This window comes from Amblyomma maculatum, chromosome 6 (genome assembly GCF_055883805.1).
Source record: "Amblyomma maculatum isolate TAMU_Amacu chromosome 6, ASM5588380v1, whole genome shotgun sequence".
NCBI lineage: Eukaryota > Metazoa > Arthropoda > Arachnida > Ixodida > Ixodidae > Amblyomma > Amblyomma maculatum.
In genome coordinates this window covers 109,391,373-109,535,551 of record NC_139349.1, presented here as the reverse complement: position 1 = coordinate 109,535,551, position 144,179 = coordinate 109,391,373, and the positions used below count along the sequence as shown (strand labels likewise).

Here is a 144,179-nt window from a genome sequence, read left to right as displayed (position 1 = left end):
TTTTTCTCTAGTTGTGTAGTTTTTCTGTAGTAAATTTCTGTTGTCTGTAGTTCTGTAGCACTTTTCTGTTGTAACTACAAAAATTTCTGATGTTACTTTAGAACGTTCTGTTGTCACAACAGGTTTCCCATCGAAAACCGCACAGAAAGACTGTCGTAACAACAGAAAAATGTCTGTAGTTTTTATTCCGACTGGGCAAGTTCTGTAAATGGGTGACGATAGAGAACAGACCGTGCATAGCTAGCAGAAAAAGAGGAGCTTTCTGGTCTACAGAGGCGTGCAAACTAACGAAACAATACCTGAAATCACATGATTTCTGCTTATCTAATAATGCCACCGTTCCATCGCGCCTTGTTTAGTTAATTTGCAACATTTACACACTGCAACTCGTACTCAGCAGCCATCTAGCTATGCGTTGCACGCAAACATTTGGTAAAGCCGAAGTTCAAGAAATTAATATAGCGCACATTTCTTTAATTTAATCGGTTTATACTAAGAACTGCATTCATTTGTTCCTTGCTGAGGCGCAATCCGTAAAGCTGGTGGTTGCTTTATTTTCACTGTCATGTGAATTGCACATTTCCTGGAACAGAGTTGCTCATGTCCTCCACCGATCAAACAAATTTATGCATACAACCATTGTGATCATCGTTTAGCGTCGAATCGTACTGTATCCGTAACAGGCGCGGTGCTCATCATGCATTCTTGTCATTGCACTCTACGCTGTTACCGTCGTCACCTTGGTGGAGCATTCATCAAGTTCGAGTGCAACTTTCTATACGTGGTCTTAAGACGGAAGGTTGGATGTCTTCGATAATTCTAAAGAAGGTATTGCCACGCTTCCTGTATTAAATGCCCATTGACCTGCTTCCGCATCCATCTCTCGGCAAAATCTATGTATGGTTGTGAGTAGTGGTCGTTTCTGCAAAGCTTGGAATGATTGAGATAGAACCACGTTTATTCGATGGGTGCGCTGTAAAGAACATCGCACTATTAAAGATGAATTTTCGTGTCTTTAAAATACACCCCCAGGAAAGGGTGCAACGAGTTACTGATGAACCCTTTTAATGGGTGCAGGCCTGCGCATGCGTAGGCCGCATCTATCGATGTTGCCAACGAGTTTCTTGGACATCAGTGTTCCTGACGATGATATTTATTTTTGATTCTAAGCTGGCAGCCTTCCAAAGATGAAGCTTCACTCCGCAGTGGATCACATGATTAAATCGCTTCTGAAATCACCGCCCTCCGTATCGTAATTGCCATCTGAGCACACGACATAACGATGTCGAAGCTGCCGAGACACGTCGCTGTAACCGATCCCGCGGATGACACCACCTGATGTGCTCGCGACAATGACTGATGTCTTGACGTGCCCTTTTCAAAACCTCTCAAATCGAGTGTAGGCTTCGCGCGATTCTGCATGCTGGCCTAGTGCAACTTAACTCTGTGCCACCGTCCTTGTAATTCCGAGTCAAAAATGTTAGTCATTAACTCCATTTACCATGACGCAGAGAATCCTCACTAAGAAGCTTATATAACGAGTATATCATTCCAAAGACCAATAAGCAGGAAACATATCTGCCTGTGCAGTCCGTAGGTAGAAAAAGACGACTATGCACGTTCGACAGGTGCGTGATAGGTTTGCAGTGGAAAAACAGGCACAGCAGATGACTCTGTTAATATAGACCCGTTTACAGCGCATATAGGTCCCTTGAGCGATGTACGGAGCTGTCAACCTTGAAGGCTGCCCCGCTTCTTGAAGTCGACGGGTTTGAGGGACAGCTTGCTGTCACTGTCCAATGCAAGGGTGGAAGAACGGGCTAGTTGGTAATTCATCTTGGAAATCAAACTAGCGCACTTCAAAACAAAGACACAGGGAGAGAACGACAACACAGCGCTGTGTTGTCGTTCTCTCCCTGTGTCTTTGTTTTGAAGTGCGCTAGTTTGATTTCCAAGATGAGCTGTCCAATGCGCCCTCTTACTCGCCTTTGTGCGCATATCCTTCTACCTTTATCTCTCTCTCTCTCTCTCTCTCTCTATATATATATATATATATATATATATATATATATATATATATATATATATATATATATATATATATATATATATATATATATATATATATATATATATAAATTCTTGAGTTATAAAAATACCAACGAAAAAAAAACGCTCTATTATTTGTTCTCAGTACGACTTTGTTATCATTGTTCGTCCTGACAGGTGAACTTAAAATTTCTTTAATGCTCTCTATAGTCTATGCTCTACGAAGTTTCTTGTTCCCACATTGCTTTTACGTTCACACTCATTGAGTACTTCCCTCATTCACAATATGCACGGTCACAAGCACATTATACTTCGGTACTTTCAGTGATCATAGCTGAGGTCCCCGCGAATTTCATCACATTTCTTGCTGAGCACAGCCGCAAGGTGAGACAGTTCGTAAACCACCTGCAGTTGGTCCACATTTCGAGATATTCAAAATGGTGCCGCAGGCCCGAGAGATTCCTGGCGTTAGCCACTCCAAATAATCGTCCGAACCGGAAGACTATCGGAAGCGGTGCACCCACTCAATGATACATCGCACCTGGGCGCTTTACAGACGACTTTCCGCTCCCAATAAAACATTACCGCCCGCCAAAACGGCCCAGCTCTTCCGTATCATTTCCGAGTCTATCCCCCGTAGGCTCCGTAAAAGGCACCAATAGCATAAATTTCCCGAACGAAGAGACATCGCCAGCTTGCGGGCAGAGCGAAGCCTCACGCTCCGCTGTGGCACCGATAAGAGACTTGACGACCGGCCGCCGGGCCGCGAAAGTAGCCGGCCCGGTGAGAGGACCGGGTGGAGGGAAGATGTCGCAGGCTGCGCGGACGCGCCCCAGCCGTCGCCCGACCGCGGGGTCGCCGCCTATCAGTGGCAGCTGTGCCGCAGGGTTCGGGTGGTGGTATTCGGAGACGTGCGTCCTGACCTGTTGAGCGTTGTGCATGCCCACGCTAGTCGCCTTTCGTAGTATTTTAGCGACGCCGTGGCCCGACAGGTGTCGGGCGTGGGAGGGGGTTTGTCCACCTTTGCCGTTCCGACAATGAGCGTCACTGCTTCGCTTGTTTGGCTAGCTCGCGGAACAGTGGTCCCTCAAGATTCGGTTGTTTCGAGCTCGTCAAGAACTTTGCTCTTATAAAGGAATGACAACTATAATTGCGAGAATATTAGGTTGACATTAAAATCTGAATACTGACTTCATGTTTGAGCGGGAGGGCGCTGAACTGTTTAGTTTTCTTCGAATACGAAACTTCTGTGGGAGATACGTCAAAAGAGGATGAATACTGTGTAATTATTAGGTTGGCATCAAAGCCTTCATTAATGTAAATTTCATACTTGAACGTCAGAGCAGTGAAGGGTCGTTTCGGCGAATATATAGCGCTTCTGTGGGAGGAACGCTGTGAAAGCAAGAAGAACGTTGCCGATGGCATGATACCGATAAATGCTAGCACCGTTTTGTACCCGTGATGACTGGTACCTCCTCTTTGTACCGGGATAGGAAAGCACGAAGTTGAATTGAAATCATGATTTCGGCGCCACAACTCCCTTCTCATCACCGAGGTTTTGAGATCGGATGCGGACGATCTCTGTTCAACGCTCGGGAAAGCAAGCCCGAGTGTTTGAAGCGGGCTGTACAGCCCCGTCGAACGAGGCGTTTTGGGTGCCTCTCGGCCGCGGTCTTGTCGTGGCGGCTTCGTTTCGGTGGTCGCAACAAGCGAGCCGCATTCCGAGAGGGACAGGCTTCAGCCGGCCGCTGTTCGCGGCGCGCGATGAGAGAAGACACGAGCAGCGGCCGGCGCCCGGTTCCCGAGAGGGACGTTTTCGGAAATCCCGCGGCGGTCTTGGAGACAGCGGAAGTGGGTCAGATGTAGGCTGCTGTTGCTGGCCCGACCGGTTGCCGCTGCCAGCGCCGCCGACGACGACGACGTCGAGTCAATTGAACTCGATTCCAGGGTCGCCTCGCGCGCGCGCTCACACACGCACGCACACACACACACGCACGCACGCTAGCTCGCGGCGAATGAATCCCCAGCGCCTCGCCGACGATATATCCAGCGGCGCAGTGTGCCGAAAGGGGCCACACGGTGTTTGCGTGTCACTCGAGCGCCGTCCGACTTTCAGCGTGCCCGTTTCTGGCCACTACTCGCCGGCGTCCGACGGGGAGGAACCGAGAGCCTTCCGCCGCCGCGCCTTCCCACCGGCCGAGCCCGCGTCCGAACCGAAACGTTGCGGGGAAGCCGTAACCTCGATGCGAGCCCCTCCGTGTAGCTCCCTACGTGGGTCAACGAGTCGGAAACGGAGCCTCTTAGGAGCGTTGACATTGAATTAAGGGGCGAGGGTAGGAACAATCCACTTGGTAGGGCCGCTGTGTACGCGTACGTTCGGGGCCTTGGATTTCCAGGAAGAGGAGACGTACCCTTAATCGCCACAGTGGAAGAGGAGGAACAGTGACCTGCACTTGAAGGTCTGCTTCTTACTGTGCGGACATCAATAACAGGGAAGCGCTGTTGCGATAATGTAGAGGGGGCGGCGGGGCGTGGTGCGGCCATGCTTGCAATTCTTCGGAAACGTAAATGCTAGGAAAAAAGAAACAAATCGCCCCGGCGTGGAAAGGCCGCTCCGCGAATGCTTCTTTTTAGTGTGACTAGGAGCAGCATGAGCTCCGAGAGAAATCTTTACACATTATACATTATATACACAGGACACTGAGGAGGTGTTGCCTTGGATTTTTTGTTGTTGTTTTGTTCAGTTTCTGAGTAGCTTGTATTGGTCTTTTTATTTGCATCAGGATGCTGAAAAGTCGAAACTACAAAATGTTGTATAGATTCACATATGACAAAACGATAGAGTTAGTTCAATATCATAAGAAATAAAATCAAAATACTGAGAAATATGCACAAGAACCATAGAAATGCAATTAAAGGTATTTATGACTGATGGATACGTTCTTTGTTATTCGTTATTTGTTTCCTGTTTCCGAAGTACGAACGAAGAAGCTATTGATAGACCAATGGAGAGAGATTTAGTACAGCGCAGGCCTCATGCACACGCGCAGTGATCACACTCGGCCGCACGCCTGCAGCTGCGATGCTCAATTGACGTCCTGAAAACGGTATGCATCTACGGTAGCATGCACCCCTCAAAAGTCAGAGTCTTAATTGAAAACAAAAATTGACGATGTTTTAATATTTTCAGTATTTGTTTTTGTTTTGAGTATGGTGTCTACTGTCTTTGGCTGATGGCACTTGTGAAGTTTTCAGCGCTCTCGTGCAGTGCCGTACGTTATGCGAATCCCATCGCAATGCGACTCCCATCGTGCAGCGCGCACTAGCGGACTCTGCGTTCAATTGACGCAGCCGTATTTCACTCTACAGTGGCCGATAGCAAGCTTATACGAAGAGAAAAGGAGGCAAAACATCTCAAGTGGGCATATTGTGAAGAAATATTGAACATAGTCTTATACATGAGCCCGACGCAAGGGGGTCGAGTCGGAGGGAGTCGGCTGTCGGGTTGAGTCGGCCCGACCCGTCCGGGTTTACATGAACCCATTTCTGTCAGGTAAAGATCTCTGCAACACCTTGCGTCGAGCAAGAGAACCGGGAACAGGCAAGAGAGGAGGAATGCGCAACGAACAGCTCATGACCCCCCCCCCCCCCCTACTGCCCGACCAGCAATGAGGTAAGAGAGGAGGCGTTAGACCAGGTCGAGTCAAGCCAACAACCCCCTGCAGACGGGTTGGCTCAAACCGACTCGACGGTCTACACCCTAGCGTATACAAGAGCCCGACAGGCCGTTTTCAGTCCGGTAGGCCGACTCGACAAGACTTGTCGGGTTTATGTAAACCCCCTGCATGTTACTAACGCAACTGCAATGCGCGTTGCACTCACACAGCCACCTGCCAACGAACTATGCATAGCTGAAAGCCAACAATAACTGCAACGCTACAACGATCGCAAGACTGCCTCCGAGATTAACAAGGCTCTCGGAGGCTGCGCAGAAAGAGCGACGGACGGACGGCATTCTGCGAGTGTTTCGCGCACTAGGTTGAAGCATATATACAGACGTCTTATTCGTGTCGTGCTTGACGCCACATCCTGCGCACCCGCGCAGAGACAGAGCGCCTCAGCCGAAAACACCGTCAGTGAGAACCGGTGCCAACGGAGGAGGGAGAAGGAGGAAAAAAAATTACAAAGGTTCAACGCTGCTGAACCAAATATTGGGCGAAAGCATTAGCGGCGGGTGAGCGAGCGTGCTTCTTCTCTTTTTCTTCTTCCTCCCCCCACATATAAATCCCCGCTTTAACTAACCCGTATGAACGTGCCTTAGCGGCCTTTCCGCCTCTTTCCCCATTACTTTGGAACATTGTCCTTTATGAGCTCCTAAATATATATCTCCCTTCCCCAATTCACATTCAGAAATATGCCAACGACACCATTTTCCTTGTACCTGGTAAGACAAGTCGCGAGTTATCTGCAAGGGCAACCAGCGTCCTAACTTAGGTCCAGCAATGGTGCACCGACAATCGTGTTCAGTTAAACGCACAAAAATGTTCTTATGTTCTATTTCATAATGGAGTACCAACATTACATAAGCTTAAACCCACCATCCGTCTTGGATCTCTAAGCCTTAAGTGCGAGCCAACTATCACATTATTAGGGATTGTTTTTGATTCGTACCTTACCTTTATTCCCCATGTAAATCACCTGCAAACTAAAGCTTTTACCTCTACCACTAAGCTCATTAATTGATTTAATTTACACTTTCGCGTTTCACCATCTCATTTGCGTCAAATTTATCACCAAGTCGTTCTCCCCTCTATTACATATGCTGCCCCAGCATGGTGGTATCACTGTCCTCTTTCTCGACTAAGAGATCGCGTCCTATCACTACAACGAATAGTACTCCTCGCTCTTACTGGCGCCTACGCAACCACGCGAACAGGTGCATCTTGTGTTCTGGCAAATGTTGTTCCATTGCCTATTCATCTAGACCAGTTATGTGCCGAGTTCAAGCTTTTTACACTCCGGCAACCTATAGAATATGGCAACATTACATACAACCCTTCTAAAATACAGCCATTGTTCAATCCCTGAATGATTATCCCTCAACGAAGTTTAAATTTAATTTTATTAAACTCACCTACCAGGAAGCCATGTTTTGTTCTTCTCAACGTGCACTGCATATCTATACTGATGGGTCATTCACACTTCACTCCGCGGGCGCAGCTTTGTAGTGCCCCAAACATATTATTTGCTCATCGCCTTTCTTTGCAGCCACCTTCCAGTGCGTATGAAGCGGAACTTGTAGCCTTTATTTCTGATGTTGATTATGCACTTAACAACCCTCCCACGCCTATTCATTTCTCTACAGATTTTCTGTCTCTGCTTTCTGCCATCTCTTCAGTAAATTCGTTTAACCCCACAATTATTACCATTAAAAAGAACCTGTCGCGCTTATTGTCTCTTGCTCCATTCATGTTATTCGATATCCGGGGCCACTCCGGCATTTATGTAATGAGCTGGCCGACCAAGCAGCTGGTAGCGCAGGCCAGTACGGCCGTTTACACCCTTCTACCCTTTCAAGACGTTATGTCTATTCACACTTATATCGTTCTTCCCTTGCTTTACATATGGGCGTGAAAATAATGGCAGCACAGAATTATTTAATTGGACACCTGGTATCCTCAATATACCACGAATTTGTCCGCACCGTAATGCGATTACAACTCTAATTACAGGACATGGCAGATTTCCTTTTTATTTAAAAAAGTACGTCTATCCTCTTCTTCACTTTGTTCCTGTGGCAAGATGTGTAATGACGTCCGTCACTACTTCCAAGACTGTTCCCTTACTGCTCCTTTTGTTTCTCGCCTAAAATCTTTTTGTTGATCAGATATTACAACGTCTCAATACCCGACGCTGCTTCGTAATCCTGTCGCTTGTGCAATTTTAACTCAAATGGTTCAACACATAAGCAGCACTATATACCTGACTATTGTCACTGACATTCTTCTCTTATGTGAACTATTTGCTTGCTATTTCGCCTTCTTTAAATTATATGCCGCAGGGCTTTTTTTTTTTTTACATATTTCCTCTGGAAGGTTGCCTATGTTAATTGTTTTCTTTTTCTCTTTATTTCTGTCCTAATCCATTTTATATATATTTTTTCGAAACATGCGTTCCAATTATGTACGTAATCATTTAGAGTTGATTTCCTTTTCTTTTCTCTCTAATATTTTCCGTGAGTCCATTGTTTTTCTTCTCAGGTATCTTTTATTTCTCTGTCTTTTTTTTTTTTGTTCGATGCCGCCAGCTCTCCATCTTTGTTTTTACACGCACCAGCGGATGACCTGCTGATCGATTTATCGATTTATAGGAAGGGAAAGGCGCGGTACTTGTCTCACTTGTTTTCTGTGGACACCTCAACCGCGCCATAAGGGAATGAAGGAAGGTGGGATTGAAAGTGGAAAGAGAGAAAGAGGAGCCGTAGTGGAGGGCTACGAAGTAATTTCGACCACCTGGGGATCTTTAACGTGCGCTGACATCGCTCAGCACACGGACACCTCTTCGTTTCGCCTGGATGACATGCTGATCCTGTGCTTAAAGGGGTCGTGAAACGAAAATGTAGCAGCCCAGTTGCAATTTTCCTTGCTTCAGTAAACATTAGGTATGCCTATTCCAAAATATCTCGTCGAAATATTGCTTCTGCATTTAATAATACCATTCTGAAATCAAAGCATTTTTGCGTTCCTGAAGCGACCATGCGACCCTGTAGGCCGGAATTAGAAGTACTCGCCTACGTCATGTTTGGCCGTTTGGAAACGCAGATATAATCATTATTTCCCATGCAATAATAGGTTGCTGTTAAAGTTAGCAAATAAAAATATATTATATCAATTAGTCGCTCACGCAAACGCATTTCTTTAACAATACTGTCACGTGACGCGCGGTCGGCGGCGGCGGCGGAGCAGGACGGGCGGTAAAGCTCACTTTACGGGTGGTGTCTGCTTCTCGCTGCGCTCTGGAACAGAGCGAGAGGTGACGCTAAAGTTCAGATTTTCGGTAACGACGGCTATACCTCGCTCCGCCGGGTACTCCAAATGACAATGGTTCCAATCTAATTTGTTGTTTTCTTTTTCTTTTTTTGTGAACATTCGTGATGGAGCACAACGTCTTCAGCAGTCTCATACCACCGGTACAACTTGGTTGTGCGGCCGCTGCTGTAATTTTTTTATTATTATTATTCTTGGCGTCATTAAAGATACGATCTAAATACGGTTCCAGGTCAAAGAAATCGACAAGTGTGTTCAATCCGAGTGGTGGGTGGAGTGTTTCAGGAGCGGGCGCCGCGGCGCGTACTCGTATATTAGTTGCTCGCCTCCGCGCTGCATCACTGAGAATAGCGTGTCGAGCTTCGCTTCCTTTATTTCGGCCGGATGACCTGAACTATGGCACTACACGGAAAGCCGGAAACCGAAAAAAAAAAAAAGTTGCTACAATGTACTTGGGTGGCCCTTTCACCCTACGCGTTGTCGCAGCTTTGCTCCCCCACCTTCCCGACGCCTCTCTCGTAACCTTTCAAAAAAAAAAAAAAAAAAAAAAAAAAAAAAAAAAAAAAAAAAAAAAAAAAGAGGAAGCATACTTCCTACAACGTCTACAGTGCTCAGACTTCGCCTATTTTTCCTGTCACCGTTAGGTTCTGGGTTTAGGCGTGTTGTGCGGGTTTGAGTGCTCGCTATGCCAACCGTGTACGTCGCGATCGATTGCAGCACGGCGTGGAAGTAACGTTCGCTTTCACAAGTTTGGCACACCGATTGGGCTCATGTGTTCGTACTACTTTCTACTGGAAGTCCTAAATGAACCTCGGCGTCATTCGAAGCCTCGGCATGAACCGGAAACGAAGAAAGCTCACCTCAAACGATGCGTCGTACCGACGCAAAACCGCTGGCCCAGCGCATTGGCAAAAAAAAAAAAAAGTGTAGGTCGCGTGATAAAGGCAGTAAACGTAGTTGCGATTTGTAGCCTTACAGATATGCTTATTTGAGAACTACTCGACTCGCAGAAGCCACCAGTTCTATTTGATTGTTTCCTGCCAGATTGCCCTCATAGCAGTAATATGCGCATTTTGGATTTTTTTTTTATTTTGAACGATACCGTGAGGCCAGCACAACAGGTGCCCCTACCAGCATATCGTACCACCCAGAACAGGCCCCTTGGTTCCACTTCGATCACGTTCTTTCCACAGCACTCATCTAGTCCCATAGAACCTGATGAAGACTCCAAAGAGGAGGATCATGTTGAGCAGAGCTCAGAATCCTTCACATCATTTAAAAGACATTTCTAGGGTAAAAATTGTTCACCTCAAAAGCTCATACGCCCCATGTCCTTGCATTACGATGGTGTGATTACCAGATCAACCATCCAGGAGAAATGCATTCACGCAAGTGTTATTGATTGGAAAGGCGGATAGATTGGATTAAAAGTTTAATATCTGGCCTGCTACAGAAAGAGAAGAACAAAGAGGGTCATGACTTGATTAAAATATATACAGGACTAGTAACTTGCACCACAGTCACGAGTCAAGTCCTGTGTCATGCAAGAAGCAGCAGAAAGCCTGCACTGCCTGTAGAGCTTTCCATTTCTGGCCAACCGGCCAATAAGTCCTCTGAGAGAGGCCTGTTGCCAAAACACTTCAAAGAAGTAACTCGAGTTATTGTTTTGCACGCATATACTGGGACACACCACTAGTACACGCTCCAGAGTCTCCGTAATGTCACATGTGGAACATTCTGGGCAGTCCGCCTGTCCAATTAAGTATAAATATTTGTGTGTGAAACCACATTTAGATGCAGTCTATGGAGAAAGCATGCATAATGGCATATAATTGGCAAGTGGGTATGGATCCACTAAAGCACTACCTTGTGGCCTTGAGCACAAGTAGATATAAGGAACTCAGTGATGTGTAGTGCCAAAGGCTGGTAAGGGTGTGGTGTTGAAAACTTTCAAAAATTTGTAATGCAGGCTTTGAAACTGTGAATTCACACCACTTCTAAAGTGGTTTCCCACAGATGTGGAAAGCCTCTTACCAAGGGGCCACAAGCTCAGCAGCGGTTTGTGGAGAATTATGCCCTTAAAAAAAAGATGAGTCATGTTATGAGCGGCATCACCACAATTGTAGGCGACGCTTGCGGTGATACAGATCTGTGTATACATGGATAGAGTTGTAATATTCTCACCAGATGTATGTCAGATTAAGTTGCTTGAATCTACTAATTGATATCTTGGATTTCTCCAGTATCCCGAGAACATACAAACGCACCAAAGGTTGAGTCATTACACACAGAGGTTGGGTGGGGTGGTATGGGAAGTCTTAGCGTGATAGCATTTGTAATTAATGGCAGCGGAGTGTACGTGAAAAATTGCTGTTCAGCTGCTCATCATCAGTGGGTGGCAATGGTGTTGTGCAAGTAGTCGTAAATACACACAAAGTGGTTCGTGTGACAATTATGTAGATATTGGGCAGGCACGTGACATTCTGAAGTAACAGCACAAAACGTGGATGGGAGCACAAGACGAGAAGACGACACAATGTCTCATCGTCTTCTCGTCTTGTGCTCCCGTCCACATTTTGCGCTGTTACCTCAGCATGGAAAACCAACAAGCCCAACCTGCTATTCTGGCTAACATGCCATTGTTTGAGGTGCATTGCGGCAGCCAAGGTTTATCCCAAGCACTTGCACTTCTATGTACATGTTAAACAGTACTGGGAGTGGTGCTCATATGGGTGTGTACCATTTTCCTGGCTCGGGCAATCAGATTGCAGGCGGGCTAGCACACACAGCCCACAGCACATGTAGTAGAAGTTTGGACTGTCGAACCGCGAAGTCTTCAGTTCAATTCCTTCCCTTATATTTTTCAATTTGTATGAGTATCATACAGTCTGTGCTTGTATGGTTAAATTGCGAGGGTGTACATATCACCTGCGCTCCTGACCAACCTCACTCTGCATAAGTATTCACCAAGCAGTTTTCGTTCCATCAAAAGGCTTTCACAATATTCAGCGACACAAGCAGCTACTCAGACAGCATCAGTGTAGCATTCTTGGAGCTTCGCAAATCTGTGGTTACATTGTTTACTAGCAAAACATGCACGGTATGTAGATATGTGTACTAGGACGCATAAGATGCCGTGACAATGTGGACTGCCCTTACGTCTACAGCTGCCCTTTAATCCTGTTACATTCTAGCCTGCAGTGAATTCAGCAGCAAGGTTTCACAATTAAATCATCCCAACTTTATATTTCTAGACTTGACCCCAGCACCGACAAAGTTCATTGTATTACCAGCATTTTGGTGGCATATTCAACCAGCAGGCCAATTAACTCAACGTCATGCAGGTTCTAGTGCAGATGTTTTCATGCAAACTACGGGTATCATCAACGAAGGAGGCTTTACTATACATACCTTTTCAGCACGCTGTTTTATGACTGGTTAAAGTCTGGTACATTTCAAAGTATAAGGCACATATTATTGTATGCATGTCTACAGATTGCTGATTATGCTTCCTTACTTCTGAATGAGACAGCAAAATGCTGAAAACAGTGGCCACCTTTCAAAGCAGCTTTTGCAGAAAACGGTTTGATTTTTCTATTCCCCATGAGCCACTATTTTTCGAGGTCGTGTAAAGGTGAACGCGGCAACTAGAAAATCTAGGTTTGTCAGTGCCACAAGGACCACCACTTTGTAGTACATTTGGGCATTATCTAATGTTACCAAATGAGTGTTAGAGACATGTTGCTTTCAAAATAATTTATTGGTTGGCCGCAGGTTCATCAGTGCATACAAAATTTTTAGGCTAGAAGGAAGTTGACCTAGAGCAAGACATCTTTTATTCACGCTTCTTTGCTGTCTTCCTCTCTCCTAAATATACAAATGTGTATATACAGCTTCACAATCATGATGTGTTGAGGTCAGTGCTAAATAAAAAAAAAAAAATGCATCCGACAAAGGTATAGTTAGAGACTGAGTACACAAAATTCATTCTAAGTGAGCCTATATATGTCTTGTAGATTCCAAGGGAAGGCAAGTATAGCAGGGGGCAGCAGAAACTCAGGCAGGCAGATAAAAAGTTTGCGGGGATCAGATGGATGCAGCTGACAGAGGATCGGGTTATTTGGATAGATATGGGAGAGACATCTATACAAGCAGGTATATACACAACTGCACAATTATGATGCATTTGCGGTCAGTGCTAAAAAAAATTGCACCCATCAAAGGTATAGGTGGGGAGTGAGCACACAAAATTCATTCTAAGTGAGCCTATATATGTCTTGTAGATTCCAGGGGAAGGCAAGCGTAGCAGGGGGCGGCAGAAATTCGGGCAGACAGATGAGATTAGGAAGTCTGCGGGGATCATATGGATGCAGCTGATGTATCTGCGGTCAGTTCCAAAAGAAGAAAAATTCTACCCGTCAAAGGTAAAGGAAGGGAGTGAGTACACAAAATTCATTCTAAGTGAGCCTATATATGTCTTTTAGATTCCGAGGGAAGGCAAGTTTAGCAGGGGGCGGCAGAAACTTGGGCAAGCAGATGAAATTAGGAAGTTTGCGAGAATCATGCACCTGGCACAGGATCGGGTTATTCGGATGGATATGGGAGAAGCATTTTCCCAGCAGTGGGTGCAGTCAGGCTAGTGATATCAACAAGACTAACAACTGGATGAGTTGGTACTGATTCATCTTAAAACCAGCCAGAAGACGAAACACGTGAGAGGAGCACAAGACAAAGTTTGACTAACAGCTGAAATGTTACTGAAGGAAAGAGGCAAAAGAAGATTTGCACAGAAATGCACGTGCACGAAAAACCCCCAAAGCAGTGAAAGCGTGGAAAGCAGAACGGGTCTAAAAAATCAAAATCTAAAAAAAGCAAATTCCTTATGGTCACGAACCACTCGTTACAAAAGGGAAGCCACAGATCCAAGTCCAAAGGCACACTATACTGCAAAGGCTAAGGACGTGTGTGTGGCTAAGAAATCGGTCAACAGTCTTTTGGGGCCTTTTTTACATGTGCATCTCTGTGCAAGTCTTCTTTTGCCTCTATCCTTTAGTAAAATTCCAGTTATTAGTCCAGCTGTCCTGCAATTCTCTCTTCTCATATTTTCCGGCTTGTTTCAGAATGAATAAGGTGATGACTCTACAAACCTTGCGCAAACTGGAAACCAGTGTAACTGTCAGATGGAAACCTTTCCCTTATTTGGCTTGCATTACAAATAGGGAGGACTTTACTGTGATGTCTGCCGAGGCATCCCCAAAGCCAGTGCGCAAGCTGGCTGTAGCAGATGTAGTGGTGCCTCCTGTTGACAAGAGAAAAAGCAATATTCACTTTTCAGCAATATGATTTAGGTCTTTTACAAATTTGAAAGTTATTCATGCATCTGTACAATTAATTCCCGTCTAACAGAAGCTGCACAGTGTAACTTTCACTGTCAATTTATTCTCCCTGGAAGTATGGCAAACTTTGAATTCTGCTGCAGGTGATTGAGAGAGAATGAGACCCACCCAATATTAGAACTCAAGTGCAATCACAATTTGCTACTGCAGCAAAATAATGCCTGAAGGCAATGCAGCTTTTGACTGACAAAACCTGGTAGTCGTCTTACACCCTCTATACTAGTGTTGTGGCCGTTGTCAATGTCCACGCTGATATCATCCGCATAGCACGAAGATGTTAAGTATGCGACTTATGCATTAAGCAGCTCTGTGCATGGAGTCATTCTATTCGAAGGAGCCATAAACTACAAGTGCACTTCTGTCAACAGCTCTCAGTTGTCCCACAACACGGCACGTGCCAAACTTTCTGCAAGTGCCGCAAAACTACTCTATAACTTCATTTGCTAACTGTAAAATTTCCAACACTTACTCAAACTGTGGAAGTTTCGGTGTACTGGCCTTTGGGAGAACGTCTTTCTTTCTTTTTTTTTTTTTTTTTGGTTGTTACATTTCAGCACATGTAAAATGTCAGTGTCAAAACATTTTGGAGAGGTTTACTGTGTGCAGGTGTTGATGATGGTATCAGTGAAGTCAATTTTTTTAATTATATTTGCACACTATACAACACTCACCTAATGCAAGTGGGTAAAAAAAAACTAGCAAATAAAACTTTGAGTGCTGGTATGTTGATTGTTCTGGCAGCAAGTGGGGACAGGCTATAACAAGAGTTGTCGGCTAGTTAGTGATCGTCTGCAGAAGCCAGTCCTGCTCTGTGTGTTTTTCTTTTCTGTGTCGTTTTTTAGTGCATTTTCCCACGGCTTCCGCAGGAGACAGGCTACTTCACTGCATGCAATTTCACTTAGCACAGAGTCCTCCGATATGAGATTGCTTTTGTACTTATTTACTGCATTTCTTGTGGCATTCCTTATGTATTTATGTTTTGAAGTGCTGCACTTGCTGAAGGTCATACCTGGCTAATAAAACAAGCAAATGTGTCCGGACAGCGTCCCCCCCCCCCCCCTCGTTACTTCACATCAATGTGCATGCCCTTTCCATTTAGCAAGTTCACACTATCAGATGATGCGTGTTTTCTCATTTACTCGTGCATGGAATTAAGCAAACCAGTAATCTGCATGGTGAAACGTCATGCTCATGCGCTTCTACGAAAACAAGAAAAATATGAAAACCAGCGATGTGTTCGCGCTAACGTGGCGCAATATCAACACTGTAGACAGTGTAGATGATCGCAGGTAAGTAACGTTAAAGGGGAAGCTTTATTTTATTAACACTGCCTTCCGCAATAGATTTCATTACAGCATTTCTTGCTCGAGAAAATGAAAAACAGGTGCCGCTTGTTCAAGTTATCTCGCCTTTCGCTCAAGGTTCTTACCTTGTGTTCTCGACTAGCAGTCCATGATCAAGAAGCATTTGGAGTAAATGCGGATGATCTGTAACACCCAGACGGCTGCTTCAACTACGTAGTCGCCGCCGGGATCTCGCCAGATGCTCTCAAGAGCAGTCGGCATCGGCACGCACCGCCCGCAGCTGCACCTGTTCGAAAGCTTCGGTTAGCGATTGCGCACTCTCGCAACGGTCAAACGTAGGCTAGGCTGCAAGACTCGGACATACATACCAATGCGTAGTTCCGAAACGGCTGGGATCGGAAGGCTGACGGTCGGAGCTTCTGCAAGCCGGAGTTGTGCCGCGGTTACCGCGGCCTCTCGACACAAGTGTTACTGTACCGGTCGCTCGCAGGGTCCATCTTCGCCGACCTGGCACCCGAAAAGTTGCGTCGGCGTAAGGCTCAAAGCCCACGATGTAACCATGTTTTAACAGTAGCGACTATATTCTAGTTCACTATAGCAGCACAGCGACGCTGGAACCCACGGAGGAACCTAGGCATAGAGTTAATACAAAGAGTCTTTGTATTAACTCTATGAACCTAGGCGTCGGCCATATTAAAAAACCCTGCGTGAGCGTAGAGTAGGGCACAATTAGAACCTCTAAAATACACCGAGCTTGGTCAACTTTGGCTCAGCAGGCTCCGGCAACGGGAGCTTCTCATTGACTTAGCGCTATGACGTATCTGTTGAGTTGAGGAGGACGCGCGCTAGGAAACCGAAATTCTGTTTTTGTCGCTATTAAATCAACGCGGGCGATGAAACGAATCGAGGTATATTTTATGATGCAGGACAAGGATTCCATTTAACTAAGCCGTGCAAAATTTCCGGAAAACGTTTCACGACCCCTTTAAGCCTGACGGTAGTGGAGACGAGGGTCTCGTCGGAGGGTCCTGCAGACCCCCTACCAAGCTCTGCACAGGGGAAGGCTCGGTGCTCCTGTGTTAAGCAAAGTGCTTTAGGCATGCCTTTCGGTTTTTCTGGCTGTGCCCGTGATTGCAGACACTTTTGCTTGCAGAGCCAGGTCCACATGGGCAGCATGCATACTGCTATAAAATGAGTGGAGTTATTATTTTTTTTTATTCCTCTGTGATATGATACTTTTTGCCTTTTCTGCTGCGGTTGTCAGGCGAGTTCGGTATAGTGGTGCAGTAGTTTTTTTTATGTATTTTCCTCCATTGTTTCTCTTACCGAGCATTTTGCGGTTGATATAATCTGGTTTAGTGACGGACGTCTTTCGCATCAGACTAGATTTACTAGTTTTTTTTTTCTTTTTTCTTTTGTCTAGGTTTTACAATTCTTTCTCATCCTCTCCCTCATGTCTTTGGTGTCAGCACTTTCTCAATTTTTTTGTTTGATTCTTAATTTAGTTTTTTTTTTCTCTCTTTGCTGATTTGTCGGCCAAATATTAGAATGCCGTTTTATATTGCCCACCCGATTTTTTATTTCTTTTGTTGGGGACTTTACTGTTTACTATTCTACCTCAGTCTCCCTTTTGTCTTATGTTTTGGGTTTTGTATGTCTGCCTCTCTCTCCGTAAGTTATTTGTCATTTTTGTTTGACTGTTGTTTTGCTGCGGTTCTATTTTTTTTTTCCGGTTCTGGTTCCTGTTTTTGTTTAATTTGCAGGTCTAGATGCTACCTTCTGTTCTTTTTCTTCTTTTTATTCTTCTTTAAGCCAGCGTGGACCACCTTGCGACACAGACCTCGTTTTTTTTTTCTTTTCTTTCTTTTTTTTTGCTATACCATATTTCGCTTTTTAAGAAAGTGTTTTTTTTTTTATCTCGAGCTTTTGATCCCTTTTATTTATTTTTAATTCGTTTTAAGTCTAGCAAAGCTTTTGCTGGTCCAGGCTCCCTCTCCTTTTCTTTACGCTTTTTTTTTTCTCAGTTCGAGAGGACGAATAAAATGGTAAAAAAAAAATGGCCTATAGTGATAACGTGAATGTCAGGGTCCTAGCAGGCTTATTCTGACATAACCATCCCACGTGAAACGAGAGACCCAAGTTGGCAGCTGCTGCCAGCCCACATATAAAGCCCTGCTTTAACCAAGCCGTATCAACGTGCCTGACGTCACGTATCACGTGAGCACCAGCTGCGCCTCTAGTGCGCCACGCCGACCACGTTTTTATCACGTGGGGTGTGACGTCATGGGCTACGCCATGGCTGCGACCGCGCTACGCCGACCATGAGTTGGTAGCCCAGTTGTCACCCTAGTGTCACGTGGGGTGTGACGTCACAGCGTCAAGTGGGTGCGGCCGCGCCACGCTGTAGGCTCGAAACCTAGAGGAATATTGCTTTCACGATAAAAGAAAAAAAAACTTTATTTAGCACATTACTAAGCGTCGAGAATGTCCTAGGCCAGGGACACCAAGGCCAACTGATCTTTCAGCTGGTCAGGGGCTAACCAAGCTCGCCACGTTGGGGGAGGAGGGTGTGGAAAGTGAAGTGATTGAATAGCGACAGGGCATGAAAACATGCAATGTTCTAAGTTTGCATAGTGTTTAGAACAATTTTTCTTAATTCCTTTCTTCACGTTACAGTCACAGTGTGCAGATCGCGAGGCTGCTCGAGCCCCATTTTTGCACGCGCCCTACACTGGCGTGTGCAAAGCGTCAGTGAAACGTTTCGAATATAGTGTACTAGTTTCGAACCGCTTGGTGGCGTCTTAGAAAGCGTTTCACTCGATGACAGTAGATGTGGCGCGAGGCACGAGACTGGGTCTATTTGCACAGTGTGTCCATTTGATCGCGCCAGAACAATTGTCCTACCTGGCTCCCAACCGGAAACGCCAGCAGACCGAAATTATAGTGGAGAGAGACTCCAAGCGTTGGCATATATTTAAAAAAGGTTGCTGCAAGAACGAAGCGTGATGACAAGGGATTCCCGGTCCAAATTATCGGGTGATGAGAGCCATCAACCATGTTGGAATCCGACCTTCAAGTCTCACAACGGAGAGACGCTTTCCCAGCGTACAACGTGCCAAGTAATTTCATTCATAAACGTTCTGGGAATGAACCTGCCACGGGTTCCCAGAGCACGCGCAACACCGAAGGGGGCATTCATCTTCGTCAGGAAATGTCGACACGTAACAGCACGTGCTAACGAACCCAAATCATCGTCTAAACAAGCAAAAAACCTCGTGTCGGCTGTCACGAGCTGCAAACCTGTCCCGCCGACGCGAATGTGCGCGTTGTGACAGAGCGGCCCGTGACATCGGAAAAGGAACTCTGCCGCTCGCGGAGCTTCGCGGAACCAGAGAGACGAAAAGTGTCAAGGGCGTTTCGGAGAGCGGAAGAGGGTTGTTGAACGTCGTTCCAGCAGAGCGCTGACGTCTGGCATTCGGCGCTTTGTTCTGTGAAGAGATCACGAGCGGAGGCGGCTCTCGTTATGTACCCAGTAAACCAGGTGACTTTTCTTTTTTTTTTTTTTTTTTTTTATCGTTTACAAATTTGTACTTTAAGAACTACGACAGATACTTCGGGGCAGTCTGTGTAGCTGAGTTAGACAGCAAGGTGGACATCATGTACGTGAAAGACTTCGATGATTACACATTTATTGTTTTTATTTTTATTTTATTTGTTTATGAATACTATACGATCTTGTATACAAGATCATGCGTTGTAAAGAAAAACACATACAGATAAAAAACAGCAAGAAAATAGCGTGGCAAGGTCATTAACATATTCCTCAATTAAAGAGGTCTTAAATTAACAATAGTTATTCAACTTTTAAAGCGCAATATTTATACTACGCCTTTCCGTAGCTTTGTCGAGCCTGAAAGCTTGAAGCTTTCGTTTATTATACAAAGGATCGACACTGCAAAAGTAAACCAAAAAAAAAAAAAAGTAAAAGTAATACGTTACCATAATAGCGGTAACAATGAAGAAAAGTCCTTGAATGTCTTGGTGTCGCACCAGACATGTATTGCGATTCTGAGCTGAGCCGGAGAGACCAATACGGAATACGAAAGGCAGATTTTCAAACCTCTGCCGAAAGCAAGCAAAGAAGGAAGGTGAAGGCAAGTAAAAGAAAAGGTTTTACCAGGCAATCCAAAACGGAGAATGGTGAAGGCTACACACCATTGGCGTTTTAGGCAAGAGAAGTAAGAAGGCAAGATAAGTAGGTAAGGTATGGTAAGGTAAGGTAAGGTAAGGTAAGGTAAGGTAAGAACTGGGATTTCTCGAAATGCCCTTTTGCTGACAAAAGGAACATTTTCTCTGCATTCATGCAAGTGTGTACAATGATTTTTTGTGAGTTGTTTCTGAAACTAAATAAAACTTTTTAAACGAAATAAAATGTCGTGTCCCAATTATTTCTCTTTTCTTTGACACTCTTTCTCTGCGAAAGATTGTTGAAATCTGAGTGTTCGAAACGTAGCTTTTATTTTTTTTTTTTTTTCAAAAATCAATGGTCACAGCCTTTATTGTTTTTTTGGTACAGAAGAAAGCCCAACTTATATAGAACACAAAGAAAAAGTTTCAGGCCTCTGCGTGTAAAATTGTTTCTAAAAATGTTCCTTCATCAGAGAAAAACAAGGTAAATAACTGTGCTTAAAAAAGTTTTCAAAATTTTGGTATGACCTTTTGCATGTTGTTAGTAGCCTCTTGTTGCAAACAGTTCCTAAAATTTCAGCTCAATTAAAGAAAAAAAAAAAAGAACAGCGACTATATTAGCGAACGTAGCTGAACAGCTACGGCCATTGGCCATCCCCTCTTACGTCACGGCCTATAGTCGTATACTGCAGGTAATGCCTTCGTCGGGATGGCACAGCGGTTAGGACACTCGACCTTTGTGCCCAAGGAAGCGGGATCGAATCCCGGCCTCGGCGGCCGCTTTTCGATGGAGGCGGAAAGTAAGACGCCCGCCTGCTGTGCGATGTGCATGTGCGAAAGAACCCCTGGTGGTCGAAATTTCCGAAGTCCTCCACTACGGCGTCTCTCATAGCCTGAGTCGCTTTGGGACGTTCAACCCCACAAACCAAACTAAACCAAACAGGTAATGCCATGTTGGCGGGAAGATTTTGACCAGTTTGGTGTAGTCGCAGGTCTTACTCGACGCGTAACTACAGAACTTGGTTTCCGTCAATGGAGGTTGACATGCGCTTCTCATCTTCTTAAATTTGAGCGTTGCAAGCTTTGGTATCGAATTTATGACCTCATCCTTATGGTTGTAGTCGTACCGCCCGACAGCCGCGAAATGTCAGGTTCATTCAGTCCTGATCACCTAAGCTCTCTTATACGTACCTCATTAGACAGCCCTATAGAGTACCGCGTGAAACAGAACTGTTGCAGACTCGATAGCTGCCCAGGTAGTATTTATCACTCCTTTTCCTCACTGCGTATTCCGCGTTGAAGTTGACACTGTGTCACTATTAAATCAGCACGCATGCTGGTGAGGGAAAATGATAAACGGAAAGACAGCTGAGAGCCCAAAAGAAACGTGATGTCATCATAGTATCTCGCGAGAATCAAGTTCAGCGGTTTCATTCTCGACGTCGGTGAGGCTAGGCAGAAAAAAAAGGAGAGCTCGATTAGAAAGCCCTTGAGTCTACACACTATATCGGTCGGGAACTGCACTGCTTTACAGGCGGCGTGCACCACGCAACACAGTTTTTCCTCCATCCTGCTCGGCGAAGGCGACGGCGATTTTCAGACAAAAAGAAAGAAAAAGGAAGATACAAAGAAACGCAAAAAAAAAAAAAAAATGGGATGAAGAAGAAGGGGGGAGGGAGTTTAGGAAGCCCCGGTTTCTTCTTTTCGCCCCCCTCCCGTCGACAGACACTTTGACCCAGTTCTTCCTTTATGACCCGCAAAAGCCGCGCATAGGTGTGCTTTTCAGCACGTGCCGGACAGGGACGCCGCAGAGCGCGCATTTCGGACGCGGCCATCAATCAGAGAGAGACACGCAGCGCCCCGCAAGGCATTGACAGATCGATGTGTGTTTGATGTCCGAGGAAGCGGGCGCTACACGACGTCCCGTCGACCGTTCCGGCCTAGCGGCGAAATTGCTGAGAAGCCTTGCGGTGATGACGGATGGCACGGCCGGATTGTATTCGTCATAAGTATGTCACGCGAACAGCCGTTTATTCCTCGCTGTATCCTCTTTGATTCGTCTTCATTACGCGCTGTGGAAAGACGAGGCGGCTGCGAGGACGACACGACTCAAAGGATGACTCTTTCCTCCCTCCCTGCGGGGTGCCTGATGCGTGGCGCTGACGAGAAACTCGAATCAGTGGAGCTTCATAAAAAAACCGTGCTCATTTTCTGCTCCATAGAATTCAAGAGAAAAGTGCTGTCAATTTCCTCCCCCGTAGAGCGAAGTGTGCATAGCGAAAACTTGCAAAATACATGAGGGCTTTCCTGGGTGCTGTGTGTGCCATCATGGACGGCCAGCTGGCAAGTATTGTGGCGTGGCAATATTTCCAGATGTGAAAAACGTCGATGTAGACAGAAAAAGGGGGAGGGGGGATGGGACTACATGTAATAGTAGCGCGTGTGTGAAACGGGACCTTCAAATGATCATCACTGACAGGAGGTTGATTTTTCACGCTATTCGTGCAAGGGCCGTACAGTATGGATTCCAGGCGGACGCAGAAGTTGTAAATTCAAAGTGCCAAATTCTGTAAGTGCCCGTGAAAACTCCAGAATGAAAGTCAATTATTATTATTACTGATCTTCTTTTAATCTTTCAGCAACAAGCAAATGACCTAAACTTTAATGTGGCCTGCAAATTAACACAGTGTGGAAGCATAGAAATTGTAAAAAGACCGCAGAGGTTGAAAGTAAACCCTTTTCTTCTGATGAGAATCAATGGCAGCCTCATGACGTCTACTGCAAAACAACAACAATAATAATAATAATAATAATAATAATAATAATAATAATAATAATAATAATAATAATAATAATAATAATAATAATAATAATAATAATAATAATAATAATAATAATAATAATAATAATAATAAAAGGTCCCTATTAGACATCTTCAGTCGCATGCACAGTGGGAAAACAGCTGCTCACATTCCATAAAACACTTATTACGTGAGGTAAGCATCTGCGCAACCCAAATCCATTCATTCCTCTTCTGAACCCGCTCTTTCATTCCCGAAGTCTACCGAATCTCCATTCTGCGTACAACATATCGTGCTCATGTGCCCTTTTTTCATTTCAACTAGCATATCGGCCAGCCTATACTATCGATATATTGGCCGGCGGAGGATACGTATTCCTGCCATAGAACCGATCCCGGGAGCATTCTTTCAGATATCTCCTAAGTAAAAAATGACAAAACTTATGCAGCCACCGTCTTATACCGGAAAGAAACGTGCACAGCAGAGCAGGTACAAAAGAAGAGAGCATTAACGCGCACAGCGGGCACCACTGGGATGTCATTCGCGAGGCGCCAAGTACACGGCGTGCCAGAAACGCCCCGCCCCCCCGGCGCAAGGACCATGTGCAATTTGGCGGCGACTCCTTCCCGCGGCGGTGGCGTAGCCGCTGACAGCCGCCAAGAGGAATGCTTCTCGCGTCGATGATGAAAGCCGACAACGCGGAGAGAACGGGAACAAGCGTACAAAAAGACCGGCGAGCGCCGAAACCCGGCACTTGAGTGTAGAAATGAGAGAAAACCAAAAACAAGGAAATATGGAAATTAACAGAAAATGCCTAAAAAGCAGCATGGTTTGCCCCGCAGAGTCCCAAAGTACCGACGACTACTACTACGACGAATAGCAGTGAAGCACCGACTCGTACCGTCGGCGGCTCCTTTTTTTGCGGGGAGAGAGCGGACGGCTACGGGAGGATGATAGTATTCACCGTGTTCACGGGCTTGTTGGTTCTGTTTCTCCTCGCCGCACCGCCAGCAGCAGCATCGGCAGCGCGCGCGCGCGTGCGCCTCGCTTGTTTTCCTTCGCAGCAGCGCCGGCAGCATCAGCACACAACACAACTCGAGAGAATAAGAGAGAGAGAAAGATGTAGAGAAGGAGAGGCTGAGAGAGTGCACGATGGACCGCAGGCGAAGCGAAGAGGAATAAAAGAGAGAGGGGACGGCCGGAGGAGAGAGGATCCTGGAGAACTCACCGAGCCGGCCTCATCTCGACTGAGTCAAAATGCTCCGCGCACACCTCTTGCGCTGTGCCGTGGCGCCAGTACTAGTCTCGTAACGGGACCCACGCTGTAAGACGGTCTCGCCGAGGTGTCCGTGTGCCCGTCGCGCGCCTGCATACGTCCCAGCGGGCCCGTGTGTCCCTCGCCGGCCTTCGGGAACCACTTTCCCCGGGGCCAGGAAGATACAAGGAGAACAGGCTGAGGAGAAGCAGCAGCACAGTCAGCATCCGGGCCTGATCCGAAGAAAGGCAGCTTCTCTGCGATGCGGCTTCGGGTGTCGCGCGCTGAGACCTGCGCACAGCCAGTGCCGCGGTTCGTGGTTGTCCCCGTTATCGTCTGATACGTCGGCTCCGTCGTCTTCGGTATTTATTTCTCGAGCGCGCGCGTACGGCGCGCGCTCATTCGTCGCTTTGGATTGTCGCACGACGCGCCTGCCGATCTGATGACGCCTGAAGGAGAGCGCTGGCGTGATGAGAGTCCGGGCCCTGAGCACAGTGGATATTCGCCCCCACGCCGACCGAAGGTCAAGGCGTCCAAGGTGAGTGATGCCTGTACGGTGCGCTTCTTTGCCGTAGCACAACATCACATCGTAAGTTGACTAGTATCGCAGTCATCGGGGTTGGGGCAGTACACAAGAAGACTTCACACGCTCAAAGGATTCCGTTAAATGAGCTCCTGAGCGCCAATGATAACCACCCATGTTGTTTCGATGTGAATTTGTTATATATTACCATCTATATATATATATATATATATATATATATATATATATATATATATATATATATATATATATATATATATATATATATATATATATATATATATATATATATATATATACCATATATTACCATTATTTTATATATTACCAGGTTGCCATCAATATCTGTGGCAAAATTTACTTAGGGCTTCCCGGGGAGTGCGGTTACACGACTGTTTCTTTGCATATGCGAGAAATCGATACCTATGATTTCCAGTGATCTGGGCATTAGATAATTCGAAATCCCTTCGGCAACCTTATATTCAGGTGTTTAGATATCAGGTGACCTATCATAGTCTTGAGAATTATACTCACTGAGACTGGACCTGAGAAGGGAAACAATAAATGGAGAATGAATACACTGGTATGCATATCTGCAGCCAGAGCTTGTTCTTCCTCCCATGAAATGTGCTTGCTCTTTGGCCGGCTCAGAAAAAAAAGAAAAGTACATATTTATTTGTCACTACTGCTCATTGACAGTATGCCTTTCCGAATAGATGGGCTCCTACTTTTGACTTGGGAGGGAAGTCCTTATCGCTATCTGTGCGCCTGCCTCATAAAAATATTTGCCATCCACTGTAATTAATCGTTATCTCTATTATCAATGACGCACCGTAGCAAGTATGTTGCGAGACACGATTTGATTTCCGGATTTGGGGATTAATTTTTTGTGTAGGATTAATTCTGTTTAAACAGCAGAATGGCAAATGCTAATAAGGAGCGAGCCTTCACTAAATGAAACTCAGCCGCTCACCATAAAAGAATAACAGTTATGATTAAGCGGGCTTCTGGACGTTATTAATTCATTAAGAATTATATGGGACCGGAAACACATAGAGCAAATCACGGCGTGCCGAAGCATAAACAAAGGGAAGGCACCCCTATTAATTTTGTATTAGTATTAGTTTTGCAAGAGACTTAACCCAGCTGTTGAGCGAAATGTCTTGCAGAACCTAGCCTCCATGATCGTCCGTTGTTCTCTATTAATTAGGCCACTTAGCCGTGAATGGCTCCTCAAATAAAGCTTGCAAATGACCACGTGGAGAGAAATAAAGCGTGGGTAAATAAAAAAGAAAAAATAAGGGGACTAAATATAGTGGCAAGAAGCTCATAACCAACATCCTAAAATGCTCAAAAAACATCTCCGCAATTGCACTCAATAACGTTTCAAGGTTTCTGGTCGCATCTCCGCTGGAAGCACATCCACAGCGAAATTGAATTATTTGCGCGTGTCGGCCATCTCGATCATTGATTTACAAGTCACGACAACTGCTTTTGTCATCACAACCTTAAATTATTAGGTTACGATCAGTCGCATGGCTTTTCCTAATACCATGTTTCTACAACGCTCGAAAAGATATGGCGTGAGATTACCGCATACAAGAACCTAGCACTCCACCTCTTTTCTGCCACATCATAGCGGACTGTTTTCATCTCACCCGTTCTATGCACTCGTCCCATCTGACAAGCTCAGTTTACGCGTGCACTTCATCACCACCATTTACGCGCCATTTGCCATTTTTACCATAATCGAAACTACCCCAGAGGCATCACGCGAACAGTCCCCGAGGCCGCCCTTCTGAGGCGGCGTCGAAACGTTCCGCCGGCACCGCAACACATATTGAGACAGAGGAGCGCGCTTCAAGCATCGGAACGACCTCGCTGACGGCACCTGAGAAGGTGCGGCGGGACCTAGCTCGCGCTGTCAAGCGGCGATCAAGCGCGGCAAAGCAAATAAGCAAGGCACGCCGAGCATAACGCGTCGCCACGGGCCGAAACGGAGGTAGGCGAAAAAGAGAGGGACGAGTCTCGTCCGGAAGACGACGCTGGGTTCATTTACGTTCTCCCCCTCTTCCCAGCCGAGGAGGCGCATCTGACGCGACACCGGCAGGTCGCACGGACGACCTGCGGAAACGCCCTGCGGCCAGGCGCGCTCCCCTGCGGGGCTTCTTGGTCGGCTCTCGTTCCTCGGGCTTCGCCTTTCTGGCTCCCAGTGCGGGTGACACGTCTCCGGAGGCCGCTGCGTCGCAGACAGCGTGTCGGCCACGACTGTACACCTCCTTTCCGCTCTCCGTGGCTCCTCGTAATGACCCGTGCCACTGCGGCTGTGCGCGCAACATGTGGCTGTTTGAGACGCGCTGGCTCTGATCGGTGGGTGTGGATCGGTTAGAGCGCGTAACCAAACTCCCGTTTAGCTGAAGGCAGGCCTGCTTCTGGCCAAATAATAGGCTTCGGCGAGAACCCGCTAGTCTCTTTGTGGTTCATGGTGAACGGACTGGTCAGTTAGAGTGTAACCGACTGAGATGAAAGGGAAGTCTATGTGAGCGGTCAGGTCTTGCCCTGATGACGCGTCGTGTAGATGGGCGTTTGGCGGCATTTTAGTCGCGTCTCACGACGAGCGTACTGCCCCTTTATTATGTTCTTAAAAGGTTATGAAGGGAAAGTGAGGCGTCCGTCGCGGAGACATTCCAGGTTTTATGAGAAGCCCTACTGCTTCGTGCTAAATTACAAGTTGGTTCATTTTGGGTGCTAACGCAGTTTTCTTTACCCTGACGACAGGTTAATGAGCTAAATCTGATAGATGGGTTTTTTTTTTTTTTTCCTGCTAGATATTCTGCGTTGAGAAACCTTTGCCACGTAAGCAAAGGCATGTTTGAGAGACGAAGTGACCCGGAACAAAAACAAAAAGCGCTTCCAAGTTGGGAAACTTGGTCGGATTTGTTCACGAAGAGTAGCCGTGCACTCTTCTAGAAAGCCTCTGACGCAGCATTGCATGCGCTCAATGCGGGACACGCTGTAACGCAACCGAACTTCGAACGACCTTGGATAGTTTTCCCACTGCTCACAGGTGCTATGCCGGAAAGACGTTACTGCGTGTTCCCTTTCAAGCAAGAAAATCATGCGTCAGCATACTTTCTGCAGTCTCTGTCGAATTATCTATATCAGGCTCAGGTTAATTACCGTAAGTCAGCAGCCCGGCCTATGTATAGAGTCGACATGTACGCAAAGGATTTTTATTGATGCTTAATGCAGATGTCGACATAGACCGGACAACTCTATCGACGCGTATTTGGCTTGCGAAAGGGCGCGTTGATTTCCTATCAATAGACAGTAAAATAAGGTTCTGCTAATTCGGAGCAAACTATATCTACAGGCTTTTCATTTTATGCGATAGATTCGTACAATTATTTTCCGACACACTTTACGTTCTGCCTAATGAAACGACAAAAAAAAAAAAAAAGAGAAATATTCTTAGATTTCTTTGCGATGTTTTTTTTTTTCTTTGTATCTGAACTCAACGATATATTCTTTGTCAAGGGGGAAAATAAGTGCGCTTGTGCAAGTTGGCGACTCTCCTCAGTCAATCAGTACGTCTTCATACACTTTCTTGAACATTTGCAGCAGGAGCATTGCGGAGTATGGTCCTGGTATTTGAATTTTTTCTCCCGTCTTGTTGAGAAGATACACCCACAAAACACGTGGCAATATGACGATTACTTGGGTCCATAGTCGAGCGCGCCGGGGGAATGTACTAACGTTCTGCTGCGTGTGACAAAAGTTTTTACCACTGATGTGTGCCGCATATTATTATTCCGGGTTACCTGTGTAAATATATAATCATGCATGTTTCTCTGTTTATTTTATTTAAATGTGCTGAGCTCGTACGCAGCGAGCATGCCAAAGGAGAAGAAAGTAATCCGCGATTTTATTCGACATTTAAGAGCACTAACAGCGGATGGAGACTCGCCTGAACAGGAATTGCAGAGGACGCAGATTACATGTACGCACGCGACCTGCGAGGCACGTACCGTTAATATATCCTGACAGCTACTGATAACCCTACCGTTTTCAAGAAAGGCGGCGATGCCGACCTCATATATAACTATAGGAGCAGCAGCGCCATCTTTCTTTTCAGAATGTTTTGCATGATATGCCTTCTTACTACCTACTGCTTTCCGTGGGCAGCACAGACACAGACAAGCAAGAACATGCGACAACAAGCTGGTGCAGAGCTATTAAACCAAACCTATTCAACTGCACTACGGTAATCAATCTATTTTTAGTGTTATTGAGCCACGCGCGTTTGTAATATGCGCACGTACAACTCTACTTCCGTGGTGTCATAGATGTGTCATAGGTGTCACACGACGCAATAGCACTGATAGGAACTAGCCAGGCAGCGTTCTAGCCAGGATGTAGAGGCGCGAACACACGCATAAACACACAGACACAGAACTTATACTCGCTTGTGGTAAAAGTCCAGTTTAGCTCGTAATCCCCGAGAAGTACGCGTGGCACTATTGCGAGACATGTCCATCATTTCATTCTTATCACACTCATTTGGATGACCGGCTAGGTCACCTGCCGCCAGGATACCATATCGGCGGTATATTACAAAGCACGCCCTCTTCTTAGAGAGCCGCGTATATTTGCTTTAAAATTGGCGCCCTCCTCAAATTGAAACACATGCGGTAGGCCCACGATGCAGCATATCGGTGCCTTACAAAAGTGCAGTGACTTCACGTGACGTCAGCTGTCACGTGAACGGCTGCGCGGTTCATGTCCACGCGCATATTCAGTTCGCACGCACTCCCCCGGCGTTCAGTCACGATCCAGCAGCAGGCGAATGATGGGGAAACCGCTGCGGATGCAGGAAACGGGCTCCCACGGCTCCGTAACGGACCACAGCGTTCCCCTGCATGCCGCCCGGTGCGCGCGCGACGCCTCGTTGTCTGCCGACTGTCTACTCAGCGCGTGAAGCTCCCACGGGTTCACGGGATGCGGCAAACGCACGTGCGCCCCGCCGAGAACAGCGCTCGAGCGGCTGCGAAGCCTTTTATGCGTGGCTGGACGCGGGGTCAATCTAGAGGCAGCAAGCGTTGTGGTTCGGAGCTTTTCGTAACGGCTCTTTTTAGTCCGTATTCCTGGGAAGATGATGATCTTCCCGGCAGGCATCATAAATGTATTTGAAGACGACGAGCAGCAATTTTCCGAGTGATGCAGTGCGGCTTGCTTACCTTCGAAACAGCGCACAAGAATGCATCGAGGACCATCAGAGTCGCGGTAGTTCCTTGACACGAACCTTTTGCCGAGAGCGGCAGCAACATAGACACATCACATGTGAACCGGCGCCGTACATCGGGATTCGAAGCTTTCGACACGCTTCGCCAGGTTTGTTGGCTGCAGCTTAATTAAGCGCACTGCGAACGAAATTGCCACCGCTGCAAGCGAAATACACGGGCTGATTGCGGTGCGGCGAATCACTGTCCAACTATAATCTTATTATTAAGTACTGTGAGAGACACAGCTCCTCCCTAGATGATCAGTTTTATGCGTCAGGGAGACCACAAGAAGCTCGCTTTAGTTTCCTCTTCCCCCCTCCCCCCCCCCCCCCCCCCCCACCTTCCCAACTCTCTCGCTTTCTCTACAGGGTGAGTCCCAGCGCGAAATCGCTGCAAGTTTGGAAAGAAGAACGCCTCCTTGCCTGGTCTCAAGCCTTCCATTTGATAAAGCTTCGCGGTCCCCGGCGCTATTTGAAAGCGACAAGAAACGCCCCTCACAAAAAAAAAAAAAAAAAAAAAAGTTGGGTGCTTAAACCGCAGCGATTGTAGCGACGTGATGGGCTCTATTAACGATCAGGAGACAGAGCAATTCGGACGACGAATCATCTGCTTAGTTAGTTGCGCAGGTCCCCGTCCTACCCCTTCTTCCTCTTCCTTTTTTTAATATCTTTCTCTCTGCACCGTTACCTTCGTGAAGCGGCAGGAGCGAGAAAGCTACGGAATCGATGGATACAACAAGAAAACAACGCGACATGAAGTTGTTAAAGGTTGTCTCCGGTGGCGCGTTAATGCTTGATGTAATTGCCACCATCACTTCTTTCGGACGCTGAGCCTGGCGCAACTATAGGTACGTCCCCCCTTCTTTTCTTTCTTTTTTTTTTTTTTTTTACCTTCTCTACTGCCCACAGCGAAGCTCCTCGGAATCCCCGCCCGCGCGGTCTTATTCCTTACCCCCTCACCACTGCGCTAGAGCTGCTCCCCACTGAGGCTGCACTTCGGCAAACGAATGCGGCAGCGTGCATGCGGTATAAGGCCGGAATCACGAACGCATGCACAGACGGGGCACAGCGGTGGAGCCCAACCAACCACCCCTTCCGTACGCACGCGCGTCGGCTCTGATTGCAGGCGTTAGAAGGGGACGCGCGCTGCTCCTGGGGCAATTACAAAGCTCGCCCGCTGAGCGCTGCGGTGGCCGGCAACTCGAAGGGGCGAAGAGATGGCGGCTGCAGTTTGCAAGCTCAAGCAGGCGCAACAGCAACGGTGCTACAAAGCAGCAGCTTAGGCAGATCCGCTCCAAGGAGGCGTAACTGCAGGATCGGGTTTCGCGTGCACAGGCGATATATTAGAGACGACAGTGCTGGGCAAGAACCTTGGGAGGCGGCGAACACGTTGTGTGTGTGTGTGTGTGTGTGTGTGTGTGTGTGTGTGTGTGTGTGTGTGTGTGTGTGTGTGTGTGTGTGTGTGTGTGTGTGTGTGTGTGTGTGTGTGTGTGTGTGTGTGTGTATGCGTGCGTGCGTGCGTGCGTGCGTGTGTGTGTGTGTGTGTGTGTGTGTGTGTGTGTGTGTGTGTGTGTGTGTGTGTGTGTGTGTGTGTGTGTGTGTGTGTGTGTGTGTGTGTGTGTGTGTGTGTGTGTGTGTGTGTGTGTGTGTGTGTGTGTGTGTGTGTGTGTGTGTGTGTGTGTGTGTGTGTGTGTGACCTAGAAACTGCGTGGGTAGCGCGATTGCAGGGCTGTGGTGTAAGATCGGATCGGGGTATTCAATTTGCACTGCCCACTACATAGACCAACCCTCTCTCCATTTTTTTTTTTAGACTTTAGCGTGTTCTTTCTTCGCATTTATCTGATTTTATTTCCGGATTCAGCTCGCAGCAAAGCAGCGGGCGCGCAAAAATCGTTCCCCTCGGGGGCAGCCCGCGCGTCGGAGTTCACGGGGATCTTTCCGTTGTCCGGAATGTGAGGGTATCTGGGAAGCGAAATTATAAGTCGCCGGCTTATTTAGTCCAATGAGTCTGGGGGCGACCAGCCAAAGTAGTCTAGGTATTAAAGAATTCAGAGATTTCGACTGGTACCTTGTATCATGCATGGACGCAGTCATACGGCGACAAAAAATATATAAATAAATAAAAAGCTTCATGGGAGCTTTTTTTTTTTTTTTTTAGCATTCGTATTTAGGCTGCAGAACGAGTGACTAAGGCAGGTGGTGGTGCCAGGTTCGAGTGGTGTCACGCAGCGGCCACAGAAATTGATCTCTTTGCCTCGGACTTCGAAACCTATCGGTGGCTGGTGTTTTTTCCACCGGTTGCTCGAAGGGGGCTTGGACACCCTGGCGAAATTCGAGAGTATTGTTAACAATGTTTATGTGTTAAAAATGTTCTTGGGGGTCTACGATGAAGTACAATTCCGTGAGGATATACCAGCACAAATCTTGGGCCCAGTATTGGGTCCAAGATTTGGTTTGTGGTGTCTGGAATATGTAACTGTTGAATAGGTATGGACGATCGTACCAGTAGAACTTGAAGCCTGCTAATGTAGTGGGTATAACTCAAAATAAATTTCGCGAACAAAAACTGTTCACCCCTACAAGGTATCCCCAAAATTTGTTTTCCCACTTTGGAAAAAGGGTAGCGGATCATTAGAAAGAGCATTCGTTCAATTAACATCACCTATACCGCGTACGCTTCTGATATCGACTTCATATTCGACCAATGACCTTTTGATCAGTAGCCTAAACGATCAACTCGTGCTGTTGACTGGGAAATAGTGCATATAACCGATTATATAACCAAGTTTCTCAATAGTTTTTGTGATGTTGTGATGATGCAATGAAGAAAGGTCACTGTGCTTTGTTTTCGCTAAGATGACAATATAACGAGCTAGGTATTGAACGCCATAGATAGACGGACGAGTCGGTGACACATTATGTCAAGCAACCGAACGAAAGATGTAGATGAAAAGGAGCGATGCTTAGGATGAGCGCTGACCGAAAGCTATTGTCTGTTCTGAAACATGATGGTAACTTTACGGCAAGCGGCAGAACACGCAGTTTTGGTTTCTTTATGAAGCCACCACAACTTAGATTTGTAGGAAGTACGTGGTACTTCTCACAAATCTCTCTTGTGTGGTGGTCTATGTGTTTGAACAAGATATCACTATTATTCAACAGTGGGAAACATGATTTGAACTGTCCGTAATGTGCAGCTAGATTAGTGAACATCCATATTTTGTTCGTGCTTAACCACGCAGGTCATAAGTGGTTCTATTGATTTCGAAGCCTTTTCTTTCACACTCGCACAAACACTATTCATAGTCTGTTCGGTGAAGAAGAGAGTGAGTGAGTGAGTGAACTTTATTAACTGCTCGGGGATCTTTTTCTTCGCCTCTTCAACCGAGGCTGACGAGCGGTTGGCGCCCCCAGTCCAGGGCACCACTGGCTTTCGCCAGTTTGCGAGCTCTTGTGACCAGGTAGAGCTGAGCCTCCGGGTCAGAGCTGGCCAGCAAAGCCTCCCACTGTCTTTCATTTGGGTCTTCAATTTTTTGTAGTTGATGTGAGCTGCATTCCCATGTTATGTGGTACAGGGTAGGGGTCTTCCCGCACCACGGGCACTCGTCTCTGAATGTCGTGGGATGCATCATGTGTAATATGTGTAAATTAATGAAGGTGCCCGTCTGTAGCCGCCTCAGATCTATGGCCTCCTCGTTGCTGAGCTTTTTATGCGGCTCCGGATATACTTTCCGCAAGCCTCTATAGTGTTGTAGTATTGTGGTGTAGTCAGGGTCAAGCGGAATCAGGTCCTCTGTCCCGAGACTGTTGGGTGCACGGTAGGTTGCATGTCCTCGTGCTACCCTGTCTGCGTACAAATTCCCCGTGACCCCTGCATGCCCCGGAATCCACACTAGTGTTTGAGTGCATTGTTTTGTTGGCTCGCTTGTGGAAGAAAGGATTGGGTGCGCTACCTTAGATAATTTACCCCGTTGAAAATTTCTGCATGCGGATTGAGAGTCGGACAGTATCGTCAGACTCTCTCCCGTTTCTCTTCCTTGCCTAATGGCCAGTGCGATAGCCACTTCTTCTGCCTCCGTGACTGTACAGTTTTGGATCGAGGCGCTAACTACCTCCCGGCCTTCGCAGTCTGTGACCGTGGCTATCGCCCTCTTTGCGTTGGTTTCGTATAAGGCTGCGTCGGTGAACCTTGACGTGTCTTGTTGGCCAAATGTTTTTTCATAATACTCTGCCCTTGCCTGCCTTCTTCCCGGGTGTAGGCGGGGGTCCATGTTTCTAGGTATGGGCCGAACTCGGTACCAATTTCTGACTTCCCGCGATACCTCTCTTGTCTTGTTATAAACCTGTAGGTGTGTGCTATATCCCAGTCTTTCCAACACCCGTCTTCCCGTCCTCGTTTGTAGAAGTCTGTTTAGCTGTGACTTGATTTGGGCTTCTGCTAATTCTTGTATTGTATTGTGCAGACCCAGAGCTGCTAGTTTGTGGTTCGGTGTGTTCTTGGGGAGCTTGAGTGCGGTCTTGATAGCCATTTTGATGATGGCGTCCGCTCTGTCTTCCTCTCTTTTGGTCATATTGAAGTAGGGTAGAGCATACGCTACTCTGCTAATAACGAGGCTCCGGACAAGTTTGAGTGTGCCGGGCTCCTTCATCCCCATCTTTTTGCTGGTCACCCGTGCTATCATTCGGGCGACCTGCTGGGTCGAGATCTTGAGCAGATTAAGCGTGTGTTGACACCTTTGATTCGATTGGAGCCACATCCCCAGGATCCTCACGGTTGTCTTTTCGGGCACTGTCTCCCCTTGTAGCCGGATCTCGAGCTTGTGGCCTTGATCTGTGGGAGCAGAGCGGTTGCCCTTCCCTCGCCAGAATCTGATCAGTTCTGATTTCCGTGATGAGCACTCCAAGCCCCTCTGCTTTAGATATTCTTCGATGACAGATGCTGCTTCTTGCAATTTCGCTTCCTTCTCCCCGAGTGATCCTGTGGTCGTCCAGATGGTGATGTCATCAGCATACATAGCGTGCTGTATGCCCTCCACCTTCTCGAGGCGCCTGGCCAGGCCAATCATTGCCACGTTGAACAGCGTGGGCGAAATGACTGCTCCTTGAGGTGTCCCTTTGTTGGGCGGGGAGAAGGTCTCTGTTTCTATATTGCCAATCTTGATTTCGGCCGTCCGGTTACTCAGAAAGCTCCTAACGTACTCGTAGACTCTGGTTCCACAATTCGTGTCTGCCAGGCCATCTAAGATCGCCTTGTGACTAACATTATCAAATGCACCTTTAATGTCCACTGCCAAAACTACGTGTTCTGCCGAGCGTGGGATACCTGTCAAGACCTCTTCTTTAATCTGCAGGAGAACGTCCTGGGCTGATAGCTTCTCTCTGAAGCCAAACATGGTGTCCGGCATCTGAGCGCTATCCTCTAAGTAATTTTTCAGTCTATTATTGACAACCCTCTCGAAAATCTTTCCCTGGCACGAAGTTAAAGAAATGGGCCGCAAATTCTCTATTGCCAATTTTTTCCCGGGTTTCTGGATCATGATGACCACCGAGTGTTTCCACTGCGCTGGCACCGTTCCTGCTTCCCAATGCTTGTTCATGAAATGCGCCAGTGCCTTGATATTGCTGTTGCTCATGTTCCGAATTATGCCATTAGTGATCTTGTCGTCACCAGCCGCTGTGTTTCGAGTGGCACTTGCTATTGCCGTCCGGACTTCTTCCTCCGTGATCGGCTCGTCCATTTTCGGATTTGGGTTTCCTTTGTAATCTTCTGCGTATGGATATGGATCCTCTAGGTCTACTCCGTAGCATTTGTCGTGGACGGCCTTGATCACATCTTCCTTCGTGCCTGGGAATGTGTGTAGCAACCGCTCCAGCGACTTCTGCCCCTCTCGCTTGGTTTTGGTGGGGTCCATGATGGCTTTTAGAATTCGCCACGTCTTGGAAGTGCTGAGCGTCCCCTGCAGAGAGTCGCAGAATTTGCCCCAGTTGGCTCTCGTCAGTTGTTCAGCGTACTCCGCCGCCTTCTTTGTGATCTCCACAATTTTCATCCTAAGCTTTCGATTGTGCCTCTGTTTCTTCCATCTTCTTAACAGTCCCCTCCTCGCTTCCCACAGGTGGAGTAGATGGGCGTCTATTTCTGGTGTCTCATTTGTGCGTGTCAGTTCTTGGGTAAATCTCTGCTTGTTTTTCCGCAGCGCCCCGCACCAGCTATCAAGATCCTCAATCTCGCCTTGGTCCTCCTCCTGCGCTTCTCTGAACTTGTGCCAGTTGGTAATCCTGGCTGCGCCAACCTGTCGCCTGATCTTGTAGGTGTGGATGGTCGTGCTCACTATATAGTGATCACTGCCGAGATCGTTAAGCGTGTTTATCCACTCAACATCGCCACAGTTCTTGACCATCGTAAGGTCCGGGGTAGTGTCCTTGCTCACACTGTTGCCCGTTCTCGTGGGCACTCCCGGGTCCGTTACCAGTGTTAATTCATGTCTGTCTATTAGCTCTCTAATAATGCGGCCTCTCTTGTCCTGTCGCGTGTATCCCCAGGCCAGGTCTTTTGCATTAAAGTCGGAATTCGCATGCTAGTGTGCTTAAAGAAATATTTTGTCAGATTCCGACACTTTCTCGGAGCGTTTCCTTAATAATCGAGAGTTTAATTCCGAGCACACATGTAGATTACTATACGTTGAAAGTCGTTTCATAGTACCTTAAATCATTGGAATAAATATAAATATTGAGCGCTCCAATCGTGGGTTTTGTGAAATCTGACCGTAGAAACCTTCGCATAACAAACAGCTGAACGAACGAAATGCTCAAATTATTAGGCATATGAGAAATATCCTTCTACTACCGTAGATTTTTTTTTTTCAGCGTTTTTTTTTTCCCCAGATATGATAAAAAGCACTAGTCCCACACTGACATAGAGCGAAGCAGAGCAAGCAGGTATAGCCTTTAAGTAAATCACTACTGCCATTTTGATCACAACGTGATTTGAACGCCATTCATGTCGTATCCTTTTCTCTCTTCACATCTCTAAGAATAGGTCAACAAGCGATTTTGTAATAAAATAATAAGGTGCTTTGATCGCGATTTTCGCGATGATTATCAGAAAATGTTTAGAACAGCTCGCGAAATTGATGACCTGTTTTTAATTCGCAGTAGCGTATTTATGAGTCAACGTGTACCGTAGATGGCAATGTCGACTTCGGTGCGTGTCGGGACAGCTTTCATGCATTGGTGGAGGCTGGTGCTTATCAGGCTACACAAATTAGGCAGACCAACTGGCAAGCGTTTGGGAGCAATCGTGAGCCTTAGTGGCCGGTTACATATTCGTAATTATGTTCGTGCGAGCCAGCCCTCTGCTCGCTACTTGTTTACGGGGCACTGAAAAAAAAAAGAAAAATAGAACGAAGGAAAGGCGAGTATACGAGTTGCTTGAAAAGACACTTGACCGGTGTGTAGTGACGCCAGCGGTTAAAAAAATGCTGACCGAAATTTGTTGCGATGCAGGTCAGATACTGTTACACGCAAGGATCAGCAGTATATGCACAGGACAGACGGCATACTTTCATGGCGTAAGCTTGTTGTACCCGTTTTCGGGTCTACAGCGAAACCTGGCTGGCTCAGCGCACCGTCTCTAAGCGCTGCCATTATCGCCCCCTTAACGGCTTGCACGACGGCCACCCAACGAGAGTGTTTCCGCCGGAGGCTATCGCCCGTGCGCTTGACCTGTTTGTGCTTACGATGAAACCGGTAAACGGGCATCAAATAAGAAACAAAAGTAAGGGTGTGTACATGCGCTCGTTTGTACACCCTGAAAGCTTGTAGAAAACAAATAAAAAGAGAACAAGAAGAGAGAGAGAAAAAAAAAAGAACGCTAGAGGGACACAGTTCAATGACCTATATATATTATGTTGCCCTGACGCAACGACGTGGTCGGCAAAAAAACGCAAAGAGCGGGGCGTCTAAATAAACAACTCACGCCCTGTTAACACAGGACCGGGTGTGGAAGGCGTCCACCTCGAGCATTAGGATCCGTATTTCATCCTTCTCAACCCATTGACCTCAATTTAAAAGGTAGACCCCATAACTCCGACTCCCACGTTATCATTATTACTACTATATTTTTTTTTTTTTTCAATCCGCTTTTACACATTATGCTTCGACGCTGCTAAATGTGCGCTGTGTAAACGCAACAAAGTGGCTGCGCTCCCCCATCTAAGCTCGTAAAGCTCTCGCAAGCGAATTTTGGTGGGGCAGTGGAACAAACAAAAAGAAGAGAACAGGAGTAAGCATAGAGTGCAGGAATAAGAATAGCCACAAACGTAGAGGGATAATTGTTGTACGGTTCTCAAAGTCGTTTCGGTTCTCGTTGATTTACTACAGGATACATTTCCACTCTTAAAACGCGCCGCCAATTTCTAAAACTCTCGATGTACTGGTAAGAAGACCCTTTAACGGCGCTTATTTCAGAACGCACTGAAAAGAGTTTAAGACCGGAAGACGAATAGAAATAGCCTCATAGTGGTAGTGCTCGCACACCCTCGGGGCTTTGTATATATGTGTACGCTCATGTGCGGCTGAGAGGCAAGGATACTGGGCGGAACGAAGTCGTACTCATGAGCATCGTGTTTGCATTTTCATTTATTCTCAGCAAGTGCTTTGTAACACATTATTACGTTTAAGCCGCCTTGGAACATTTACCCTAACATTAAATAGGTCGTAATTCATGGGTTCAAAACACATACCGTACTACTCCTGCTAATAATAGCTAATGATAGGGTAGCGATCCCACTCCTCTTGCGGATACCCAACGTCACTGAGTCGGTATATGAAAAACGTAAACAAATAAAGAAAGGAAAGTCGCCGATATTCCTTGGAAGGATTTAGTGAAATGATCTGGCTCAGAGCCGAAAAGGTGCCGGCGGATGGTAACGATGGAAAAAAAAGAAAAGAAAAAAAAAACAAAAAACAAATTCCACTTTACAAGAAACTATGGATGAAATTTAAGCAGGGTTCGGTTGTTTCCAAGGCGCAAGGCTACTCAGATTATAAAGACGTTAGCTGCCTGCGTAAAATCAACTATGTTGTTCTAATTATAACTAGTTACACCGATCCCATTAAATTACGCCAATCAGCGGCACCTGAGGTCATCCGCAGGCACACGCTGGTTTTTTGAAGGAGTCTCTCTCTGGTGATGCAGGGAGCTATCCGGTAGGGCTCAGGGAAGCCTATAGACCCGTTCGTAGTTTCGCTCTGTCCTGCACCAGACGAGGCCTGGACGAGGCGGCATAGGAACCCCTGCGAGCGGTCTGTTGCGGCGGTGTCGAGTAGAAATTGCGGAGGGAAACGTGGAAGTGCGCGCGCATGTTCTTTCTTTTTTCCTCGCCGTTGCGGCCGTACATCACCCGTTGCCGTCAAGGATGCGTACGAACCGTTCAAGTTCGGGGTAACACACGGGCGTCATCACCGAAATGCTGCGCGCCGCCAGTGAAGGCGCTTCCGCTTCACCCTTGGAACCCGCTGAGGAGCGCGGAAGGTCGAGGGATAGACGACTGGAGCGATGACTGCGCTCGGAGCGGCCGCCGCTCACTTATGTGCGGAGAAGAGTGTGACGTCTTCTTCGGGTGCAGGCGCCACTCTCGCCGAACTCTTGCAGTGCGGACTAGTACAACTTTCTTGGAGTTGAATTTAATTGCGAGGCAGCCGTGGAAAACTGTAAGGTACAGTTTGAAAATATTGAAGAGAATAGTTTAAACTTCAGTCTGCTGCAAAATCTTCGCTCGCATCGAGTAATTAGGGCTCACGTTAAAAACCAATAGGGAACATATATGGCGATAGCGAAAACGTTAACAGCAAAAGACTACGAGGGTCCCGAACGGAGATCTGCGGGTATAATGATTTTTATAGTGGTAATGATTATTATAGAGCAGAGATGCCATGCTGATGGGATTATTGATGACAGCGTTGAAGGTAGTGCGGGGTGTTGGTAGTTTCTGCTGTCGTGGCAGTGTTTTCTATGGTTATTTTCTGTACCTGCTTGCATGGCAAATTGTTGGTAACAGATTAAGTCCATTAATGTTGAATTCATGTGGGCAGTTCTATTTGCTTTTCATCTGTACATATGCACTGTTTCGAACCTATCGCCTTCGCTTCTCGACATTTCTTTCTGTTCAACTTTTAAGGTAACTAGGGTGAAAGCATGTCTTGTTTAGCGCTCTGCGCCTCCTCACCACCTAAACTCGTGCTCTAACGGCTTCGCATAAACAACAACAACAATGCTTTCGTTTCTAATACGACCCGAAATTATAGACGGAACTTCTTCGCACTAAACGGAGTGTAGTCCGAAAGCAGCCATCAAATGTGGAAACGAACAAATTGAACTCGACGAATAGTTCACCATTGAAATGACCTCGTGCAGGCACAGACCGCGGACAGTCGCAACGCGTGTGGAATTTGATGAGGGCATTCTCACTCAGCCGCTCCAGTTATCCGCTTAGTGCTTTCTCAGCAGTTTTCGAGCGATATATGCGACTCGATTATGTATTCCTTTCGCGCATGGAAAGGCACCGCGCTAGAGAAGATGGAAAGAAGGAAGAAAAAAAAAATGAACGAAAACCCGCGGGCATGATGCGCGCGGCGACCGGCCTACAGGCGACTTGTGAGGGGTGCTGACAGGATGGTGCGCCGCTGTTCGCCATCGGCCGCCCGCTGAAACATCGCCGTCCTGTCCTGTACTGAAAAAAGTAGCCATCAATCTAATTCATGAGAGTGTTTTATAATAAGGTAGGGAAGAAATATGGAGCGCGCTTCGGTCAGAAAGTTATACTCCGTGCTGAACGAATTTCTGTGTCCAAAAGTTCAGTGTTTAAGGCTCTTTGTAATCATGGCTGTCATGTCGACACTGATTCCGACGAAATTAAACGATTCTAACTGAACACGCAGTGCTAGCAAGTTCACGAGGCTGAAGAAATGCACAGCCTGATGCACCGCCCTTTTTAAAGGAGAAGGGAGGGTAGCCGCAGTATAGGGCTGGTACCCTGGTACACCCGTATAAAATTCCAACGGGTGCACGAGTGAGTTGGTTGGCATGTGCGTACAACATTAATGACGACGCACACAGGGGAATTATTTACAGTGTAGGAAGAATATCATGCGCAAATGTCGTTCGAGGTTCGGCAGTCTCCATCTAAGCTCATTTTTATATTTGGTGCTGAAACTGACGCATTTTTCATTCTTTTGCAATTCATTTTGCGAAGAGGAACACTACTGCCGACTGTCCCTATCACCAGGGCGCTAGAGAACTGCACAGTCGGTTCCGTCCATGGGACTACCGAGCCACAGATTGAGCGCTATAGAGTTTTCAAACTGCCTTTTCTCATGACAGCGCGAAAAGGTGGATTTGCATCACTGACGACCCAATGGAATGGTTATTCAGGGGACGTATTTGGAACGTTCTGGTCATATGCATGGTTAATGCTTATGCTGTTGCCCCGATAGTGCTGCCATTACGCATGCACCTGCGTGTGGAAGCAACTTCGCCTGAGCATCGCTATGAGTCGCTTTAGAACTGAATTATATATTTGAATATCCGGCCTCTTGCTTCTTTTGTTTTCTATGCAATCGTAACGTGCACGTAATGCTTTTGGCACAAAGATTATAGGCACGTCAGAATGGCTGCAAGATGAGAATAAGAGTAAGAAAAGCATTGATAGAGGGAAAAAAGGATGCGAGCGGCAGTATTGCGAATCCTTGTCTAAAACAGCTGTATGACAAACTTAAATGTGAGTAACTCAGAGGAAAGATGCACGAATGTGATCGCTTAGCCCTCCTAGAAAGGTTCACGCTTGACGTATTTGTGTCTGTGAATATAAGCGACGGACTTGAAAGCGGATACACGTGTAAAAGACGAATTCCGCTTGACCTCGTCTATCCTGACCTTATGTAAACGACGCTGCGGGCGGGCGGCAGGGCACAAGAAAGAGAGCAAAACTTCCTTGTTGGCCTGCAGCACTGCTCTCTGATAGTATGCTGCGATCCGTGACTCACTGCGCAAGTGACCGAGAAATCTCTGCGACCGGCACTTATTGCGAGAACCTTTGATTCTTACGTCTCTACTTTTGTAACCCCGGGGTTCGTACCCAGTATCTATATCTGGATCGGCCACGTAAAAATATGCACTTACATATACAGATTATTTGAATTGCAGCAGAACTTGCGAGTGAATTTGATGACCGATGGTTGTTTTTGTTGGCGCTTAAGCAAATCAGGTCATCATGCGCCAAGCAAAAGGGTTTGATTTTTTTTTTTTGTTCAGAGATAAAACGCTCGGAAAGTTTTTCTTTAAAAAATAGTGTTAGTATGTTGAGAAGGTTTGCTGCTGATCTCTTCTCTTTTCGTGTCGTTAAATTGATCGGTCTCTCACTCTCTCTATTAATACCGTTTCTTGGGCTAGTTGGTTCATATTTCTATTGTGAAAAACTGCGCCGAAATAAACACACCACAAGACAGAGGACGGGACAAGTATCTCCGGAGTATTTAAAATTATGAGAATACCTAGCGCACGCTTTGACAACTGCGCCCATATTTATTTTATCAAGAGGAAGTATTGAGCTCAGATATATTTTCATTTCTCCTCGCCGCGGTAGCTCAGTAGTTAAGACGCTGGACTGCTGAAACGAAGGAACGCTGGTTCGATACCCGCAGCTGCGGCCTTGTTTCGGTGAAGGCGCTCCTCTACTGTGCAATGGCAGTGCAGATTAAAGAACCTTAGATGAGTGAAATTACCGCAGCCCTCCTTTACAGCTTCCTTCATGGGTTTAGTCGCTTTGAGACGTTAAACCCTATGAAATTAAGAGTAAAAATAAGTAATATTTTAATTTTATACATTTTTTTGTTGTTCTGTTTAGGAGGAGGCTTTGAAGCAAGGTGTTATTGAGACAGCGATATATCCGCGCCATAAAATGCAACATGAGCACACTGTTGGTGAGCCGCTTCCGTGCTTTTTGTACAATAAAGCGACCATACGAATTCTCGAAGCACTGCTTAACTCAGAAACATAAAACAGCGCGAATGACGAGACAGTCGAGTGGACCGGAGACAGGACAAAACGCTCACTGCACGGCGAAAATTTAGCCATTTTTGAGCACATTATACTGGGCAGTTGATCTAGGCGCTGTTTTGAAAATATAAACTAATCAACTCGAGCAACCATACCCTCGGAATGGCTTTCTGTTTGTGTAAGGCATGATCATGCCATTAAAACTTCGTTACAACCAATTCAATTGAAGGATGGTAATTCGTGTAGCACCGATATGTCAATAAAAGCTGACGGGGCTAACATACACTGTTCCATATAGGCAAGTCTAAGACACCTTAAGCCTATAACCGAATATATCAAAGTAGAAATACTAGCATCTCAGTAGTCAATGAGCATGGGAAAGATGAGTCAGCACTTAGCTTAACGTCTTTCACATGGCATCATGCCGCATCAGCCCCCATTTTACTTTGTAACAGCATGACTTTAGAATAACTGCTGCGCAGTGACAAATATTTGCGCTGAATCCCACCTTTTATATGACAGAGGTCAGCTTTTACTCGATCGTGGCCGGTAGACTGCTGCTGAGATCTCACTGACGGAGCTATGACCCACGATCACTGCCATGGGAAGCGCTGCGAACAGTATATTTGTTTTAATTTTCTCTGTTTCTGCAGATGACATACCTATTCCGTCTGTTATATGATAGAGGCCAGCTTCAACTCGATCTGGCCACAGCCTTTTTTCCATATTGTGTAATGTAGCACTGTGTTTTACAGAACAACGCCCTCATGTATTTTATTTTCGAAATACGATCAGTGTAAATAGATGAGGAAAATGGCCTCACTAATGCGCTTGCAGGATCGAGTGACGGCGTTATAACTTTCGCTTTTGGGAGACAAAGCCAGGCACTTCAATGGTTATCAGAATTGATTTGAGAAAATAAAGGGGAGAAAAGAAATGATTTTGAATTTATTATTATTGCGTAAGAAATACTACGCCAGGTTTCAGCTCGTCGCGTAAACCCGGCCAGTAGCCACGTTTGACCTTTAGAGCAGATGGGGCCCCTCTTCAAGCCGCCGGGTAAACCCGGTCAGTAGCCACGCCGAACAGAAGAAGAAAGAAGAAGAAGAGGAAGAAGCAGGAGAAAAAGGAAGAAGAAGGAGAAGAAAGATGAAGAGGAAGAAGAAGAAGAAGAAGAAGGAGAAGAAGAAGGAGAAGAAAGAAGAAGAGGAAGAAGGAGCAGCAGCAGAAGAAGAAGATCAGAAAGAGAAGCTACGTCGGCTTTGCTTACGCAACCTACTGGGTTCAACTAAAGCTAAACCCCAGCTAATTTTTATGTCCACTGGCACAAGCGGCTGTGGTACATCGCCGTAAAGTGTATTACATTTCTAACGCACTAATGCATATTTTGCGTAATATCCTGAAGGTTAAGATAGTTCAACGAAAAAAAAAAAGTGCTCACACTACCTTGCATGCGCAATAACGGCAACAGTGATAGATCTTGGCGCTTTTTCAACGCCAAGAGTCAAGCGTAAGCGCCGTGAAGCGCTTGAACAACTCTTCAAATCCAAATCCGGTGCCGGCCGATCACAAAGGACCCCTTTTGTCTTGCTTTTAACTTGTCCTAATCATTGCCGCGGTCGCCTTTCTCACCGTCCTCCACACCGTGATAAATGTATTGCGTTTTCAGCCTCGTGCCGTCTTCGAAACGATATGCTAAGCACCTGACGCATAGATTATGGCTTTAGCGCTCACCTTTATCTCTTACTTTGGAAGCGTTCCATCCTTATCATTTTACTTGGTTCAGCAACAGTAATCAGCAGTTTGAATGGCGCGGCAAATATGCACACGTATTGCATCTGCTTTTGTCACGTGACTCCTGCCAGTCGCTGATTTCGTTTCTGCGTTCTTCGTCTGGTTTTCATAGCCTGAACTACGCATGCGCGACGCATTTTTACTTTGCCAGTCGCTCGGAATATGCGCATGAACGTACCGTAGAGTGGAAAGGTTTGATTTGGTTTGGTTTGTGGGGTTTAACGTCCCAAAGCGACGTACTCGGGCTATGAGAGACGCCGTAGTGGAGGACTGCGGAAATTTCGACCACCTGGGGTTTTTTAGCGTGCACTGACATCGCACAGCACACGGGTGCCTTGCTTTTCGCCTCCATCGAAAAGCGGCCGCCGAGGCCAGGATTCGATCCGGCGTCCTTGGGAAGAGTAGTCGAGCGCCGTAACCACTGCGCCGCTGAGTCATAAACGCTGCTGTAAATACAAAAATCTCCAGGTCCTTCTAACATGCGGCAGGCTCGTATTTCTCGCATTGTATTCAGGAAACAGAAAGTTTGTCAAGAAAGCGTAAGAATACACAGGCTGTACATATGGGCATACCCTGCTTTGCTTAGCTCTGGCAGCCACTAATACACTAGCAAAACAAAACAAACACAGTTTACTAATATTTTGACGAAAAAAAAGGGAGAGGGGGGTGGGGGGCGGTTGCACATAAAGCACCGATTACGTGAAGGTGTGGCCATAGAGTAGAAAAATTAATAAGTCACTTTGTTAAACCTTATCAACATGGCCCATCTCAAATGGCCCTTCTCAATCGATTGAACCTGTTGCATGTATACTGGCATAAAGGAAGTAACCAGGTACGTACGTTACACGCGCGGTTAAAATAAAGGTAGGTATCAGTACTTTACCCATGCCCACAAGAAAGATCCAAACAGCGTTTAAACTCGCGTGTGACGCTGTAACTGCGTACACAGAGACTCACAGAGCACCGAGTGCTTTGTGGACCAGTCAAAGGTCCCTTATATACGGTGAACAAACACATCAACACCCTGGAGAGGTCACGGTCAAGGAACGCAAGAGAGCTCGTTCGGACTCTTACGTCGTGACATTACAAGGGCGGTTCGCCGATTGCGTCAGCAAATGGAGCGGGGGAAGTGTGCGATGGCCATTGTGAAAACCTTCGCGGCTTCTCCAGAGCCTGGCTCGTCGGGCGGCATTGGAAAACGAGGCGGACCGGCCTAACGCTAGTGTTCAGCGCCTTGCCTCCTTTCCACGCGTATAGGCAGGGCCAGCAAATGTGCCCCACAACCGGGATGGCAACACCCGGTCCGCGACTTCTTCGGAAAGAGTCGGCCGTAAAGTCAAAACCGCTAACGCGTGGGAAGAGGGGACGAAACAAAAACACAAAAAGTACGTAACATATGGACACCTCCGAGGAAAGGACGGAAGATAATGTTGTTACCTTACAGGACAGTGAGCATTGCGAAACAGTAAGACGCCTTTGTTTCTCAACGGACAAAGGGACCGCCACGCGGCTTACAGAGTCGGTTCCAGAAGAAGGATACTAAGTTCAGTTGCATGCCTTAGGGTTCGATGACTTGAAGAGAGTTCCGCCTGTTTTAACGTCGCAGCTATATAGGTTTATACTGTGTTCTTTCTCCGATGCCGTACATGAGTCATTTATTTCTTCATTCTTAGTTGAATCGGTAGCAACTTGGTAATATGCGCAAAAAAGGTACAAAAGTGTCATTTTGCTTTTTATTTCTTGGCTGGCAGGAAACTGAGGTGATAGCGGTAGGCGCCTACAAAAAGAAGAGATTAGAAAACCACATCTTATGGTGCCCTTTTTCGCGGACAAATAAAACAGAACTAGCGGACACTAATGAACGAGTAGATAATGATAACAATACATGGACAGAGAAGCTGCTTCGCTTTGTCGCGTGATTCGCAGAAAACAAAGGAAGCAAATGGAGCATTCTTCTTACTGGTAGATAGGAAAAAATTTCTTCGGAGAAAGAAACGGATCAGCGAAAGGGAACCCGTAAACGACTTATCTTACTTGTCATCAACGAATGACAAAAAAAAAAAAAAAAATGCGTGGTATGCATTGCAGAAAAAAAGAAAGAAAAAACGATTGGGGTATCCTAGACGAAGGCTAAGCGCCGGCATGTCGTGAAGTGGGGGGCCCCCCTCTCCATCACCATAATAACAACATTCGCTTGCGCTTTCACAAGCCCGGGATACCCGCTCGAGAAACGACGTACCGCATGAGTACTGCAGGGTCCGGTTGCCTGTTCCTCTTGGCGGCCGATCCGTGATGCGACACGCGGTCACTGAACTTGACAAGGCGATGGCGCACGTTGGGCGCGCGTGTGTCGTCCCCGGTGCGGTGGCGTTCGGGGACACCACTCTCTTCTCACCATGCCGACTCTCCTCCGCGCGCGAGTGCGTGTCCGACATGCTGGTCGCGCACGGGGCTGAGAAAGCAACTGGAGCACCCATGAAGAGCGGCGTTGCCGAAAGCCAAACCACCCCTTCTTCGCCGCCACGAAGGGGAGACAACGACGACGATGGTCTTTGTCCATGAGGAACGGGTTGAATGCGAGCCAGTGTGTTACGCGCGAGACGCTTTGCTCTGCTCCTTACCTTCTCCTCTTGTGGGATTCGACAAGGACGCTTACTCATAGTCTTCCAAGCTTCTCTGTTCCCACTGGGGCAATGGCCTCAGAAGCTATTACCTGCCCCCGCCCGATGTGGAGACATGCCACTTTGCGCAGGCATACTATTCACGACAGAGCGAGAACGAGCGGGTGTCTGTGGGCTTTCGGGGAATCCTACAGGCAATGCTCACCGGCATTGCTTTCTTTGTAGCTCCAGCGGATGAGGATTTCTCGATATCTGGTTAGCTCTGATACTGATGTGATCAACTTGGAACGCCTTTTCTCAGGACTCTGTCAGGCGCTACAAGCCTAATTAGAGCCTGCTAATCCGCGGGCATGGCCTTTAATTACAATTCCACAAATGATTGCAGTTTGAACAAAAATGCGCCAGTCTATAAATTCAATCCCACTTGTAGTTCAGTTGCCATAAAACAACCGTGCAGCATGTGCATAACAGGACGCAACGTATTAACAGCGCTTTCCCACAAAGCAACGTTCTCTAAGACAAGATGACGGAGTTCTCTTTAAAATAAAGGTTAAGGCTGCAGGACAGGTTCTAAGGGTGGGGATGGAATATAGGACACTTATTTAGGAGAGAAAAAAAAAAGAGTTCATCTTGCTTTGTTTCAGCTGGAAACAGACGGTCGGCTTTCTTGGCTTGGGAAACAATTTGTGTAGAAAAGCGCACTTGCGGAATTCTGGTAATTTTCATTCTGAGGGCCTCCCTGCCAAAAATGCGTCGGCAGCTTTCCCTTAACCAAACGCTTCGGCGTCGCACTATTGCTTGATTGATAACTACGACGGTCAACTTTTGACCATTGAGTACTTACTTCCACGTATGGAAAGTAGAGGGTGTATACTTCAGAATGTGCTCTGTGTAGTGCAATGAGGGTGGATGCCAATGGCAGGCAAAAGAGTGCCAAACCGTGTGGTCATTCGCTTAGAGACAGCCTGGGATACCAGTCTTTTTGTACTGGGCTCTAAAGAATGTCACTTGAACTTTGAAAAATGGCCCTGAGCTTCGAACCAGGCACATGAGCCTTGGACATGGCGCCGGAGCTTTAGGCTATAGTCCCTGAGATGACTTTGGAGTCAGCGCCCTCAATCGGCTTTCTTGTCGGGGGATGGATGAGGGTTAAGCTGTCTATAACTTCTTCACTGAGGAATTAATGGAAAGACTGTGGCTTTCTTGTTTTGCGGCTGCCTTTTTGATGATCAGAGGAGGTTTGGGTGGTCCAGTGATGAAGTGGCAAGGAAATGCACACGATGTCGCCAGAAGGGGAACCTCCATTAGAGCTGTTCTAATGGAGAACTGTCCTCTGTTTACGCATTGTGTCGTTGCAAGGACGACATCCACTGGCGTGTCACTCAAAGCGGAAGTGATGCGGCGGCAGTCCTTCGATCAAGCGCGCAGATTATGCGGAACCGGTCGTGCTCCGGCTTTGAGTACGCAACACGCACAGAAACGCACGCACACACCCAAATAAATTCATGAACCAAATGCCCGCGGAGCAGTCGATCGAGACAGTGCACTAACACGCACGTGCGGTGGGGCAGAGAAACGCCGCTGCCACGGCGTCGCATCGAACTCATCATTCGACCCACTTCCGAAGTGTGCTCTCCCTCCCTCGCGTATTCGAAGTCTTTCTTTTGGCGCCTCAAAAAAGCGCTGCTTCGCAGCGGGCGGTCGAGCCATGCGATGACCCACATGCAGCCACTGCAGCGCTGTGAATCCGAGCGGCGGTCGGTCCCCTAGGTCGTCGCCGTTGCATGCATGCTGGCTTTTCACGTATCGACCGGACTTGGGCGCATGGCCGGTGCAGTAGGGCACGGGACCCGTCGTCGGTGCCCCCCTGCGGTATTTATACACGGCAGAGCACTTTATCAGGGTCTCTGGACACTGCCCACTGCTTGGTGAGAGACCGTCCCGCGCGGAGTGTATGCACAGGGCACGCGTCCGGCTCGCTTAGCGACGGCCGTCCGTGATGAATGCTGGGGGCGTCACCGGTCGGCGCAGGCTGACAGGCCGTTCGTTAAACAGGGTGCCCACGAATAATTAATTAACGAACGCCGCCACTGCCCCGCCCAGTGGAGACGACGCTATTTGTGTCAAGATGAGGAGAGTTCACGGGACTCCTTTACGGGGCAGGCGGCGTGTCTGCGCGCCCTTGTCTGCCCAGGAGGACTTACGGAACCGCGAGCAAATGCTTTGCGAACGTGATGGTGAAATTCTCGTGCAAACGTCATTCCCGCATGTAGGGGAAGAAAGGGGTTTCGGAGCCATTTGATTGTCCAGTGTTGCAGGGAACAACTGACAATTTTTACTACCTTTACAGTTAGGTCAACTTACACAGAACAGTCGTGACGTGTAATTACCTTTATATTTTGGTAAGAAACATGAAGTCAGCCTCCATGAAATAAGAAGCGTCTCAAATGAGGGAAATTTTGTCCGGGGGATTCTCCAGTGCCCAGCTAGGTGATGTAGAGGTAGTTTACCTTATACTACAGGTACGTTGATTATTCTACTGAGTCGGTAACCATTCAGAGTATTGATGAACTGGTTCTGAGCGCAGATTATTGTGGAGGAGTTGCCACTCATGTTAGGAATAGGCTGGTGAAGAAGTAGTTTTAGGACAAATGCGTGGGTTTAGGGGTAGCCGCCAAACTGGGGTCACTTAGCCAGTCTCGAGTCTGGGTGAACACAATGAAACAGGATAGAGCGATACAAGTGCATTAATTTGGGCAAGTGATTTCTGCTCAGCGACAAAACAGCATAGACTTCTTTAATTAGAGAATTGCGGCTCATTATCGCGCAGTAAAATACACGAAGAAATAAAAAAATATGTATATACAAGGGGATTGAAATCTTTTCCACCCCGCCGAGGTAGCGCAGTGGTTACGGCGCTCGACTACTGTTCCCAAGGACGCGGGATCGAATCCAGCCCTCAGCGGCAGCTTTTGGATGGAGGCGAAAAGCAAGGCGCCTGTGTGCTGTGCGATGTCAGTGCACGTTAAAGAACCCCAGGTGGTCGAAATTTCCAGAGTCCTCCACTACGGCGTCTCTCATAGCCTGAGTTGCTTTGGGACGTTAAAACCCCACAAACCAATCTTTTCCTCTTCGCAATGCAGCGGTATTACGTGAACGTATATTACCAAACGTCTGCCTTGCGCACTACAAGCTCAGAATGCTCGTGTTAAAGCAAAAATATCGAGGCAGTAAAGCTTTTAAATCACAGCTGCTGTGCATGCAAGAATTTATTGTCATACTGCGTCGCAAATATGCCAGCATATGGAACCGCACCGTAAACTTCGTGCTGAGTGTTTTTCACCTAACGCATGTCGTGGCGAATCCACACATCCTCCACTTCTTCACGACTAATTTGGACAATTTCTTCCGTTAGAAATGATTAGGCAATCTTTTCATGGTTGCCAGTAAGCCTAGAGCAAAAACAGTTTGCCATGAGATTGGGCAGGGCCACCTATTTGGACTCTTATTGTTCGTATCTACAACAGCAAGGATCTTAGCCCAGAACTGCACTCATTAGGTCAGCCTTTTAGGCTGGCAACACAGAGTACCTGTCATCTCTCCCTATTCGTGACTGATACTAAGGTAGCCGTTAATAACGAGTATTACGAACGGGGTCCCCAAGTAATATGCTCCTCCTCCTACCACAGAAACCACTATGTGCAACTTGTACAGAGCGCACATCGCTGCCAAAAGCGAAGCATGGCCAAGACCCGTAGCTCGGAGTCCGTAGCGGGAGGTATGAGGCGCACGTACACTCCGGCGCGTTCTTTTACGATCCTTTGTTCCAGCAGCGGCCAGCGCGAAGCGGGTCGGTCGGCGTCCGATTGGGTTTGATTCATTACCGCGTTGCCGGCGCCAGCTGACACGCATCAAATCTTCGCCTAGACAGCCGGGGCCGTGAAACGATGCCACGCGCGGTTGACCTTGGAGGACCTCACACGGTGGCCGCCGGGCCTTGGCCGTGAGCCGCCGTTGGGGACGCAGTCTCGCGAGACGCACGTAAGAGATGGAGCTGGGGTCGCCCGGCACGGCTGGACGACGTTCGAGAAATCGAAGCTGTCTCGCGAGCGATGCAGAGACATCACGCTCGGGGTGGCAGAGTCAATCATGGAGGCCAGGGCCTTTGTTTCGCTCCGACATCCTATCTGCTTCTTTGACACACGTCTACGCAGCGGTTCAAAGCAACTTGACCGGCGTCATCCAAAACGGCTTATGGCTGCCCCCATCACGTTTTTATAACAGTGCGGCCTCGGTGAAAGAGGACATTTTGTTTATGTTGATCGGTTAATAGGTGAAAGCTCGAAATTTACTAGTTAGATCTCAGATAGCTGTCAATAGACTGTTCATGTAATTATCTACGCATGCTTTGCTTGCATTTTCGAAAATTCTCAGGCCACCAGATTCGTGTATGGGGCACCTAGTAATGATTTGTTAGCATCGCCAGAGCTCCAATTATACGAAGTCGCGTGACATGACAATAGTATCCGATAGTGATCCTTTGGCGTACGAGCTATTTTTCATGAATTTAAAAATTGATATCATGGATATTTTTTGGTCTCAAGCGTAAAACCTCGCAGCGATTCAAACGTCAATCGTCGAGCTCTGCTTGCTGGGAAATCTGGATACGCACTCATACTGGGAGTTCATGATGTCCGCAAACTCACGCGGGTCCACGAACCTGATTTTATTCGTGGCAGTTGGCGCTAAATTTGTGCAGTTTTAATGCCATGAAGCATGTTGCCGGGCTAGTTGGTTTAACATTTTAAAAGAGGTTTAATGCCATGTTCCAGTTGCAAAGGGGGGGGGGGGGGGGGGGAGGGGGCGGCCTTGTGCTTTGTAATTTCTTCGAAGTTCGAGCAGCAGATGGTTTAACAGCAATAATCTATTTAATGTGTCCCTTTAAAAAATATTCCTGACAGGTTGATAAATCATAAATTCAGGCTATGTTTAGGTCATATAAGCATAAATTGCTTATCGCCTTAAGGCGAGAAGTGCGACCGAAAAAAAAAATAACGGTTAACTGAGCCATGATGTAATCGTACCTGTCAACTTGGAGACTGAATCAGCCCACACCTTCTATGTTGTCAAATTTCTAAACGTTTGACGTTTTCAACAGACTTGCCCACATTTTACTAATCGTATGTGCCAGGCTTGGCTGGCCGTTCGCCGCTTGCACACATCCCTGGTGTATTTGCGAAACCATGCGGGCTTTTATATCAGACTTGCCACCATGCGAAATTTTCGCATCACAGAACCACGTGAAACATTAGTGGAGCAGAAGAATCACTGCTTGTTGGGACACTTTGGGCATGATTAAAGAAAAAACAAATGTCGGAATAGGACGCTTAGTAAAGTGCAGGTCTGGGCTAGTTGCATATTTCTTCCTTGTCATCAGCACTTCGTGCTACGAATAAGGCGCGTTATAAGGAGTACATTGGACGGTGCATCCACATTGTGGGACAACACAACTGATATTAGCCATGTTCAGAATTTAAACCTGCTGCAACGTTAAGCGTGCAAAAATTCTCGCATAATATGAAAAAAGTTTCCCTCGAGATAAGGTATTAAAGTTTCTTTCCATTGCCCACAAAACTGTAGTCACTGTGCGCCAGCCACTCTGAAAATAAGAAAGAAACGCAACGTCAAGCACCAGAGTGCATTCGCCAACTTTACAACCAATGATATCAATCAATCAATGAATCAATCAATCAATCAATCAGTCAGTCAATCAATCGATGCATTTTATTTTTCCAGAAAACAATCTGGATGGTCTCCTCGGCTAAAAGCTCCTCAAGAAACTTGACTAAGGTCCAAGAGACCACTACGTGGCAGTAAGTAGCACACAAAAAGGAAACACAGCAGCAGGATATAGCACCAACAATCGTTATATAGTTGGTTGATAAACAGTTGAAAACATGAAATTTACATTGGACATTAAAAAAAAAGAAATCTGACAATTTACTAATTACATCCTAAAACTGTAAACACGAACAGTTCAAAACACGAAATTTACATTCAGGATGACAAAAAAAAAAAAAAAAGAAAAGAAAAAGAAATGACATGGACCATGCATGGACATGGACCATGTATGCCAGCTGCGCTGGCGCCTCTATAAACTACTTCGCAAATCGGTCAATTCATTTTCTTTTACGACGATGTTCTTAAACGTTTTAGTTCTTGCATTAATATGCAGCTATAAGTGAATGTGACAGGTAATCGGTGGTTATGAGGAGCAATATGCTCCCATTCTGCGCCAGGCCACTGGGAATATTCTTGCTCTTCAGTTGTAACTCTCCTCGCTTCTCGTAAACTCGCTCAGCCTCTTCGTGCGTAGTTGCTGCCGAATGTCCGACCGCAATGTATGTCATGATACACTGAGACCGCAACATATTTCAATCGGCCTTATTGCAACTCGAGGCGTCTGCATCGCGGAATGCGCCGCGCAGCCGCTCGGTTACTCGAGCATCGTTGGCGCCAATGTGTATAGTAGTAGACGACAGCGCCTTTTTCTGCCATTTTTTTTCTCCCTTTCTTCAGAATGCGTAACACGATTGTGCGCTTACGTAACCTGGTACCGTCCTACTGCGCACGTCACGCGTACGTCACAATTTGAACAAAATGACGAATTGTCTAGAATAGGGCCCTGGGGTTCTTTAGCGTGCGCTGACATCACACAGCACACGGGTGCTCTGCGCTTGGACTCCATCGTAAAAAGCGGCTGCCGCGTGGCCGGGAGTCGATCGCACGCCCTTGTGTTCAGCAATCCAGCGCCTTATCAATCGAGCCAATGCGGCGGGTTCTATACACATAAGTTTGTTTGATGATCATTTGCTTAAGGAAACTGGTAGATTTGTAGAATAACGGCTGATTGGGCGAGTTGGTGAACCGTGATGGACAGTAATATACGTGCGCAACAAAGACGAGACAAAGAGGAGAAGAGGAGAAGAGGACAACGACGGCGCAGATTTGTTGTACGTCGATTTGCACGTCGAAATGCGGTTACGCTGTATATTTCCGCTTATTTTTCGCGCGTTTTGCGATGTAAATGATCGCTAATTTAAGGTCGCTATTGCTAGAACTGCACATGACGGCTATTTGTATTCGCGAAAACTTCTGAATTCGCTCTACGTATTCCGCAGGCTCGCTTCTAGACCTTTTGTCACGAATGGAACCCGCGGGCTTGTCTTGAATACAATTTAATAATCTGAATTAATTTTATAGCTGGTCAACTTTACAGTGAGCAAACCCTGAATGTAGCCACACGTATCACGCTTTTTTTTTTTTTTTTTTTAGTAAGACTGTAAAGCTACAATCACGGTTATTAGCCCGTCGCCTCATCGGCCATAAAGTTTTATCTCGGCCTCCAACTTGACCAAAAACAATCGGGCGGTCGTCCGCCGGCCAGTTTCGCCAATGCCGCTCACCTCCAAATTTGTCACATTACAAATCATAAATAAAAAGACTAGCGCAAATAACATAGACACAGATAGACACAGACAGGAATAGACAGGACGAGCGCTAAACATCAACTGAGGATTTACTGCAATAAAGGGGAACATAAAAGCACTTGGTGGCACATGCGCACCCTAGTCAAAACCAACGATCAAAAACTAATCAAAAGAGGGGCAAACTGTTCCTTGGGTACACTGTTTCTTTTTCTGAAAGGGTGATTGAAGGCGCACTGACACACTTATCGCCTTCCGTGCTGAACCTACGTTTGTCTGAACATCCGCCGAAAATATCTAAAACCCTTTTCTTTTTCTTAGCGCTCGTCCTGTCTACTTCTATGTCTGTGTCTGTGTTATTTGCGCTAGTCTTTTTATTTATGATGACACACCAACTAGCCCAGCTTTCTGCTTTGACTGCGTTGTCACATTACGACGGCACGTGCTTGTTGACCGAGCCAGCGTCGTCATCGGCATAGTCTTAAGTAATCGAAATAGCCGTTTTGGTTTAGGAACGACATTTATCGACCGACTCACAGTATGTCGGCGTGTGCATAGTGTGACTGAGTCCTTAAAATTTATTACAGAGTCATGTAAAGTTTTGTTCTCGCCATTTTTCTTTTGTGCTCCGGAAATAAATAGATTTGGTCGCAGACAACGTATCGTGAAAAAAGCCCGCGCTCATGCAAGTACGTTCGTACTCCAGCGGCAGCCAACGAAATTCCGCTAATCTGTGAACACACCCAAAATAATGTTTATCGGTGTTTTCGGATGCAATAAAAATAATATTTTGATTGAACCGCTACACATTTTGGGGATGTCACAGAAGCAACCAACAAGCCAGATGCAAGAGCACTATGTTCACTAGGTTACTCAGCGATTATACTTTATCGACGGAGCAAGCTATTGCCTCAAAACGAACTCTGCGCGTTGTGTGACTCCTTCTGCTGTCATTTCAATAAAACGGCGAGAGCCGGAATGTTTCATCAAATTTTGACAGCGAAATCGGGCACACACGGCTATAATTCGAGGTTTATAATAGTGCTATAAAATGTGGCCAGATTTCTCAGGGACGTATGCGTCGACGCTGAGTCCGAAATATCGCGCACGGTTAAGCAGTGCATTCCACTAGGTATGGACGACTGCACTATGGGTCTGGACTTGTGAACGCCTATCGATATCGCCGACATTCATGAATTCTTAACTCTGAGGACGAGTTTAGTATCTGCCCTAATTGCCACCCATCTCGCATCAGTTGGTCTGTGCGAGTCGTTCGCGTTCACGTCGCTCAGAATTATTGCACTCGTGCAGACTCATTTTCGGAATCTTGAAAAACCCGCAGCCGGCCTGTCCGGTCTTCAGTACTTCGCTCTGTTTTGGGTTCGGCTTTTAAAACCTACCACAATACAGAATGCCGTCGCGTCAGCACTTTCTGCGCGTATTACGCGACTATGTAAACTCTGCTGTATTGCACGTGCAATTTCGATGTCGTCTGCTGCAAAACACGACAACATGGCTGGCTACCCACAATACGTCACTTCGTGACGTTCTAAAATGTTGCAGTAAAACGGCAAGTTGAGCGATTTGGTACATAATTAAGCAAAAAACCGCGCAACAACGGAGGCAAGAGAATAGAAAGCGCTGGTCCTGTCTTCTTTCTACTCTCTTGTCTCCGTTGTTGCGTAGTTGTTTTTTTGCTTAAGAATAATGCTATACTAGCTCTTACGTGCTATACGTGCTATACCGTCCCGCATGCGCAGAACACAACATTGTGTGCCACTGAATGCTATTGGGGTTTCACTGCCCAGTGCCTCACTGGTGTCCCAGGACAGCCCATTTAAACCTTGCGAGATGCAGGTAATGCTGAAAAACCTACGCCCTTGCACAGAAGTACTATGTTGTTCATCAGCTAGTTGCATATAAGGGATACCCGATACTTATATTGCCTATGAAAGGATAAGAGATGACAACGTAGCCCACATTGCATACGACGCTGCGGCCTGTATGTCCTCATGAAGTCATGCGATCGTTTTATTGTGGCGGTCTCTGTGAGTTGGAAGAGGTCGCTGGTCTCAATTTCGATCCCGTTTTAATGCGACAAAACACTCGTTGTGCACTAAGGACAGTAGCAGGGGAGTTGTAATGATGTCCCCGTAACATTTGCCATGGGACCACAAGCTAAGCCATGGCATCGCTGAAGCTTTTCGCTTCTGATATCCAGGCTTAAACAAATTAAGCCACCACCAATTTTTTCTTTTTCCCGGGCTGTTTTATTTTCATGGCAGTTTTTCAAGTTCAGCGGAGGCGTAAGATCAAATTGGTTCTTAGCACGAACTATTCACATTGCTTTCCTTTCATATTGCTTGTACCGCTGCATATTCACACCGAGCAGCGCGGAATATACCTTACACTTCGGCTTCGAAACAACGCCAGCAATGCGAAGCGTACGGCGAATTGAATATGTTTTCGAAAATCGACTGCAGACTAGTAATAAACGTTATAGTCCATACAGTTTGCTAACAATCTTCTTATGAATGCAGCTTACATTGGAGATCACAAATGTAGCTGGAAATTTTGCTTAGTATGGTTTTCTTTTTTACTCATGACCAATTTTCTCATTCTACTTGACACAGAGCCCTAAACTTTTGTATGAGAGCAGAAATGCTTCTGCTGCACATGGCAGGCTAAAAATATTCTCCACAAGCAAGAATATATTTTTAATGTTTTCCCCCCTCGGTGCAGTAACATAACTACCAATTGGTGTATTTTTAGCCTCGTAAAAATAAACAATTATTGGGGATACTCATGCTAGTCGAGGTTAACGTAACGGGCATTTATTAACAGGTGTAGAACATGTTATTATCTTAAATCTTATAGTTTCAGGAACAAGTTGCATAAATTAAAAAATAATAATATTTTCGTAAAAATGGAGATGAAGCTGTTCAAATCTCCCACCTTTGCATTCGACGCAGCGACAAAAAAGGATGAAAGAAGCATGTTGTATGTTGCTATACTCCAATGTAATGTGTTTGTTGAAAGCTGAAGGAATCTTCTGTGAGTAGGTTGCCAAATTTGAAATCTGATTTCTTACAAAACAACAAAATTGCACATAAAGCATCTCAGCATCCCCTCTTTTCTGCTCGACTTCATCATGAAAAGCAGAAAAAAAAAAAACATTTTTGAGATCACTACTAAACTGCGTATCATAATTCCTGAAGATAAAAATGCTCATTCAAAAAGTTGCAAAAAATTACAATCGATTGTTTTTTCAACAAAAAGAAGTGTCTCACCCTACCTCAATCATCCTCGAAGTGTTTCTTGAATTGAGATTTGATTTGAAACACACATTTCCGTCTTGCCTATGCCGCCGATATTTTGCATCGAGCTGAGCGTGCCGTTCTTATTCCTTCTCTCTCACAATGCAGCTCATGATATAGCAGGATAACAGTTGGCAGAATAGAAAGAGAATTTAGCCGAGAGTGACTGACATTGGGGGTTAAAGGAACTGGATTAGTTATTTTGCTGGGATGATTACAGCGGCTAGCGCAAGGCACAAATTACAGGACGGCATCAAGTGAGATTGTCTTGCTAACTGATAAGATCAGTTGTGCGCATGACAGAATAATTCTACCAAAGTATTCTTAAAATTTAATATGACGGAACTAAAACATGGAAGCCAAAAGGGATAACAATAACCATTTTCCTATTTACATATTTGAATGTGCGGCCGGCGTCATCTGGCTTGGTTCAAGAACATTTTCTGTACTGGCCGCAAGGCCTAGTAAATTATGCCTCGTAGGGTTGCGTGAGATAATGCGCGAGAAAAAAAAAAAGGTAAGGTAGACTCAAAGGGAAGCTAAAGGGAAGGTGAAGCGGCTTTTTGACATTTGGATATAGTACGTTGATTCGAATATAAGAAGTTTGTAGGTAAAACATGTGAACTGACTTCGAGCTAGCATTTAAAATAATGAAGCATTGACAGATGAAGAGTTCAGTATTCCCATTTGTGCATCCGAAGAGTGCAGAGTAACTCGTAAGGACGTCATTGTTGCCGAGTTTTTAGATTGCGCTGCATTCGCCCAAATGCTCTCGTGCGTCGCCCGATACTGCCAGACAACTCTTCATGAACGAAGATTCGATGTCATTGGTTTTTTTCTCTTCAAGCAACGGTGACTTCGCTTGAAACGTAGGGTCCCATATATGACGTCATAGTTGCAGCGCCAGCTCGGTGCGGTGAACTACGGAAAAGTTTCAACATTTAGGTCATTTATTGGGTGATTATATATTCAATTCAAATGCTAGCATAATATGAACTCGCCTTTTTTTCTTGCAGGTTTCATGCATTTGTCCCCTTTATAAGTTTTTCAAATTCTAAAACGTCTTCAGCAGCCCTTTAAGCTCCGCCTTTAGGCTTATCATATGACAGCTTCAGTAGCACCTGTTGGCAGATCATTTGACGAACCCCGGTTCACATACATACTTTGCTACTCATTCAATCACTGATTTCTTAATACGTGCCTCTATTAACTCATACATATATCCGCTCAATGAGAGGTTTCTCATACAACCCTATGAAAAAAAATTAATAAATGAGTTTCAGGGCTCTAAGTGAAAGCTACGACATTGGTGCACACACCTGAAGCAAGGTGAGGACTAACTACTTTTTGAAGACTGATTGCTTGCACCTTTCTCAGGTGTGTTTCGGAAGTGATCATTGTCATATTCTGTGAGTCCTGACATTTTAACGGGGCATTTACTTCTTTGAACCTTGTTGCTTTTCCAGCATGCCTTTTTTTTTTTTTTAATAGGTAGTGACGAACGTTTTAACTCCTCCTGCTTTGCTGTTCCCTTGTGGTGAAGGCGAACTGCATAGTCAATTTAAATTTAAAAGGATAAATCTCTTCTTTCACATGAACATTCAGCGACCAGCAGAATTGCCGGTCTAGCAATCAGCAATCAGCAAACAACAATCACGAGATCATATTTACTTGTGCAAGAAAGTGTCCGGTAATCTTCTTAGAGCATGTCTTAATGTTGTAGTGATCTTTATTAGAGAGGTTCAGATGAAGGCACGTTCGGGTGTCCAGAAGAGCAACGATGCTATCAGTCTTGCTATAGAAATACTCGTTTTGCCTGCCAAGATTCGCTCAATAAATAAAGGGGAAAGAGCTGGAAACATTCAACCCTGTAAAACACATACAAGAAAATTTCCAATAGTGTTTAGGAAATTCTTGCATCCTATCTTTATTATCCTTAGTGTACGGCCAGGATTAAACAAAATAAAAAGATGCAAGGAAAAAGCATAGATCTTTTTTAACTGCTTGGGGAAACGTAGACATCCTTCGCGTCTATTTAGGGAGAATTAGAGATATCAGAAAAGCAAGTTTAATGGTTCGGCTCGCCAATGGAACTCGGTAGGACAATACGTAGGACCAAGCAGTGACATCCAAGATGGCAGTGGCAGGGACGAGAGCCCGGAGGCGCTTCCTAGAATTGGTAGTTCCTTGCGGCTTCAAAATGAGAGGAAAATGACGTGACTAGTGAGAGTGGTTGTCGCGCTTTTATTGGTTCATTTATTCACTTCGTTTGCAACAAAGGGGAGATCTCGATGCAATACACTATATAGCAAACGCTTCTTAGTCTGTCTAGCAATTATACAGTGTACCAAATATCCACGGGTCAAAAAGCTATTGTACCCGCTGTCGTACACCGTTACACTGCACGTATTTTATTATTCAGTTTCTTGGGCGATGAATTAATTTCTAACTACGTACGTTCTCCGATAGTCAGCCGTTAGTTTGTTGGTTGGCGCGTTATATGTCTGCGTGGTTCATGACTGAAGTCCTTGGAGGTCGGGCGCACGCTTTTACTGTCACGACAGGTTTAAAGCAGCAAGTGTGCTCGTAACAGTCAAATAACGATTTTAGCAGCGCTTGAGCGGAGTCAGGAGCTGTCCATCAGTCGCATCCAAAGTCTTCATGCATTTCTCGGCCATCTTCATGGACAGCCGCGTCAGCTTATAATAGGGAACATCCATAACGTGCTAGTACATAGCATTGTATGATAAGGTAAAAAAATTCGAGGACAAATAAGCTCTGCCTGCAAGGGTATAACGTGACAGCGTAAACGGCTCCCGTTGGCCGGTTCCCCTTGAGGATCATCGTTTGCGCAAATGCATGTTCCTACTCAGTTATTAAGGCCAAAGCCTTTATTGCCTCATAATTGTCCTCAGCAAGAGTGTCATGATTTTGCGGCGGCTCTGATTGGTCGAGACGGGATGACGTCATGGAGGTCTCGACCAATCACAGATCACCGCCACAGTATGCGCGAATGCGTGCCTTATATGGCCATACGCCAACCAATGATCAAATACTAATTAATAACTGATTATATAGTAATTGATCAGCTACTTTGGTCATCTGATGAGAAGAGAGGAGTCGCTGGAGAAGGAATTGATGTTGGGAAGGGTTGAGGGTCGCCGGAGAAGGGGTAGGCAGCGAACGCGATGGTTAGATGGCATCCTCGAGGCACTGCAGATGAAGTTATGTGATGTTAGTAAGATAGTGAGAGACCGGAAAGCATGGCGTGAAATGGTCCATAGGGTCACGAAGAGTCGGACACGACTTAACGACTGAACTGAACTGATATAATAATTGAACTATTACATAATTACTAATTAATAACAAATAATTACACATTAGCGACAGTTGTGCAATTAATTAAATACTAAATACCATGCACCCGGTAAAATTAACAGCACAACAGTAAACGTAGAACTGCGAAGATACAAGGAGCGCGATTTCGTCGCTAATGAGCTGATGTCATCTCCCCGAAATGCTGTACCTGTGGACAGGAGCAAATTTGGGGAGAGTCGTGTCAGCGCTATGCCGACTAAGGCGCCTATGCACGCATTGTCTACTACCACCACAATAAGCGCGAATGCGTGCCTTATACGGACATATACCAATCGATAATCAGTTACTAATTAACGATTAATAGAAATAATTACTACTACTAATAATGACTAATCAGTGCAGTTACGTAATTATTTAATTACTTATAAATGCCGGGCACCCTGTAATATCAACCACATAATAGTAAAAAGCAACAAGGCGCCGTAGGCGCCGTGCCAAGCAGTATTCACTGAACAAATGCACTCGCGGAAGTGAAAGAGTAGTCGCTCGCTTTACTTGTAGCAGCATTCACCGCTACATGCGCAACAGTCGGGTAGCAGAATGCAGCACTCAGGCTTTCGCCTTTCATCACTTTAATCGCCAAAATGTCCTCCAATTTTGCTACGAAATAAGGAGTCTGTTATTACTATTGTAATTTGGTGTGTCTTATCTTACACATATCATTACGTACAGTCGTAAGCTCTATCACATAAAATGCCACCTTACAAAGATGTAAAGCACCGCTTTGAACAAGTCGTAGAAACGTGCCTGCGTGGTCTAGAGGTATACCGTGTCTAGCTTGAGATCATATAGAATCCTGGAAGGCTGTATTCTGATCTCACCCTCCCATATCTCAAAGGCAAAGACCGTGTTTGCAGTGCCTGACCAGTCGACGATGTCATATAGTCTCCTGACGTAACACAATGCGACGATCATTCAGCGATGAAGAATAGCGCAAACGGAACCTGCTATTATTGCTCAACCAGTCTGCGGCCATATCATCTTCCAACTGTCTCCTGTCCGAGCCATGCCAATGGTTTTTCGATCACAGGGCTGACGCCGGATTTTGTGCAGAACGAGACCTTTAACGACATCGCGTAAAAAGCACAGCTGCTCTTATTTCTCTTCCTTTCTGAGGATGAAAAGAGGCGAATACTGTGCTTACGAATGAAACACCTGTCGATAATTAGCAGTGTTTGCGGTGCACACTTCATTACAAGTAAGGACAACGCTTTTGTCGCGTATAACGCTGCTCACACAAGCTTTCTAAAAATAAACGGTGCCGCTCTAACTTGTTTCATTGCCTTCCAGAAAAAAAGCCGACTGTTATCACGGTGCATCGAGCACCGACAGGCATGAATGGCGTTGCGACTGCTAGAATTGCGCTACCGCCTTCTCTGCAGGCATTTGATTTCCTCATGTGCAGCAGACCGTGCTCAACGAGCCCGCCTCTACCACAAAAGGCTTACAAACACATGCCGGTAGTTATTTCGGTTAGTCACAGTGCAGGGGACTCGGAAATTAAAGGTGCCGTCTTCAGTTAGTGGTTTGATGAGCAAATCATGACGAAAGAAAACCGGCTTACTCTATGAGCGCTTTGCTGCTTCTGAAAGCGGTTAGCTTTCATGAACAGTTAACAGTTCAGTAATTGGACTGTTGTATGTGCACCACTGCATGAATATAGTAAGAGCCCTATCTAACGCTTCTGCTTTTCTTTGGTAAATCTTAATTCAACAGCATCAATTAAGGGAGACGGGAATAAATAAAAATGCTGAAGGCTTGTCTTACAGAGGTTTTTACGCCTCAGAAGGCATAACAAGGAATTTGAGAATGTCGGTTACGGTATATACCTGCAAACAGACGCTTTCAAACAAACAGTTTGTACAGATACATAGCGGTTCGTGGAAAACAAACAACCCAAAAAGAAGTAAAACAAAATGCCAAGAATATATCGCTCAAAGTCTTATATAGGGAGGAAGATGTGTTGCACAGGGTTTGCTCTTCTGTCAACTAGCTTTGTGCAGTTTGTCGTAATGAGACAGGCATTTGTCAGTAATGAAATCTATTTTATTATTCGACTACTCGGCTGCAGCGCCATACTGCGGGACTTGCCGTTCCTAATGTCATTGCGTTGCAATGTAGCCTTTGATGAATCACAGGAGCTCCACAAGAAAGATAACATTGTGCGCTGCGTAGTAGCCATTGGATTAGAGCTTTCGCACGAAAAATACAAATCAAAACAATCTATACAAACAGTGCTTATACGTGCGCTGAGTGTCTGTGAGTTTCAATCTGAGCTTCCACCACCGGAAGGACATGAAATGCATCCGCTTCGGATTACCGGAACTCGCACTTTGTAGCCACGTTATCACGTATACACGTCAAACACATTATGAATTTAACAATACCAAAAATGAGGCATTATTCCATTCCATCAAGAAAAGCTTTCTCCGCTATGACTTTTTACGCTCGGTATGATCATGGTGTCTGCACTATAGTGAACTAGCCTGCACAGTGCATAGGCCAGGCATGTTACAAGTGCATATTGACGCATATAGAAGACGACGCAAAAGATGACATCTGAGACGACAAGCGCGAGCCTGGAAGTGAAAGAAGCTTGAACGCAAGACTTGTTCTGGTCGACCATTCAAACCATCTATCGCTAGGTTCTCCTTGGTGTTCTACCGAGACGTGACACTGGTGGAGGTGCTGGGTATGCATAGGACTCCTTCCGGCAGTCCACAGCGGATCCCAAACGTCGACACGCCTGTCCATCGTGCTAGCCGCCGCCTTCTAGGCCTAGCGCCGGAGTACAGTCACCTACCGAACGACTCCTCAAACGCCCAAGTTCCTCAGACCTCCCAAGCCATGGCACATACCAACCCTACGCCGGTGACTCTACAGAACACCAAGGTGCCAGAGTGCTTTCGCGGGGAAGCGTTTGAAGATGTGGAGGACTGGCTCGACCAGTTTGAGCGAGTGGCCAAGATAAACCAGTGGAGCGCAGACCAGAAGCTTTGTAATGTTTATTTTGCCCTTCAGGATAATGCTAGAACGTGGTTTGAAAACCACGAGGGCAGCTTATCCACATGGGATGACTTCCGCTGCCAGCTGGTCGACACTTTCGCGAGAACTGACCGACGGGACAATGCGCTGCGCCTGCTTGAAGTGCGCATCCAGAAGCCAAATGAGAGCGTGGCTATGTTTGCGGAAGACATGGCTCGCCTTTTCCGCCGTGCCGACCCTGATATGAGTGAGCCAAGGAAGCTACGGCATCTCATGCATGGTGTAAAAGAACAGGTGTTTGCCGGCTTGGTACGCAACCCACCTAAAACGGTGAGAGAGTTCGTTAAGGACGCTACTGCTATAGAGCGAGCCCTACAAGACCGGTGCCGCCAGTACAACCGACCCGTTAACTGTGCTTCGACGACTGCGGCGGCGCTGAATGCAACCGATAGGACCGCTCTTCGAGACCTCATTAGAGAAATTGTCCTTGAGGAGCTCCAGCGAATTACGGCTACGAAGGCTCAGTCATCACAGGCCCTCGTGGAAACCGTCAGGAATGAAATTCGGTATGCCTTATCACCGTCTGCACCATGTAACCAGTCTCACCCCGTCGACAACGCGGCAGCTATTTCGGAGCCATACCACGCTCCACAACCGGTCAGCTTCACGGCCGACGTTCCTGCACCTTACCAGGAGCAGCAACATGAGAGCTATGCCGCAGTCCTTCGTCGCCCGCCTCCAGACTACGCCCCACCGAGCTCATCGAGCCGTCAGGAGACGCGACTCTTCCATGGACCTCAGTGGGCGCCTTCCAGGCGCTTTCAACCACGCCGAACTGACAGGTGGCGCAGTTATGATAACCGGCCACTCTGCTTCTACTGCGGACAACCGGGCCACGTGTATCGGTACTGCCGCTACTGCGAAGAGGGGCAAGCCTTTCCGCCTGCTTCTGCTCGCCAACACTTCAATGCCGACACTGCCCAAATCGAGGACGACCCTCCGGTCAGCAGGGAAAACAAGTCCCGGGGCTTCCGCCGCCGCTCCTCCCCATCACCACAGCGTTATCCTTCGCCAATGCGCCGTAGCATTGCTGGCGCTAGCGGACAGCGGTCCCCGAGCCCTCACCGGGGAAACTAACAGCCGCAACCTCGCGAGGGGAGGTTGCAACCAGTCGAAAAATGCCAAACCCCTCACCACCGCCGCAACCGCCGACAACCTGTGCTTCTGACGCCGCTGTTAACATTAACATTGACATCGCCACACTACCGCCGAAAATGCCGCCTACATTACCGCCGAAAATGCCGCACCAGATGAGCAGCCCCGACGACGAAGCTGACAGCGCCGACCTTGCTGCACTTCCGCCGCAAATGCCGAAAAAGACGAACAACCTGGATGAAATTGTTAGTGCTGACCTCGCCGTTTCTATTGACGGGCTGGAGGTACATGCTCTAGTGGATACCGGAGCGGATTTTTCAATTATTAGCCAGAAACTGGCTGATACGCTGCGTAAAGTAAGAACTGAATGGACTGGGCCAGTAATTAGAAGTGCTGGGGGTCAGCTACTGGCACCGACAGGGAAGTGCACTGCCCGGATAGCAATAGGAAACGCGGTTTTTGTTGGCAGTTTCGTTATTCTCCCTGACTGTTGCAAAGACCTCATCTTGGGCATGGACTTTCTGCGCCTTCATGGGGCTGTAATCAGCATTCGAGATAGCGTCGTTGCCTTCACCAAGAATCATGGAGACCTTGGTTATGCGGAAGTACCACTGATGCCCTTACGCGTCGCCAAGGAGACGGTGACATTACCTCCGCGATCATGCTCTCTTGTTCAAGTGAAGTGCGACGTGGCGCATACCGGCGATGGAATCGCCGAAAGGGCAGTCACCCTGGTACTAAGCCGAGGTGTTTCTATAGCTCGGGGGCTAGTCAACTTGACCGATGGACAGACCGAAGTGCTGCTGACAAACTTCAGCGACGAGCGTCAGCAAATTCCGAAAGGCACAACTGTGGCCTTTTTCGACAGCATCCTAAATGCGCAGCACTGCTTCTCACTGCAACAGGAAGAGCCAATGTGCAAGACGCCCGTAACCATCGTCGATGTGAGTCCAAATTTGTCTTCTTCAGAACGGGACTGCCTTTTGGATCTCATAGATCAATTTCGAGACTGCTTTGCTTCCGAATCACGGGTCGGCCAAACGCCCTTGACAAAACATCGAATCATTACGGATGACTCGATTCGCCCAATTCGACAAAATCCTTACCGTGTGGCTCCGAAAGAACGCGAAGCCATTCAGCGCCAGGTGGCCGAAATGCTTAGAGACGACGTTATCCAGCCGTCACAGAGCCCCTGGGCTTCCCCCGTGGTGCTTGTTAAAAAGAAGGACGGCAGCTTACGATTTTGCATAGACTACCGCAAGCTCAACCAAGTGACTAAAAAAGACGTGTACCCTCTTCCTCGCATCGACGATTCCCTTGATCGCCTACGAAATGCACGTTACTTCTCATCAATGGACTTGAAAAGTGGATATTGGCAGATAGAAGTAGATGAGAGGGATCGGGAGAAGACAGCATTCGTCACTCCCGACGGATTGTATGAGTTCAAGGTGCTTCCGTTCGGTTTGTGCTCTGCACCAGCAATATTTCAGAGGCTGATGGACACTGTGCTCTCGGGACTTAAGTGGCAAACATGCCTGGTGTATCTTGACGACGTGATTGTGTTTTCGGCCACATTTGAAGAGCATCTACGCCGTTTGCTAGCTGTGTTTCAGGCCATACGATCTGCAGGCCTCACCCTAAAGCCCGAGAAGTGCCACTTCGGTTACGAGGAGCTGCAGTTCTTAGGCCACGTCGTTAGCCAAGAAGGTGTGCGGCCTGATCCTGAAAAGCTATCCGCAGTCGCCAAGTTCCCAACACCTACGGACAAAAAGACATTACGGCGCTTCTTGGGTCTTTGCGCCTATTACCGTCGGTTTATTGCTGGCTTCTCACGAATTGCCTGGCCATTAACTTCGTTGACGCGTGACAACGCTGTCTTTAGCTGGGGTGAAGAACAGCAACAAGCTTTTAAAGAGCTGCGGAGGCGTTTACAGACACCACCTGTTCTGGCACACTTTGATGACGACGCCCCTACACTGCTTCATACGGATGCCAGCAACGTGGGCTTAGGTGCTGTGCTGGTGCAGCGCCAGGATGGTGTGGAAAAAGTAATTGCTTACGCCAGCAGGACCCTATCTAAAGCGGAAGCGAACTACTCGACAACCGAAAAAGAATGCCTTGCAGTGGTATGGGCGGTTATGAAGTTCCGCCCTTATTTGTACGCTCGCCCCTTTGAAGTCGTTAGCGACCATCACTCTCTCTGTTGGCTGACGAACCTAAAGGACCCTTCAGGGAGACTCGCGCGTTGGAGCCTTCGATTACAAGAATTTGACATGGCCATTATTTACAAATCTGGAAGGAAGCACACGGATGCTGATTGCCTTTCCCGAGCGCCGGTCGAACCTTCCACTATGACCGATGAAGGCACTGCGTTTTTAGGTGTCATAGATGACGCAACGCTTTCCCAACAGCAGCGAGAGGACCAGCAATTGCTCCCTCTTATTGATTTCTTGGAAAAGCGAACTACGGTTGTGCCTAAGACTTTCGCCCGAGTAATGCCTTCGTTCTTTATTCGCAACAACGTACTTTACAAGAAGAACTTCCGCCCAGGGGGAAACAGTCATTTACTCGTCGTCCCATCAGCTCTCCGCAGTGAAGTTTTGCAAGCGTGTCACGACGAGCCAACCGCCGGTCACCTAGGCTACACCCGCACTTTGGCTAGAGTACAGCATGGATACTACTGGCCAAAACTGCCGGCGACAGTGAAACACTATGTACGTACGTGCATAGACTGCCAGCGCCGTAAATCACCTCCTGTAAAACCAGCTGGCCTACTCCACCCTCTTCAAGTGCCAACGACGCCTTTTAAACAAATCGGCATGGACCTCCTGGGACCATTTCCGACGTCCACAGCCGGGAATAAATGGATAATTGTAGCCACCGATTATCTAACCCGCTACGCGGAGACCAAGGCTCTGCCAAGGGGTACCGCCGCTGAAGCAGCTCGGTTCTTCGTTGAGAACATTGTCCTGAGGCATGGCGCCCCGGCACTCATTATAACAGACCGAGGAACTGCATTTACGGCCGAACTTTTGGATACCGTTCTCCGCCTCAGTGGCACCAGTCATCGTAAAACTACAGCCTATCACCCCCAAACCAATGGGTTGACGGAACGTCTCAATAAGACCATCGCAGACATGCTTTGCATGTACGTCGACGTGAACCACAAGAATTGGGACGAAATTCTTCCCTACGTCACGTTCGCCTACAATACGGCACGCCAAGACCCCACTCGTATGACACCATTCAGCCTCCTTCACGGGCGACCAGTAACAACTATGCTGGATGCAATGCTGCTCCCAAATGCTGACACCGATGATCTCGATCAGGACGCCGAGGATTTCGCTCAACGTGCAGAGGAAGCTCGACAACTAGCGCGTGTGCGAATCAAAAATCAGCAAGAGCATGATGCACGACGCTACAATCAGAGACACCGACATGTCATGTACGAACCTGGCGACAAAGTGTGGGTGTGGACTCCTATTCGCCGCCGTGGACTCTCCGAAAAATTATTGCGGCGATACTTCGGGCCCTACGTTGTCCAGCGACGTTTAACCGACGTCACTTATGAGGTGGTGCCAGTCAAGGTGTCGACATCAAAGCGACGCCAGCAACAAGCAGACGTCGTCCACGTTGTGCGTATGAAGCCGTACAACTCGGACTGACCCCATCGAGACGATGCTTCCTGAGGAGGGGGGCAAATGACGCATATAGAAGACGACGCAAAAGATGACATCTGAGACGACAAGCGCGAGCCTGGAAGTGAAAGAAGCTTGAACGCAAGACTTGTTCTGGTCGACCATTCAAACCATCTATCGCTAGGTTCTCCTTGGTGTTCTACCGAGACGTGACAATATAAACATCACCAGAGTTGACGCTTTTTGTGTGCTTCAGAACATTTTTCCGATTGTCAGTCGGGATCTCTAATGGCCTACTTCACAGGGCGATTGAGAGCGGGGTGCCGAATACTCCATGAAGTGGCGCAAGCCGGTGAAACGCAAATATGATTCGACCTGGCGGAAGTTGTCGCGCACTACCGGTTCCGGGGTTTGGCCTGACGTCCGCTTACCACGCTTTCACTTTCAGTAGCACCTCATGGGGATATATAACAGTCTGATTCATGAGGTGCGCTAGATTATTCCAGGTCTTACGGCTGACGACAGAAAAGCCTAAACAACGGGAATTGGGGCAAATCCTGATACGTATACGCATGCCTCTCTGCACTGTTGCGCGTTACGACATCAACGTGGCTTTTGTGTGCCAGTTTAGGAAACAACTACTAAATCATTTTGTAGAAGCTATGGGTTTGGTCATCGCTGCTACAACGTACTGCTGCGCCTGTAGCTGCATGCGTACTTCACCCGCACCTGAACTTGCTATTTAAGCGGTGATTAGTAGATCTGACAACAGCCTATAAACGATGTAAGCAAGTAGCCAGAATTGTCCTGTGCCGAAAAACTGCATCCAGACTGATCTGCAGCTAACAACTCAACGGCATCACGTGTGGCTGTGCGGACGAATATTTTTGAAATGTGCGTTGCATCGGCAACCAGAAATATGGACGAAGAGTACCACAAGTACCCTGTGCAAGTTATTTCTTCCGGCACAGTTAAATACTCACGTATAAAAATCGTTTTAAAGGTGAGTGATATTAGTTACCAATGATTTAAATGAGCGTATATTCCCTTTGCCCTGTACCTATATTCAGCTTGCGGAGTCAGCGAAATCCAAAATTAAATTATGTACTTCTCATTTTACATATTCCTGAAAAAGTGGATCAGACTGTAATCAGTAATCATGGTTCATATCGTATGGTCTCGATTTTTCATAGATTGGACGACTTGTTTAAAAAGTTATTTCTAAACGCAATTTTCTGCTGCATTTTTTGTGCGTCGCAAACACGTCCAAATAGAAGCATACTTATTTAACACTAACTATAGCGAAAGCTGCTTGTTCTCTGGCCACCTTGTTTCCTGTATCGTGCGGGAGGAAAACGTGCCCTATTCCTCAACAATTTAATGATAAGAATGTCGAACTACAGAGCTCATAACACGCACGTATATGGCACAATTGGTCTTGTAGGTCTGTTCGCCACCGGAAAGAGAGCATGCGCTTTGTCTTTTGTTTTCGTAGCGTTCATTGCTCGCTGAAATGCATAGAATATATTAAGTGTCAATAAATCGGTTGATTGATTTATTGACTGACTGATTGATTGATTGGTTGGTTGGTTGATTGATTTATGGGGGATTGCCTGTTTCGCTTGCGTACCCTATCTCGAAACACGCCACAGCGGCGACAATGCATGACTTTTGAACTCGTCTTTGCCAGCATTCACGAGTGTCCTGAATTTTTGCTTGTCCCCTTACCTGTGTATGGGTCAGGCTGGACGTGGACCTGTCGGAGGCTCTGTTTATTTATTTATTTATTTATTTATTTATTTATTTATTTATTTATTTATTTATTTATTTATTTATTTATTTATTTATTTATTTATTTATTTATTTATTTATTGAACCGTCAGGGCCAAAGGCATTACAGAGGGGAGTGGGTTAATTAGGATACAGAACAATGAATATAATACGGTGAAAACAAGGCGTACAAAATAAAATTCCTCCAGAATAGAACAAACAACATTCACAAAGCGTAAATAACATAAAATCAATGTACACAACACAGTGGAAACAGATATAACATATGATCAAATTCCTTCAGAATAAACATTGTTAGCTATTGCGTCGTGAAAGGTTTTGTTATCTGAAATGGCTGCAATATCGGGGGCAAGGCGGTTCCATTCCACAGATGTGCGGGGAAGATATGACTGAAAAGAAGATTTGGTGTGGCATGTTCGGATGCCAACCTTGTGGCGGTGATCGATGCGATGTGAAACGTAATCTGGGGGTGATATGAAACAGTCGTGAAGCGCAACGTGATGATATAGCTTGTGAAATAGCGTTAGGCGACCAATTTTACGGCGAGATTGTAACGGTGGGAGTGAAACGTTAGATTTCACGGCTGTGATGCTTGCCGTACGATTGTAATTTGAAAGAATGAAGCGGACGGAATTATTTTGGACTAGTTCCAAGGAATATATGAGGTTTTCTTGTGTAGGGTCCCATATTGATGCTGCGTATTCAAGTTTAGGACGTATAAGTGTTTTATACAGTAAAAGCTTAAGAGATGAGGGAGCGGCAGATAAATTCCGACGTAAGTATCCTAACATGCGGTTAGCGTTATTAATAACGTAGTCAATTTGAATAGACCATGTTAAATTTTGAGTGATATAAATACCTAGGTACTTGTATGTTTTTACCCAGTCAAGAGGAGTGTCATTATAGATAATATGAAGGAAGAGCGTTAGATGCACGTTAAACACGCAAAGCTTTACGTTTATTAATGTTTGATTCCATATTCCATGCATTGCACCAGTCTGACACCAAATTGAGGTCTGACTGGAGAGTGTCAGTATCGTTAACGTTATTTATTTCCCGAAATATTACACCATCGTCAGCAAAAAGGTGAATGTTAGAGGATATGGCAGAAGGAAGGTCATTAATATAGATTAAGAATAGGAGGGGTCCAAGGATCGATCCCTGTGGAACACCAGATAGCACGTTAGTAATCGGTGAATTAGTGTCATTAGCACGTACAAATTGTCAACGGTTAAGAAGGAAAGATTTAATCCAGTCGAAGACGTTAGGATTGAGATTAAGACGGCTCAATTTGTGTAGCAGCAATTTATGACATACCTTATCAAAAGCTTTGGAAAAATCCAAAAAAGTGCAGTCAGCAAACGATGAGTTGTCAAGTATGCGGTATAGCTTATCAGTAAAGGCAAGTAATTGAGTTTCACGTGAGTATGTTTGACGAAAACCATGTTGCGCAGGTGTGAAAAATGAATTCTCATCGAGAAAGGTAACGACATGCTTGAAAATGATATGTTCTAGTAATTTGCAGCATGTGCTTGTGAGCGAAATGGGACGAAAGTTTTGAGGGGAGTGCTTACCACCGGACTTGTGAATTGGAACCACCTTCCCAATTTTCCAGTCGTTAGGAAGGCTTGCTGTGTCGAGTGACTGTTGAAAAAGTTTGGTTAGTATAACTGAACTATAAGCACAAGTATTTTTTAGGAATTTAGCGCTAATCGCATCGAAACCAGGTGAAGAATCATTTTTTAGAGTCAAATAATTTGGCTACGCCAGGTGGATCGATTGTTATAGGTGACATTGTCGGGAACCTGTGGTGCTGTATGTAAGGCAGATTAACGCTTGAAGGGGCGAAACGAAGAGGCGTCCATGTGCTGTGCGATGTCAGCGCACGTTAAAGATCCCTAGGTGGCCGAAATTACTCCGTAGCCCTCCACTATGGCTCTTTTTCTCTCTTTCCACTTTCACTCCCACCTTCCTCCCTTCCCTTACGGCGCGGTTCAGGTGTCCACAGAAACAAGTGCGACAGATACTGCGCCTTTCTCTTCCTGTGAACCAACAACATAGATAACAGGAACGCTCCTGAAGCACTATGAGAAGGGTGGGCCAAAATATGGCGGAGTTATCTCCACCCTTCGAGGGCGCGAGGGCACGGGCATCGAGGCACCCTAGGGCGTTTCCTTAAACCACGTGAAATAAAGCAAAAATAAAGATAAAAAAGAAGTGTGCAAAAAAAAAAAAAGCTGAGAAAAAACTCCAGGTACCAGGCCGAGTTAACCATTCGTATTTCTTACGGCATCTCCAATGGATTTAGCGCAGTAACTCGATGTCTAAGGGCATTAATTCGATGTACTGTGCTCTTGTCCAATTTGATATAACACGAATAAAGTTACTGCTGGACCCAGATCGAAATTATATCAGATTTGCTACTTGACGTTCCCAGATGCCGCTGTTCATGATGGTCGTGCGCTTCCAGAATGCTTATTAATTAGAGCCAATATCCAAAATCTTTTATTATACGCTACGTGCAGAAATGACGGAAATGTTGGATGCTACGCATTAAACAGCCGTTCATTCAGCCAAAGTTTGTTTGCTGATGAGCAGGGAAGGGCTGATATAACATCACATCACATTTATTTTCGTTGTTAGATACTTGTACATGGTTATCAGTATTAGAGAAGGAGGTCCCAAAGTAAAAACGGTCCGGGGGACCTCCTATGACAAAATGAATGAAATTCGCGGGTAATATACTAGGCAGTTATAAGAAAAGAATATACAGGCGATTAGGCAGGGAGAGACGCCGAGCGCACTTCAGAGCACGGTGGAAGAAAGAGCTTCAGAGCATACACACGCACAAATGAAATAAGCGGCTGAACGCGGCATGCGCTATTTGAAAGTTGCTCAGAAAGTCGAGCACGCCCCGCCGGGGTGGTGCAGTGGTAAGACGCCCGACTACTGTGCCGGAGTTCCCGGGATCGAATCCCGGCCTCGGCGGCTGCGTTTCGATGGAGGCGAAACGAAGTGGCGTTAAGTTAAATTGGTTCACAGGAAGGGAAAGGCGCAGTAACTGTCACACTTGCTCTGTGGACACCCGAACCGCGCCGTAAGGGAAGGGAGGAGGGTGGGAATGAAAGTGGAAAGAGAGAAAGAGGAGCCGTAGTGGAGGGCTACGGAGTAATTTCGACCACCTGGGGATCTTTAACGTGCGCTGACATCGCACAGCACACGACGCCTCTTCGTTTCGCCTCCATCGAAACGAAGAGGCGTCGTGTGCTGTGCGATGTCAGCGCACGTTAAAGATCCCCAGGTGGTCGAAATAATAATAATAAATAAATTGGTTCACAGGAAGGGAAAGGCGCAGTAACTGTCACACTTGCTCTGTGGACACCCGAACCGCGCCGTAAGGGAAGGGAGGGAGGTGGGAATGAAAGTGGAAAGAGAGAAAGGGGAGCCGTAGTGGAGGGCTACGGAGTAATTTCGACCACCTGGGGATCTTTAACGTGCACTGACATCGCACAGCACACGGACGCCACTTCGTTTCGCCTCCATCGAAACGCAGCCGCCGCGGTCGGGTTCGAACCCGGGAACTCCGGCACAGTAGTCGGGCGTCTTACCACTGCACCACCCCGGCGGGGCACGAAATTACTCCGTAGTCCGTGTGCTGTGCGATGTCAGCGCACGTTAAAGATCCCCAGGTGGTCGAAATTACTCCGTAGCCCTCCACTACGGCCCCCCTTTCTCTCTATCCACTTTCACTCCCACCTTCATCCCTTCCCTTAAGGCGCGGTTCAGGTGTCCACAGAGCAAGTGTGACAGATACTGCGCCTTTCCCTTCCTATGAACCAACCAACCGTCCAGTAGCAAAAAATGGGGGTGATGAATTGTATTCATGCCGGGAAAATGCGATAGATACTTTTATTCGCCATTCTACACCAATTTCGGTCTTATTCTTGCTCAAATTTGTAATCGCTTGTTTTATTCAGTTTTGCTTAGTCATTCTAGTTCAGCCTTTCCCTACGTTTCCTCGCAACAGGAGAGGTAGAACATCCTCTTTTCACCTTCCCCTCACCACGACAAGGGGCAGGAGGAGAAAGGAAAATCCTCCAATACAACATCTGCATGGTTCATACAGACATAATCGCAGACGCTGCAGTGGCTTACCAATGCTGTTTGCACTTGCACTAAAAAGTGACTGATAGCGGGTGGTTTCCAAGCAGGGAAAGCAAACAAATTGGAACTGTGCGTATGTGCTTTGCACAGCTCGAAGAACACAAACTCGTGAAGGCGAGAGCACGTTCAGTCGTCACAAGACCTCTCTTAAACTCGAATTCGGAATCACCATGAGCCACTGTATGTGAAGGCTCTGTCTTTTTGCAGTGCATGTTATAATTTTGATGTTTTATCGTTAGAACGCCCATTATCGCAAAAATGTCATGCGTTAGCGCTCGATAGCATATCGGAAAGCAGGCAGAGAAGAGAGAGGGAAACTCTAAGCTTTAAGGGACATGAGGAACGAGAGGGAAAGCAGGAGGGAAGAAAGCCATCCATTATCAGGATGTTTCGACCATGAATTGACAATACAGAGTCATTATCCATTATCAACCACCTGAGCACATGTACGCGTGGCTTTTTAGAAACCCGGCAGGTATAAAAAATTTCATTGTGGTTCTCGGAATGAAATTAGCACCTCCGCCGGTATGCGGGAGTTGCTCTACCAACTAAGTCAACCAGGATGGCTAGCAGATAGCGTTACGTTGACGAATTGATTAACAACTAGAATTTCGAATCGTGTGAGTTTCGCCTATGTTAGGGACTCTCCGAATTTATGTAAATTTCGGTTAGGGAGTGATTACCCATTAACAACTACCCTAGTTGAGCCTATAAGAAGTATACAGCTCCCTGATAAAAATTGATTCAACTTTCCTAATTTCATTGCATATATTTTACTTATCACAAGATTTGAATCTTGAATTTGGAGCACAATTGAAATCTTAGTTTCATTAGAAACTTGACTGGTCAGTAAGCAGCGTGACCTATTTCATTACAAGCTGACATAGCCACGAGTTCTCTTTGTTTTATACTCGTACCGTTTACGTTTGGTTCTAAAATGAGTGACCGGAAAGGGAATTCAGTTCTCTATACGTTTAGTGTGCTAGCACATATTGGGTCACTGCGAAAACGCCATTGTAAACGGCCGAGTCCTCTAGCAGGAAGTATTTGGCGGGTGACATAGGCGGCCACTGATTTGCCGGCGAGTTGTGTAGCGTCACAAGACCACATGACATATCTGAGTTTGCCAACTCGGTTTGTTCCTTTAAGATGAAAGCGTGGTTTGGATGATGGTGTGGAGTATGCTTAGCTGCAGCTAATGAGAGTAGAGTGGGTCAAGTCATCTGCCGCTAATGGGAGGAGGAACGTCGTGCCAGCTGTAGCCAATGCGAGCGATTTGCGCAGGATGCCTGCTGCAGCCGGGGGACAGAGAGTTTGTGTCTCGGCAGCTTCATCCGGTATACGTTTTGGCAGACTGTCGCGAATATCTCGACATGCACTGTGAAATGCTGTGTAGCGAGCGGTAAACCATGGTTAAGGCTAGTTCTTCGCCGGATTCCTATTAATGAACGTCGTGCTCGGTTAAGCAACTGAGAGCAAAACGTGCTAGCGCAACGAAGTCGTTTTTATCTAAGCCACGTGAATTCGCGTCGTCGTCCGCGTCGGCCTCATAACCAGCTCGGCCCCCCTTTCATCCCCCAGTTCGAGCCGGTGTTTCGACAACCGGAGACTCGCAGGAAGAGGGGGGGGGGGGGTACACTCAGCGACGAACGATGGAGGTACAGCTATAGTGCCTAGCACTATAGGTACAGCAAACGGAGAGCACGAGGAAAGAAAGGGTGGGGGAGGGGGGGGGGGGGTGCCGGAGGTATAGCGCTAGCAGCGACTGACTGTTGCCGCTGCCGCCGCTAGCGAGTCAATACGACGTGACTGCGTAGACTGATTGATTTATTGATTTATAGGAAGAGAAAGAGGCGGTAACTGTCTCACTTGTTTTTCTGTGGTCACCTCGACCGCGCCATAAAGGAAAGAAGGAAGGTGGGGTGAAAGTGTAAAGAGACAAAGAGGAGCCGTAGTGAAGTGCTACGGAGTAATTTCGACCACCTGGGGACCTTTAACGAGCGCTGACATCGCAGAGCACACAGACGCCTCTTCCTTTCGCCCACATCGAAACGCAGCCGCCGATGTTGTTGTGGCTGTAGGAAGAATGAAAATAAAATGCACGGGCCTGCTACTGGCTCTGTAGCTGAGCCACCTCCGCTGCCTGGTGCAGACAGAAGAAAAAAAGTAGAGAAAAAAGAAAAAGAGGAAGAGAAAGACGCGCGCCGCAACAACAGCCGTCGTCCACCACCGAAGCAGTGGCGGGTGCAATGGTTCTTCATTTGGTTCTGCATCGAACGCCGCACAACAGAGCATATAAAAATAGACGCAATGCATCAAGCATCAGCGGCGTTTAAAATTGATTGACATCAAAGAAAAGGCGCAGAATCTGTCACAATATTTAATTAATAATAATTGGTTCACAGGAAGGTAAAGGAGCAGTATCTGTCACACTTGTTTCTGTGGACACCTGAACGGCGCCGTAAGGGAAGGGAGGAAGGTGGGAGTGAAAGTGGAAGGAGAAGCCGTAGTGGAAGGCTACGGAGTAATTTCGACCACCTGGAGATCTTTAATGATGATGATGAATAACTTTATTAACACCCATCAAGGAAAAGATTCATCCCCTTTCAGCAGGCTGGAATCACTTGGGATTCAGCAGTGTCCAGGGCCAGATGGATGATTTTTGTTCGAGCTTCTCTGTTCTGGCTGATCATTAAAGCCTCTAAGGACTCCAAATCCTTGTCTGGTTCGTTGTATCTAGGGCATGTCCACACCATGTGTATCATACCTGCAATTTTATTAGTGTTTGTACCACGGGTCCTGTATAACCGGATGCCATCTGCTTAGTGCGAGTGGGTTGGGAAAACCCCCGCCGGCAACTTTCTCCATATAACCTCTTCTTTTCTGCTTAAAATTGTGTCTGCTCGAGGCAGTGTCTGTCTCTCTAATCTGTAATGATTGAGAATAGCGTGGTATGTTTTCAACTCTTCGCTTTGAAGGGGCTCTCTGCTCGACGAGACCGCATCCGGTGTGTAAGTCCTCGGGCCAGTCCGTGCGCTGTCTCGTTTCCTCGCAGGTCCTCGTGGGCCGGAGTCCAGACGAGGTTAATAAGATCTTCCGGTGGCGGTCCGGAAGCCAGAATTTTAACCGCTTCGGCAGATATCCTGCCTGCGTTCTAGCTTCGGACAGCCGATTGGGAATCGGTTACAAACACCCTTACATTCTGCTACAATCACCTTACAATCACCCTTTTCATCTACCCTCATAGTGTACCGTGTGCATGTTCCTTGGAAGTGGTGGGATTCTTATTTTGTCGCTTATGTCTTTTGAGATATCCTCAATCGGCTTTAGCCTCGCTCGAGGTTCGAAGCCTAGCTTTTCCAGTATTTTTAGTCCCGATAGGGGAGTCGTTGCTGTTGTGCTACGTTGGTAGCCTCAATGAGCTCGTCTAACGTGTTTGAAATCCCCATGTTGATAATTTTCTGGGTGGATGTGTACGCAGGGAGGCCCAGCGCGGTTTTGATACCTTTTCTATTAGGATTTCAATCTCGTTTTTTTCTGCTTTTGCCAGCCTTAGGTATAGCGCCATGTATGTGATCCTAACCCAGTCGAAAAAAAGCAGCAGAACCGTGACAAAAATGCCACAAAATATTTTGTAGTTCTGTCGTAAACGTCAGATTTTTCTGTAGTTCTGTAGTTCTTCTGTAGTATATTTCTGTTGTCTGTAGTTCTGTTGCACTTTTCTGTTGTAGCTAGAACTTTCTGATGTTACCACAAAGTTCTGTTGTCACAACAGGTTTCCCGTCAAAAACCGCACAGAAATTCTGTCGTAACAACAGAAAATTTTCTGGAGGTTTTTCCGACTGGGAATGAATACAAATGAATGAATTAGTCTCAATAGTTTCGCCTCTTTCATTCCCGCGTGTTTGCTATTCTCTTGATCAGCCGACCCGACTGGTCTACAGTCGATTCGAGTTTTTGTATCGTTTCGGTGTTCTTACCGTTTGACTGGATCCGAAGACCCAGCACTCTGTTTCTACCCAGGGTGTTTTGTCCTCATTTACCGTTAGCATTATCCCGTGTTCTTGGGGCTTTCTTTGTATATTTTGTCAGCCGAGGAACAGCGCTTCAGACTTCTCGGCAGAGCATTTGAGTCCTATTTGGTTTAGGTACGGCTCTATTTCCTCAATCGCTGTTTTGAGCGTTTTCGACGTGCGCATCACTGCCTCTGGTAACCCAGAGGGTGAAATCGTCCGCGTATATTGTGTAGTTGAGTCCTATACCTGCCAATTTATTCGGTAGGTCAATCATTGCAATGTTGAAGGGTGCTGGAGACAGGACTGAGCCTTGGGGAGTACCTTTGTTGCCCAGTCTTATTCCTCTCTCTTCCTTCCCTCCTGGGCAGATATTAACTCTTCTCTTTTAAAGAAAGTATTTGACGTAATTATATGTCTTTCTACCTATATTTAGAGTTTCTAGGCGTTCTAGTATGGCTGAGTGATCAACGTTGTCGACCGCTTTGGCCACGTCTAGACCGACTATTACACTTGTATCTAGCGTTCGGTTCTCTAGCACTTGCTCTTTAAGTTGAAGCATGATGTCACACGCGGAAAGATGTACCCTGAATCTGATCATCGTGTCTGGGTAAAATTCTTGTTCTTCTAGGTATCTCTTGGAAAAAGGCAGCAGAGCAGGTAACAACACAAAGCATAAGAAGCACACACAAACACAAGGACAACGCTGCACTGACAACTATATTGACAAGAAACCGCACATCTTCTCCCGTCACTTGATGATGATGATGATGATGACCTGAGGCAAAATGGCACATATCCACGGCGGGGGATTGGTCAGGGTGCATTGTATATTGTAAATATTTATGTTCAAGGACTGGAGTATTCATCCTGCCGGTTTGCGCATAAGTTCTAATTCCTTCTTCAACAAAACCACTGAAGGCATACTGACACATTGGTCTCCCAAGTCACAAATTGCATATGCTTCATAAATTTCTCTTGCTAACTTATCCTTCATCCTTCTCATAACCTTAACATTGGGAAGGTCAGGCGGACATTTTTGGTCTTTACAATCAACGCAGTCTTTGCAGTGCACCGCGAGATTAGTGCCAGACTTGTCCGATATTGCCATAGCGTGCTCTCTAATCATGTCATTGAGACATCTTTCTGTCTGTCCAATATATTTCTTCCCACAATGCAAGGGAATCTGATAATACACTTAGAGTACCTAGTCCGGTGCGAAGTTTTGCATCCAGAGTTGAAGCCCTGGTTGTTAACCCGCACACACATCCCTTTAGCTCTGTTTGGTGCCGTTGGAATAACCCTGATGCCGTGTCTTTGATCAATCTTCATTAGATTATGGGTGAAGCCATGCATATATTGTACCACTGACCACTTATTTCTTTGAGTAAGGTTTTCTTTTTCTTTTCGAATCCTCCGCTTGATCGGCAGGACAATGCTTTCTATTATGCTACACGGCAAATACTGAGGATACCCTGCCTCCAGAAGCCTCTCAGTCTGGCTTAGAAAACTTTTTTTTTTAACACGGTGGTGGCATGATTTGTTGAGAGCCGACGTCAATGCAGCCTTCGCAACACCTATTTTTACTGTCTTTGAATGTTGGGATGTATACGGAAGGAACTGCTTGTTCGATCTTGGCTGATAAGTCCAACATAAGAATTCTGGTAAGAATCCGCGAGGCTCAAATCCAGGAAGCGCAAAACACCTTCCTTTGGAAGTTCCCAGGTTAATCTTAGATCAGGGCAACTTTCTTCAAGCACACCAAGGGCTATGTCTTTTAGTTGATCAGTCGCCTTTCCTTTCTATAAATCACACAATACCAAAAAGTCGTCAAAGTAACGAACAATCTTTACAATGCCTTTATCTTTAATAGCCGTCAGAATCCCTCTGTCACATGCGGCTAAGTACACATCGCTCAGAGCAGGTTCTAGGAATCTGTTCAGTCTGGTTTTAATGACGTGCTCTATTAATTTACCTACACATGAGGTAAGCGAAATGGGCCTCAGTTTTTCTCGACTTAGTTTTTTGCCTGGCTTCGGAATAAGGACTAGGTTGCCCTCTTTCCACTCCGGTGGGATTTGGCCCTTGTCCCAACATTCTTGCATATACGCTGTTAGCTTAGCTATTGATGCATCATCCAAATTCCTTAGCATGCGATTATTGATTCCGTCTGGACCTGCCGCTGTTTTTGTTCCAAGGATGTTTAATTCCGTTCTAACCTCTCCGATCGTGATGGGCTCGCCCAGAACGGAATTCTCTGCGCCCTTGTACTCGGGGAGGAGCGTGCACGGGGGCCGTCCATCTCAAATACCTGTCCCTCACTTCAGAGCTCAGTTGGTCGTTAGTACCTTCGTATTTATATACGAGTCCTTGTAGTTGTTGGCATGCCGCATGTTTTGTCTTGTCCGGATCTAAAAGATGTCTAAGCATTTTCCACGTCCTAGCTTTGTTGATTCCGCGGTCCATCTGCTCGCAGATGTTGCCCCAGTTTTGTCTAGTTAAGTACAGCGCACACAAGACGCTGAGAACGCTGAGCAGAGAAAAGTTGACCACCTCACACACGAAGTTCCAGGCGCTAATGCGCCCCCCACCAGGCTCCCTTTCGATGCCCGCTCCGCTGTTCCCATCTTAGCAGCCTCTTTAAGGAAAAGTACACGTGCCCTCATTCCCCCGTGTACATTCCCATTCCCTCGTAACTTAACGAGATTGGAGGAGGTTTCCCTTAGACGGATAAGAGCTGGGGCGGCCCTTACCCCGTCGGTAAAATGCCGATGGGAATCGCAAGCAGACATCGGACCAACCACATGCCCGAAGTGTTCCACACCAGCTGCAGAAGTGGATGTTTGCCACCTGCTATGGACTTGTGCAGGGACAAGGGCATCAAGGACACAGATTCTGCGCGAAGTGGGACTAACCACAACAAGGGAAGATGACCTTTCTAAATGGCTCACCGAAACGCTAAGAGCGGGAGCCTGCTCCGGTTCCTCACGGAAAACCATATACATGAATTTATATAATGTGCCTTATGGCAAGCTTGCGTAAAAAAAAAAAAAAGTACAGCGCATGCTCTTCAATATCTCTGTTCTGTTTGGCCAGGAGCTTGCGTACATTCCTGTTCTCCCTGTCCTGGGCGAGCTTTGCTTCTAGCTCCCTTTCCTTGCGCCACAGACCTATCAAGCGCTTGTCGACCACTTGTTGCGCCTCGTCTGCTTCCTCCTCTTCGGTGGCTTCTTTAACTGCCGCGAGAATGTCTGTGCCCCAAGATGCTATCTCTGCAATTTCATCTTCTGTGCGGAGGTTCTGCCTGAATAGGTCGCAGTTTACAGCTGCGAACTTTTTGGGTTTCGGAGCGAGTGGTCCGGCTTCTACTACGATCTCAATAATTTTGTGGTTGCTTCCTAGGTCTTCCCCCGTGTTACACCACCTGGCCATGATTTGGCTTCCGATAAATGTTAAGTCGGGTGTAGTGTCCCTACTCATGCTATTTCCCTGTCTTGTTGGTTTCATAGGGTCAGTGATTAAGGTTAGCTCATTCTGTAAAATGCTGTCCTAGAGTTCCCTCCCCTTAATGTGCGTAATTTTGTACCCCAATGCGGGGTGATGCGAGCTAAAATCCCCTACAATGCCAATTAGATTTTTGCCCGCAATGTGTTTCGTTTTTGCGAATAGGCTGTCGAAGCCGGAATCCTCTCTTTCGGAGAGCTGTATACATTTAAGACACACAAAGCGTTTCTCTTTCCGCTTTCGCGGTATCACTTCAATGAGAATGGGATCTAATCGGACTTGTCCTGTGTCGTGCTACAGTGCGGTAACGTTCCGTTTGACGAGGGTGGCAACCTGCGTTTTGTCCCCTAGGCCCGGGTATGATTTGTATCCGGACAGCTTAGCATTTTTACCGCACTCTTGTAACGCTATAATTTCGGGTTTGTTTCCGTTTGCAAGGAACGATTGTAAAAACTCTTTCACGCAGGAAGCCCCTACAGTTCCATTGCCAGATAGTATTACTGCTGTTTAGCCACGCCATTTTTTATCGCTTGAAATTCCGCGCATATTCATTGGTCCCTTCGCTCAAAATCCGCCTTGAGAGCAGTGTCTCGCTTTTCAAATTCCACTGTGATAGTTTCTGTCACTTGTTTCATAAAGTGCATTAGCGTTCCATTCAGTAGTTTTATGTCCTGTTTCTGTTTGTCATTCAGTTGTTCGAATTTCGTCTCGAGATCTGACTCTTTGGTTCTTTTCGTTTTAAGTGGGGGTTTTTCCACCTTATTAGCCTCTGATTCTTTATCCTGTTCTACCTGCATAGATTCCGTTGCCTGTGTCTGTTCCGGTTTGTCTTCCGCGGTTTTCTCAGCTGCCGTTTCTAGCATTTTTATCCGCTCTTGCTTCTTAATATACTCAGTGAGAGTCTTAATCTGCTCTGCCTGTTGTTTAATGAGCTCTTTAAATTGTTTAACTGAATCGGAGTCCTGGGAAAGTTTAGCTGACCAGCTCACTTTTGAGGCTGGCTCCGTGCGTTGCTTTTGGAGTCCGGTTTTCAGCCGGGGAACATACGCTGACCGGTCCCTCGTTGTGCTGCTCCTCCGGCCTTGTTGCTTCTCTTCTTCAGCTTCTTTCTTGGCCCCCCACTGCCGTTTTTTACCAATGTACGGGACACGAAAGATATTTTTGCACCTCTTATCTCCGGCGTAGTGCTCCATGCCGCATAGTTGACACGTCGGTGTACACAGGTGCCCCTCAGGGGGGGGGGGGGGGGGGGATGTCATGCCACATCCGCGGCACTTAGTCACTTCATTGTCACAGACGTCTGAGCGATAAAGTCCTCCACACCTGTAGCATACCTCGTATCGTTTTATTTTTATTTTTATTTTATTTTATTTTAATTTTTTTTTGTAGAGAAAGCATTTGAAGGTATACTCCGCTTAAGACTACTGTGCGTGGTACTTTTTCCTCTTCGAAAATGATTAGGACAGATTTGGTTCCCCCATTCTTCGTGCATCAATAACTGGCGGGTTGAATCCGTTTTTCAGTCCTTCTAGCGCATGCCTATTTGAGTATTCTTCGATTCCATGTATGACTCCCTTGCCGCAACTTTCTGGTGCGTTCATGTAGGTTTGGTTTGGTTTGTGGGGTTTGACGTCCCAAAGCGACTCGGGCTATGAGAGACGCCGTAGTGGAGGACTCAGGAAATTTTGACCTCCTGGGGTTCTTCAACGTGCACTGACATCGCACAGCACACGGGCGCCGTGCTTTTTGCCTCCATCGAAGAGCGGCCGCCGAAGCCGGGATTCGATCCCGCATCCTGGGGAAGAGTAGTCGAGCGCCGTAACCACTGCACCACTCCGGCGGGGCTGTAGGAAGCCATACTGCGTTCCTTTTCTCCTATCTTGATTGTCTCAATTTTGCCACCTTCCTCGCGTTTTCGTAGCTCGGTGAGTGGTATGTAATCGTTCCTTACTTAGCGTTTATAGCCAATCTGTCTCGGAGGGCCTCCTCTTCCTTGATTCCGGCTTTTTCCCTGATGGTCACTGCAATTCTCATGTCGCTGGTACTCTTCAGCATTGTAAGGCCTTCTTTGTTTCGGAGAACTACTTTCCATACGGTCGCGGGAAGTCTCGGGAGGTCTGAGGCTATATTGAACGTTCACCGAGTTTCTGTCCCGTCGCTTTGTAGGTTCTGGTGTCTCCCTCGCCGGTCTTCGCAACAGCAGTGGCGTTCGCTGCTGCTGCGTCTCTGGCACCATGCTGGCTTCCATGATAGCGTTCGTCGTTATCGATTCTTTACGTTCGCTTCTTCATCCTCACTATTCACTCTTCTTTCTCTAATTCCTTGGGGTCGATGTTGGTACCATCCACCGTCACCTGCATTGTCATCGTTGAACCGGTTAGGGTCGGCGTTGGCGGGAGCTCGCCGGTCGCCGCTTCCCGGGCCGAAGTAGGCCTATCGTGGCGTGTCGCGTGGCGAACTTCGAACGACGACAAAGTTCTTAAACTATACCTCCAAGCGCAAATGTGATATGCTCGGGTTGCTTCCACCTTCGGAAAACACGTTTAGAAAATTTTACGATAAACGCAGGAAAAATGCCGCCATTAAATCACTTATTTCCCTGAGCCGACGTGAGCGCGTCCGAACTCCTTGACGCCCCCTGGCGGTGCTCCCTCGCCGGAGGTAGCGCTAGGAGCGACAGACTGATGCCACTGCCGCCGCTAGCGAGTCTGATTTATAGGAAGAGAAAGGCGCAGTAACTGCCTCGTTTTCTGTGGACACCTCAACCGCGCCGTAAGGGAAGAGAGGAAGAGGGGTGTGGAAGTGGAAAGAGAGAAAGAGAAGCCGTAGTGGAGGGCTACGGAGTAATTTCTACCATCTGGGGATCTTTAACATGCGCTGACATCGCACAGCACACGACGCCTCTTCGTTTCGCCTCCATCGAAACGCAGCCGCCGAGGTCGGGTTCGAAACCGGGTACTCCGGCACAGTAGTCGGGCGTCTTACCACTGCACCACCCCGGCGGGGCCGGACTGCGAAGAACACCGTCGCCGCCATGCAGAAAGAGGAAGAGGGGGTCCCCCGCCTCTTTCTGCGTGGCGGCCAGGGTGCTCTCCGGTTGCCGAAACGCCGGCTCGCTATCAGCGGATCACGGTGCGGGCATCCCGTTCTCACTCGTTACCGCCGTCAGCGGCATCAGCCAGTCGCTGCTATCTGTTCGTCGCGCTATGTTCCTATGGGCCCACGCGCTGCTTCCCGCAACCTCCCGATAACTCAATTGCTCTCTTCATTTCTCCGACCACAAAGCTTCTTTCATGACAGCCAAGAACTGTTAGTGGAGTGTTTCTTGAAGGAATATTTATGAAAAAATAAAAAAAAGTTGTCTGTAATTGTACATACGTGTCTTGCTCGAAATATTTGCCTCAATCTTTTGAAAAGGTGAAACAGCTGATAAGCTGCGCTCAAATTTCGCATTAGGAAGTAACGTAATCGTGGGCAATTTTTTTTCTTTTCTACATTCTCTCCTGCCCGCACGAGGCAGCGGAGGTGGCTCAGCAACACAGCCAATAGCAAGCCCGTGCATTTTCTTTTTCTTCTTCCTACAGCCACAACAACAACAAGAACTGTTAGTGAAGTGTTTTTGAGGTAATATGTGAGAAACAATTAAAAAAAAGTTTCTCTAATTGTACATACATGTCTTGCTCGAAATATTTACCTCATTATATAGAAAAGGTGAAACAGCTGAAGAGCTGGGCTCAAATTTCGCATTAGGAAGTAACGTAATCTTCGGGAAATTTTTATCCTGTAAATCAATTTCAAACGCCGGTGATGCCTACTGTACTGACGCCTTGTAGACATCTCGGTCTGCTTCTGTTTGCTGTGTGGTGCAGTATTCCAGGAAGCCGGAAATGAAAGGCGCCGCACGGACGCTTGGATCGGACGCCCAGCGGGGTGAATCGTTTGGTGACGTCATGAGCAGTCGTGACCAGTCGTGACCATGGTGGTCGTGACGGTACATGGCGCACCCTTTGTCGAACACAACTAGCATTCCACTGAACGCATCAAAGTTAACCTGCGTTCCATACTTCGTTTACATGAAATTAAAGGCGCAGTTGTCACTCGCGGAATCCCGCTATCCTCACGGTAGACAAGAGGAATTATGATGAACGTTTCACGATCCGGGGTGTGCCGCAGTTATTTAAGCGCTCGGCTGGGGATCCAAGGGATGGAGGATCGGTTGCTGGTGGAACAAGGTTTATTGATTAATTTTTAACTCTCGCTCTCAAAAGCGTGATGCTGACAACGTTCTTATCGACAACAATGAGGCATTAAAGGCTTTCGCCTTCAAAACAGATTAGCTGTCATGGGCTAAGCTGCCAGCCAGCATTTCATGCGACGGCTCCCGTCTCCGAGGCCTGCGTACCTGGGGCGGGGGTGATCGGCTTCTTCTGGTGGAAAATAGTTTTTCAATCAATCAACCACTCAAACACGATCGGTTTGCAAGATTGAGATGGACCACTATAGAAACCAGCATTCCACTGAATGCATCGAAGTTCACCTGCGTTCCGTAATTCGTTTACAGGAAATTAAAGGCGCAGTATCTGTCACTCGCGAAATCCCGCTATCCTCACGGTAGACAAGCGGAATTATGATGAACGTTTCACAATCCGGGGCGCGCCGCAATTGGTAAAGCTCTCGGCTGGGGATCCAAGGGATGGAGGATCGATTGCCGGTGGAGGCAAGGTTTATTTATTAATTTTTAACTCTCGCTCTCAAAAGCTTGGTGCTGATAACGTTCTGTCGACAATAATGAGGCAATAAAGGCCTTCAAAAAAGATTAGCTGTCACGGGCCAAGGCCTGCCAGCCAGCCTTTAATGCGACGGCTCCCGTCTCCGAGGCCTGCGTGCCTGGGGCGGTTGTGATCGGCTTCTTCTGGTTGAAAATAAAGTTTTATTGCGCAAGCAAGACTGATTTCACTTTTCAGCCCTTCGCGTAGCGAGGCGGTAGCTACCATTGACCTTTAGCGTGACCTTTGGTGCGCCGCCAAGCACAGTTGCGTAAAAACAGGGGCCCCAACTCGCGCCGTCAACTCGCGTGGCGGTAGCTACAAGCCGCGGCCTAACGCTCCTTCCACGAGAGGCGCTATAGCCGGAGTAACGTCATCCCATCTGCCGCAAAAACAGGGGCCCCAACGCCCCAACTCGCGCCGTCGGCTCGCGAGGCGGTAGCTACCAGCCGCTGCCTAACTCCCGCTCCCTCCGTGAGGGATCGCTACAGCCGGAGTGACGTCATCCCTGAGACTGTTGTGAGACCGTTTAGAACGACGTTTGGAGCGCCGGTTCGGGTACGCCCTTACACACCGAGAGTTAAGCCCAACGTTGATCTACGGCCGGGCGGAGCTGCATTTGTGCCACATGCTCCTAAAGCTAAGAATTATGGGGCTGCAGCCGCAGCTACCGCCGGGGGTGCAACGTTGGATACTATAGACCGTTTACACCACTTCCCCGAAACTCCCATCCACAACACCACGAGCCCCGCCGCCGAGCCCGGGCAAAGGCGCTCCACAAATATTACGGCTCCGAGACTGATGCCGTATGGGTGGACGCCGCATGCTCGGGCGATGAGGCGGCGGCAGCCGCGGTGAACAATATCCTTCAGTCCATTGCAACTCTCCCCTTCCCCTCTGTTACCTCCTCAGAAGTGGCCGAGGAGGCAGCGATCGCCCTTGCAATTGCCCACACGGAAGCTAAATATATACTCACAGACTCAAAAACTGCACTACTAAATTTCGCACGTGGGCGAGTTCATGTTTCTGCTTTTTGCATACTGACCTCGCCCACTGCCAACCCGCCCCGCCACGTGGAGCTTATCTGGGTGCCTGCGCACTCGGGGAACCCTGGCAACGAGGTCGCCAACAGCTTAGCCCGAGGTCTAATACGCCGGGCACGGGCGGTCCCCACGTCGGAGTTCTCCCGGGAGCGCATGCACACGTTTAAAGAGATGACTCAGGCCTACCGGTCGAGAGACAGATCTACCCCCCACCTCACTCCTCCCTCAGCAATCACCACCAAACGCTATGGCGCCGCCACCGGACGCGAACCCTCCCATCCCCTTACATTAGGTCCCGTTACCACCCCACTCTTACCGACCCCTCATGCACCCTTTGCAACCACCCCACTGCCACCCTTGCCCACATTCTATTCCAATGCCCGGCGGATCCTCCCCCGCGGGGTCTGGAGCACTTCACCACCTGGGAGGAATGGGAGACCCTGCTACGCTCTAAGGACCTGGTCCGGCAAAAGACCGCCACAGACCGAGCTGCCGACGTCATGAACCGTAGGAACATGAACGTTTGAGTGTAGTGGGGCCGTGCGGGGGTCCAGGGGCCTGCGCGCCCCGAACTCCTCTGTTAAAATAAATGTTTTTACTACTACGACTACTAGACCGTTTACAAAGAGTAGTTCCACTCTCTCCAACAGATGGCGCCACTAGTACGGCCGTCATTGCTGGCCTTCGGAACGCATCGGCGCGCACTGCGGACAGCTGCTGTACATCTTGTGTAAGAATGCCGGCAGACTTTTAAACAGCGCTGCTTGGACGCAGGTGTCATCTGTATTGCAGTATTCTTCAAGGAAGCAGAGCTAATGAACCTGTTGTTTATTGGCGGAAGAACAGACGATGCTTTCTACATGAGGTGCACATCATGGCCTAGCTAGGCCGCCGTTTTTCTCGGAGGTGTATCACGAGTTCATGTTCCGTTCTGGAAAAATAAAGCGCTTGTGCATTGTGAAGAAAGGCTATACCTCACGCACCAGCTCATTTTAGTACCGGCAGTATAGCCATAGGAATGTGAGAACGACCCTGACGTTTTCTGAGGAGTTGTATATTGCGCCATTGATACCGCGTTATTTTCGCATGGCGTTAAGGAGTACCTTGACGTGGCTATTAATGTATCTGTATTTATAAGAATTGATTGTGCAGAGAAGGAAAGTCAGTGTGGGCATGTCAGTGAATTTGCTTACTTTAATTAGGTACTGTTCCCAAGATATATACGGTATCGAATCCCGGCCTCGGCGGCTGCTTTTCGATGGAGCCGAAAACCCAGGCGCCAGTGTGCTGTGCGATATCAGTACACGTTAAAGAACCTCAGAGGGTGGGAATTTCCGCATCCTCCACTCATAGCTTCAGTCGCTTTGGGATGTTAAACCCCACAAACCAAACCAAACTTTAATTAGACAAGCACTGCTGGAATTGTAATAACTGCTGTTTTTATGAAACTAATGCACGGACCAATGATAAAATTTATCCCCACTGCTTGGGCTGCCTATACAGTGGGTTTTGAATTCCGATGCAGTTTCCAGTCACTTTCGCCCGAGCGCAGGTGATTGCCGCTGAGCACCTGATGCGGCCATCAAGCAGGGTAATAGTCTTTTGAAGCCAGGACGTTTACAGGAGGTAAAATTATACCTTATCAATTGTCGGGGATTACACGCGCGTCGATATTGAGCAGTAAATATTGTGCACAGTGTTAAATGCATCTCAGCCAGCACGGTCTGAACATGCGTTCGCCCTCTGCGCAAGCGAATAAGAAAAACGTTTGAGTGGACAATCAATTTGTAATCTATTCAGTTTTACAGAAAATATTTTCCACTGAGAGCGCAAGAGAGGGAATTGGTAAAAAAAATTTAAAAAAAAATGAGTCGACGGCTGACGGTTTGTCGAAACGTTCTAGCCAATGCAGATAGTTAGGCGGATGCAATAAATGAAATACGTGATTAAATGAAACATTTTTTAGCACCTACGCACACACTATGAGCATTCACAGGAAGTTTTTCGGCTGTCTACAAGCTCGTTGTCCCCAGCGATAGCTGGTACGCCGCACCGTGCAGCCGAATACTAGCGCGCCGAAAGCCGTCAAACCAGAAGGACCGAAGGCCAGCGATGGCGGAAGGGTCACATGATCTAATATGGCAGCGCCCATACGCTCGCGCTCTAAAGAGTCTATAGGAGGTGGCCTAGCGGCAGGTGGAACCAACGCAGTCTTAAGGATGGTTTCATTTCTGCTGTCGTAAAGAATGCCGTTGCAGCCGGTGCCGGAGCGGCAGTTGTACATTCTGCCTTAACCTCACCCACAACCAAGTATATCGTTGCAGCCACAGCACTCCTTGTCTCGCTACTAGTTATACATAGAATAACCAGGTAGCACCCCGCAATAACAATAGTTGAACCATATGCCGTGGCCAGAGTGAATCAGTGCATAACCATAAGTATAAACAAAAGCACCACAACCAGCTACACCACCAGCTGAACGCAGGCGTAGCCATAGCTATTGCTTTCGCAATTACCAGGCTTAACCAAGCTAAGCCACTGCCAATTTTTTTTTTCAGTCAATCAACCAACCACCACTCAAACACGATTGGTTTGCAAGATTGAAATGTACCAGATCACTATACAGCCCTCCAAAATTTTTAACACTTTTGCAGAAATATCGAGTTGAACCAGTTTGCAACATTGCAATCGCAAGGCGTTCATTTCTGTAAACGTCCGCTTTCGTATGCCACCAAATGCGATCATTTGTATAAATCGATATTAATTTCATATTACGCAGGGAGTAAAATGTTCCTCTTAACAAAACAGACTACCAATATTTCCAAGGTTTTTCGGTCAGTGCACGCAGCTGTTATCATGAAACGGGCGCCGATATTCCTATGAAGCAATTGTGACATTATAAGCTGAATTTGGATAATGCAGCAGCATGCGTAAAGGTCGTCTATCAACTGTAATGCGACAGCATTTATTAATGCTTAAGCATTGTTTAGCTATGTAGGCGGGTCCACAGAAAACAAGTGAGACAGTTACCGTGCATTTCCCTTCCTATAAATAAATCAGTTAAATCCTCTAAAAGAGCGGGCACAAAGGCTATCCTCGGGCTTGATATAACCAAAGCGTTCGACAATGTCTCCCACGCAGCTATTCTCACTAACCTCTCCCTACTAAATCCCGGCGGCCGTACCTGCGAGCATATAAGCACGTTTCTTTTCGGCCGTACAGCTGGGCCCGTATTCCGAGTTTGCGTGGTGTTGTCGAAAGTGTCGCTATCTCACGTGACCTCGAGTCATCTGATTGGTCGAAACGCCGGAACATGATGCTGCCATCGCTTCCGGTTCCGTTGTGGCAACACCCAGTTCCGGAGTTTCCACTAATGAGGTGACTCGAGGTCACGTGAGATAGCGACATTTCGATAACGACGCAAACTCGGAATACGGGCCCTGAAGTATGCTTTGGCTCTACTCGCAGGTCACTCGGTAGCAATGGAACGCCCCAAGAATCAGTCCTCTTCCCTTTCCTTTTTTAATCTCGCCTTGCTCACGTTACCTCATAAATTAGATACTATCCTCCGGCTATCCCATACCTTATACGCGGACGATATCATCCTACGGGTTTCAACAGGCAACGATGCCGAAATTGAATTCATGCTTGTTGTTGTTGTGGCTGTAAGAAGGAGGAAAATAAAATCCACGGGCCTGCTACTGGCTCTGTAGCTGAGCCATCTCTCATTCTCTGATTGATTTATAGGAAGGGAAAAGGCGCGGTAACTGTCTCACTTGGTTTCTGTGGACACCTCACGCGCCGTAAGGGAAGGGAGGAAGGTGGGAGTGAAAGCGGAAAGAGAGAAAGAGAAGCCGTAGTGGAGGGCTACGGAGTAATTTCGACCACCTGGAGATTCGACGAATTTCGACGTGCGCTGACATCGCACAGCACACGGACGCCTCTTCATTTCGCCTCCATCTAAACGCAGCCGCCGAGGTCGGGTTCGAATCCGGGTACTCCGGCACAGTAGTCCGGCGTCTTACCACTGCACCATGTTGTTGTGGCTGTAGGAAGAAGGAAAAGAAAATGCACGGGCCTGCTACTGGCTCTGTAGCTGAGCCACCTCCGCTGCCTCGTGCAGACAGAAGAGAAATAGAGAAGAAAGAAAAGAAAGAGGGAAAGAAAGACGCCGCCACAACAGCCGTCGTCCACCACCGAAGCTGTGGCGGGTGCAATGACGGCCTACAACAGATAAAACTTCGGTAGCAGGCTAGCCCCCGCCGCAAGCGGCGGAGACCTATCTAGTCCCGCCGGGGCCTTGACTGCGTAGATTGATTTATAGGAAGCGAAAGGCGCGGTAACTGTCTCACTTTTTTTCTGTGGACACCGCAACCACGCCGTAAGGGAAGGGAGGGTGGGAGAAAAAGTGGAAAGAGAGAGGGAGGAGTCGTAGTGGAGGGCTACGGAGTAATTTCGACCACCTGGGGTCTTTAACGTGCGCTGACATCGCACAGCACACGGACGCCTCTTCGTTCCGCCCCCATCGAAACGCAGCCGCCGAGGTCGGGTTCTAACCCGGGTACTCCGGCACAGTAGTCGGGCGTCTAGCCACTGCACCACCCCGGCGGGGCCGTGACTGCGTTTGATTGATTGATTTATAGGAAAGGAAAGGCACGGTAATTGTCTCACTTGTTTTCTGCGGACACCTCAACCGCGCCGTAAGGTAAGGGGATGAAGGTGGGAGTGAAAGTGGTAAGAGAGAGGGAGGAGCCATAGTGGAGGGCTACGGAGTAATTTCGACCACCTGGGGTCTTTAACGTGCGCTGACATCGCACAGCTCACGGACGCCTCTTCGTTCCGCCCCCATCGAAACGCAGCCGCCGAGGTCGGGTTCGAACCCGGGTACTCCGGCACAGTAGTCGGGCGTCTAACCACTGCACCACCCCGGCGGGGCCGTGACTGCGTTTGATTGATTGATTTATAGGAAAGGAAAGGCACGGTAATTGTCTCACTTGTTTTCTGTGGACACCTCAACCGCGCCGTAAGGGAAGGAGATGAAGGTGGGAGTGAAAGTGGTAAGAGAGAAAGAGGAGCCGTAGTGGAGGGCTGCGGAGTAATTTCGACCACCTGGGGATCTTTACCGTGCGCTGACATCGCACAGCACACGGACGCCTCCTCGTTTCGCCTCCATCGAAAACTGGATTTCTGTGGACACCGCAACCGCGCCGTAAGGGAAGGGAGGAAGATGGGAGTGAAAGTGGAAAGAGAGAGGGAGGAGCTGTAGTGGAGGGCTACAGAGTAATTTCGACCACCTGCGGTCTTTAACGTGCGCTGACATCGCACAGCACACGGACGCCTCTTCGTTTCGCCTCCATCGAAACGCAGCCGCTGAGGTCGGGTTCGAACCCGGGTACTCCGGCACAATAGTCGAGTGTCTTACCGCTGCACCACCCCGGCGGGGCCCTCCATCGAAAAAACCGCTGCCACCGTGCAGAAAGAGGAGGAGGAGGTTCCCCCCTCTTCCTGCGTGGCGGCGAGGGTGCTCTCCGGTTGCCGAAACGCCGGCTCGCTATCAGCGGATCACGATGCGTGCATCCCGTTCTCACTCGCTTCACTCGCTAGCGGCGTCAGCGGCATCAGTCAGTCGCTGCTATCTGTTCGTCGCGCAACGTTCCTATGGGCCCAGGCGCTGCTTCCCGCAACCTGCCGATAACTCAATTGCTCTCTTCATTTCTCCGACCACAAAGCTTCTTTCATGACAGCCAAGACCTGTTAGTGGAGTATTTCTTGAAGGAATACGTGTGAAAACCGAGCCTCGCAGGAAGTGGGGGTATACTCAGCGCGAACGATGGGGGCACGGGCGCGGTGACTGATTGAATTATATGAAGGGAAAGGCGCGGTAACTGTCTCACTTGTTTTCTGTGGACACCTCAACCGCGCCGTAAGGGAAGGGAGGAAGGTGGGAGTGAAAGTAGAAAGAGGGAAAGAGAGGCCGAAGTGGAGGGCTACGGAGTAATTTCGACCACTAGGGGATCTTTAACGTGCACTGACATCGCACAGCACACGGGTGCCTCTTCTTTTCGCCTCCGTCAAACGAGCGCACACAGCAACCCGAGAAGACAAGGAAAGGAGGGGGGGGGGGGTCGCCGGAGGCAGCGCTAGGAGCGACTGATTGATGCCGCTGCCGCCGCTAGCGAGTCAAGACAACGTGACTGCGTAGATGGATTGGTTTATAGGAATGGAAAGGTGCGGTAACTGTCTCACTTGCTTTCTGTGGACACCTCAACCGCGCCGTAAGGATAGGGAGGAAGGTTGAAGGGAAAGTAGGAAGAGAGAAAGAGGAGCCGTAGTGGAGGGCTACGGAGTAATTTCGACCCCCTGGGGATCTTTAACGTGCGCTGACATCGCACAGCACACGGACGCTTCTTCGTTTCGCCTCCATCGAAACGCAGCCGCCAAGGTTGGGTTCGAACCCGGGTATTCCGTACAGTAGTCAGGCGTCTTACCACTGCACCACCCTGGCCGGGCAGACGCACAGCACACGACGCCACAGGCTTACGCATTTCTCCAGAACAGATTCTGCAGTGATCTCGGATAAATGTCTCATGCTAAGTGACCAGAAAGCGACCATAAACGTCTTTCGCACCTGTCAATCACCCAAAAATCGATAACAATGTAATTAATACTAATTATTCATGCTAACTATTAGTTGAATAATCATTGTCATAGTTGTTCATAGTCATAATCATAGTTATTGATAGTCATAATTAGTTATGAACGTGACTATCACTAACGTCACAGACTATCCTATGATTAAACATGACTAAATATGACTATAAGTATGACTGATTACCAATGACTATATCTAATCACGAATGTGACCAACTATGACTATAAGTGAGTATGATTATAACATGACTAGCTACGGCAGTGACTATTAATAACTGTGACTATGAGGAACTACGGCTATGTCTAACCATTACTATGTCTATGGTTAGTCGTAGCCACGGCTAGTCATAGCTTTCATTGTCATATTCATAGTTACAGTGTCTCACGTCAAGCTGCTCAATGCAGATGGCACCACTGCATGCCCAGATACGTGTGAACATGCCAGGCGTTGACAGAGTAACAGTGGTGGCGCCACTGCATTCCGGGTAGGCAATGTTATCTCATTGCCGCACGAGGCTTGAGTGACCCCGGGATTGTGTGTGTGTGTGTGTGTGTGTGTGTGTGTGTGTGTGTGTGTGTGTGTGCGTGCGTGTGCGTGTGCGTGTGCGTGTGCGTGTGCGTGTGTGTGTGTGTGTGTGTGTGTGTGTGTGTGTGTGTGTGTGTGTGTGTGTGTGTGTGTGTGTGTGTGTGTGTGTGTGTGTGTGTGTTCTTGGGCTGACGCGGCAGATTCGTTTGCGTCGCTGCTCTTATGGCCAACAAAAAGGCCTAATTGGATATAAATAAAGATGATATTTGTTATTGTGTGTGATATTTCGTGGGTTATAGCTGTGTCTGTCACAGGGTTGATGATCCGTACTGTCGAAGCCAGTTTAGGTTGCAGGTAATTTTAAAAGAATCGGAAAATGAAGACAAGTAAGAAATGATAGGCAGGAACTCTAGTCCAAGATTACCCGACAATATTTCTTGCCGAAATTGTTGATATTAAATTACCTCAGGACAGGTGCTAATTCAGTTATTTTATTTACTACAAATGCTGCTGTCTCACATGCGAGACATAGCAGCCGTGACCTCTCTTAAGTTCCCATCTGTGCCGCTCCATCATCTAACCTTGGCAAATCGTCAATCACATACGCCATCTCGCTAAAGGCAGACCGCAGCCTAGACAGACAGGCTGTCGAGGCCACCAAACAAGGAGAAGCCAGACTATCACGGTGAGCAGAGAAGCTCACCAAGCGTGAAAGCCAGCGAGATCGAAGTGGCAGCAGCTCATGGTTAGCGATCGTGAAACTTGTTTCAAGGATGGCGTAATTTTTTGCCGCGGCACTGACCTCGAGCTCTAGGCTCGCTTTCGCATGCCTTCTAAGACAGGCTTCAATCTTCGGTGGTGGTAAAACTTTAATCACGAACAGGATAGGCGTCAACCTATCCGCCTACACGACGACCTGGAGTCCTTGGCCCCGGGCGGCGTGTTCGGCCAGTCGGATTACACCTAGCTGAGTCTCAGGGTGTGAGCTCAACAGTAGATTCTCCCAAACTTCTTCCGGTTTTTGACTGCTCATTTATATATTTTTTTTTATTTCTGGACACGTCCATATCGTATGTACCAGATCCGCCTTATCCTGACAAAGTTTGCACCTATCTGAGAATTGTTCCGGGTACCACTGACTTAGAGTAGCTAGGTTCGGAAAAGCCCTTGTTTGTAAGCGCCTCCAGATGGTTTCTTGGATCTTATTTAGCTTCCTATCTGCCAATGGGTATTCTAACCTGTTTAGCCGACAGTTCTCAGTAATCTCTTTGTAGCTAATTAGCCTGTCCCTGCTAAGAGTGTACTGAGGATCAGAGCCTACCCGGAAGGTGAGACCGCGAGCAAGCTTATGAGCTCCTTCATTTCACTGAAACTGGGAGTGGGAAGGTGCCCATATTATCCCGATTATTCTGTCATTCTGACATGTTCTCAGTATCCATCTTGCCTCTGGAGAGAACCTTCCCTTAATAAAATTATATATTGCTGTTTTCGAATCACTTATAATTGTAGTAGCCATTTTCCCTGCTATTGCAAGGGCAATCGCCACCTCTTCAGCAGTGTGATCTAAGCTCGTCTTAACCGAGCCGCTTATTCTCAGATTTTGTTCATCTGACACTACCCCAACCATAACATGTCTCTCCTCATACTCGGCGGCATCGACATAGACCACGTCCTGTCTTCCTGGATATATCTTCTGCAGCGTTTCCGGCCTTTTGTTCTTTCTTCAAGCTTCGGAGACAAAAAAAAAGAAAAAAAAAAAAACACTTTAAAACACGGCCCTGAGTCTCGACGAGTATCAAAAGGGCCATTTGTTTAACCTACATCAGCTACACCAGTGTATAAAATCTCCCATACCTACAATGGATTTTTGCTGCAGGGGTGTAGGTGCTTTAGGTTACAAAATGGCCTTAAAGGGATTCATCGGCGACCTTACCGCGGACTCTCCCGGTGACGACAGTGGCGAACCAATGCTGGTTATAGTCTGCTGACGTCACGTGCCCTGCATGATGTAATGCGCTAGAATTCAGACGAAAGTCCAGCATCTCAAGCTTCCGCTCGGCTAGTCACAATTAAAAAAAAAAAGGCTGTGGTTTAGCTTGTGGTTAAACCTAGAGTTACGCGAGAGCTATCTGCATAGCTATACGCTTAGGTTCGGCTAGAAAGTAAAATTTTTCGCGTAGTAGTTCAGTGTATGGTTTCAGTTTTATATATGCTATAGGGGGCACTTTTTACGACTAAAGTGCGATGAGGCGAAAGCCTCTATCGCGTGGTGGTCCGAAGCCCACCACTACGGCACCTCTTGCTCTCTGTTTTCACTCCCACCTTCGCGATGACGCGATAGCGTAAGCTGCCATTCAACATATAAAGCCCCGCTTTAACCGAGCCGTATGAACGTGCCTGCGTGGCATAGGGATAACGTAAACACAAGGGTTTTGGCAGCCTGATTGTGATATCACGTTCACATATGAAAGGAGATGCCCCAGTTGGCAGCTGCTGCCAAATGTAATGTCTGGAAGCCCTACGTCCAGTTAGTGTTCGGCCATGTCAGCTGCCAGCTACCGCCTCCCACGACTTCTCCTCCTCCTCCTCCTCCTCCTCCTCCTCCTCCTCCTCCTCCTCCTCCTCCTCCTCCTCCTCCTCCTCCTCCTCCTCCTCCTCCTCCTCCTCTTCCTCCTCCTCCTCCTCCTCCTCCTCCTCGTCCTCCTTTTCCTTCTTCTTCTTCGGTCTTCGGACAGGTACGGACACGCACGGCGAAATGGCAGGAATGTGGAGAATGAAGCTTTCGCTACAAAAAAAGAAAAAGAAAACAGCGCATTTTTGACGAACATTTTCAAGCATCACTGCAAAGTTATACGGTACTGATATATGAATATATCGAAGGGAATTGTATAATACAGCGGTGTGTTGTTTTCAACGTTTGGCCTGTGCTTGTATTGTGCCGTTACGACTGCCATAAAAGAAGGTATTGGGTGATTGTTGACTAGAAATAGTTGAAATCTTTAAGTGCCCCAGAGAAGATCTGCGGATCCATTTATTGTTCACGTGCAACCTTACTCCCATATGTACTCGATGCTAAGCATCCCTTTTTTCCACGATAGCAGTTACTAAAGTAAGGGGGATGCTTAGATTCGAGAAATGTGAAACGCCCGCCGTTATGGAATTATGAAATTCTGTGCCGCCAGCTATCATGTAGTGCCAGAAACAAAAATGAACATAAAAGGAAAGAAGGCCGGAGAATGCCGCGGACACCGCGTCACCTCGGGTGTCCGACAGCTCCGACTCGACATCTGAATGATCAAGTTCGCTGGCAGCCTTGTCTACGCATCCTAAAAAAGGAGTGCTTAAATTCGCATGCAAATGTTTTCCATATTTTTTTGCAAAATTGGGGTGGAGGAGGCGGGGGGGAGGGGTTGAGTTTGCTTAGAATCGAGGGGGGGTTAGAATCGCGAAAATACGTTATATGTGTTAAAAAAAGGCTTCAAATACTTGCGGTGGCAAACATACGTATGTCGAGAATTTCTGGCTATGTCTATTAAGGCAATGAAAGGCATTCTCAGCCCATCGTTGAAGTTCTCGGCACCTGGAGGATCCATATCTCATAGATAATCGCAAATTTTAAAACCACCACCTCATAGAACAGTAAAGTTTGCAATGCCGTGATGGTGACAGTGCACGGATTCGGGCACTTCATGTATAGAGAGAAGGTGTGTCTCCAAAGCACTTGCGTGAGGAACTTCCTGAAACCGCAAGAGCAATACGGCTTTACCGAACCTCACGGAAATATTTTAAAGTCACCCTAACGAGACTTGTGCTCAATTATGGCATTCATTCCTTGCAGGAAAGTAGAAAATTTAAAGGCGAAACAGGACTGAAAACCAAAACTTTAAAAGTCGATGTTTACATAATTTTTCTGAGCAATTAGAGTCATTTTCATTGTCTAAAGAAAAATGGCTGATTGAGTTATTTGCTACTTCTGTGCCCTTCTGGTTGGACTTTTATACAGAAAGTGCCAAAAGTCGCCATAAGAAAACAGTTAGTAACAATATTATGGTGCAGGTAAATCAAAATAATGGATACGTTCATCCGAAGCTTTCATAGAAAGCCATTCATTTGACGTCTTTTTTACAAAGTAAAATTTTCCTACTTCGATGACATAGGAAACTAAAGGAACTTCACTGACCATATCACTCTGATTTTATCAGTTTTTAAGAATATCAATTATTCCATACACGTTCGATACTAGAAACTAAAATTAGCTGCCGTGTGAAGCTTCGGTTCACACGTAGCCGTCGCGACGCGGCGGCAGTTTGACCTTTGGTGATGTGTTTTGTGGGGATGGCGGCATCCACGTCCCGCTCGTTACACAACGCCAAGATGGGTGAGAGAGACGCAAAATGAATTTTCAGAACGATTTGCCCCGGCCGGAAGGCAGCCGCGACTAAAAGTGATATGTTTCGGTCGAAGATACATATACTTCGTCAAAAGACAAACTATTGAGCTGCGGAACCATGTAGTGCAGCGGCAGCGGGGCTTCCAACAAACTAGCTCCAGCGAGTTGCCATGAAATCAGCATCGCGACTCGCCTGGGACCTTGTCGGCTTCAAGGAGATATAAATGCGATTAAATACTTCAGTAAGCCGTTCGCTCCCCTCCGATACTTTATTCCTCCAGCGCCTGGTTTTTAGGTGGACAGTGGATGAACCGGCATCGCGAGCACCAATTTTGGACGCACAAGTACGCTAACCACAAATGGTCGGCGGCAGACCAAAGAAACAAACGTTCAGTCGCCTCAGTCGCAAGGAATACCCCAATGGCATGCCACAATTTCGGCCAAAGACACATACGGGTGTAAAGAAGAAACAAGCTCTAAAGAAGAAAAAGCAGAGTCTTGTCGAATAGGTGTAACGAGGTTCGCTCTATAAAATACTACAGAGAAGCAGACAGACAGAAATGTCACAAGCTTCCGTGTGGCAACTATAGTAATGGTCATACGATTCTTGTACGACATTAGCTATAGACAATTGTCCTGCGAGCTTGACATTTTCAATACATTTACACCAGTTTTTTTTTTTTTTTTTTTTTTTCACTGGTCGCTGATCCGGAACGGGCAAGGAAAAAAACACAATACACCATGAGGCCCATGTATTTTTGTCACATTATTACCGACATCCTGTACTACATATAGATGTTTTGCTTTGAGCATTTTAAATACTGCATATCTTTCGAAAGCAATGCGAATGATCCATTGCTCAGCAGGTGACCTGTCGTTCCGGACTACTTTCCTTTTCCTCTGTCGCAACCTATTGCCCTTTCAGAAACTTGTGCTGCTATGGCGAGATCAGCATCCGTGGGCTCTCTAGGTGCTAATAGGCGCTAACGCTAATGAGATGTGAACCGCCGTAAGAGCAGTGCCTGTTTTGCAGACGCCTGAAGGTAGTGCTGGAAGATATATATATATATAATGGCTGCACAGCAACCATAGTTCAGCATAAAGAAAGTAACAAAATTCCCATAAAGAAAGGTGTTAGGCAAGGAGACACAATCTCCCCAGTACTATTCACAGCTTGCTTAGAGGAAGTATTCAGAGACTTGAAATGGGAGCAGTTAGGGATAAGGGTAGATGGAGAATACCTCAGTAATCTACGATTTGCTGGTGACATTGCCTTGCTAAGCAACTCGGGGGATGAACTGCAAATAATGATTGATAACCTAGACAGGAAAAGTAGAAAGGTAGGCTTGAAAATCAATATGCAGAAGACTAAGGTAATGTTCAACAGCCTCGGGAAGGAACAGCAGTTTACATTAGGTAGCGAAGTGCTGGAAGTAGTAGGCGAATATGTCTACTTAGGACAGGTAGTAACCGCAGATCCGGACCATGAAAAGGAAATAACAAGAAGAATAAGATTGGGATGGAGCGCATTTGGCAAGCACTCGCTGATTATGACTAGCAGCTTACCGGTATCGCTCAAGAGGAAAGTATACAACAGTTGCATCTCACCTGTACTCACCTATGGGGCTGAAATGTGGAGGCTAACCAATAGATTTCTACTTAAGTTGAGGACAACCGAGAGGGCTATGGAACGAAAAATGGTAGGGGTAACATTAAAAGATAGGAAGCGTGCAGAGTGGGTCAGAGAAATAACTCAAGTTACCGAGATTGTAGTGGAAATTAAGAAGAAGAAATGGACATGGGCAGGGCATGTAGTGCGAAGAGAGGATAACCGATGGTCGCTTAGGGTAACAAACTGGATTCCAAGAGAAGGAAAGCGTAGCAGGGGGTGGCAGAAAGTTAAGTGGGCGGATGAGGTTAAGAAGCTCGCAGAAGTCAAGTGGATGCAGCTAGCACAGAACCGGGTTAATTGGAGAAATATGGGCCTGCAGTGGGCCTATACCCACTGCAGGGCCTTCGCCCTGCAGTGGGTATAGTCAGGCTGATGATGATGATGATGAAGAAGAAGATGTGCCGGCTGAAGGCGTCTCTGGCTCTCACCGGGCTTCACTGTGTACTGCGTGTCTTTTTACGCAATGGCGAACCGGATCATGTACGGGAAAACGGCCACGATTTTGTCGCGTTATAAATAGTTATGCGCGGAAGGAGGCTAATTAGAGTTCTTTTTTTTTTTTTTTTGAAGACAGTCTGTGGTTTTTTTTTTCGGTATCTTTCCTTGGTTTTGTTCGCACATTCTCGCAACTCTTGTACAAAAGCGCCACGACCACAACTTCTTATGACCGTCACTTGAAGCTTCTCTTGCTACCCAAAAATAAGAAAACTTCGTCCAGGCAATGAGAAAAAAAAAAAAAAAAACGCCGTCTTTGTTTGCGCCTGGAAGTGGAGGTAGACGAAGAATTTATCATTTGTGCACACCCTGACTAAAGCTTGCATATCGCAACTCATGCATGCCTGGTTGAAGAGGATACGCTTAACAGCTTGATACAGCTTAACAACCTTCAATGCTGATTGCTTTCAGGGTGTAAGGAAGGATAGACTAAAGAGGCAGAATTTCGATTTCCAAACCCACACATTTCCTTGATACATCCCTGTCACCCTGAATAGCAATGTCTTTTAATATAAAAGCTCTTGTAGTGCTATTCGAGAAAATAACAACTCTACATCCGGGTAATCCAAGGTGACTTTCATGGTGGAGAGAGTACGGGCGTCAACGCCGTTGTTACTCAATGATTTCGGCGAGGAGGCTCCTCTTGTTGAAGGCAACATCTTTATTTGGGAACAATAATTTACCTTACAAGCAATATCAATTGACATGATAGCACGTGTACTTTTTTTCAAATCTGAAATCAGCTCAGTTATAGAAAAAAAACCCAATTTATTATAATTGCCGTTGTTATTTGCCCATAGCTTAACATTTGTGTCCATTGAGTTCAACATCACCATCCTTGCACGGTCTGCTGGCAAGGCTTTAGAACAGCTTTTGCCCAAGTAGTCGTTTGCGCTGGAGGATGTTCTGAGAACTTCTATAAATTATTTTGGAGGGCGCTGCTGAGTATTCGTAATTTTCTTCATTGTAATTCTCTGATGCGATTCGTGTCTTCCTGCCTCGAGCGGCTAATAGTAATTCTGGTCTCAATTGAGCAGACTGACTTACATGTGACATTTCCCAGTAAGGTTCTCCGGTGCTTACCCCATTTACTGTTCTACTAGCTGCCCAAACCTTACCTTACCGTACCTTATCGACGAGAATAGCCACGAAGCCTGGTGCGGTGGCTCAGGATGGCCGCATTAGTTTAAGCACTGCCAAATTTCATTGCGACCGGAAACATTATTAAGCAGACGTAGACCAAATTGCGTTAGACACGACCGCTTCCCGTCAAGGTCTGTCGGTTGCTAAAATTAGTAAAGCCAGTGTTATAATCAACGTCGAAAAGCGTTTGATCTGGCGTAATACACTGTCCTGAACGAGGCATGAGTGGGGGCTATAGTTGGTGTTTCACAGTGAAGGAATCGCGCTCAGGGCGATTCCGACTAGCACGTGTTTGGTCTCGCTGTGTTAATGTAACTTTGTACCGCTTAGCGGGATTCTTTCAGTACATTCTTGAAGTTACGTCCATCAGTGCATGTTCATGTTGTAGGCGTAAAATGTTTACACTTCCTGCTTCATGCACATTGTTTTGCCTTTGTTTCTTTACAGGGCATTCGATGGCGATCAGCACAAACCAGTGGCACCACGCCGATTCTTCCAGTCTTAGTATTCACATTTTCAGTCATATCACTCGCCAAAGGTACGTGTGTTCTGTATTGCGTTTTTTTACACATTTCATTGCGTGAGGGCCTCGCCGCGGTAGCTCAGGGCGCTCCACTGCTGACACCAAAGATGCGGAATATAATCCCGACCGTTGTGGCTGCTTTTACATGGGGGTGAACAGCAAAGCTCCCGTGTGCTGTACGATGTTAGTGCATTTTAAGGAACTCCAGGTGGTCGAAATTTCCGGATCCTTCCACTACGGCGTCTCTCGTAGCCGGAGTAGATTCGGGACGTTAAAACCAGTGAACCATGAGCAACATCTGCACTTAACGTTCGAGCATATTATTCCTTTCTCACGGCTAACAATAGCAGTGCGCTCAGCACCTCCTGCCTGGTATAATCGCGTGCATGTCGGCTGTGGTATTTCACGTCGCGGGTATATGTATGCGCATTTAGGGCGGATGCATTTTTACCTCGATAGTTTTAGTGCGTCTGCCCATTTCACATCGTTTCAGATTATTCTTTTTGTCTGCTTCTAAAATTCTTAAAATTGATGCATTCTTGATTTCTTCTCTTTTGATGTTGCGAACGGGTCCCCTTCAGCTTCTTTCATACCTCCTCTTGGTTACTATCACGAACATACAATCAGCACTACGGCTGAAAAGGTACCAAATACAGGAACTGTTTTAAGCATTTACGAGCACAGTTACAAGCCACGAGCCCTTGAGAATTCCTAAACTTACAAAAGTATGCAGGCCATATACTGTGCCGTAAACCGAACCATAAAAGAAAACAAAAATGTCCCGCATTTCTAATTGGAATGCAAACATTTTCCTTGCCCCTTCCAGGACGAGATCTCAGTGAACTATGTATATCAGTGCAGATATATATTTAACTATGAGCCAATTTTAATCAGTTAAACGGGCAGAACAATTACGATGTGCGTCACCACTTTTGCAGGTCTCAAGATCAGCCCCAAGTCATGCGAAAACGCAATCGGCGAGCGGGGCACCTGCATGTTCGTGTGGGAGTGCATCAAGCTGGACGGAAAGCACCTGGGCACCTGCACCGATGGCTTTCTCTACGGTTCCTGCTGTGAGTACGACGACAGTGAAAACAGCGTCGCGGGGGGCCTGGCACCAGAGCCGCCTTCCTCCACGTCCACAGAATCGCCCAAGCAGCGTCCGAAGCCGCCGCAAGCCAAGCCACCTAGCAAGCCCTCAGTGACCACCAGTCTCAACAGCATTGCCGTTCCTAGTTACCCTCAGAGAAATTTCACACTCATCTACTTAACGCCCACGTCACCGACACCGACCACGACTAAGAGACCCACGACGAGAAGGACGTACAAGCCCTCTGCAAGGCCCAGCACGACGTCGTCGACGAGACCAGCGTCGCCGAGCACGACACCAGCGACCACTCCGACGGTGGCCAGCGTGGTGGTCACGGCGACCCGCTGGCCTCCTACGTTCCGGCCGCCAGGTATCACGACCTTCTGGTCGCTGTTCAGGCCACGTCCAACTCTGGTGCCCATCATAACGTTCCGGCCCAGCCGCCGGCCTCCAATGAGACCACCGACCACAACCAAGAGGACTACGATGAAGACGACCACAACAACCTCGACTACGACTACCAAGAGACCTGCGGCGGCTGCGGGCCGTCCCCCGGCTCTTCAACGGCCCCCGCACGGCACACACGGGAGGCCGACGACGCGGAAGCCACCGGCCGCGGGTGGGGCGCAGGCAAGCAACGCTGCGGCATCCGGGGGCTCTAAGAGGCCTATACCTCCGACGCAGCTCCTTAACAAGAGACCCAAGGGTGAGGAAGCTTTCCGAAAGAGCGTAATAATGGTGCCGCCAAAGAGAAGTAAACTTTATGAATGATAATCTGAGAGTCTAAAAGCTTTTTAAGAATATGGTTGCGGTCTGGATCAAACCAGGTCAGCGCTTTGTTCTACCATAGATAGAGTTCATAGCAGTAAAATGTTCGCTGAACATAACAAAAACTCCGATTCTGGATGTTTTGCACTAAGTGGGGTGACCAAGTACGTTAGAATAAGAAAGTATACGTTTTGATAAGCTAATTCCTGCAAAGGCATAGTGCAAAATGACTTCACATTGGACTTTTTTTTAAAGCTTCTGTTTTGATCGAAGTGGCACGATGAAGATGGAATATATTTTAAATACATAACCTGCTTATGATTTCCCTAACTAGACAAATATTTTTCAGGGTCCAAAGATGTGTAGCCCTGAGTTATTATTGTTATTTTTTTTATATGGACCTGATTTCGATGAAGCTGAAATATTTTTATGGAGCCGCAGCTGAGGTTATGAACGAGTAAGTAGAAGAAAACTAAGTGAAAAAGGCTTGCCAGGGCTCTAACATGTTAACGGCGTATTGCTTGCAAATCTTTGACGGCACTGGCTGTATATGGCTGTGCGTATGTGATTTGCTTGGCCGACTCTGGCTCCAATAGGGATTGTAAATCTCATTCTTCTTAAATTAAGGACACGTTGTTGATAAAAAAGACAAGCCTCTGTTGATACCATATATATGCTTGCCATAAAACCATGCTATCCTCAGATTAGATTAGGCGAAAAAAAAAAGATTATGAAAAGAAAATTATACGTCACTTTTAAGTCTCAATGTTTGGATACGGCTTTGACAAGAATCGGTATGTTCTTTCAGACGTGCAAGCACTACAGCTATCAGCGGTAATGCCTTGCTGAGAAGCATTTGTGGAGGAAGTGCAGCCTAGCGTGCAGAAAAAACAAAACAAAAACGCGATATTCCCAGAGCGGTAAAAAAAGAGTAAAAATGCGGCCGCTAGAAATAAAAAAAAATCAACAGCGCTTTTACGGAGGACCACATATTAAAGCGGCGGTTTCTTCATGCCATGATTACGTTCTCCCAAGCGTAACAAAAGGCACTTAGATCCGCTATGAACAGTACAGATAGAGCGTCGCTAAGGATGCGTTCTCAAACGGTAGGCCTATACGCTGACCTTCCTGCAAGCACATATTAAAAAAAAAATGAAAAAGAAATTGGCCCTAAAAAAATCTCAGCAACCTGGGGTAAAGCGGCAAAGACAATGGGAGCAACCTGGGAATAAGCACAAATGGATCCTACGTGACCATAGCCGAGCAACAATTTCATAAGTATTACGAAGATCACGTCCGCGCATCAAGCTATTCTCAGTGACCGTGACAAGTCAAGGAGTTTGCTTCACGCAAGACGGTAAACGTAACGGCCGTTGCGCGCTGTACGTAAAGGAGCACCCATCCGTCGAAATTTTCGCCCGTTCCCATGAAGTTAGCTGTTCGTCTTCCTCTGTTGGTTTGGCGCTCTATTTAGGAAACTAATTTTAGGTGAGTGCTTCTCAGACGTCTTATACGTCAGCTGTGGATCTAGGAGGCATGTCTGCGGTCTCTTAGGAATAAAAGAAAATATTATTTATCGGACGCTGTTTATCCCTTTTGTGAGGAGTTCCACAGTGTATAACTAGAAAAAAGCTATAACTTGTTTCAGCAGTCGTAATTATCATTTTAGTTGCAATCTGAAGGTTGCTTCTAATTACGCGTTGTGTCGACCCTTTGTTGATCTAGAAGCAAGCTCTGTCATGTGTGCCGACGTTCTCAGTGATTGAAAGCGGTCAAAGTATGAAGCTGACGCATTCCTCGATGAGGTAGAGGTGTTCCCGCTGCATTCGCTGTTTTCGCACGCAGTAATGAAGCGTCAGCGCACATATTTTACTGAGAACTTCAGGTCATCAATTTGCCGTTTTAGAAGGCAATACTGCCGTGTGGTGAAGCTAAACTCATGCTATAGCTATACAAGACCCAGTGCGTTCGGACTGCCCATCTACGCACCCGCTTCCGACCACATAAACAGGTAACAGTATTATTCCAAACGCCACGTGATATCACACACTGCTCCGCCCTTCGAAGACACATTACCTCACGTAATTTCGATTAATGAGCGTTTACACGAAACTGGGTAGTTTGCTCAAGGACACTGCGGCCCGAAGGTTTTGCGTCAAGCCATCTGGTTAATTTTAGCGGGGGATGTTTTACACGCGTTATGAGTTTCGGACATTGATCTGTTTGTGAAGCTTTCAATATTGTGCGTACAGATGTAAAATATGGCTGGACGGAAAATTTTCTGTCACATATTTTGTTTCACGCACTTTCTTCTTCACTTTATTTGAAGTCGTGCCTTTAAAGAACTTTCCTTTCTCTGGGTTTTCACTACGCATTTCGGTCGATAGTGCACACCGAAAACAGGATCTTTCATTCGATGAGAAGCTTCACTTCGCTTTTATGCCATGCAAGTTAACCACGTGTAGTAACTGCGCCGCTGTTCGACACAGCTGCGCGTTACAATAAAACGTTCGTAAATCAATACAGAACTATTAACTTTTTTTGAATAAAAGAGAGTTAGCTAAGAAAAATTGTTGCATACCCTAATTCAACAAAGGTGACGTTCAGGGCCCTTCTTGATTTTGCTGTCGACATGCGTGTTCCTTGCATCAGTCATTGCGAAAACTTGTCGGTTGTCTTTGAAAGGCCTTGACAGCGTGCAGCGTGGTGTAGATATCTCTTGGTGGTAAGCCTTAAGTTTACACCATTTTCTCTCGGTGTTTACAGGGGAGTGCGGCGTTCCCTCCATCCTGCCGCAGACCAAGGTGGTGGGAGGCAAGAGTGCATCGTTCGGAGCATGGCCCTGGCAGGTACGTACGCACCACCTGCACAGTGGGCCAATGTCTGGACAGCTTCAACAGCAGTTGGGCGAGACTGAAATGTTAAGGGAGGTCGAATATTTAAAATGTCAAAAATCAAATCGAATATCCTTGCTTTTGTCCTTCTATTCACTATAACGTTCGGTGAACGAGTCAGATGGTGCATGTTCCAAATTACGAATCTAATTAGCTCTCATCGCTGAGAAAAGTTTTTAAAACAGTGAGTTTAAAGTTCAACTAGGGCATCTCCTAACTTTTTTTTTTTTTTTTTACTTTTCGAAAACAACGCCTACTATGACGCAGCAGTGCAAGTTGCTGAGGAATGTCTGTGCGCGGAGGAGGGTTCAATAGTACGATGAAGTCGATTCGTGTGTGGGCGCTCATAATGCTCGCGCATATTTTGGCCTTCAACTACGTGTGGGATGCGACAAGGTTCGGTTAATTTTAACAAGCCCTTGGGTGGCCGATATCGGAGGCCATGGCTGAAACTATATTATCCTTCTCTCTTTCTGAAGCGCACAATGCGCTTAATTTGATGTAGTCATCCGTAGCAAAAAGAAATTTTTCATCGCGTATGACATGACAGTCATACATTTAATATTCCAATTTTCTGTTGCATGTCACCTTGTCCATATCAGTTTTCTGAGTCTATCGATAGCTTTAGGGCTGTGACTTATAATAGCCTCGAGTAAGGTTTCGCGACTTCAAATGACTATTTTGTACGAATATTTTCACAAGTAGCGAATAATCGCACAAATATTTTATTTGTGTTTCATTAGGTCATTTGAGTGTTCGTATCGTATCATATTCACGGCTTCTAGTCAGTTCGGAAAACATGCTATTCGTATTCAGGCAATTTTTCATGAAGCAGCTAAAAATAGATCTCTGTAATTTGTCTTGTATTCTGAAAAAAAAAGTTCTAAAACGAGTTAAGAAAATCGGACATTATTCCTGCAGAGAAAAAAATGTTTTTTAGGCTACACGGTAACAGAAAGGAAAATTTGCGCCTTGGGCTGTCCACTGCCTACTATGCAAAAAGGATGAAAAACCATTGAGTATGTTTTCTTGGACTGCTGGGACGCAGTTTTCTTCTGAGACGTCCTCCAAACGACTCTGAAGAAAGATTATCCGCTTGACCTTCACGGTCCGATAGAAAATGGTGACGATATAACATGCGATCTTGTAATGACGTTGGGTCTGCATGGTGCATAGAGAAGTAGGATGGCGAATCGTCACGCAGATCTTGACGCACGGCCAGTGAAGGAATATTTTAAGGACGCCGTTGCAAGGTATTGCGAAGTTAATCAAAGTTGTGGATCCAGCACCTGGCTGGCTCCCGCACATTGAAAATTTAAGACATTGAAATAGTTTTAGTCATGTTACCTCATTCAAACACGGCTCAAGATTGTCGTGTAAGTATTGTATATTCTGTGCGCAATAAAAAAAAAAAAAGCGGCAATGGCTTAGTTGCCTAACGCAGTAATAAGGGAAGCCGCCCTCCACGCTTCACCACGGGCTTGAATCGCATTCATAGTCGTGTACCATTTTTTCTGTTTTATTTTATTTATTATACGCATATCGCGCAGAACTTGCGTCACGTCACGCTGTGCCGGCAATAGAGTGCTTCAGTGCTTTAGTGTTCATACCAGGCATCTGCAGGCGCGTGATCTTTCACTCCACGCATGCGCGAAAATAGGAGTATATTTGCGAGAACAAATAAAATCCCAATAAAATTCGCCGTTCGCGTTGCTCCTTTATAGGTTTCATTTTGTAATTGTTTCTAGCCACAATTGCAGACAAGCCTGGAGGCGAGACCAGAAGTTGAATCACTCATACCGCCGCGCATGCGCGCAACACAAGATCGTGCGCCGGTGAATGTTATGGGGGCCTCAGTAGCCAAGCTTCTCACTGGTTTGCCCAGAAGAGACCCTTTAAACCTTGAGAGATGCAGCTCACAGCAATAAGAAAAAAAAAAGAGGGAAGCATAAAGATGCCGTTAGCTGTACTTGCGCCTTGGAGAAGCTTTTCAAACTCTCATCGCTCCCACTAGTCGCCGGCTACGAAATCTTGCCACTTCCAACGCCACGTTTGGTAAACGCGAACTAACAAGTAATGGAGATGGGTGGTGCGGAATCTCGGACAGATTACTGTCCACTCAGTGCTCATTGTGTTTTATATTAGTGTTCATTTTGAAAGAGATGAACGTCCACTGCATTCCTAGCGAACTGAGCCCCGCCTCGCATGCGGGAGGTCTGAGGTTTGATGCATAGTGCTGCTGGGTGCGTACCGGTGATGCAATGGGTAAAACCTTTCCTATGGTCTATATAGCTGTTCTGCTTAAGAATATGCTTATTGTTAAGTGTCCGAGCCCTCTTTGGGTATCAAAAATAGCTTATGCACCGGTGCTCTTAAGCCAGATCGCTTTGTCACCATCACTTATGGAGTTCATAGACATGGTTAAGGTTGAGCGCAATTTTAATACTCGGAAACACATATGGGAATTTAAAAGGCATTACAATTTTAGTCTACTGAGTAGCGCACTCGGCTTTTCTTGTTTTTTTTTTTTTTTGTGAAGATAAGATGAGAAGAGTGGTCACAGAATGCGCCACCTGTCCAGAAATTAAAATTAGTGTTGGTTATTAAATTAATTAACTAAATGAATTGTGATAAAAGCAATTTTTCGAAATCAAGTGACAATGCATATCGCCTCGCTTTAAGTGCATTTCGGAGCGTCCGAGAAATACGGGCCCAATAAATTAGAGCGATATTCTAAAACAACCTGCAGACATTTGACACTGTTTACGTATGGGAATACGAAAGTATTACGTTACTTTGTATTATGCTACTTTGTAGTGAGTTGCGTCATGCTATGTTGCGTAATGACTATGAATCATGCCTAGGTGTAATGGTTGTACAAAGTGTGCACATTATTTTACGTTACTTTCTAAGGTACTGAGTAATATGCTACGGTCGATCAATCAATCCCCGGTCATGTCACTCTTGCCATTTTCTTATTTTTCGAGATACACCGGGTATCCTTTTTATTGGAGTGTCTGATGATTTCGCATTAATTGATAAAAGTAATCGTGACCTATGGTTTTGACAGGTAGGTAATTAAATGAAAGGACCCTGAGTGATGGCCTGTTTTCATCGTAATAGGGCTTCTGATTAAATGTTTTGTGGCAGGTTGCCACAATCCACTCTGTCTAAAAGCCGCGGTTGTCTGTATGTCTACCCCAGTCATCCTCACGAGCTTCCTCTGGGAGTAGGCGGTTCACATGACCGCCTTAATGCCTGCAATCAATGCTACCAGCCAAACACCACATTCCAGAGGCGTGGTTTTGGACAGAGGACGCCGCCGCCGCCGGCTTCCGTGCTAAGGGACACAGAAAGTCATCGTATTAAAGAGTGTCTTACCTCAGCGCGATTCATATCACTATGGGGGATCATCCTCGATTACAGGCCGCCACTTTCTCGCTGCAGGATTAATACGTGTTGCCGCTCAATGCCGGAAACCTCAATTTTTTCCCTCTAAATGGCAGCTTATCTGGGTTTAATATCCAAAGCAGAACAAATCGACCAGAATGACGTTCGCAGTTACTCCGAACGAAATACCAGTGATTTTCCTGACCACGCATTGCCTTTCCGATCGCAGGTCTCCGTGCGAAGGACGTCCTTCTTCGGCTTTTCCAGCACACACCGGTGCGGAGGCGCCATCTTGAACAAGTACTGGATCGCCACGGCCGGGCATTGCGTGGATGAGTACAGTCACATTTATTGCATACTCTTTTCCAAACGGGCGCTTACAGGATCAGGGCTTATTTTACCAACTTAGGCGATTAATTTGACCTGGAGTCTTAAGCGAGCGAAGTCTGTATCACCTCACGTGTATGTTGTATTCGTGGATGGTTGTTTTTCCAGGTATTTAAAAATTCAGTGTGGGGCTTGATTTCCTTGTTTTTTGTTGAACCTACTACGAAGACTAAGAAAACAAAACACACCATAAACACGCTAAGCGTACTGCGACACAGGAGATACGCATTTTTCTGAATGCAAATCAGCAAAGGATGGCAAGAGACCAATCGTGCAGAAAAATAGCCGGTTCAACAACAACGGAAAGGGATTAATGGTGGAGGGGCGGGGGGAGGGGGGGGGGGGCGTATACAAGCATAGACGTAACTTGGATGCGAAAATTAATGAGCTCAAATACGTACGCGAGAGCCTCACACATGGGCAAATACACATCCGGACTTAGTAAAGCCCCTGTCAAGAGGCGAAAGCGGAGCTGAATTAATTTCCGGTCGTATAATCGACGGCTTTTTTCTTTCCTTGATGTTTTTCTTGCGGACAAGCGGGCCGGCAACGCAATGCGAATAACACTGTAGCGCAAGGCGCATCACCTGGGCCCACACGCTGCGGCGAGTGACGTCAACCGCACTGCATGTCCTGTTTCGCCCCGAGAGACCAACGACCTGTCGTGGCAGCCCGGATTGCAATCCATTACGCATTATCTCAGTATCCGTTTCGTCCGCGTGTTCTTTCTCCATTAGGCTATGCGGCGAGATGGTTGACACCACTGCCTAGAGAAGTCTAGATTTGAATCGCGCTCCCACAGGCTTCCGGCATGCACGAGCGCCGATAGCAGCTCCACCGCCCGCACGTTACGGCCACTAGCGATGCGCCGACAAGGAAATAAGCGAAGCAAGGAAGAGGGAAGAACCGGTTTTTATCCTTGTTTGTTTCCACGTGTTCTCTAGTTTCTCCCGGTCGCCGCGAGATAGCGGCACCGTTCAAGGTGCGGCTATGGTTGGAATCTTCAGAGCAGCGTGGGAAATAAAAATCAGAAAATAAAGATGGAAAACAAAACAGCCTCCTAATATTTGCACGCCTGTGCCGCAAGGACGAAAAGAGAGCACGCATTGACGAAACGAGAGAAATCGTTCATTAGAGCAGCTACAGCTCCCAGAGACTGGTATTAGCAGAAGTCGGCTTCTCCTGAGCATTCGAAAGCTGCGCAAGGAAGCACGCGGCGAATACAGTTTCATATCGGTACAAAAGCAAGACGTGAGATTAGCCTTCACTGCTAATGTCAGGTAACAATCATAAGGCTTTGCACTGAAAATAAGACGTGCGTGCGTGCGTGCGTGCTTAAGGGGGGGGGGGGGGGCGATCACTGCTCATCTCGAACATGAGTGCAACACATGGTGTCAATGGTATTCACTCTGGGACAAGTATGATGTCCATTTATTTTATTTTATAAATGCAACGCGACGCAGCAGAAACAGTTTGAGGAACGACACAGTACAAGTGACTTTATTAGCTCAGGGGTTTATTGAAGACATATACTGGCGCACACAAGAGTCCATTACGCATAATTAGCTCTACTGCTTATAGTGCCTGAAGTTACTGGCAACAAGTCATCATCAGACAGGAGCACAAAAAAAAGGCATTAAAGACAACTTCAACAATGTCCATGTCCGCAACGATGCTTTACACCGGAAAGGAGTATCCCAGAAGCCCACGCGCTGCTCTGTGCTTACGCTACAGCCCCGTGGATTGCATGCAGTCATTGATAGCGGCTTGCAGGAAGGCGGTGACACACAACGGCTGCAGTACGGAACCTGCACTGTCTAGGTGGCACTGCAATTATTCCGCAGCGCGTCTCAAAACTGCTGCTGTCAGCCGCTTGGTTCACGGAAACGACTGAGCATATTCTGCGGCATCATAGATACGTGTGTAATATATAACGTCCTCGCCCAGGCGCTCTCGATGTAGCCCAGTTATCTGACACACGCCATGCAAAGCTTCTACAGAGCGTGCAATCTGATCCCTGTAAGCTCAAGCAGGTGGCGGGAAAACGGCCTACGAAAGAGCCTCAAAAATATTTGCTCTTCTCGCTAGGATATGTGTTACGGCACGGCGATTGATACAGCAAACTTCATTGCAGGCTGCCTATATATTTTTTAAATTTTCTAGAGCTCTTACCGCAGGTTGTTCCAAACGAAGAATAAGAAGCTACGGTATTGCTGCTTTAACTGTATGCCTTACACGGCCTACATCAGTTCGGAGTTAGAACGTTAGCCTAGAATTTCATCATAGACTTTTTTACTGTGCGTAACCGCATTTCATGGGCAAATTTTTTGTTATGTTAGCTAAAACTTTTTGTTCCATTTCAAAGACCTTCGAAACGAGTTGAGACTATACTCCATAGATTACTCTGCATGCGTGGTAAGAGTAGCGCTAGATGTCAAATCATAGCATCTGGAACAAGAAGCAAACGCGGCTTGGCGGGATCCGGTAGACAGCGCCTACATTGTGAGCATGTTTAAACAGCACAGCTCGCACAGGCTTGACCAACGTTGGGCTTGACGAGCGAGATATCGGGCTGTTTGCGCGCACAGCATGGCATCGCGAACGGAATGACATCAGGGCAACCGCCCGCTAGTGTTGCTGGGACGCCTATGCTGCATACCATTTTACGTTCGCAAAACTGTATCAGCATGGTCAATTGCCATTATATGTTTTTAAGATGTTATTCCTTATATTAGCAATTATGACGTTCACTTTTTCGCATTCTTTGTGTTGTCAATATAAACACGCGCCTACTACCCAGACGTGGCTTCCAGCGTTCCACCGTATAGACTATGTATCTTCGCAAACAGGTCACTTGAGGCTTTCGAGGTCCTGCTCTTATGAACTTACATTGGTCCCCCTGAATATGAAACAGTGTCAAGCGATCTCTCACCTAACCTTTCTGACCTTTGCCGCTAGGCGGCACTGACCCAGTAATGACCTCGGAATGGCCGACACAATTCCTGCTCACTGCGGCTTCTTTACTGTCGAAGAATAAATGCAGAAATGTCCCCCATACCAAGATTTTGTAGCGCACTGCAGACCCCGATGCGGCCTCGTTTATTTAAAGCGGCCTGACCTTCCTTAAAGGCGTTCTTTCTTCAGGGCGTGAAATACTTCCGTACGTGCGCGCAATTCATTCTATTTTGCGGCCTTTGCAGTCTGCTGCTGAGCCAGATACGGATCCGGGTGGGGGAGTACGACTTCTCGAGCGTCCTCGAGCCGTACCCTTACGCGGAGCGCGGTGCCAAGAAGAAGGTGGTGCACCCCAAGTACAACTTCTTCACGTACGAGAATGACCTGGCACTGGTCAGAGTGGACGAGCCGTTCGAGTTCATGCCCCACATCGCGCCCATCTGCCTGCCGCCTGACAACGAGTCGGACGACCTGATCGGCCGGAACGCAACCGTCACCGGATGGGGACGCCTCAGTGAAGGTACACCATCCACTACTTCTCATTGCTCTGCTGAAATTGCTTTCTGTTCCGTCTATCTCCGGTAAGCTTCTTTAAAATGCATCACACAGATACATGCTTATACGTAACTGCAAAAAAAAAAAAAAAAAAAAAAAAACGCTTTAGAGAGGAATTTACATGAGACATCCACATGCGACATCCACGTGATGAATCCAGCTGATGGGCACTGGTGTTTCATTTGAATACTCATGTTTGTTTGCGCAGGCTGCGTTCGGCGCATACCAATGGTATGCATAAATCGTGATGCTGACAGAACCTAACAATCACACCGCTCTGTGTTTCTTCAAGCACACATAGACAAAGACTTCAGAAAGCAGGAACGGCACAGACGTTATTCTTCAGCTTATAACATCTCAGCACGTACATTATTCATAGTCCCTCTGAGCTCCTCATTCTCCTGAATTTTTATAAAGGTAGCAAATATTAATGACTATATACTTTATAATATACGGCGCGTTCAACACATATACGCGCAGCTAGAAGGAAACAGAGCCTCTTGTTATTGCCAAAGCAAGCAGCTACGGAACTGCAGCATTGTGAGGGCATGTGTCTTCTGTGGCGAAAGTTTACAGTCGACTATAAGCTGTTCATCTGAACAGCTCGGTGGAATGTCAACTTTTGCAGCAGACGGCAGATGTCATTTGAAGAGTGCTTTTTCTGCCTTAGTTAAGCATTTCGTCGTCAGTGTTGAACCGGAACCACCCGGGCGTATATTCTGGAATTCCTTGAGAGTTTTCAGTGGCGGCTTCTTAACACACTACGTGGTGCTCGGTGCGCCGCTGTCACCTTCACTAAACATGTAATCAACGGTCAGCCGTAAACATTGCCTAAACCGCAATGACAACATGAGCTCTAAACACTCTTCGCCGTTTGGAGGAAGAGGAGGCTATGAACAATGTGTAGGGTGCCTAATTTTAACTGGACGCCTGAACTCACTCTGAGAGAAGGCACGGACGGAGATGAGACACAGAAAACATATGCGTAAAGATTGCGCACAGTTACTCGGAACGGCTCATGCAGGGCGTATGTCGGACCTTGGGCAAATGAAGGGGTTCTGTCAAGGGGGAATTTAGGAAAGGGGAGAGCGAAACGTAGAAATGCCATTGGCTTTCATCAGTCTAGTCTAAAGGAGTTCAAGAAAAGCGTTATGTACTACATGAGACACGCGGGACGCTACGAGCATCGAAACCTGGCGCATACGAGACGCATGCAGAAATTGCTACCACCGCTATGGCAAATGGCACAGCTACACTGGAAAAATAATATGAATAATATGACAGCGCACAAATAGGGAATCTGTTTGAATGGATACTCTAGGTATAAACATTTATCCTCGTATTATTTACAAGCGACTTAGTAATACATAGCTTGTGTTTTAGTAGATATATCACGCTTCTGTAAGAGTGCGGGCACACCATGGCATATTTTCTGTCAAAATGTTGTGCCAAATAATTTCTACCTTCAAGCTCTTGTACATCACATCATCTAATGTGGCGCGTTACATTATTCGATCCTCCACTTAGATTTTTTAGTGGCTTTCTTACAGCGTGGGACATATTGTAAAGTTGGCCTTAGGTGCTTGTTAAGTATTTTTTACATTTATGCAACTCTTAACAGTTCACGAATAGAAGGGAAAAAAATTGAAGTACTATTGCGGCACCTGGTAATGCGAAATTTGAGCGCTGCTCAAAGGCATTTTTGTTTCGTTATATCCTGTTGTATAGAATTTGAGAGTGCCATGTTTCCAAACACATGCAGTTAGAACATAGTCTTCTGTATATTCGCACATAGCCATTTTTCATCTGGCGTTCAATATTTTCCCACTTCTTGATTGCTATAAAGGAGGCACTGGCATAACACCTTGTTTCGCATCGACCTCGAATCGAGCGGCGCGTACAGGCGGCGTGAGCGCGTTTGTCTTCAGCGGAAACATATTCCACATCAGACAATTCGCGCGACGGCAGATCACGCGTAACCGTGATCTGCCGTCGATGTTGGCTGCAAATTTATTCCTGAGTCGGGTGCTGTGAAATGATTTCGTCAGTGCAAGCAAGAGACGGGTCGAGGCGTTTTCAGTGGTGATACTGTGGTGTTAACGGTGCGACAAAGCAGTTCGTGGGCGGATGCGCTGTGACACACCGCCCAGGATGGAGGACGTGAACGACCGTGACAGCAGCGATGACGACGCACCCGCAGACATGGACGACATTGAGATCGTCGAGATGCCGCTTTTCATTCTCGACCTTGTGTCGGCTGCATTCTTGCTCTCTTGCCATATCATTCTGATCTGCGTGTTCAAGTTCTTTAGCTGGCGTCTCAACCCAATTCACGTCTCCAGCCCTCATCACGCTCATGTTTTGTAGCTGGAACAAAAACTTGGACAACATGCTTTGTAGCTGGCGGAATCACTGTCAGCGCGTGCTTCTTGCTATTTGCTGCTATGCACACTGCGTACTCGTGGAGATCATACAAGCTTGCTAATAACTCTGATTGTTTTTCTGTTCTACATTTTCCTCGGAATTCTTTATAATATTTGTGCTTGTAGAAGGTTTTGCTGGGCTTTCGGTTTGCTCGCCACCCTCTGCACACGAAGCTACGTACGGTATTCGATGCCGCCTACGAGAACAATAGCAGAGGATAGGTAAAAAACGGCAGGCGACTGGTTGTCGTGCAGCTGTGCATGGTCACGGAAGCGGGCGGCTCCTTCCTGCCTACCCTCGGCGCACGCCGATGGTCATAGCCGATGTCGTTTTGGTGCGTTAAACCATGGGCCATATGCACTTCTTTTTTTATTATTATTATTTTTTCTGTTGAAGGATTCTGCACATCCGTAACAGTGATAGTGGGCACATTTTGCTTTAGAGAAATGCTCGAACGTTTGTGAAACATATCTTCCCAGCACCTAATTGTTACACTAAATGTTATATAATACACCTAGATCAATTTACTTCACTGGAAGCCTATTAGAATCATATTAGAAACTCTTTTCGTCTAAATACTAGCTATCTTCCAAGCAAACTCGTTGTTTCTGACAAAGGGAGCAAAATAGCTTTATACGGGCTTAATTATCGGTCTTCATTTCTGGAATAAATACATCTTTATGGTCGCATGATAAGATGAACTTTCGGGATAGATTTATATCCAGCACCTGTTTTAGAAGTAATCCTAATATTTTACTTCGCATAGGAATGAGTCACTGCTCCATAATTACAGTGTAAATAAATCTCCAGCCGCTCAAAATTCCTTGCCAGAACAAGGCAGCGCCCGGTATGCGCAGTTTTTTACAATGTCGTCGCAGCGACTGATTCGTAGCTTGCACTTTAACGTTACTGAAAATTAATCGCTGATAGTCCTAAATTTTGTCGATTGTGTATAAGTTCTCACACGATGAAATTTGTTGGCATTGTAAAGAAAAATAAATACGCTACTAATTTACCAATTATCAACATCACATAAGTCAGAAATTCCTTATACTTTCCTCGGTTTCAGGAAGTCGTTTAGAGTCATTGGCGCAGGACATTGGCCGCAAGAAGCATCCGCCTCGTTATGAGCTCGGCAAACTCGATCCACTCAGCGCTCTACACATGAACAGTTAACTTTCCTGTGCGGCGGTTTCCTGTAGAGTGCCGCGTATCATTTTTGGGGAATACTTGTGCCTGGTTGTCTAGTCAGAGTTGATGTGCACTCAGTCTACGGAAACTAGCCGGGCAGTACGCTGTCAGTGCTACATTTAACCTGTGTGATCTTCGAATTAAGTACGCACGATATAATGAACCAGATTGCTTCGATTCATTCTAAAGTACTGCAGGTCAGAGCACGATACCTTGTATCTCCATGGGCCTGGCACTAAATTTGCATGTCTCACTCGTATAAGAGGCGCGCACGCTGTTGAAAAGCCGATAAGAAAAACAAAGCTGCCATTAGGCAAGTGGTACACTTCAGGCCCAAGTAGCAGGCCTATGAACGCGGTGCAACGCCAAAAGCGTGCAAAGCAATGTCATTAAATTAAGACGGGTGGTTGCGTGCCTGGTTTTCCTAAAATCCGCGCTTCTTTTGTTGCATTGGATTATTTTTTTTTCTGCAATATTGGAACACTCTAAACAGTAAATCGCTAATGCATTGCAGAAGGCACGGTTTCATCGCCAACAAACCCGCCGTAAACGCGGAAGTAAACCTACGCCGCTTGCGTTTGTGCGGGTGCCACCGGCTGCCGATCCATGGTGTCGGAGCGACAGTGGCACCACCTATAGGTTGATCTCGCGGCGAATAAACGGAAGACAAAACATGTCGCATATGACTCGGTGCCTAGGTGCAGTTCAGGTATGCATGAACAGATGTTCTTATGCGCGTTGTGATACAGTCGGCTTGCATTTCTGCTTTTAGATATGGTTGTCTATCAAACGTGTTATCGCTGAGTGTGCTCAAACAAGAAAAATAAAACGTGTTAATTTTCAGCGCAGGCGGGAGTTAAGACAATGGGCGCGATAATCTAAACCGGAATGAACCTAAACTAGACAAGTGTGCGGCCATTCAAGCGAATTTGCATGTAACCGACGAACTCAGTTGATTTCCTCGTAAAACTACCATAATTTCCCGTTTCTAACACTCATCTCATATATTAGTGAGTGTCGAAACGAAAATGCCAAAGTTTTGTACAGAAGCCTGAAACATCAGTCATTCCTGCAGAATGTCATCTTCCATGCCGTCGTAGCGACGAGCCATCGCACACGACACATAGGCGTTTCTAATCTTATATAGCAGTAAGGACGTCCAATATGCTGGTCATCAAGGACACAGAAAGTAAACAGCAAAGTTGGGTCCGACGACGCCAGCATAACGTCTAGTACTGATGAGAAAAGGCTCAACGGCCATCACATGATCGCAGTTAGGTATGCTGGCACTGTTCTGAATATTGATGCTCATGCCTTCTTGAGGCTCAGTTTACGGCGGAAAGGTACGCGTTATAACAAAATAAACGTGAGAACTGCTTATATCTCCAGCAAAAATTATTGTCTCCTTTTTCTTCCCGTTTTGTGGACATGTGTCAGCGCGGTCAATAAACTCTAAGCTAAACGACGAACGAGATGTTTCTGCCAAGGTGTGGCCTCAAAACTGTTTACTATATTTACTCTCAAACTTTTCGTTGTTTTAAACGTCACTTTTTTGGCTGCATGTAAAGGGGGAAAAATTACGTATGTAAGGCCTACTGCTGATCCATTTCGCGTGACACATCTGCTTCAACTTCAAATGGTACGCGTGATGAGTGTTTTCATTTCACTGCTATTCCTGCTATTTTTTAGCGTGAGAGCGTTAGTGGCCTCATCTAAAACAAAATTGCCTATCGATGGCATCGGCGTCAGTGGCGTCGATAATTTGAAATCTCACAGGCTCGAAAAGTCACGAGCATTCGCCTGCCACGTGGCATGTGAGTGTTAAGTTCTCTGTGTACAAGGCTATAACAGTAACATTGAGCTCGAAACCTTCCTCTGAAAGAAATACCGATGGCTACTGGACATCCCATGAGGTATAAGTCACCTGATAGGAAATTGGCACCACATGTTAAATTATTCAGAAACGAACATTAATATCTCTGTCATTTCTTTACATAGGCAATATTAATCGCGTAGGATGCTATATAAATGTAGCGCTGTTGCACACATTCCGCATGAACCTATATCGTCTGTCAATTTTTTTTTTCCCCTCGTGTAAAACACGAATGCACTGCACAATTTTCGAGTGTAGTCTACTAATGATGAAAGTGAAAGATACTAGGTGCCTTTTTGAAAACGGGCAAACAGTTAAGTAATACTGTCAAACACTGTCTAAAAATGTTCACTTCTAGGGACCAACAACGAATTATAGGTATGTTTCTCTAGGAATCCTGACACCAAATGAAACAACGTCCTGTCTCAAAGGGTGTCTCCCTTATATTTACCGACAAGGAACTGCAGCAGCTTGTTGCTTTTGTGCTTCGCGCTGAGAAGAATGAGTTGTGCTAGAGTGCAAGTACTTCATGGTAGTAGTTGGCACTCTTTGGACAGCATTATGGGCCGCCAGGCGTAACACGTCGGCTTTTAAGTCAAATGTAGCTCGCCATGCTCACGAGCATGTGAAAAATGCTAACGGGCATGCTTTGCTTTATTTAGGAGGCGGGTAATAGCGGATGGAGCATTCAATCCACCAGCCCAATCGTTTTGCACTATTTAAAACGCTTCAAAGTTTCCAGAATATTTTTCCCCGCTCAGAGGACGCTCCCCAAATTTTCAGGAGCTTTCTTTAGAAAGAAGTTTGTTTGTTTTGTGGGGTTTAACGTCCCAAAGCGACTCATGAGAGACGCCGTAGGGGAGGACTCCGGAAATTTTGACCACCTGGGGTTCTTTAACGCGCACTGACATCGCACAGCACACGGGCGCGTTTATATGAGTAAATACAGTATCCTATATGTACGAACACAGAACCCTCAAACTATTGCGCAGAACAGTTTTAGACGCGAGACTAATATTGCGTGGATGCCTAAAGATCCAAAGAAGTAGCTTCCCTTCAGCTTCCACTTCATCTAATCCTTGGCAAGGATGTCCTATGCGTGCTGGTGATGCGTCTGCCAGTCATCAATGCTATCTCGAATATTACTGCGAATATTTATTCTGAGTACGGAACAACTATTCGGTTCACATACGGTGCGATTATTGAAGGCATTGCTTCGCCCTGAAGACCAGAAATAAAGTCAAAAGTAGGAAATGTTTCTGTATGAGCGCAAAAAAGATCCTCCTCAATAAGCAAACCATGAAAGCATGCATTATACCATCGGCAATCTTTTGTCGCGTGAGCGGTAGATTTCGCTCCACTTAGTGGAGTATTGACCGGTGCTGCGCACTTACCAAGTGTATAGTGGCAAATATTTTGGTACGTTAGAAGTTTTCTTGAGCATTTTTAATTTATACTGCAAGAAAAAAGGATTGACAGGGGTAAGGAGGTTAGTCCTCATGGGGACCAACCGCAAGGGTATAAACACTTAGTCTCCAAAATACAAAGGCAAGATGAGTAGCGGTTGTTGCTTGCAGATGTTCCACAAGAGGTGATCACTGAAAATGATCCTAAGGAGAGCAAATATTACGGCCTCAAGAATAATTGTTGACCCATTAAAACAACTTTCAAAGGATTAACCATTAAACCACTGAGAAGCACCTTTTAATCCACCGGCTGGTCACCTTCGCCTGCGCCAGACATGATATACTCGGACTACATTCTTTAGAGTCACCCTTTCCGGTACAAAAGACAGTTTTTAAGAGAATATACAGTAGAAACATTTTAGAACAGCAAGAACTGGGAAACCGAAACTGCAAGTACCAGCTAGTGACGTCACTACCAACCAATTTATCATCTCCCGGATACATGGCAACAAATTCGATCATGCGTGCGTTGGTTAGCGAACTAACGGCTGTAGTTTACAGCTGGAGTCATTATTTATGTGAAAGGCTACAAGGGAGCTCAGACTTTTATCCTGTAGCAAGCAAAGAGCAAATAAAGCCCGTGCATCCAGTGACTTCACGCACTCGAGGTTACCCGTAAAATTCTCCGTGACTGATGTCACAAAATTGCGAAATTTGAAATAATTTGCTTATTAACAAAGCGATGACCTGCTGCAGAATTTGGCACTAATGTCCAGCAAACTAAGGAGAATATATTATAGTTGTTTCATTTCGCACCGGTGAATATGTATTTTGTTTCTTCCTGAGTCGGCAGTAGACATACTTGTATCCATTTTGGGATCCACGACTAGCCTCTGGCTAAGGATCCTTCAGTGTCTGATGTAATCCCTTGTCTACTTTGAAATAAAGAAAAGAAAAAGAAAAGAACGTACAGTGTAAGTTTCAGTAAAACCTGGGTTAGCAAAACACCGGAGTTCGCTTTTAAAGTGACAAAACACTAACGAAAAATTAATCGCATTATAGTTGAAATGAAAATACCTTACACTACAATAACCAAGAGACTACGACTTAAATTATACACTGAAAATCGCATAAAACGACTGACGCGACCTCTTGCGGCGAAACGCTCTCACTATCACTTTAGTACCCCACGTGATCATATATAGGGGAGAAAAGTCACCTATTTCCTTAAGCGAGCAGTGTTCTTTAGTATTTGAACAGTTTTCTCGTTGTTTTATTATATTTTGCGCTCTTTCCAGTGCTCCTGTCAATAAAAACCACCCTCGTTTTGCATCACTTTGATCTGCTTTAAGCGTCTGTCACTAGATGATGCCACAATGTTTTGAATTCCTTGGATGAAGCGGTGACCATGGTCCACTGAAACTTTCGTTGCCGAGGTGTACGTTCCTGTGTAGTAAAAGCCTTGGGTGTGGAAACTAAAATGGACGCTACTCTGCACTAAGAAATGTCTGATTATAATTACTCTGCGAAGGTCTTGTAAAAGATCGCAGTATCAATAAATAAATAAAATAAAAAAAATAATGTCTGGCGGTTATATGTACACCCTTTGTCAAAAGTTTAGAGCCCAAGGGGTCTGTTTCTAATCCGTCTAGTGGCGCCTTTTTAGCATCCGTGGAAGTTGTTAACCTTGGAGAGGTTAGGACAAAAATTCTTCTTACCTTCAGTGAAGTTGTAACTCTGAGAATGCATAACGAACCGCACGGTGTGGCTCAAAAGCAAACCCCCAGGGCTCTAAACTTTTGACAAAGACTGTACATTACTTCTCGGCACATCACATTTGCCAACGTGCAATCGTCATCGCTTATGGTTTCCAGCAGCGGTATACATAAAGTCGGGAGCATGCACTGATCGAAACATTCTATGTAAAATGTTTTTAAGTTGTTCCTAACTGAATGTTGCTATGCAATCCTCCACTATAGACAACAAGCTTTCCGTTGCAACAAAATATTCAACGCTCAAATTGTAGCGTTCTGTCCCTTTGCGTTAGGCTTAGCTGCAGTGAGTGCCATGAGGGCCAAAAGGAAAAGAAAATAATATATATATATATATATATATATATATATATATATATATATATATATATATATATATATATATATATATATATATGCAATATAAATATATACTACAAAAGGGAATACGTGATGCCTTATCTGCCGTCAAAAGGTCAAGTGGCAGAACGTCACATGTGTCATATCATGTCAAAATATGTTATGAGATTAAGGTGGAAATGAAAAGGTCTTGCCAATATAGCAAATATAGATGGCTACAATATCAGACAAAATAGGCCTTAAAATTTTAATTTGCCTTCGAAAATCACATAAAAACCACTGAAGTGCCGTCTAGTGGGGAAACTATTACTGTAGTACCCCATTTGACTACATGTCTGCAAAATATCACTCATTTTCTAAAATGCACACTTTTTTTTTCTTGGAGTGCTTGTCATATTTTATTATACTGTGCGCTCCTCCCAGTGCGTTCCTAAATGAAATCCACTCTTCCTTCATTTCATTCATTCATAAAAATTTTATTCATAAGACTGACCTGAGGACTAGAGGGGAAGAGGGTGGGTTAGGTGAGGTTGAGGGCGCCAGACTCCGACATGAAGTCTAGCAGGGCACTAAGCTTGCGCTTGGCGTCGGTACTGGCGGCTGTCCAGTCCTCGTAAGTCTGAATGTGGGGAGCAGATAGGACCTGTCCTGGCACTCCTAGCCTCCGCGCCCGCTACACATCTGCTCTTCCCTTCGCATAGCGAGCAGTATGCTTTCAGATTTCGTCCCTAGATGGCGCCACAGGGTTTCAAATTGCGCTGATGAAGCAGTGATACTGCCAGTAAACTTACATAGACGAGGCGTACGTTACTGTGCCGCAAAAGGCTTGAGTGTAAAAACTGAAAAGGATGCTAGTCTACGCTAAAAGCGTCTTATACTGTTTGGCGAGTGAAATTTATATATATATTTTTTTCGGTACGTCTTTTCCGTAGACCATCTATCATCGTCATGGCCGCTGCTAAGGTTTTCAGCATTGGGCTATATAAGCACGAGCGAATGCACTAATAAAAAAACATTCTTGATGAGAATTTTCTACAGCGCTTAGAACCGCTGGGAATCGAACAACTTTAGTCTAAATATTAATTTATCTTTAATCTTTAGACGGCGACCGAACAGGTTGATTGGTTGGTACATGGGGTAGTGAAGCTTTCGTTTCGATAAAATTAGTAAGCAAATAATGTATTCATTAAATTTTAACAGTAATTTTGTTAACACCGCCTTGATTATTATCCACAGCGTTGGGCTTTTGCCAAACAGCTGGAATGTCTAAGATACCACCCCTGTATACGTCAACAGAACGACAATGCTCGTTTAGTAAAGGAAGCGTTGCCTATAATAAGCGAAGTGCAAAAGTGAAACAAGGTTTCGTTTTTATAGGCAGGCAACTCGGCAACCTGATGCGACGATCATGCGTAACCAGTGGCCATTTTGTCGTAATATTATTTGCGATTATAGCTTTTCCGAATGATGGCTCTTCTGAAGAAGAACCATCATTCGGAAAAGCTGATGACATTCCCAGTTGATGAAAGGGTTGATGACATTCCCAGTTCCTTGCGAAAGTGCTTTTGCTGCCGGGTTTTTATTTTTCTGCTTCGCGGACCTTTATTGGGTGGATGTATATGAGAAAAAAGTGTGGCATATCAGTATTGTAAGGTTAGGTGGGTGGGTGGTGGATGACACATTGGGAGGGTGACGACGGAATAAGATTGGAAGGTGGATAGAGGGTGGCGGTGGGTGTATGGGCAGCCCCCAAACTAGTGGCGTGCTTTGCTGTCAGGACTGGTGGGTGCTGCTTCTGAGAGAATGTTGTGCTGGCAGGCTTCACGGTCATGCTTGGAGATAAACATGAAAAGTACCAGAACGGCAAGCTGGACAGTCTGCAGTGGTTCATTTTGAAGGGTAACCAGCGCGGTAACGAGGGCGTACAAGAGGGCATACAAATACCAAACTAACAAATAAAATAATTACTAAATAAAATGTTCACCAGGACAAAACACATGCTGAACTATACAGCGCTCTATACTGTAACTTTCCAATCAGTAAATGAACGAGACAAATGGAGCTGGCCGCGCATGTTATACGGAAGCAAGAAACAGAAGAGCGCATTAGGAGCAAGAACTAGAACCTGCGAAACTGCTAGGAAAAGCTTGTTCCTTCGCGTGCAGCATAGGAGGCCTGCTTACATACACGTTTTATAACTTTTATCGCTGATATGTTTTCGTTACCTCATGGAACCGATGCCGGTACAGGTAAAATGCTTTGCAGAATTCTAGAGGTACGATCCTACAAAACCACAAGTACAATGCCCTGCAGGGCATGCCAAATGTCCGAACGTTGAGTGATGAATACTGGTATAATAGCGAAAGTCAGGAAGAGCGGTTTCTCATGTCATGCGCAGCATTACCGACAATGAAATTTTGTCACTTTTTTCACAAGCTGTTTCTCATTTATTCAAATAGTCCCCATTTCACCGCACTCATTTTTTTTTCAAACATCGGGGGAGGGAATAGCCTTTTTGTAACTCATTCACACTTGCTAGCCGCGGAGCTTGGGTGACAAATTAGGTCGAAAAGCGATAGTCACCGGTCAGTCACACCTTGCTCAAATGGCTAGTTTTGAGACTGCTAGTTTTGAGACTGAGACGCGAACCGCTAGCCATTCAGCGGGACAGCTCAAGTTAAAGGAAGCTTGTTCCGCATTGGGCAGAATTCTGGACCCAGTATCAGTCAGGATCAACAACGTTCAATCCGAACGGGAGAGATTAGAGAAAGCAGCCCGCGGTTCCTATTTGAAGATTAGAACATCGGTGACAGTCTAGCCTCTCCAAGGTAGCTAGCGAGAAAAAGCATCACGTCCTTTGGTAGTCGAAAGAGGTAATGGGCTTGTAGTGATGAACTGCTGCAACATGGGCATTTGATGTTTCGGAGCATTGGCATGGAATATTAGACTTCACATATACGAACACACTAAACTATGAAAGCGCCATATCAAGCACGCACGCACGCACGCACGCACGCACGCACGCACGCACACACACACACACACACACACACACACACACACACACACACACACACACACACACACACACACACACACACACACACACACACACACACACACACACACACACACACACACACACACACACACACACACACACACACACACACACACGCACGCACACACACACACACACACACACACACACACACACACACACACACACACACACACACACACACACACATACACACACACACACACACACACAGGCGCGCGAGGCGCGCGCGGACACTATTTTTTGTTAGAATTTCCAACCCCATTTGGACAGTTCTCCCGAGTATCAAGCGAGTATCGTGAACATGCTTGTGGAGAGCACGTGAGCAGCGCAACAGCAGCGTGAGTAGTGTGAACACTGCAACCTGACTTTCCTTGCATGTTGCTTATCGCACCACATGAGACAGAGGACGACTGTCTGATGTTTGAACCTACTGAGGACTCATCACAGTGGACATGTAGTTTGGAGTTCGCCTGCTGTTGCCATGGTCATGGGTTCGATTCCGGCCATTGAGACCAAATATCGACGGAGGCGAAATACAAAAAGGCCGCGGGCTGTGCGATGTCAGCGCAACTAAAGAAGCCTATTTGGTTTAAATTAATACGGAGCCCTCTAATACGGCATCCCGCATAGCACGAACGGCCCGGACATTGTAGCACAATCTTCGTGACGTAATAAACCACCGAATGAGAAAGCACATGTCCAATTACGTGAAATGCCGGCAATATTCGGGGCTCGTACCCGAGAGATGGCTCGAAAAATACGTTATCAGCAGCTGCACAGCAATAAAAATAGATGACGTCATCAAGCGGCCGTAAAAAAACTTCGATGCATCAAATGGATGCATGCAGAACTTGGGCCGAAGGAGGCCACCTCCACTTCAAACAATCATATAGATGTCGTTCGCCAATACATACATTTTGCTCGTTTACATCAATGGGGAGCTAGTTTTTCTAACATTCGTATCAGAATTGTGGCACAACCTCTTGTCAACATTCCGGGTTGTTTCAAATACGATTTCTCGTTTCATTTAGCGCACAGGTGCTAGTCAATTTGATGGATAGCTGCCGACAGGGATTCGAACAAAATACACATATACCTGTAATTGAATGCTTTAAAACCTAGGTTTCCGCGAAATGATGGCTCCCAGGCTCCGCGTGAAGCATCTAGTGTTAGTGGAACACGCAAACACACGCATCGAATACAGTGCCAGCAGAAACAAGAAATTCATAACGAAAGCCTTAGTCTGAATCGTTTCACCCGCGTGACTATATTGCTTTCGTGCAATATAAAAATTTGCTTGCATAAAAATTCAAATGCAAGCAAACCTTGAAAAGGCTTTTGTGGAAGAACATATGAATGGTAGCAATTCTGGTTAGAATTGGTTTAGATTTACGATACACCCAAAACACGATATACACCCAAAACACAAAAAACAGCGGGTTTTTTTTTTCTTCAGTATTTCGTGTCATTTGCGCTGCGTTATTGTATTGTAATGAACAGGGAGAAAACGTTTCTCTTTGGCGCCCGAGAAGGATTTTTACTTGCAGTATCCGCTCGTCGTCCTCATCAAACATATCTAAACAAAAACAAAATATGGGGGACACTTAAGTGTCTTGATAGCGTAGGCTATCACCTCACTTATAAAGCCGTACTTTAACCAAGCCCTATGAACCTGCCTACGTGGTTTAGGGGTAGTGTGTTTCCCTCAAAAGGGAAGGGTCCTGGCGGACTGATTCTGATGTCACTCTCCCGCATGAAAGGAAAGGCCCGAGTTGGCAGATCCTGCCAAACGTAACGTCAGACAACTCTAAGCCCAGTTAGTGCTCGGTCAGGTCAGTTACCAGCTACTACCTGCCAGTGCCATGCTAGCAATTTTGCGCTCGCAACGCAAACGCTCCTAACGCCACCAACAACGCCGACACCGAATTTTCTGGTAAACCGGTCCTTTATTGCCGTCGCATTACTATTGCTTCCCGAATAAAAATAAAATGCTGAAGGTTTTGTTCTCCATATCCTCTCGGGATTCCGGCGCAAGCAGTTATACTGTAGCTGCGATTGAATGACCGATTTCTTCTATGATAGCTGTTCTTAATGGCGATAGAGACTGCCGGAATACGGACTGCAAAACTGCAGCTTAAATAGATCCTTTTCGAAAGAAAACACAACGTGTTACACAATACCGCAGGGGCCATACAGCAATCGAACAATGACAACGTCCCTATCGGCGCTGCATATCACGGTACAAAGAAATAGCGAACTCCTGTTCCGTGTCGGAAGCAAACCCGTTACCTTGCGCCTTGGGAGCAAAACAATGCTTGCAACTATTGTTCGTTTGCGCGACCATCCCTAAATTTAGTATCGCAAACAAACAAACAAACAAACAAACAAACAAACAAACAAAAAATAGGGGGAATGCGCTTTTTTTTTTTTCTGTTGGGTGGGCGATAACTCGGTGGCTTTTACAAAGCTGCTGTTTCGCCTAAACTTGGAGGTTGGCGATGAATCAGGGTTTTATTTTAAGGATTTCTACCAAATTTTGTTCTTTCTGTAGTCTTATAGGAAACCAAACTTGTTAGATCTTCCGATTCCCACAAGACAACGGCCATCACTTTGTCAGCTAAACAGCGTACGGATGTGGGGGAATCAGGGGCTTAGTTAATATATGAAGGGAGCCAACTGACACTGACACAAAGGAAATCGTAGCGGATATTTTCTGTTGGTCGATGTGAAATTGTAATGTTAGTGGAGATAATTGGTTAGAAAGTTGAACAAAAAACAGCCATATGCCACCGGTGGGATTTGATCCCACGACATCCGCGAATTTCGCGTCTGGTCAATGCTCTACCGGCTGAGCTACGGCGATAGATCTCCACATTCTATTTTCTTGTATTTACGTTGTTTCTAATTTATAGCCTCGAGAATGTTAGCCAGCGCCATCCTCTGTCTGTCTTTGTTTTTGGTTTTTTTTGCATTCTTTGTCGACAAGAAGTTTGAGTAAAATCCTTTCATTCGGTGCCACTTCGTTTTAGGCTCAGTCACAATGCCCGGTCATAACCATTCACAGTGCCCTGCAGAAAACTGTCTTCGTTTTGATATTTTTTATTTACTTTTTTATGTTCTGAACTGATGATTCTGCGCTGCAATTGGCAGTCCTCGGTCAATATAGCCGTGGAACGCGACGGGAACAACTTCTCCGGGGGCCATCGCTTTATTCATATGCGAAAGCTATACGGTGCTCTATTTGAAGCATTATTTCTATTTTATTTATTGTTTTTTTTTTTACCTGTCTTAAATAAGCACATCAATGGTCTCATTGTAGGCTTCTGTCGTGGCTCTTTGAGCAAGACCAGCCTGAAGCTCATCGTCATTGCCCATCTGGCCATCTTTAAAATGATCAATCATGACGTAACCTGTCGATGCCTAATGACAACATATGATTGCGCAAGAGATGGCGTCGCGCACCACCTAGCTCCAATATCTTTGCGCTTTGAAACTTGGGTACAAAATTGTTTTCAGTACGACCTCGGCGCTGTCGAGTGGCCTGTTCGAGTAAGCAGCGCCTGCAGGGTGTTCTATAGATGCACGGTAGCTTGAACTATAATCAGATCACACTAGTCTTCCTCTCGAAACGGTCTGGCTTCACAAAACATCTTCTGCTTATGCTAAATCGGTACAGTGTTGTAACAGTCTTTTCAAGCTCTCTGGCGCGCAACACCAATTTATAACTCATATTATTATGTATATGACGTTCATTCAACAACATAGCTTGCAGTACGCTGTATTGGGCAAGTTTGAAGTAGTTCATATTGTGACTAGCGCAAAAGAGACAAAAGACCGAAGAAAGAGTATGCGCCATTATAACGAGAGAGAAGAAGAAGACATGGGCGATGCCCGTGTCAGTGCCCGTGTCGTGGAGCACCCATGTCGTCTTTCGTGGCAGCGCCTGTGTCGTCTTCTCTTTCCTCTGTCCTTTGTCTCTTTTGCACTCGTGCACAAGTGAATACAGGTGGCGTCTACAGTACGACTTTTCTTGGTAAGCGTCAGTTTGAAATTTAAGCTTGATATTGTACATTACGGCACACCTTACACAAAACAACCGCACAAAAAAAGATGCTCTGGACTTGGCTAGAGAACTTCAGTTTAAAGGATTAGTCATATGTTTGCAAAAGATGCCTTCTGACATTGTAGGCGTCGGCAAACTCGCACAAGGAGCCCGGTCACGCCTAGCTACAGTCGCCGTTACAGCTTCAGACACAAAGCTCGTTTGCCGTTTATACGTCTTCCATGTGTCACTCTCCTCTGTCGTCACTGCACCTCGTATGACCGGTCAAAATCCAGGTAACACATCCCCTTTGTGTCCGCATTGTCCCGTTGTGACAGATGTGCGACACACCCTTCTCTGTGTCGATTCCTTGGTGGCTTATGTCATACACCGTTGCGCCGCCTGACAAGATAGGATACGCCACTTAGTAGCCTCGTTATACGGCTGTGTTCCCGTGATGGACACCTTGTAATGTGCGCTTGGTCACTTTCCAACACAGTCTAAGCGAAGCAAGGCTTCCCAGCAAACAACGATTCGAACAGCTTAGTCAGGTGATAACAAACAAAGGTCATGATAACAAATAAATAAAAATCTAACTATTTACATATAACAAACGCAGGGTACCATACGCGTAAGACGTTTCTACAACGTTATAACCGTCTACGGCATGCCAAGCCATGTTCAGAAGACAAAGCTTTTCTTGTTTTCGAAATATACTCTGGTCGAAGCAACTGACGATCCACACGTAAAAGTGCACTAAGACAATTTTGAGGTTGTCTTTTAATTGCGGTAACTCGATCTACGCGCGCCAAGCATTCTGACATATTTCGAATCTGTGTGGCGAATTTCTCTGCTGAAATTAGAAAAAAAGAAAAACGTTCCGACTACCATCGTTTTTTTTTTATGTGTTTGTTTTGAACACTCCGCAGAAAGTAGGAGTCCCCCAACGCACGACGTTCGTTTCGGGCAATCGCGTGGCGCTATAGGGAGGGGGTTGAATCTCGAATGGGTCCGGTAGGTCATAAACTTGAAGTAGGTGACACACGATGAAAAAACAACACTTTAATCCGACGTTTCGGCCGGGGTCCGGCCTTTGTCAAGGAATGTTGTCTACATTCCTTGACAAAGGCCGGACCCCGGCCGAAACGTCGGATTAAAGTGTTGTTTTTTCATCGTGTGTCACCTACTTCAAGTTTATATATATATATATATATATATATATATATATATATATATATATATATATATATATATCGATTCCAACAAAATATTTGCATTTTATCCAAAAACCCCAATGATGATTATTTTAGATGCCTTTCCAGATTAGACTATTTTCACCGGTCATTTCCAGAATGATGAGGTCGGGTCTCGCGATGGAAATAGTACGGACGTATTTTCAGTACCGCGGGATTAATTTACGGCTGGTTATCTGCGACTAAAACTGCTCACGACCCCCCCCCCCCCCCCTCCTCAGAAAAAGAAATAGAAAACAAAAGATAGAAGCGAAAACAAAATTTTTCAGAGGACTCTTTAGTCCACCTTTCAGTTCCGTTTTCGCGATGCTTTACAGAAAGCTGGACAGCGTACGTTATTGTTATAGTTCTGTCGCGTTGACAATAACAGCTCCGTATACCACACAAAACAGCGGTTGGCACCGCAAGGACATCTAAGACCAATTCCAGATCGCAGTCATGCAATGCCACTACTTCTTTTTGCTTTTCTTGGATTTTGCAGGAGGTGTGCTTCCCTCCGTTTTGCAAGAGGTCAAGGTGCCCATCGTGAGCAACGAGAAATGCAAGAACATGTTCCTCGCAGCCGGGAGGCATGAGTACATACCCAACATATTCATGTGTGCCGGTTTCGAAGAAGGAGGGAGGGATTCCTGCCAGGTGAGCCTTCCCAGTCTTGAGGTGGCTACAAAAGTCTTCATGGCTTTCTGATATTGCCGGAGTGTTGCGCTGTTCAATCTTCGACAATAAAAGCTATGCCAACAGTGCGCTGTTTACCGCGAGGAACTGCTAATTCAAAATTGTCAGTCTTTGAGAAACACAAAGTCCCTCTGCACCTGGATTACAAGCTGGAATTTATGAGGGATCATCATTTGCGCTACTGGTGACATCTCAAAGCAAAATGTAAAAACGACCACTCTTTGATAATTCAACTTTTCAATGATCAAGACGACAAACAACCAACTGTAAACAGTATGCAGAGTTAGTCGACTGAAATGAAACGTCCATAATCAACCAGTAGGGCTGTGGCAAAAGATTGTGCACAGCTTCGTTCTTACCTATTCTATTTATTTCGTTACAGTACCGGCGATGGCGTCAAACTGAGCATGGCTATCTTCATAAATAAATTCATATCCTTTTTCGTATTTGTGCATAGAACTTTCACACCATAGTCATCATTACCACAGCCAGCCTAATTGTGTTGCCTGCACAATAAAGGCCTCCTCCTTTGACGGAGCAGAGTACGCGTACGGGTACGTCGATGACACTGAAAGGGTTAATCCTTTCCTTCTCCAGCTGGGACCATCTTATCCCTGCTAACATTTTGATATCATCCGCCCACTTAACTCGGCTGGATCAAGCTACGGAGTGAGGTAATAGGTCAATGACAGATGCGTATTTTGGAGTTAGAGTACCGTGAAGGGAATAGCAGTGCAGTCTATAAACGCGACACTATTGCACTGTTACCACTGAATTTAAAGTAATAATTTTTCAGCGCTGTAAGCGCACATATTTTTTTTTTCAAACCTATGCTGGCCCCTTCTTGCGACTATCTGTCACGTCAACGCTGGTTGCCATTCTGAAGAACCTATTACGAATACTTTTAACTAAGATGCATTGACGTGTTATGTTCTTTTTTCCTAAATTCGTATATTTGGCTAGAACGGACAGAAGTCGTGTATTCGGAATGAAAATGCATGTAGAAAAAACAGTAATATTAACCAAGAAAATTTGTGGAGCACTTCTATTCACATAATTAGCCTAAATTGGGGAAGTTTCCGTTTCGCTTGTCATAAGATTGTAAATAGACCACCTAAGACTGAAACAAAGACAATAAAACTATCTGCAAAGCGCAATGAATTCGATAGCATAATCACACTGCAACAGCGAAAGGTCAAATAGGCAGTAAATCACGAACACATAAGCACTTTTCTATATTGTTTTCACGATGTTCCCAGGGTGATTCCGGCGGTCCGCTCCAGATACAGGCCAAAGATGGCCGCTGGTTCCTGGCTGGCATCATATCGTGGGGAATCGGCTGTGCCGAGCCCAACCTGCCTGGTGTCTGCACCCGGATATCGAGGTTCAAGGACTGGATCATCAAGAGCACAACCTGACGTCGATCACCCGACCTGGCGTGTTGCGATCACCCCCTCCACAGTGCCCGTGCATTCCATCGTCCTTCCATTCCGGGTAATCACTGTGTGCCGTGCCCTGTGAAACCAAGTTTAACAGATCCGGCCTGCGACAAGGAGTGAATAGCATGTGGACGCTTTGAAGAGACATATGCGCATCTCCTAACCGTTTTGCGTCACCCAAGGGCATGCGGACTCGGCATGTCAACGCGCACACGAGTCAAAACACGATTCATTTTTTTAGAACTCGTTATATTATACGGACTGCTGGCAGTGACTTTAATGAATGCCTTTTTTGTGAAGTGAGTGACACTGTGAGCTCAGTACTCGGCGTCAGTTTTTTCATTTCTTCCCTGCCTTCTGACCTTTCCAGTGTTGTGACGTTTAACTATACTTCTAAATGCTGCTGCACCACACCATGATGTCGGATACGCACAAACAAGTAAGTAATCCATATGGAAAGTGCCGTGCTAAATCAAGTAAACGACAACTTAATGAACCTAATATAATAAAGGAAATGTTTCGCACTGCTTGTACTAGAGACTGAGCACCTCCAACTTTGTGTTACACCATTGTCACCAGGGCAGTTTCAAGTGGCTGTTGAGTAAAAAACACTCAATATTCTTAAAGTGGGAAGGAGAAAAGGCGGTGGTTCCCTCCAAAGGAGAGATTTTATTTCGATAAGTCACGCTGCACATTCGATTTCTTTTCCCAACAGAACAATCTAAGAAAGTCATGGTTCAGTTGGTACTCTTCCCTGCCTCCCCTTCAATAGTAGCCTGAACTCGACTGAACTCGACTGAACTCGAAGGAGTTGTCATGTTGCTACACAGCAAATGTGGTCGCCTTTGAAGTATTCCAACGAATAACTGTGAGACCGCGCCAGCCACATTAAAGTTACTGACGTGAAAGCATTCAGCCCACATGTTTACTCGAAAATGTTATAACCGTATTTTTTTTTCCTATGAAATATTAATCACTCTGAAAATTGATTTAGTTGTTTTGTAAGAATTGAAAAATTTCAAATAAGTTGCGAGGAAGTGAAAGCGGCAGTATCTGTCTCGCTTCACAGGAGGCAAACTGCGCAAATTAGCGGGGGGGGGGGGGGGGGGGGGGGGGCGAGCTGTTGGTGACGGGCGCCGGTATAATTCCGACCACTTGGGGGTCATTAACGTGCACTAACAATCCCCGGCATATGGGTGCGTCTTTTACGTTTCGCCTCCACCGAAACGCGACCGCCGAGGCCAGGTTTTCAGTCCCGAATATTCTGGCCGAATGGTCAAAGGCATTAGCCGCTGAGTCTGACTGAGTCTGAAGAAGCCTTGGCTAACTTTTGAGGACGCTAGTGTAGGTTTTATTCTTTTCTGATCACTATGCTTGCTGCTCAGTGCTTTAACCACAGGCCTGTATATATATTTCCGAAATGAGTTATATATTGTGGAGGTGCATAGCGTTATACTACTCTAGTCTATTTATCCAGTGCGCCAGACTTCCTCCGAAATATCCTCGCCAACTAGAATCTCTTTACCACCGACTTCGTCTAAACTGTGCGCTACCGTTTCGGTGAAATGAACAGCCCGTATTGTGACAACTGTGGCTCGATTGAAACTGTGGAACATATCCTACTTGAGTGCACTGCGTACGCTGACGAGCGTGCAAACTATGAACACAGCATGGAGGCATGGAGAAGCTCTCCCCACTGCCTTTAACAATGAACAGGGTTTTAGGTCTTTTATCCTGCCCTGGCAACAGAGACCCGCTATAAACCTTTTATTTACATATTTGAAAGACATTGGACTCCTTGACAAACTCTAAATTCACCTCGCATGTTTCCCTCAGGCATTTTGCAAGCTGTGAAATATATAAGCACATTTGTCGGATCATCCATTTAATTATTTGATTTTATGTCATTACTGCACGAAGCACCTTAACACGTATGTAATGGCCATGTTTTATCTCCCCCTTCAATTCTATTATTTCCCTCACCATTATCATTCGTTTTTCAATATTTCCCTCCCGAATTCCCTTACCCACACAGAGTAGCATGCCAGCGAAATCTAAACACCGACAAAATTCTCTGTTTTTTCATTAAAGAGTCTCTCTCTCTCCAGGAGCGCTACTGCAACGCCCGCGATGCCTTCGAAATATTGAAATTCGAGTTCCGCACTGCACTATTGACTCGATAGCCTGTAATGTTATCGTTTAGCAGTTTTCAATTTACTGTTCAATCACTGCACTATCGGTTCGAAGTCCTTGACAGGCATGAGGTGTGGACACCTAAACTTTTGTATGAGCACAACATCGCGTGCAGGGACGCTAAACTATGTCAAAACTCGGCATATATCTAGCCCACTCGTGACAAGCGGCGGATTCGGAAGGAATAGCTGGATTACTTCACTAATGGAATTCTTCGGAGAATGAAAAAAGAAAAAAAAAAACCCTTGCCGGTCTTGTCTTTTCGCGTTTCGAAGTGGAGAAGTGACGGTGAATTCTGTGTTAGACCGAGGGCGAGGACTTCTACTCTCCAGCCCCTTTGGATCCCGAGATCTTAGATGGAGCATTCTCGAGAGCGTCGAGTTCTAGCCCACCTGGTCAGCGAGATCACACCAAGGCGCCTGCCATACAGCGCAGGTTTTAAGATAAAGTCCCACATACAGCTTCTATATTGTATGAAACGCCTACATACACATCGCGCTGAAGTTTCTTGGGGAGGCGGACTGTTTATTTAAGATGGCGATGCTAAATTTATGCACAGGTCCCGCCAATCTAAAAATATAGCAGAGTGTTGGCCCACACGAATTAATCTTATCGTTACTTCTACACTGAAGTTAAAATATCTTGCAGTCATCGTGCGTGCACTTTAGAACTTAAGGACTCGTGTTTATGGGAATAATCGGTGGTTTAACTTGCTTACATAATGAACTCCATGTACAGTCGTGAGCAAAAATGGTACAAAACGCAGCCGGTGGCGAGCTTGAGAAAACTGCATTTCACATCCATCTAGCAAACACACAATCATGGCGCTCTATTTTAGCGACATGTTGCATGTGTTAAATGCTGTCGCTATCCCTGTCCGTGCCGATAGATGAAATTTCGATGCAATTTTTCCCCAGCTCCGCCACCGGCTGAGTTACACACCCCTTCTGCTCGCGACTGTACATTCGCTTTACAGAAGGGTGTAGTACGGGAAATGATGGATGCGGCGAGTATGTTCTATTAGCAATATTGTTTTATTTCAAAGCTAAAACTAAAAAAAAAATTGGAAGGAGGATATACTGCCTGCCGCGGCAATTCTTACCACCTAGCTGCAGGCTGCGGAAAGGAAGGGGTTGCAAGGTGAATTGCAGGAGGAAGCGGTAACAGAAAAGGACATGGAAAATGTATGTAGATTGCTTACATAGTAGGCACTGTGAAGGTCATATTTGACTGCTCGTAAAATATGAAACAACCATATAACGAATTAGTCATGAAGGTTCGAGCAATATATCATTTATATGGCAAACAAACAAATAAAAAGCCTGAGGAAGACGGTGCAAAACAGTAAGGAAATTGTAGTTAACACAAGTTAGTTAATGTGCACACGCTGCCGTGCGGACACATTCTCAAATTAGTACGCGGGAGATGTTCGTCAGTATTAAATGCTAAAGAAGTGCATTATTGAGGAGGAGGAGGAGGAGGAGGAGGAGGAGGAGGAGGAGGAGGAGGAGGAGGAAGAGAAAACATTGATTTACGACGATATGATTTGGGAAGGGAGGTGCGTTTCGTTGTGGAGCTGAGTGGCAGACCATATTCCGGGACGCCATTGGCCGCCGCCGCTGCCCGAGCTCTCTGGACCAGGACACGCTGGGCCTTCAGGTCCGAGCTGGACAGGGCCGCCTCCCAGCCCTCCCTAGTGGCTGTTTTATTGCTTTTAGTTTTGTATTTTGCTGGCAGGCCCACACCATGTGGTGTAAGTCAGCATACTGCCCGCAGAATTTGCACCTACCCGTGAATGTAAAGCGAGGGAGGTGCGCACGCAAGAAGGTATGTACAAGAATACTGCCCTAGTTAAGAAGACAGGAAGATGTGCATTGCACGCAACGTAGACGTCAAAGGGATTTCTCGAAGATGACATGGTCAAGATCACCTTGGAAATCGCGTGGACGTCTCATATAACATCGCTTTTCATCGAACCCGTGTGGTGACGATGGTTATACGTGCAATAAATGAACAATACCTTGATGAAGCCTAAATGATGAAGACAGTGGTGTACGAGTTACTGTATCCCGCGAGTGTGATAATGTCCAACGTGCGTCTGTCTCCTGAATGTGATCCTACCTGTATGCGTCTGTCTCCTTAGTTTCGTCCTATCCGATAACAATATCACGTAGTACAAAGGAATGTGTAGGCAGCTCGAGCGACAAAATCTTCCAAAAATGCACAGGAATAATTTTATGGCACTGTTCTCTTTTAGGCACTAAATTAAATTATTAAACTGACGGAACTATGTGCAAGGCACGAAATTGATGCAGCGCGGGAACCAGAATTCTATGGTGAACACTAAATTTTGATGCGATATCCGTAGTAAGCAGTGCTAGGATAGGGACGAGTTGGTTCTGCATGTTGGTTCTCAGCGCGCTGTGGCACGCTAACAATTGAACAAACGGAAAACAGGCAGGACGAACAAAGCGCCTGTTTCCTGTCGTCCTGCGTTACGCTTGTTCAATTGTTATTGTGCCGTAGCGCACTGAGAACCTACTTGCCGAACTCCGTAGTATTACCCAGTACAGCCTTATTTATCAAAAATATCCGCGCACCTTTGTGAGATAAAATTTTGAGGGCACTGAAGTCTGCTTCAGCGAAGAACGTTTATTTGTGCTGGTCATCCTGAATCACGACACTTTGTCACGTGACTCCCGCGTGATGTCATCACTTTTTGCAAGTTATTATCAATCACGTTACATTTCTCCACGTGACGCTGGTATGACGTCATCACTTTTGGCGTGTCATCCTGACGCGATGCGTCTTTTTCATGCGACTCCTGTGGGACGCGCTTATTGCCACTGCGCGCAACGCTCACAAAGGGCTGTCTGACAGGCAGTGACAGCTGTGGTTCTACGTCCGTGCCTGAAGATTCACATTTTCCCGGAGGGGGGGGGGGGGGGGGGGGCGTTTGAGTTTCCTTACGCGCGGAAATGCGACAGCATATCTCTCCTGGGCACACAGTAGCAGTGGTGCCATCTACATGGAGCTGTTTTGACGTCAGCCACTGTAACCATGAATCTAGTCCTAGTGATAGTCATAGCATGATAGTCCTCACGAGTGAGTATAGCTAGTAAGACGAAGTAGGAGACAATAAATGTTATTGCATCATGTGAGGATCAGTCTGAGTGGGCAACGAAAGTCACCTGACCAGATATTAAGAATCAGTGTCAAGCCGGTCAGGCAGGCAAAGAGTCGAATGAGGTAAAGCTTGCCACGTGACCACACTGACACCTTGGCAGACAGCCTTGGCCAAAATGTTCAAAGTTGCTCGGTGTTTTCTACATATTACCTTAAGAGATTCTACGTTTGAAAGGTGCTATAGATGGGTGTCCTGCTTCACGACTGAGAGTAAACCATTTGGCACTTACATGGCTAAAAGCCTCAGCAAAATCAAAATGTGACCAAGCTGACCTTTATTAACCAGACCAGATTACACGCCATGCATCCAGCATCTTAAATTAGAGAATGCCAGTTCCGAGGACAGGAGGCGGAGCTGTATCGTATGATATGGACCTGCTGAGAAAATCTAGAAATCAGTCGCTCGGCCAACCACTATGCGGTGGAAGATGGGTCTGTCCGGAGCGAACGTCAGTGCTCAGGAGAAACACCTCCAGAGAAAGCACGGACAAGGGCTATAATCAATACAATCCCTCTCCCAACGCTTCAATTAAACACGTCCGACCCCACTGGAGATCTGACCAAAGAAGGAAGACACCACATGCGTGACATCGATGGCCTCGAAGCACCTATAGGCGCCGCTACACATACTGATAGATAAGGAAACACACACACACACACACACACACACACACACACACACACACACACACACACACACACACACACACACACACACACACACACACACACACACACACACACACACACACACACACACACACACACACACACACACACACACACACATACACACACACACACACACACACACACACACACAGAGAGAAAAAGACACACCTGAGCGTATTTTGCGCTCCGGAATACGTTGCGCGGCCTGCTAGGTTAGCGACGCAAAACAAAAACAATAACGGACAGCCGAACTAAGGAAGCTAGGAGCCCGTAGGGGGGGCGGTGGTTTACTAAAAAGAATTAGCAGGAACTTAGCATTAGTTTAGCCCGGTTGGTTGCGAAAGCAATAATAACATGGCTACGCTTTAGTTCCGTTGCCGTTCATCTTCTGTTTCCTGAACGCGTCGTTGCCGCCTAGTTGCATTCCTACGTTCTTGACTGCTGAGTGAACACGTCGACAAAGAGTATTCACTGTTCAAATAGTCCATTACATTCCATTCGAAGTCGTCACCGGTTGAAGACGATTCAAGAGAAGCGCGCCACGCTGTTCCCCTTCTTCATCTGTCTTTGTAGCCCGCTGTCATTCCATGGCTTCATCGAGATGGTGTGTTTTGAAAAAGTTTGATTAGACACTACACATTGACATTTTTGATGACGAATGACCGAAACTGAAAACGTACACGGTTAACAACAAAAGACACTGTTACGACCAAGCATCCGCATTTGCGCGCTCTATTGTTCGCCTGTGGGCATGGATAAGTTTTGTGAATATGTGGTGATGGTCCAATGGCTCTAAGTGAGCCTGTTTCCAGCAATCCTGTTTTGTAAGCATGTTTTGCTTTGTGGACAACCTGCAAATGCCAAATTGACCTTGTCAAGAAAACGTCTGGAAAAACACAAAGAAACGTCCCCCTGCGGGAAATAGCAGGAAGTGCTTTCTTTCTTTTGTTCACCCTTCCAGTCGAGAAGTGCTATCCTCCAGTGATGAATGCCTCCTATCCAAAGGAGACGACAGAGTGACATGTCCGCTGACGGGCAGGACAAGAAAGGAGCATGACTCATACGGCCATTAAGTGATTTCCCGGGAATGCAGGAAAGATTTGCAATTGTCGAAAAGGGACAATGTTGGGAGCCCTATGCGGCGCCACGTGCACTCGGGTTTCTGAGAAGTAAAACCCCTTGTCAGAACCAGCCTGTGGTTTCTTTGCTGAAGAATAGAAATGTACCTCCTCTCCTCGCCGTTCCCAAGCTTTTCCCGCCAACAAGTGATCACGCCCAACGAATGAATGCCGGACCAGTCAGTGCTTCAGACCATCAGTGCAGTGATGTGTTCGATTGGATGCCGATACCTGAGGGGCGTGCCCTGGATTTGGTTGGTCAACATCTTCAGAGAGGGGCTGGACATAGGGGGGTTTTAAGGACGCTGCAGAGCACGAAATGTCGCTCTGAGCCCTGGGTAAACGGCTCATCCAGTCGCTTCTCGCTATGAACTTTTAACGCTTGCCATTTTGCTGATGTACCCTTCTTTTTCGTGTAAATATTGTAAATAAGTTTTCTCAAAGTGCCATTAAACCTGCTTGTACATATTTCACCAACTTCGAAGATTCAATCCTACTTCAACCCCGAGTCTCTGCACGCTACCAAGTGAAGGCCGGGTCGACATAGCCCCAGCGTCACGACAACTGGTGACCAGCGTTGGGATCTGAATCTACAAGCCACAACATCTGATGACTGGAGGTGGGATCTGAATCTACAAGCCACAACATCTGGTGATCGGAGGTGGCATCAGAATCTGCAAGCCACAACATCTGTTGATCGGAGGTGGCATCTCAAGCAACAAGCAGGCGCAACAATCGGCCAACAAGACAGCAGCTCGGAACATCGATCGCATGTGTGGGTGAGTGCTTGGCTTTTCTTCTGATGTGGACCAGGTTCTAGAACAGGGTTAGATTTTAAGAACTGGTAAAAAGTGTTGAAACGCCTTTAGGTTTGGTAGTTTGCACTGTTGTTTTGGAAGTAGCCGACACTCGGAGCGATCATGGACCTACAAAAGCTGCAGAAACCGGAACTGTTGCAATTGTGTGAGGAACTGGGAATTGATACAAGTGGTTTGGCACGAAAACCTTTCATTATAAAGGCAATCACAGATTTGGGAGCCGATGATGAGGAGCTCAGTGAAGCATGGAACCTCATCGCCCAAAAAAAAGAGGAAAGGGAGCGCGAACGTCAGAGGGAAAAAGAGGAAAGGGAGCGCGAACGTCAGAGGGAAAAAGAGGAAAGGGAGCGCGAACGTCAGAGGGAAAAAGAGGAAAGGGAGCGCGAACGTCAGAGGGAAAAAGAGGAAAGGGAGCGTGAACTTGAGAGGGAAAAAGAGGAAAGGGAGCACGAACGTGAGAAGCTTGAAAGAGAAGCAAAAAAGCTGGACCAAGAAATTGAGCTCCGGAAATTAGAACTAGAGTTGAGCAAGAGGCCGGGCGATTGTCCCCAGCTAGCGGTACCTCGTCTCAACAAGGAGGCAGATTTCAAGATGTCAAAGTACATGCAGCCATATGTGATATCAGGGGATATCGGTCTGTATCTGGCTAACTTTGAGCGAACCTGCGAAAAACTGTCCTTCCAGCGAGACACTTGGTCTCA

General features: G+C 46.5%; 1 protein-coding gene and 1 long non-coding RNA gene across 2 annotated transcripts; one reads left to right on the top strand and one right to left on the bottom strand.

Moving 5' to 3' along the window:
- Nucleotides 1–12,677: 12,677 nt before the first annotated feature.
- On the bottom strand, nucleotides 12,678–16,090 carry LOC146186560 (uncharacterized). The gene is made up of 3 exons (XR_014708137.1): nucleotides 15,921–16,090; nucleotides 14,243–14,394; nucleotides 12,678–13,018 (listed from the first exon to the last, which is right to left on the bottom strand). It is a non-coding gene; the product is annotated as an uncharacterized LOC146186560 (long non-coding RNA).
- An 8,197-nt stretch (nucleotides 16,091–24,287) lies between these two features.
- LOC146186559 (uncharacterized) lies at nucleotides 24,288–135,982 on the top strand. The gene is made up of 8 exons (XM_084607264.1): nucleotides 24,288–24,577; nucleotides 103,899–103,989; nucleotides 104,913–105,770; nucleotides 108,599–108,681; nucleotides 112,346–112,452; nucleotides 115,704–115,978; nucleotides 133,859–134,013; nucleotides 135,312–135,982. The coding sequence occupies exons 1-8, from the start codon at nucleotides 24,482–24,484 to the stop codon at nucleotides 135,468–135,470; spliced, it is 1,824 nt and encodes a 607-aa protein (XP_084463390.1). The 5' UTR covers nucleotides 24,288–24,481; the 3' UTR covers nucleotides 135,471–135,982.
- Nucleotides 135,983–144,179: the final 8,197 nt, after the last annotated feature.

What these genes read in the sequence shown, in the direction of transcription:
- LOC146186559 (XM_084607264.1), top strand. Translation starts at nt 24,482, where the DNA reads ATGACGCCTGAAGGAGAGCGCTGGCGTGATGAGAGTCCGGGCCCTGAG. An exon ending in CGAAGGTCAAGGCGTCCAAG is followed by an intron (nt 24,578 to 103,898) that starts GTGAGTGATGCC and finishes GTTTCTTTACAG; the next exon opens with GGCATTCGATGGCGATCAGC. An exon ending in CCTTAACAAGAGACCCAAGG is followed by an intron (nt 105,771 to 108,598) that starts GTGAGGAAGCTT and finishes CGGTGTTTACAG; the next exon opens with GGGAGTGCGGCGTTCCCTCC.